General features: G+C 42.6%; 1 protein-coding gene across 1 annotated transcript; it reads left to right on the forward strand.

Moving 5' to 3' along the window:
- Window positions 1–32,354: 32,354 nt before the first annotated feature.
- Window positions 32,355–98,211, forward strand: LOC126481992 (uncharacterized). Its single transcript, XM_050105956.1, has 5 exons — window positions 32,355–32,438; window positions 72,275–72,400; window positions 73,516–73,558; window positions 88,601–88,628; window positions 98,013–98,211. The coding sequence occupies exons 1-5, from the start codon at window positions 32,355–32,357 to the stop codon at window positions 98,209–98,211; spliced, it is 480 nt and encodes a 159-aa protein (XP_049961913.1).
- The last annotated feature ends 45,968 nt before the right edge of the window (window positions 98,212–144,179 follow it).

The raw sequence follows: 144,179 nt of genomic DNA on the forward strand, positions 1-144,179 counted from the left end.
TTTGTGAATGCGTTATCTTTGTAAGGAGAGGTGCTGCTACGTTTGGGCTCAACCATTCTTTCCTTTTCCCTATGTTACCATAGAGACACCACTTCTCCTCACGAATAACGATACAGGTTTGGAATGGTCAGTGTTGCTCACGAGCCAATTGATGACGAGCCAGCAGAGATGCACACATGGCCACCAGCTGATGCCTAGAGCATGCGGTACCCATATACCCGATTTTTCAAACTTCCCCATTCCATGTTGCACGATGGTGGAATGATCACAGTTCATCACATTTGCCAGTTCTCGAGTACAGCGACGTGGATCATTGTGGATTAATGGGTTTAAATCACTTTCATCAAAGGTCTTCCTAAACGTGGAGAGTCACTAGTGTCAAAACAATCCGCCTTATTATCGAGAAAACCATTTTCTTGCCGTGCTCTGTCCAACTGTCTGCCTCCAAAAAATTATCCTAAGGACAAACACACACACCCATGCCCGAGGGAGGACTCGAACCTCCGCCGGGACCAGCCGCACAGTGCATGACTGTAGCGCCCTAGAGCGCTCGGCTAATCCCGCGCGGCTGTCTGCCTCCGCTGCTGTCACACTTCTACTGAACTCAAACAGAAGAATGTGTCGGAAATGTTCCGATTCCTCCAGTTGGAACTCCTTTTTAAAGCGTCCATAGCTCCATTCACTTTTTCCAAATGACAAAATGACAATATGTAATCTCAAATAGCAACAGTGAACTACAGATAAAAAATGAGAATCGATAAATAAACCCATAGCAACCGGGATGCTATAATGCAAAACAAAAATGCTACGAACTTATGCTCCAGACTAATAGTTCCGAGCATTTCGTGTTTCTCATTGGTAGATTGGCAGTATTGAAGTGCTACAAATCAGGAATGGTAATTGCTTTGATGATTAATACGCAGTGTCACTCTTATTTGATGTGAAGAAAAATTACGAGAACTGAGCAGAAACTCTATTCGTTGCAACTTACAGAAACTAGTGGGACTCTCAACTTTAGATTTTTACCAGGGCAGATTTTATTCAACATAAAGTGGGATGTAATTTTCGGCTATTGATAGACAGTTGTGCATACTCATCTATTTGAATATTAGGCCCCTGTTGATGGACGTTTCACCTGGGTCGGACCTCAATTACTCTTTTCGCATTCAGGAGCCGGAGTGTGGAGAATAGTTCAAGGTGGATACGAACCTTTACTGAACAATTTCGGAATAGCGACCTCAATATTTTCTCTGTAACTTCCTCATTACGCCCTCATCGAGCCGTAAGAAGGGATCGATCCAACACTCTGACGTACTGATTCCCACATTCCCAGCAGAACTTAAACGTGGCAGTCTTCCTCTAAAGCGTCGTCGGTACACAATACGTTCAAGCAAAAAAATATAAGGCATGAAAATAGAGCAAGAAATCCTGTTACGTGATCACATGAGAAGTTCTGTAGGCAAGCAGCTGAAGATGGCACTAAAGTTGATTAAGTATTTTTTTGAAGTTTGTTCTCCATTTCTCCACTTAGAAAATTTTCTTCTGTTAGTTTTCTTTTTTTATGTCTAACCGTATTTTCTCAGTCGGTCTCGTACCTTAATGTTAATTTCCAGCTAACGTTACGGGAATATGAATAAACAGTTTTTGTTATTATTTTCTAGCTTTATTTCGTTATTAAGTCATATGAGAATGTTGTATCAGATTGTTGAATCATAAAAGTGACATACATACTGATATTAATAACGTAAACAGATGTACTTTGTGTATAGCGTTGAAGTATAGGTATTGTTTGTGAGTCAAAGCAATTTGCCTTACAAGTTCCGAATAATCATCAATCATCTGAGTCAAAGTAAAACGTTATCCGCTTCAGCTATAGGGACGTCTCCCGCAGCCGGAGGCAGAACGTTGAGGATACGTTTTACGTTTCGGCTAGGGCCTGCCAGCTCCGAAGATGTAAGTGAATTGAGATGTAGTAAGTTTTGTGCACTTCTTCGTAAAACGTCTGCATACATCGCCCTAGAAATTACACAGTGCGTTTTTGCCCAAGTTTTTATAGCAAAACCAAATGGGGTATCGAACTGAGCAGCGTTTATTTTCTCGAAGATAATCAGCGTAATTCAGAAAAACATAATTTGTGATTTGAGGGGGAATTTTTGTCAAATTTTCATAGTCAGGCTAAGAATGGGAAATGGATCAGCATAGTAACTAATTTTTGGAAGACAGATTTAAATAATCACAGTAATAAAAACACTAAATTAGTGACTTGCAGCAAATCGAAATATATCACGAGAAGCTTCCGCTAGCTATGTAAATGAACTGTCAAAAAGTTCCTTTGGTTCAGGTCTAGCTGTTTTGAGCATAAAATGTGCTTTGATGTGACATTTAACTGTCAAAACGGCTTTCTTCGTATCAAATACTCAAGTCAGGACATTTCTGGAACAAGACACTATCAAAGCAAATTAAACGTCAAAAGGACCATGCTTCCTGAACAAAACTCGAAAATTTTTAAAGAATTGAAAAAAGGCGGTCAAATATTTTGTGGAACGGTTTGTCTAAAAGTAAGAAATAATGTAGACTAGAGAAACATGTGACGGACTCCTCGAATGATGCTCTAAATCATGTGCAGCAAACGAGGTGCTGACTGAAAATTTGAAGTTCAGTATTTAACCCAAAACTTAGAATTTTAGAGCGTACTAGAGCGTTGTCTTGTGAATAAAGTAGACCAATCAGTCTGGTCTTGTGTGGCTTTGACAGCTTTCTGTCATGGTAGGTGCAAAAAAGTTCCAAACATTTTTTCGACTCAAAAAGTTTTCAGTATAGAATTCTTCAAAAATGAAGAATGGACATGTGCATTTTCAACCAGCCTCTCATTTTCTGTGCATGATTCGAGCATCATTCAAAGGAGCGTCAAATGTTTTGCACTTTATTTCTTACTTTTAGACAAACCATTCCACCAAGCTATCTCAAACTTGACAATTTTAGATTCTAGCACCCTCTTTCTACAAACACCCATAATTATAAGTTTATTCCACATGAAAGAGACACTACAGTGCTAGACATTAGTTCGACACTACCTATCGTCCCACATTACGCCTCTTATTCCTAGCCGCTAGCCGGCCGTGGTGGACGAGCGGTTCTAGGCGCTACAGTATTCAGCCGCGCGACCGCTGCGATCGCAGGTTCGAATCCTGCCTCGGGCATGGATTTGTGTGATGTCCTTAGGTTAGTTAAGTTTAAGTAGTTCTAAGTTCTAGGGGACTGATGACCTCAGAAGTTAAGTCCCATAGTGCTCAGAGCCATTTGAATTTTCCTAGCCGCTAACGTTGCTGATTAGAAGCCGGTGCTTTACCCTCCGTACAGGTACACAGGGCCAGGATGAGCGAGGTGAGGTTCGTTCGTACTTGAATTAACCTCTTGAGTAAGTTGTACTTGCCCCGTATTTGTAGTTCTTCTCGTGAAGTGCGTCGAAGTAGGCAGCGCTCTCATACTACAAAATTATAATTTCTGCCTTCTAATAGGGTAGAGGGAATCAGTTATCAATAAATGGGAAATTGGGACCTCATGGGGAGTAAATAAATTGTAAATTATTGTAAATATCCAGAAACACACCGACATTAACAAAAATACGTATCTTGAAAATGAAAATAAGAAGTATTAAGACGATAGCCTACATGTACACTACTGAACATTAAAATTGCTACACCACGAAGATGACGTGCTACAGACGCGAAATTTAACCGACAGGAAGAAGGTGCTGTGATACGCAAATGATTAGCTTTTTGGAGCATTCACACAAGGTTGGCGCCGGTGGCCACACCAACAACTAGCTGACACGAGGAAAGTTACCAACCGACTTCTCATACACAAACAGCAGTTGACCGGCGTTGCCTGGTGAAACGTTGTTGTTATGCCTCGTGTAAGGAGGAGAAATGCGTACTATCACGTTTCCGACTTTGATAAAGGTCGGATTGTAGCCTATCGCGATTGCGGTTTATCGTATCGCGACATGGCTGCTCGCGTTGGTCTAGATCCAATGACTGTTAGCAGAATATGGGATCGGTGGGTTCAGGAGGGTAATACGGGACGCCATGCTGGATCCCAACGGCCTAGTATCACTAGCAGTCGGGATGACAGGCATCTTATCCGCATGGCTGTAACGGATCGTGCAGCCACGTCCCGATCCCTGAGTCAACAGATGGGGACGTTTGCAAGACAACAACCATCTGTACGAACACTTCGACGACGTTTGCAGCAGCATGGACTATCAGCTCGGAGACCATGGCTGCGGTTACCCTTGACGCTGCATCACAGACAGGAGCGCCTGAGATGGTGTGCTCAACGACGAACCTGGGTGCATGAATGGAAAAACATTTTCACGGATGAATCCAGCTTCTGTTTACAGCATCATGATGGTCGCATCCTTGTTTGGCGACATTGCTATGAACGCACACTGGAAGCGTGTATTCGTCGTCGCCATACTGGCGTATCACCCGGCGTGATGGTATGGGGTGCCATTGGTTACACTTCTCGGTTACCTCTTGTTCGCATTGACGGCACTTTGAACGGTGGACGTTACATTACAGTTGTGTTACGACCCGTGGCTCTGCCCTTCATTCGATCCCTGCGAAACCCTACATTTCAGCAGGATAATTCACGACCGCGTGTTGCAGTTCCTGTACGGGCCTTTCTTGAACCAGAAAATGTTCGACTGCTGCCCTGACCAGCACATTCTCCAGACCTCTCACCAATTGAAAACGTCTGGTTAATGGTGGCCGAGCAACTGGCTCGTCACAATACACCAGTCACTACTCTTGATGAACTGTGGTATCGCGTTGAAGCTGCATGGGCAGCTGTACCTGTACACGCCATCTAAGCTCTGTTTGACTCAATGCCCAGGTTTATCAAGGCCGTTATTACGGCCAGTGGTGGTTGTTGTGGGTACTGATTTCTCAGGATCTATGCACCCAAATTGCGTCAAAATGTAATCACATGTCAGTTCTAGTACAATACATTTGTCCAATGAATACCATTTTATCATCTGCATTTCTTCTTAATGTAGCAATTTTAATGGCCAGTAGTGTAGATGTTGGATGGATTGTGTGTAAGTACCAAGTGAGTGAGCTGAAGCATAACAAAATCTAGGTTACAAAATTGTAGTGTTTCTTACTTCTTCGTGTATTCTTGGGTTACTCTGTCCTTGTTATTCATTTGCCGAAACTCTACAACTGCAAAATTATGGTCACATGCGGACTTCCCCTGACATTTTGTGGTATCAAAAATTAATTACCAGTATTACTGTTTATCATTTAGTTATGAATTTTTATTCCATTTTAAGATGTATGTATCAGCGTACAAGATATCTTCAAACGCAGTGAGCCGTTCCTCATACCACGGACCTCTTACAGGCACCATGTGCCATGGCAAATACTCTACCCATACTCTCTCAGGCCGGGGTAACAGCCTCCTGCTAGAGTTCTGTACCTCCGCATGCTACTACTCGAGAAAATATTTTAATGCCTGTGCTATATCTCTGTTGTCTGACAGCGAGATCGATACGCTGTGACGTCCGCTATCGGCGACTCCTCCGGCGGTCAGTATGAGTCACTGGCCGGTGGTGTCAATCCGAGAGATATAACCCTGTTGCAGGGCGGATGTGAGACACTTCGAATCGTGCTGTCCTACAGCCTCTACCCTAGATACTTTTGTGATCCGGCTGCACTGGATTTCAACTGGACTACGTTTTGGATTGTTGATCTACGGATTAATGAGGAATTTGCTTGAACCTGGACTTCATGCATTACTCTATCGGTGTGGACCATCACGTTACTGAATGTAAAGTATTTAGTGTTGTTAGGCATCGTCATATTCCTTCTACACGATCGACCATTTCGACTCCTCAGTTGGGATCTTCTTCCGGGAAACGTTGAACATATAGAAGAAATATGAAGTAGCCTAACAACGCAGAAAGTTTTACTTTCTGTGACAATGGCCACGAAAGGCTGCAGACTTACGTATCAAGTGATGGTTGTGAAGCTGTATATTGTGTGTAATAAAGATGTGTTGCACAGTAATGGGTGTAATAATCTGAGTTATGCTTGTAGTTAAAATGTCTAATTAATGAAAATATGAAGAGTACGATTACGACAAGGTACATCACAGTGAAATCCTGTTAAACTGACGACCTAGCGTGAAATCACAGCTTTTGCTGCCTTACCCTACGATAATGATGCTGGTTAACACTACTACCACACCTGTCAGCTTTCTTGCGATTAATAATGTGATAGCTGATGCAGCTGTGGGAATTTAGCAGTATTGTAATCAATAAACGTTTAAATGGAGTTGAGACTCAATCACAAACCTTATATTGTTATACACTGGTGTCCAAAATTAACACAACTAACCACTCATTCCCCGTCTTGTGTCTAATTCACCGTGCAATCATACAAAGTGTCAACAGATGTCCGTACGATCGTCTTTTGCACGGAAAATGGGATTCCGGTCAACGGACAACCACGTCAATGATGACGTCAGGGCACCTATTAAACGGGGTAGTATTTGCTAGGTAGCCCCACATCCACAATCGCTGTGTACACAGTCACAGACGGTGCAGTGTAGCACGAAGGAGACGCCTACCAGAGTCTCTACGGTGGAGGGCCATAGGAAGAATGGAAGCAGGACAGTCACAAACTAATGTCATCCGAAGAATTAATGTGAATAGTTCTGCTGTTACTCTGATGTGGCGACAGTTTATAGAGACCGAAACAGTACCCAAAAGACCAGGCAGGGCCGACCACGTGTGATATCAGAAAGAGAGGACCGTTATTTAGATGTAAGGACACGATGGTATCGCCTTAGCGCTGCACGGTAATTGGCATCTGACCTCGCAGCATTCATTGGACGCGTTGTATCGAGACAAATGTTGTCCAGAAGGCTTCGCCAGAGTGGCGTTTATTGTTGGAGATCTGCTGTGTGTGTACCTCTGATGCTTCAGAGGAGGGAACGTCGAGAGTGGAGTTGTCAATATTCTACCTGGTCGGTCGAACAGTGGGCCAATGTTCTTGTCACAGATGAGTCTCGATGTGGTCTGGAGAGTGATTCTCGACGCATTTGCATCTCGAGGGAACGTGTAACACGATTTCTGGACCCAAAAATCATGGAAACAGTCCGATATCTAGGAGGATCACTTACTTTGTGGACGGGGATTATGTTGACCACAAGAACACTTCTCCATGAAATTTTACGGGTGAATCGACAAGGTTTAACTGCTGTCAGATATCGTGACGTGGTCTTGGGATCTTATGCGAGGTGGTGCGGGCCCAGACTTCGAACTGATGGACGACAATGATCGACCTCATGCAGCAAAAGCGGTTGATGTTATCTCGGAAACGAGGGTATTGCAAGCATGCACCAACCACTCTCCAAGACGTGCGAGCAGCTGTCCAGGAAGAATGGGCACTATTGCCTCAACATGATGTCAACGGTATCAATCACTGCATGCCCATTCGTTATCAGGCCTGTATTGCTGCCAGAGGTGGTCACACCCCATACTGAGTACGTTCGCCGGTTGTCTGAATGAGTGTGCAAATCCGTTAACTTGGAAAAAACGAAGAATATTTTTGCCTGTTGTTATGCATACTGCAGTTGCTTACGTTCTGTATTCTTCACATTGTTTCTACTGTTCTATCACATGTTTATCCTGTTTCGTGGCAAAATAAAGACAACTCCGCAAAATTTCCGTTTGTTGCTCTAATTTTGAACACCAGTGTGTATTATTGTAACAATGGCGGTTACAAACCAAAAACGTATATGTAGAAAAAAGGCCACAAAGTCTGAAAATTATTTAAATTCGAACAACTGACAGAAAATATCCCTCACAAAATCATTGATAATAATATCGGGGACACACAAGCGCATAGGAATCCCTGCAAATCTGGGGAACTGCCATGAAGCCTCTCTGGCGGCATGTTCATTCTTTCAGCAGGGAAAACAGCTTCACAGCTCTGACGTCTACCTCTCATCTTAACAGGAGTATTACTACTAAAATCGTGAAGGATGTTGAAGAACATAATTTATACGGAGTGGGACCAGTACCGAACAATCTAAAGGGTTTCCGAATGAATCGTTAACTATACTGCATATTGTGCGTTGTTTAAAAGCTAACTGGGCACGAACCCGTAACCTTGACTTCAGTAGGAAATATTCTTACCGTCTAAGCTATCCAGTTTTAGGCCCACCAGTACCTTTCTTACTGAGTTCCAGACTTCACAAAAGTTCTCTTGCACAACTTGCGAGACTAGCACTCCAGGAAGGAAAGAAATGGTGGAGAAATGGCTTAGCCACAAGCTAGAGGAATATTTCCAGACTGAATACTTCAACCTCAAGCGGAGTGTCCTTTATACAGTCATATGCGTCATGTCTGTTTCACCACAAATATAACTGTATAGATAAACGTCGACGAGCGTACGACTATTTCAATGTGGATGCATACCATCGTTCCTCCCCTTGTGGGAAAACAGTGAAGCTGCGAGCAACGGGGAAAATGAACTGGGCCAAAAAGATCAGTGATGAGCAGCACTTCAGACTTTCAGAAGCGTTCCCAGATGGCCGAAGTGGTAATCCATAGAGGACGGTGGGCCAGCAGCCAAAAATCAAGTATTTAAATAATGATAACTGAAACCAAAAGCTGTATGTAATTCAACGTCGTTTATTCAAAACGTGCTACCAGTTTCGCCGCAAAACTGTCATCTTCGGAACCCCCTGTATATGGAAACATAAATAGCATGACAGTAAAGCATAACGAGAGTAGCCGGCCGGGGTGGCCGAGCGGTTCTAGGCGCTACAGTCTGGAACCGCGCGACCGCTAGGGTCGCACGTTCGAATCCTGCTTCGGGCATGGATGTGTGTGATGTCCTTGGGTTAGTTAGGTTTAAGTAGTTCTAAGTTCTAGGGGACTGATGACCTCAGAAGTTAAATCCCATAGTGCTCAGAGCCATTTGAACCATAACGAGAGTAGTAATAACAAAAATCACAATTTGTGACTAAAACTGGGATAATTCACATCACAAAATTACATAAGAAAAATATACTATCGGTACACATGCAAAACAAAATTTAGCACCTAATTTATGCACCCAGTAATTAAATACTCCAATGGCGTAATGTTCCTATGAAGAGCCCACGCATACAACGATCTTTTACCTCTGTTATCCAAACTGAATTTCAGCACTATCTGAATCTCAGATGACTGAGAATATTACACTAACTTTCCTTCCTCCCGCCCCCTCTCATTATTTCACTCTCTCTGTGACACCCACCCACCCACCCACGCACACACAGACACAGACACACACACACACACACACACACACACACACACACACACACACACACTTGATTTTAAGAGCTTCTATATAAATAATAAAGTAATGCAGTTAGTAGTTGACCCTTTGAATATGCTAGACATAGTCCATACAATTTTAAGCAGGCGATGATTTGTAACAACAGCTGCATAACACTCTATTAAAACTACTGATTTTGGCCAAACGATAATCTTTTTTTTTTTTTTTTTGAGGGGGGGAACTGGTTGTTTTAGAAAGTGACGTGCAGTTCGAAAGGTGGCAATGTAATCATAGCTAACCAACGCTCTCTACAGTTTACGTTAAGTTATCGATGTGTAGCGATGAAATCAGTTAGGATTCGCAGAGTTCTTTCTAGTTACTTCACTGGAAAATGGACTACAAAGGTACAAATAACTAAAAGAGAGGGCTAAAAGTGAATAACATAATACGAGAAAACTTCAAAACGTAAATCACACGTGGCACTCCACGCTTAGACCACTGCGCAGCAAGAGCGGCGTGTTGTCAGAAGAGATTATACGATGTAAGTTTTGGATTTCTTGCAGACACAGTCCTGATGCGGTAGGAGTGAAATGGCGTGATACCTGGGAACATGCTCGAAAGTTGAAGTACTCGGGAGAGCACGGTTCTTGCGGGCAAAACTTCCATATTGCCCATAGGTTCACCGAGAATATCTGGCGATGTATGGACCAAATACAATGTCGCTTTCAGCCGTAGTGAAAACGTCCCAGCAATTTGATCAAGGCATCACAACCGTGGATGATGCTGACCGGGAGGAGGTCCATCGACGTAGACCGCAGACGTCAATGTCCGGACAATCGATGAACATTCCGGCAAGCTGAAATAACATCTGGGGAAACGAAATTTTCAAACAGCAAGGACGTACACACAGCGATTCTCAAATGGGTCCGTGACTATTGAGCGGGTTTCAGTCATCGAGGAACTGAGGGACTGATAGAACGTTCCAGCCATTATTTACAGAGACTTGTTGCAAAATAATGTCATGATCTGTGTTCAGTCCTACACTGTGATGTTATCTATACCGCATCAGGATTGTGTCTGCAAGAAAGCCAAATCACACTTTCATTTCAGAAAATCATAACTTGTAAACTATTATAGATTGGGAATCGTGGATTCTTGTAAAGTGTGTACACGGAGTTTTTGTTTTGCTACAGAATTTCAGTTATCTCAATCGTAGCTTGTAGAACATCAAGGGAGTTTTCGTGTTCTGTCCATGTAAGGGTGGCACTGCTGCATCAACAGTTCTGACAGCTTCATTGATGGGTGTATCAAAAAAATAGCAATCTCACTGACGTGTTTACACGTGATGGTTCAAATGGCTCTGAGCACTATGGGACTCAACTGCTGTGGTCATCAGTCCCCTAGAACTTAGAACTACTTAAACCTAACTAACCTAAGGACATCACACGCATCCATGCCCGAGGCAGGATTCGAACCTGCGGCCGTAGCGGTCGCTCGGCTCCGGACTGTAGCGCTTAGAACCGCACGGCCACTCCGGCCGGCGAATTATGTCATTCAGCGCATACTGCACGTTCTAACTCCAATGTGTGGGTGCACCATCATGCTGACCGCGCTTCTGCTACGGTCGCAGGTTCCAATCCTGCCTCGGGCATGGATGTGTGTGATGTCCTTAGGTTAGTTAGGTTTAAGTAGTTCTCAGTCTAGGGGACTGATGACCTTAGATGTTAAGTCTCGTAGTACTTAGAGCCATTTGAACCATCATGCTGGGAGCTGATAGACGGCTGAAGCTCTCCGATTTGTGGGCGCAGAGTCTGTTCGCGTATGCCATGGTAAACAGTTCCCATTACGGTTTTCCCTGCGAAGAAAACTGGGCTTGACACCCTATCGTGCATTAGACTACACCAGATATTAAGATTCCGGCTATCATGGATGTATTCACGTATGTTTGGTGGGTTTTACGGAGCCCGAAATCCTAAGGTGGGAGGTGATTCACATGTCCAGAAACGCGGATCGATGCTTCATCCAGGAACACGTCCTTTTTCAGGTTACTATTGTCGGCATCTGTGGATGCCAGAATCGAACATGCGATTGATTATCGCAGAGGACGATTGTTTGGCTGCAATGCTTGGACCACTTGCACCTTGTTCGCAAAAAGCCGTAACTGATTTCATAGTACTTTATATACAGGTAATACTTCTTGCTGTAATTTGCGTGATACACGACGACTTGTCTTATGGGAACTGCGTTGAAATGCAGACTGAACTCTGTCAACAGATGCTTGCGATGCTCATTGACGACCTCTTTGAGAAAAGCCGTTGAAACTTCCCTCCTCTTTGAAGGTTCTGAACCACCTCATTATGTTGCTGTTTCTTTTTTCGGTGGCTCCTTCGCATATATGATGAGACACTGCAATTTCTCGTGGTCTGACGCCTGTTTGTAGCACTCCAACTCAAATCTACAACAAACAGAAAACGAAAACAACTTTGAGAGCAGCTAAACGTTTTATAGCAAATTACGATGCTCTATCTTTAATAGTTTCCAAGTAATGATTTTTTAAAATGACACAGGGACTTTACAGCCCAACTCCACAGAGAGCGTCGTTAACGGTTACGAACAGACATGTTCATCCTCAGTTAGTTGTTAACGTTCATATTACATTTTTGTTGTTTAAAATAGCTGTTGGAACAAAAAGTCGCCAACGACTAAAGTAAACAACTACAAATGTAATATACCGGGTGTTACGAAAAGGTACGGCCAAACTTTCAGGAAACATTCCTCACACACAAATAAAGAAAATATGTTATGTGGACATGTGTCCGGAAACGCTTACTTTCCATGTTAGAGCTAATTTTATTACTTCTCTTCAAATCACATTAATCATGGAATGGAAACACACAGCAACAGAACGTACCAGCGTGACTTCAAACACTCTGTTACAGGAAATGTTCAAAATGTCCTCCGTTAGCGAGGATACATGCGTTCACCCTCCGTCGTATGGAATCCCTGATGCGCTGATGCAGCCCTGGAGAATGACGTATTGTATCACAGCCGTCCACAATACTAGCACGAAGAGTCTCTACATTTGGTACCGGGGTTGCGTAGACAAGAACTTTCAAATGCCCCCATAAACGAAAGTCAAGAGGGTTGAGGTCAGGAGAGTGTGGAGGCCATGGAATTGGTCCGCCTCTACCAATCCATCGGTCACCGAATCTGTTGTTGAGAAGCGTACGAACACTTCGACCGAAATGTGCAGGAGCTCCATCGTGCATGAACCACATGTTGTGTCGTACTTGTAAAGGCACATGTTCTAGCAGCACAGGTAGAGTATCCCGTATGAAATCACGATAACGTGCTCCACTGAGTGTAGGTGGACGAAACTAAAATGAGCTCTAACATGTAAATTAAGCGTTTCCGGACACATGTCCACATAACATCTTTTCTTTATTTGTGTGTGAGGAATGTTTCCTGAAAGTTTGGCCGTACCTTTTTGTAACACCCTGTATACGTGGGAATCTGTCTGAAAATGAACCTGTCGCTTCGAAATCGTGTTCTTTGACTGGAATAAATAGTATTATAACAAGCTGCTGTTTCCTTCTTTTCAAGAATCTGGTTGCAAAAACTTTCTTATTGTTACATAGAGCCAGTCAGTTTCCTCGTATGGTACTTATAATGTTAATAATGCATTTATTTTCTAATTTTTATCGTTATTCTGTAGTATTAGTTCTGTGGTATCCGAATAATTTCTCAGTGTTTTGAACACAAATCAGTTATGTACAAAGAGAGATATGTATTTTTTTTCATTCTCCTGAGAAATGTGATGATTAGCACTTGGCACTTTACAAGTTCCACTCTTCAGCTGTTCGATGGACGCTCGCAGAACGCCATCGATTAACGGTTCAGCTAACGTAAACAGAACACAAGGTTGTGTAAGTTCACCTTCCCTGACGTCGACGTTCGCTTTTCTCGTTGCAGCAAAGCGTACGTGCTCCAGAGAACAGAGCACGCTCTGCCGAGCGCGAAACACTTTTGCGGGCAACTTTGATGTAGCCGGTGATCGATCCCCGTACCGCGGGTGCGCGTCCTTAGCCAGGACGATACCGCCGTGCTGCACGCTCCGCACAAGTAACCCTCACGATCGGCTCGTCAGCGGCCCAGACACTTTTGTAATACATATAACCTAACTTTGGAACGATGATGATGCTGCCTACCGTTAAAAATTGAAAAATAAAAATCTATTCACGCTACTCGTTAACGACCGTCAGATGACTACATACGTGGGCAGCAGACGTCTTCTTCTTCCTTAACTTATAACTCTGTGCATCAAGTGACTACTTTTTCGTTTAACGTCAGTTATTGGTATTTTCAGATTTTCATTGCCTGTCGCAAGGGAATTCGACACCTTAAATGATAGGAACGACGATATGATTTGCGCCTTTTCTTATTAGATTCCTGCAATTTCGTAAAGCAGGAGCAATAGTGAAACACCCTGGAATGTGTAGTCTAAAGTTTTTGCTGTTCTTTTATTAGTTTGTAGTAACAAAAAGAAGACAGCAGTGAAGACATTAGTGGTGTAGGAAAGAGTTCCACAAAATGGATCATAAACATCACACACAGAAAATACAATATTCTTATAATGGCTCTGAGCACTATAGGACTCAACTTCTCAGGTCATTAGTCCCCTAGACCTTAGAACTAGTTAAACCCAACTATCCTAAGGACATCACACACATCCATGCCCGAGGCAGGATTCGAACCTGCGACCGTAGCGGTCTCGCGGTTCCAAGCTGCAGCGCCTAGAACCGCACGGCCACTTCGGCCGGCACAATATTCTTATAAAAATGATATGTTGTCAACTCTAATTTACCAACCAATGACACTGTAAATTTAAGACGTAAGAACACATGAAGGATGTCAAATTAAACACCTTTCAGCTGTCTAGTTTCCAGACTTATTTTATTTTGCTACCAGTTTCAGCATTTCACTACGCCATCTTCAGGCCCCTGACCGATGTGTAGGAACATTCTACCTCCGTTGTGACCAAAACAGGGGCCAGTAATTCTGGTATTAGTAGACTTTTGCTATAGCGGTCACTTCAGCCATCATCTGCCGACTGTTAGATAAACGTTCAAACCAACCAGTCAAAGATGAGGTTTTCATCTTTTGCTGGAGAGTCCAATGATGAAGTTGAAGATGAAATTTCTGATGAAGAAGTCATTTTTGACTATTTTCTGTTAGGAAATGTAGCACGGCTGCAGCCTGCATCTCATACTAAACTCAGATTGGCTTGTCATCAGATCTTGCAAGCGTCAACGAATTAAATCGCTCGTTAGAACACGCTAGTCCCCTTTCCTGGGCTATCCTCTCATTGGTTACATGCATTGTAAAATTTTACACAGAAAAAGTCATCTCACTCTTTCTTGGACCAATGAGGTGACCCTCATCAGCACAGCCAAACCTCCCTGTCTAACCTTCTGTTTATTCACGTGGGTCAATCCCTGTGGTTCTTATACAAAGTAAGCGCGTAGTTTCTGTTAAGTCAGCACTTCCAGCAGCGTCTGAAGCATCCCCAACTCTCTTGTGGTTCCCTTTTTAGGTACTCCACGTCGACGTCTGCTCGTAGATACGTATCGTCGGTAGGTTTTCCGGCTTTGCTTCCCGACGTGACAGCGACGACTCTCTGATGAGGTGCGGGCCTTGTGTTTTGCTATTACTGCGAGTTTTGTAAATATCGCTTTTATTTATTAGTTTGCCCGGCTAACGCTCTCCCCTTTTATGATTAAGAAAGCCTGCGCCACCTTTCGGAGGGAGTGGGGACGTCAAAGAGTCACAAAAGTTCATATTAAGCAGTCCGTAAAACACGTAAACATTCACTTCAGTTAGCGTGTTAGTTAATGCCTACGCTTTCCGCTAAATGGTGCTGACTTACTGCTGAATAGCTTTGGTTCCGTAAAACCTTCACTGATCAGTACTAGGTAAATGAAATAAGTACAACACTCTTGTATTTCACTTTCACTGTATATTCAAGGACGAAGATGGTGATGGATGACGGTCTATTTAAAAGGTTCCTAGCCTGAAGGAATCTAAATAGTCCGCAAATGCCGATATACACGCGCTCTACGTCCAGATTCACAACTAACGGCACTCGACACTTTCAAAAGTCCAGACGTTAATATCTGAATACCGGTACCTCTGAATTTACTCGTATCAGCAGATAATTTGAGTTTCTGTCGTTTAATGTCCGTAAAGTTCCAATCTAGCACTAAAGTCCTAAAAGCCCCTTGATACTCCGTTGCCACCAACTGTCAGAGAGCGTACACTACATCACTTTTAATCTCCGTAATATTCTAACAGTTTATCGTGAATCTTAACACGATAAAGTCCAATCCAATTATTGTCTCGATGACTGACACGGGTTCCCCGCCCTTTAACGAAACAATCAAGGAAAAAAGGCGGCAATAATGACGATCAGGCCTTTTTATAGGTTTTTCATCACAAGAGTTTAACGTCACTGCATTCTCCATGACGGAGCTTCCGTGGCTTTGCTGTACTTAGACGTTAAACTACTTGCTGATATACTATAATTTTGATCTGCAATTACCGAACTCTGATTCTACACTATTTTCCCCTCTAAAAATTCTATTCTTAATTTTAAATTATTCTTTCTATAGCTTTTATCACTGTAAACTGAACCGAGGTGTTACACGTCCCACACGTTCAGTGACCCAAAACTACGTATCCCCATTCCACTTTCGAGATGTCTACCTGCTGCGCCTAGCGCTTTACAGTGAAAAACTTAGCTTTCTATTTTTATGCACAATAGCATAAATAGCTTAAATGTTTCCCCTCCTCCCACTCTACAGGGCCGTAAGCTTTCTGTGACAAAGGGCTCCTGAGCCACCAGAGATCTTACTTGTGTTCCACATCGCTTGGAGACCCTAGTGCGGCAAATACAAAGAGTTGTCCAGTTCGTGGATTGTTGACCAGCGTGTCCCTCGGGTGTCCTTCCACAAAATGGGTCGCATCGAGGTGGCCTATTTTTACTTCTCTGGCAGCCTATGTGCTTCTGCCCTTCCAGAATGCTTCCAACGTCATTCCTATTGTACGCATAAGACATGCAAATTTGCATTAACAGTAGTTGAAGGGTAATGTTACATTAGGCAAATGTGGTTAATCACATTCCTCGATGTCGACGAAATGTTCTGATCAGTGAGTTGTTCATTATGAATTTACACACATTATGTGGCTGTTTTCAGAAAAATGGTCACATAACACCTGTATGAGTGGGATCAAGTTATGGCATGTAAAAACACATCGAAAACATCACAGAACCACCTCCAACCTGAACTACACCTTCCATACACTGCAGGTTAAACCAACACCACTCAAATACCTCATTAAACTCGACGTCTTGCATCATTTGAAAGAGTCAAAATAGCGATTCGACTTCAGTCAGCTACTATCCATTTCTGTATTGATTGGCCCGTTGTCAGATGTGCAACTGTGCAACTCTGCGTAATCACCTTTTGCGAGGAACTCCACTCGAAATTTCTACTGCGTGCCGTTCTCTTCACAATATTTGCAGGGAAACCGATTGAGATGGGCGTGCATTCACTGATTTCTGATTTGAAACCGACTGTTAGTGACGAAGCGTATTGCTCGTCTCCGGTTAGTATCTTTTTACGACCCCGTGTTACATGGTTGCAAGTAGTGTTCCAGTACTTGTAGAAACGTAGGGATGTCAGCGTTGATATGACATTAAACCTGGTAACTTTATTCATGGCGTGTTCTTGGTCACATCCAGATATAAAAGTTCCTTTCTGCTATTCTTTCACGTCTCTGTGTGTATCCGCCTTACTGCACAGATTCTACCCAACCGTCTAGCTCATACAGGTCACACTTCCTCACTTCCATGACTTAAGTCAGCGTTGGAGAGTCATTTGCCTCCCTGGTGTGCTGTTTTTAGGGAGTGAGAAACATTTTTTGTAGTGACTTTTTATTTAGGAGACGGGGGTTTAAAATCTCCACCCAGATATGTAGATTTAAGGTTCTGTAGGTTTACTACATATCTTGGAATGAACCTCTTTAGCGTGGGTAAGTTCTGCGTCCCTAACCCCGGATGGTTTTTCCTCTTCCCTTCACGTTCTGGAGCTCTTACTTGACTCTAGATACTGCAGGTACTGTATGTAAAATAGGTCCGTTTAACAAAGTTTGAAAATGTTCTTCGTAAGCTCACATGCAACCTGTGGCACTAAACTGTCAAACACTGACTCACTTCATTGACAACATCGCTACCGAAACGCGCGGGAGAAGTAGTAACCCATAGCAGGATGGCCCACACGACCACAGTAATGAGTTACGTTTCAAAGATAAGCGTAATTAATTGATTTTCGCTTCTGAGCATACCTGGGGAGGGATTTAAGTTCTGGAAACAACAATTTTATTTATGAGTTTTTAGAGTTGACAGGTTTCTTGTTAGAAATAGCACATCAAGTGTCGCTCAGCAAAGAGTGGAAGTTCGTTGGTAGGGTTCGCTTACCGCTTACATTGTGGGGAGAAACCAAGTATGCTGTGCGACTCCGCCAGTTTATTTTATTCTTTTCATCATTTCTTCCGCAATGACAACTTGTTCAGATGAATCTGTTACAAGTGTACTTCGTATTAAGCAGGGGAGAGTGTGTAGGCTATCAGAAAATTGTAGTGTGAATGAGATATCAGCCGCAAATCTTATCCTTTGAAATAGTACTTCCATTTTCTTGTTTTCTTCTTTTAGGAGCAAAGTTAAATTATGATTCCTGTCCCTCCCCCCTCTCTCTCTCCCCTCTCCCTCTCTCTCTCTCTCTCTGTCTCTCTCCCCTCTCCCTCTGTCTCTATCTATCTCGTACCTTCAGTATCTCAAGGGATCGCTGCAGATATTTCAAAAGGGGCGAAGATTTTATACGCCGATATGGTTGAAATGCCGCCAGTATAAAGTAACAGGGGACCGTCCATACATCTTACGTGGAATATGCGCAGATACCGGCATATTATTCTCGCAACATGGCTAGTACTCACAGCTATGATGTAAGGAAGGAAAGTGGAAAGCCATCTCAATAAAGGTCTACTAAAGGAAATGCTGTGTTAGTTCAAATAAGAGAGCAACTCTGGAGCAAGAGTTATATTCAAAGGTGCATTGTCTTGTTGCTGCAGGGTACACGGATCAAATTGTTCCTATGGACGAGTTCCTTTAGCGCTAAAATGCTGACCGAGAAGGATCAGACGCGTAAATGCGAATTTGGAAACATGCTTACCTTGTTTAATGTCTCATTTTGTAGGCCTCAGATAACGTGCAAGACAAAAGAATCGATACAGTATTTCTCATCATTTGATCAACCGGGTGATGAAAACGAAACTGGTCCGAGAAGGGAGTTTGGTTTTTCATAACAACGATCTAAACACCTAACAGACAATGTTGTGACTACAGCGGTGGCTACTTATGGAGTTTTCTATAAAGTTACAGATCCTTTATTTTAATAATTACACAAAGCAGCCGCCACTTGGTTGTATATTTTAAGCTAACAAGCCTTTCTGTCTTTCATCCATATTCAGTTAGCTTAATACATATTCGAGTGTTCAGTCTCTACATTACATAAATATACATAGACACATTAAAAATGTTTTGCATCACCTCGGTTCAGAGAGTTCCGGAACCTGTACAGAAAATTGGAATAGACATCAACATAAACATCATTTCCGCCCTTTTTATTGGTCACGAAAACTACACATTGCATGTTGTACCATCATACAGTGAGACCTTCAGAGGTGGTGGTTCAGATTGCTGTACACACCGGTACCTCGAATACCCAGTACACGTCCTCTTGCATTGATGCATGCCTGTATTCGTCGTGGTATACTATCCACAAGTTTATCAAGGCACTGTAGCTCCAGATTGTCCCACTCCTCAACGGCGATTCGGCGTAGATCCCTCAGAGTGGTTGGTGGGTCACATCATCTATAAACAGCTCTTTTCAATCTGTCCCAGGCATGTTCGGTAGGGTTTATGTCTGGAGAAGATGCTGGCCACTCTAGTCGAGCGATGTAGTTATCCTGAAGGAAGTCATTTACAATATGTGCACGATGGGGGCGCGAATTGTCGTCCACGAAGACGAATGTCTCGCCAGTATGCTGCCGATATGGTTGCACTATCGGTCTGATGGCATTCACGTATCGTACAGCCGTTACGGCGCCTTCCATGACCACTAGCGGCGTACGTCGGCCCCACCTAATGCCACCCCAAAACAGCAGGGAACGCCCACCTTGAAGCACTCGCTGGACAGTGTGCCTAAGGCGTTCAGTCTGAACGGGTAGCCTCAAAACACGTCTCTGACGATTGTCAGGTTGAAGGCATATGCGACACTCGTCGGTGAAGAGAACGTGATGCTAATCCTGAGCGGTCCATTCGGCATTTTGTTGGGCCCATCTCTTCCGCGCTGCATGGTGTCGTGGTTGCAAAGATGGACCTCGCCATGGACGTAGGGAGTAAAGTTGCGCATCATGCAAGCTATTGTGAACACTTTGAGTCGTAACACGACGTCCTGTGGCTGCACGAAAAGCATTGTTCAACGTGGTGGTGTTGCTGACAGGGTTCCTCTGAGCCATAATCCGTAGATAGAGGTCATCCACTGCAGTAGTAATAGCCCTTCGGCGACCTGAGCGAAGCATGTCATCGACAGTTCCTGACTCTCTGTGTCTCCTCCATGTCCGACCATCACCGCTTTGGTTCACCCCGAGACGCCTTCACACTTCCTTTGTTGAGAGCCCTTCCTGGCACAAAGTAACAACGCGGACGCGATAGAACCGCGGTATTGACCGTCGAGGCATGGTTGAACTACAGACAACACGAGCCGTGTACGTTCCTCCTTATGGAATGAGAGGAAATGATCGCCTGTCGGACCCCCTCCGTCTAATAGGCGCTGCTCATGCGTGGTTGTTTACTTCTTTGGGCGGGTTTAGTGACATCTCTGAACAGTCAAAGGGGCTGTGTCTGTGATATAATATCCACAGTCAACGTCTGTCTTCAGGAGCTCTGGGAACTGGGGTGATGCAAAACTTTTTTGATGTGTGTAAAAAAAATGGCTGGCTGCTGTATTTATTAAAATAACATAATCTATGGCTACGGAGCTCAACAGCCACTGAAATAGATGAATTAAAGTTGTAGCTCCATTTTTATATCTCCATGTATCGTACTTGAGACCAAGTGATGGATGCTATCAATACCGGATACTGAGTTGATTACAACTTTTTTAGGGTGTCTGGCGGTTTTTGACACTGCACCTTCTAATCAAATTGCGTTTTTATCTCAATTGTGAGATTGGATTTACGATTTCCTGTCAGAATAGGCGCAGTTAGTAGTAATCGAAGGGAAGTCATCTAGTGAAACCTAAATTATATATGAGTTTCCTCACGGATGCGTTATAGACTCTATGCTTTCCTTAATCTATATAAAAGATTTAAGTGACCATCTTGAGCGCGCCTCTTAGATTATTTGCAAATGGTAGCGTCGTTTACCGTCTAGTAGAATCAACAGGAATGCAACAGGTGTAGTAAGAGCACTGCATCTCCTTTGCAAGATCAAGGCGTGCCAGAAACGACTCAATGGACAGATGTCGTAGGATGATGAGTCACGATCTCGAATGCCACACTGCATCACAGATACCATCGTCCAGCACATGGATGCTCCCATTACTGATACCGGCCATATACGGTGGCAGCCATTGCACAACAGCTCGTACTGAGCATTGTAATTGCAATGGACAGGCATTCCTCTTCGTACACTTGTGCCGATGTTCCATAAACTTCGTTCCCTGCACTTATTCCGCTGTAGGCAAATGCACTACATCCCTTTGCTGTTCTTATTCACCCTCCATAAATCTGTTTATAGCACGACTACATGCGCTGGGAAGTCTACGTGTGCACTAGCTTGCCCTGTCGTGACGTGAGTAACCGCTCTTGGCCCCCTATCTGCGAGTATGGGGCCTCAGCGCACTTATAGAGACGGCACCTTTTTTCGTAGGTAATGGCATTACGATCCCTTCCAAAAATTAAAAATACTAAGTAACAAATAAATGCTGATGATTAAGTTTGAAGCGGCAACCCGCAGCAGGCCAGGTAGTGACGCTAACCAGTACGCGATATCATAGCTTGCAGCTTCGCTCTCTATTTGTCGTCTCGATGAATGGTCATCCTTGACTCCATATGTGATGTCTGACGAACGATGGATACGATGCGGCCGAAAGTACCACTTTATTGACTTTTCTGACTGTACCACTTTCTACACAGGGGCAAAAATCCATGTCAAGTGTCCTGGGGTGTACCTCATTAGTCGGTGCTTGCCGTTGTACTGCTCTCGGTCTTTCTCCAGATTGTCAAGGATTCGTATGTATACGTGCATTGCTTCTGCATTTCTGCTGAACATATATTTCACGTAGTCATCCTGAGTATCATGTGACTGAAATGGGAACAGTGTACCTATTGCTTTTTCGGCCTCATGCTCATGGAGCACAAACAATGTGCAAAGTACGTACAGTCTTGCTTTGCTCGGTTGCATGCGAATGTCACGATGGTCGTTAATGTATCTCAGTTCTCAGTTCGACATCGACGTACATCAAACGCATATCTGCCAATACCTTATTAAATTGTTCTGTGAAATCATGTTTCTGTGAATGGCAGGCAGTTGTCATCGTGTGGGTTATGTTGCAATGCGAAATTATATCTGACAATATTTCGTTATCAGGAGAAAGAAAATTTGCGTTCTACAGATCGGAGCCTGAAATGTCAGGTCCCTTAATCGCGCAGGCTAGTTGGGAGATTTAAAAAGGGAAATGGATAGGTTGAAGTAAGATATAGTGGTAATTAGTGTAGTTCGGTGGCAGGAGGAACAAGACCTCTGGTTAGGTGAATACAGGGTTATAAATACAAAATCAAATAGGGGTAATGCAGGAAGAAGTAGGTTTGATAATGGATATAAAATTAGGAGCGCGAATCAGCTACTACAAATAGCTTAGTGAACGCATTATTGTAGCCAGGGTAGACATGAAGCAGACGCATACGACAGTAGTACAAGTTTACATGCCGAATAGCTCCGCAGATGATGAAGAGATTGAAAAAATGTATGATGGGATGAAAGAAATGATTCAGATAGTGAAGGGAGACGAAAATTTTATAGTCATGGGGGACTGGAATTCAATAGTAGGAAAAGGAAAAGAAGGAAAAAAGGAATACAAACGTCTCAAAAATGAGATCGACAGGAAGTGCAAAGGGCTAAGCAGGGATGGCTGCAGGATGTAAGGACGTCGAGGGATATATCACTAGGGATAACCTAGATACTACCCACAGGAAAACTGAAGAGACTTTTGGAGCAAAGAGAAACACTTGTATGAATATCAAGAGCTCAGTGGAAAACCAATTATAAGCAAAGAAGGAAACGCAGAAAGGTGGAAGGAGTATACAGAGGCTCTACACAAGGGCGATGTACTTGAAGGCAATATTATGGAAATAGGAGAGGACATAGATGAATATAAACTGGGAGATATGATGCTGCGTGAAGAATTTGACAGGGCACTAGGTCGAAACAAGGCCCCAGGAGTAGACAACATTCCATTAGAACTACTGATAGTCTTGAGAGAGCCGGCCCTGACAAAACTCTACCATCTGGTGAGCAAGATGTATGAGGTAGGGGAAATACCCTCAGACTTCAAGAAGACAGTAATAATTCCAATCACAAAGAAAGCAGGTGTTGACAGGTGCGAAAATGAACTTAATAAGTCACGGCTGCAAAATACTGACACGAATTCTTTACAGACGAACGGAAAAACTGATATAAGCCGACCGTGGGGAACATCAGTTCGGATTCTGCAGAAATGTTAGAATACGTGAGGCAAGACTGACCCTACGACTTACCTTAGAAGACAGATTAAGGAAAGACAAACCTACGTTTGTAACATTTGTAGACTAAGACAAAGCTTTTGACAATGTTGACTGTAATACCCTCTTTCAAATTCTGAAGGTGGCAGGTGTCAAATACAATTTGTACAGAAACCAGATGGCAGTTATAAGTGACGAGGGGCATGAAAGGGAGGCAGTGGCTGGGAAGAGAGTGAGACAGGGTTGTAGCCCATCCCTGATGTTATTCAATTTGTATAATGAGCAAGCAAAACGAGGATAATGGAATGTAGTCGAATTAAATCAGTTGATGCTGAGGGAATTAGATTAGGAAATGAGACACTTAAAGTGGTAAAGGAATCTTGCTATTTGGGGAGCAAAGTAACTGATGATGGTCGAAGTAGAGACGATATAAAATGTAGACTGGCAACGGCAAGGAAAGCGTTTCTGAAGAAGAGAAATTTGTTAACATCGATTATAGATTGAAGTGTCAAGAAGTCTATTCTAAATCTATTTGTATGGAGTGTAGCAATGTATGGATGTGAAATATGCACAGTAAATAGTTTAGACAAGAAGCAAATAGAAGTTTTCGGCATGTGGTGCTACAGAAGAATGCTGAAGATTAGATGGGTAGATCACGTAACTAATGAGGAAGTACTGAATAGAATTGGGGAGAAGAAGAATTTGTGGCACAACTTGACTAGAAGAAGGGATCGGTTGGTAGGACATGTTCTGAGGGATTGAGGGATGACCCATTCATTATTGGAGGGTAGCGTGGAGGGTAAAAATTGTAGAGGGAGACCAAGAGACGAATACACTAAGCAGATTCAGAAGGATGTAGGGTGCAGTAGTTACTTGGAGATGAAGAAGCTCGCACAGGAGAGAGTATCATGGAGAGCTGCATCAAACCAGTCTCTGAACTGAAGACCACAACAACAACAACTACTATATTTCTGAATAGAAAATTTTTTTCGCGATCAGAGCTCGTCATATTTGGTGGTCAGTGCTTCAGAATGATGTCTCCTACAAGGGACTATACAATTTCTGGATCTTCTGCAATCGACGTAACTTTGGTCATAGTGTAACGGGTGAGGTAACGAGTGCAGACTATTATCCATCGATTCCCATTTGTGCATTGCGGGAAGCTTCCCAAAAACATAATTTTTCGTCCAGTGGAGCGGTGCCGCTGCATGGGCGATTAGTACCAGATACTCTGGAGGTAACAGTACCTGATACACTGGAGGTAACAGCAGCACATGCTTCCATTGTTGTCATTCCTTACAGTGTCTCATATGGTGCGTAATGGTTTGGCTGAAATATGGCCAATGATAGATGCATCTGATTCTGTTTAAAGTCTTCACAAATCCCAGGCGACAAGATAAGCTGTGATGATGAGCAACCATTTGCTCACCATCTTATACAGTGTTCTGTCCTTTAACTGGAATCCTCATTTCGTCAGTTCCTCTCCCTACAATGCTTTGTGGTTTTCAACCATGCTGTACCTGCCCACTATATAGCAGCAAATGTAATTAGCAGCGATACCATGAAAGGCAGTCAGTGTCCTTGTGTTCACTTTTGTATATCAGTGTGAAGCCTGGTGAAATACCTGGCTCGACCGGTTCTAGGCGCTACAGTCTGGAACCGCGCGACCGCTACGGTCGCAGGTTCGAATCTTGCCTCAGGCATGGATGTGTGTGATGTCCTTAGGTTAGTTTTAAGTTCTAGGGTACTGATGACCTCAGAAGCTAAGTCCCATACTGTTCAGAGCCATTTTTTTGAGCCTGGCTCGCCTGTTGACCTAACGGATCCTGCCGTCTATTTAGCTATTAAGCCAGCTTAGGGAATGATGGTCCATCACGACAGTGAATGGTTATGCAAATAAGTACAACTGGAACTTGGGCCCAAGCAACTGCACTCTTTCTCTGTTGTAATGTAGCTCATCTTGTAGAGTACCTGGAAGCATAATATGTAGCCATTCCAGCCCATTTCTCAGTGTGTACTAGTATTGCCCCTTTCCCAAAACTGCTAGCATCGGTCTGAAGTTCTGTTTCAGCTTTGATAGAATTGGCACTGACACCATCACCATTGTCCATGTGGCCCACGGTTTTTATGTCTCGGGTGATAAAGTGACACTTTTCGGATTCAGGCAAAGACGTGCGGTCTAAAAACACTTCTTTCTGTTATCAGGTGTTTAAATCTTTTTCAAATATCTTCAAAAATACGACAATTGCATCTAGGCAGCAAAGACATGTTGTCCATGTAAGGTTTCCAAGCAAGTACCCTATCATGCGTTCAAGGTGGATAGAACATCACACAGTCGAAATGGCATAACTTAGAGCTCATACAGGCTGTCGGGAGTTATGATGGCAGTCTTTTTCCAATTACCCTCGTCAGTCTCAATTCACCATGTCCTTATCTGAGAAATACTTGGCTCCTTTCAAGCAGTCTGTGGTGTTATCAATGCAGAGTAATGTATGGACATCGTCTGTTGTGACGTTGTTTAGCCATCGGTAGTCGGCATAGGAACGTCATGTGCCGTCCTTCTCTTCCACAAAGACAGCAGGAGAGGACCAAGCACTCTCCGAAGATTTAGTGATGTCTTGTAGCATCTCCTCCACTTCCTCCCTGATTCCTTGATAAGCTGGCAACACACTGTATGAGAGCTGGCAAAATGCTTGACGTTTCTCCGTGCTGATAAGGTGTTTTACCATGGGCCACTTGGTCTGTCTTTTCTCCAGTCCATATTTGATATGCAGATGCAGAATGGCTGCCACTCCCCAATGTTGTTCTCCGGTCAGGCTAGATCCTGTTGGCATTTCTATATCAGTTTCCTCCGCTTCAGTGGCTCTAGTTGTAGTGGAGAATGGCAAAGCAAGACACTACATGCACTGCATATTTTTTCTGCTTCGTAGGCATGAGGCCATCCCTGTTTCAATCAAACGATACACAAGATGACTACGTGAAATATGTGATCAGCCGAAATGAAGAAGCAAAGCACATGATTCGCATACGAATCCTCGATGCTCCAAAGAAAGACTGAGATCAGTATAATGCCAACCACCAACCAATGAGATACAGCCCAGGACATTTGATACGGATTTCCACTCCTGTGCTGAGTGTTACTGCCACAGATGTCAATAAAGTGGTACGTCGAGCCACATCGTATCTACCATTTGACGGACTTTACATATTACGTCGAGGATTATGACCATTCACCAGGAAGACAAAACCACTAAGAGGTCGTCCTTGTCCTCTGTATGAAGTCCTCCTAGTGTCCTGAGGCCCAGGGGTTCCTCGTTCAGGAAAACTGAAGAGTTGCTCGACAATCATTAAGTTTCAATGGGAGAGCTATCTTCGACGCTCTTCATTATGAGGATACAACAACATGAACAGAACTTGAGGATCCACCAGGATCAGGATACATAGGATCAATGACATCTGTATACATGGTGTTATAGTCAGCATCAACGAGAACTTCGATGACACTAGTCTGTCCTTTGTGGACTGGTTTAGCTGTTCTAAACCTTTTGGGTGTGAGTTGCAGCTACTCACGACGATTGTGATACAAAAAGTTCTTCTTCTACATCTACAGTGCTTATGGCCGTCGCAGGCATGTAGGTTTCTTTTGTGGGCCTGAGTAGCTTTTTGCGGTAGACAGAATCTTCACAGTTTATCTCATAATCTCGATTTACAAATGGCACTCATAGATGATGATGGGATAACCATGTCTTTTAACGGCAAACACCGTGTTTCTTGAAACAGTTTCGTCAATATTGAGCAATGATCTTCCACATTCTAGCACCGCCTGTGATACCTACAGGAACAATAATGTTATGATTACATTGCGTTAAAGCAACAAGTTTGAAGGCCTATGTTCCATCATTACTAGTTATTGATCAATATCTGTTCCTGTTGGCTGTACATATTCCCCATGCGACATTAAGCATAAGTGCTTTCGTATTGCAAAAAAATGGCTCTGAGCACTATGGGACTTAACATCTGAAGTCATCAGTCCCCTTGAACTTAGAACTACTTAAACCTACGGACATCACACACATCCATGGCCGAGGCAGGATTCGAACCTGCGACCGTAGCGGTCGCGTGGTTCCAGACCGATGCGCCTAGAACCGCTCGGCCACACCGGCCGGCTTTCGTATTGCAGAATATGATCTTCTTTAACTGGCGATGGTAAGTATTCGTTAGAGAAAGAGAACCCCTGTCTAACAGCGACGGAGTGAATGGACACCGATGAGATTTCCCGTCATGTTGGTAACTGTCGTCCATGTAGGATTTTCATCTGTGACGGTCTTACCTCCGTAGGTGATCGCCTCACTTGTTTTCCCTCAGTTTGGCTGCTAGGGGAGCAGATGGTACGTCTGTACTGCGACAGGGAGCTGGTATGGCTTGTTAGGGAGCATCGTCATCCAGGACAGGGTGATGTGTTCAGAAGGTTCAAATGGCTCTGAGCACTATGGGACTTAACATCTGTGGTCCCCTAGAACATAAAACTACTTAAACCTAACCTAAGGACATGACACACATCCATGCCCGAGGTAGGATTCGAACCTGCGACCGTAGCCGTTGCGCGGTTCCAGAATGAAGCGCCTAGAACCGCTCCGCCACCCCGGCCGGCCAGGGTAATGGGCTTCGACCAACAGGGCGACTAAAATCGTCTGCAGGTGACTGGTGGGAGTAGGACTGTTGGGATGGTTGACATCTTTCGGCGTAACAGTCATATAAACTGTTTTCTTTCCCCGCAATAACGCACTACACGTACAGGGCATCCAGTGAAAACTGACCATTGTGTTGTCCTCTGATCTTTGGTCAGACATTGGGTTGTCGTGTGAAGGCGGTAGTGTAATTCCCAATTGGTCGAGTCCAGTCATCATCGCGCATTAAAATGATGGTCGAGATTGGTGCAAAAAATTGATACACTTCTTCAACATTCTCCATTACCTCTACGGTCGACAGTACTGGCTGCCATAAAATACGGTATCTCTTCTCTTACAATCTAGCGTATGTGAGGATCAAGATCCTGGCGATATTTCACAACTGCCGTAGGAACCAAATTCGGATGATGATCATACCTCTTTCACCCGACTCTTTTTCTTTTTTTGGGGGGGGGGGGGGGGTTCTGTTGCTTTTCATCGATGTGTTGGCACCACGTCTTCTGTTATTGAGACATCCTTTACCAGAAGAGCTCCGACTCCTTTCATAATATGAGATTTTGTCGGCTTCTGTCATATTAGTAGGGTTGCAAAGGCCCAAAACATTCTGTACATATGATTCTATCGTTTCGACATTATGCAGGGTCTTGTTCTTGTTTCTGTGCTAAGTGGACTTATTGCTGATTATCACTAAGTGTTTTCTTCAGCTTAGTGTGAAAATTTGCCCTTGATATTGAGCTTCTGTTCGTTGTTCTCGAACCATTGCTGGGCTGTGCCGTTGATGAGTGTTTGCCAAGCATATCACGTTACCCCGTCTGTTGTATCTGGCGCCCCGGACGAATCCTTCCAGCCATTTCTTCGGATGCCGATCGGCGTCTCCAGAAAACACTGATGGTTGGCTGATGTGCTGCTGACTTAATAATGTTTTGGAGTCCATCCGTCTTCTGTATGTTGAGATCCTAAGCACGATGTACTGCTTGCATTCCGGTTCCTGCCCGTGAAGGTGATGGCTTTTACGTTGCCTAATTGGCGAAATGTGGATGTAGATGTGTTGAAGTACATGACATCTCCACCAAACAGTGTCACTTCGAAGCTACAATCAAATCCAGATCAGAAGGCAATGAAATACAACACTTAGCTACTGACATCAGTATACAACCAGAACAGAAGTGACTTCATAGATGGAGAGTACAGCTCTTTATACAAACGTTTCAGAATGCTATTAATTATACATACTTCTAAATGCCAGAATATACAGACGTTACAAAAATGAGATGTTTCAAGAACCTTCCAGGAATGATGAGTTCTACGTACCAAATGACAGATGAGGGTCACGTTTGAACTGGCGACCCGCAGTACTCCTGGCAGCGACACTAAACACCAAGTTTCACTGCCCGCACCACAGATCGTGGCAGTATTAATAACCAGTCAGTGAAGGCTTAATCCTGAATTCGTTTTTATTTGCACAGAAGAGTGTGCTAACCGAAACTACAGAACAGCAAAAGTACTGATTAGAGGGGCAAGTAACTTTCATATGCCCTCCTCCTTTGTGCGTGCTCCCTCCACTGTCGCGTCTCGCTCCTCTTCACTCGGTCGAAATCGTCAGAAATCGGAACCCTTCTCCCAAATATCGTGTTTTTTTCAACTCCCACTCGTCGACATTTGAGTTCGTGCAATATCGTAGGGAATTCCACTACTGAAAAAGAGCGGGCTGCGTAGGAGGGAACTGTTTGAAGCAAAAGCACTGTTGCCACAAGTTAACGATAGACGTCTGTTCTTTAGCAGTCGCTTGTTTATGATGTTAGCTGAGCGAAATGACACCATAGAAATGAAAATGTGACAATAGCGTGCGACTGAGTTGGGGTCGGGTCAAGGCGTATTTTCGTGCGCGTTAGAGTACTGATGATGGTCGAAGTAGAGAGGATATAAAATGTAGGCTGGCAATGGCAAGGAAAGAGTTTCTGAAGAAGAGAAATTTGTTAACGTCGAGTATAGATTTAAATGTCAGGAAGTCGTTTCTGAAAGTATTTGTATGGAGTTTAGCCATGTATGGAAGTGAAACGTGGATGATAAATGGTTTAGACAAGAATAGAATAGAAGCTTTCGAAATGTGGTGCTACAGAAGAATGCTGGAGATTAGATGGGTAGATCACATAACTAATGAGGAGGTATTGAATTGGGGAGAAGAGGAGTTTGTGGCGCGTCTTGACTAGAAGAAGGGATCGGTTGGTAGGACTTGTTCTGAGACATCAAAGGATCACAAATTTAGCATTGGAGGGCAGCGTGGAGGGTAAAAATCGTAGAGGGAGACCAAGAGATGAATACACTAAGCAGATTCAGAAGGATGTAGGCTGCAGTAGGTACTGGGAGATGAAGAAGCTTGCACAGGATAGGGTAGCATGGAGAGCTGCATCGAACCAGTCTCAGGACTGAAGACCACAACAACAACAACAAGAGTACTCATGTGCCTCTTCCGGTTAATTCTTAAACCGTTTTTCCTCCTTAGCTTTTTTTTCTTGGTAGTTTTTTCGCCCCTTGCGTGCCTGTGCTCTACAGGGACCTATCTCGCCAGCCCCTCGGTACAACCTTGGTTGCGAGCCACACATGTTCATGAAAAATTTAAAACCATATCGACTGTGTTAAGCAGCCGTAACCGTTTGAGAAATCTGAAAAGATCCTTTAGCGACCGCTATTGTTCAAAGAAACAAGTTTCAAGATACAAACTTAATATTCAGGCTGGAAAACAAACATCTTGGAGCAAATGGAAATATTTATCCATGATGAAAATCGAAATTCTAAATGAAATTACTGATTTCAGGCGCGCACATTTCTTTGTCAACTTAAATTCGGTAACGTTATAACAGAAAATACGAAACGATTAGCAATATGTGTGAATGTGTGTTCCGATAGCAAAATCATTATAAATCTTTAAAATAATTTTTATACTCCCGTTTCCAACAACAAATTGTCTCAGTCTCACTTACTGTAATATACTTCGTCGATCAACATCAATGGTGCAATAACAAGAAAACATTTTAGGTGCAGATAATAAAAGAATAGGCACATCGATCGTCAAGTTGAAATACGCCTATTAATTTGACCGCCTTCTAGTTTTTACTGGACAGTGCACTTTTGATGTGCACTTTTCATGTTTACGAACAGTGGTTAACAAGATCCAAGGACCCATAGTTTGTAACTGTGTATACCACAAGAAGACAACCATTTCACACGAAGAAAAATATTTAAAAGTTTTTATGTAAGGGGCACACGAAGAAACGAAGTGAACGTTTCCTCACATTATGCTTCTCTTTCTCCGCAGGATAACCACAGCTGATGCCAAGACTGAAAAGAACAACTTTAATATTTGTGTGTACTTTTGTTAAATGTTTTTTGTACTGCCATTGTAGTCTGAAGATGAAAGTCGTACCTTACTTAAGTAAGTCAACACCATTCACTGACTGGTTGTGGTTTCCAAAAATATTTTAATATGGATGGAATATAGATGAGAATTAAAAATTTAATTTCTTTGCAAAACAAGACAAATAATTACTATCTACTACCTCAAACAATGGAAATTCCATGTTGAGATGTCAACAATATTATGAAAAGGATAGATGGGTATTCACCGTAACGATGTCACGTTGAGTTGCAGACAGGTGCAATGAAAAGACTGTTACACGCTGAGCTTTCGGCCAAAGTATTCTTCAGAAAAGAAGGGAAAACATACACGCATTCACACAAGAACACAAACTTCACATGACAGCTACCTCCGGCCACTCAGACCCGATAGCTGTCATGAGTGCTTGAGGTCGTCTGCTGGTGTAAATGCGTGCACGTGTTTTCCTTTCTTTTCGGAAGAAGGCTTTGGGCAAAATCTCGGTATGTAACAATCTTTTAGTTGTGCCTGTCCGCAACTCAACGTATCATGTATACGGAGAGTAGCCGTCTACCCGTTTGGTGATATCTACAACATTAACAGCTTTGAACTGCGAACTGCAGAAGACCGACTGAAATTATTAATAATGTAAATGGTTACGTTGTTTGTGAAAAGCTACGTGCTAGCATAAAAAAGTTCTCCGTTTACTTCCCGCGTCAAATTTGGATAAAATCCCAAGCTTCCGATGACTACCTCCGTCATCTTCGTCAGGAGTAAAACCGACTGTCAGTTTTACCCCAGACGAAGATGAGAAGCTTGGGATTTTATCCAAATTTCACGCGGCAAGTAAACGGAGAACTTTTTTATGCAAGGACTCCGTCGTGAAACACTTTGTAGTCAGCTAGGTGCTAGTCAGCTGCTCAGCTTCTGTGTAAAACGCAACGTTCCAGTAACGTTGATCGCTGAAGCGCTTTCTCACGTGTGTGCTGCTGGGGGCACTTGTTGCAGCAGATGGCCCCGCGGGAGCGACGGATCAACTGCAGCGCGACGCGCTCCATGGCCGCCATGTCGCTCGGCTTCATCGTCCTCGTGACGCCCTGGACGCTGCAGGAGGTCGTCGCAGCGTGCACGGGTTCCAAGGTCAGTGGCCTCTCAACGAGACACAGTATCCATTCACTCCCTCCTTTCTTAATTTCTATGTAAAACAACAGTCAGCGCCGTATATTTTCAATTATGAGCCAAACATTATGACCAACTACTTAACAGCATATTGGTCTACCTTTGCAGCGTAATACAGCATCGATCTTGCGTGGAATGGGTTCGAAAAGTCCTTGACAGGTTTCCATAGGTCTATGCACAGGTCACGCGGTTCCCAGACATTACGGACTGGTGGTACGGGAGCGCAGTTGGCTCCCAGCAGCATCCCACGTATGTTCCATCACGTTCCAGGTCAAACGAATTTGGTGCCCACGACATCAACTCGAGTTGACTACCAAGCTGCTCAAACCAGTGTAACAAGATTATAGCCTTGTGATACGGTCAGTTATCCGGCTGTAAGATGCCATCCCTGTCGGGGAAGATATCAAATTTGAAGGGACACAGTGGGTCCGCAATAATACTCATTAAGTCCACAGCTCTCACGGTGCTTTCAGTTACTAACACATGCCGCAGATGAGTCTCCCAAACAGCATAATAGGCCGTTACCGGCTTGCGTCTGTGGTGCGGCGCATGTATTGAGCAGCCTTTCGCCATGGTGGTGGTGTACATGAGCCTCGACGTATGTTTCTGTTCATCCACTCTCCAGTCTTTATGATCCTGAAACTGTATCTGATGATGTCACTGGGAACACATTGCGGTCGTCTGCTACGGAGCCCAATGTTCAACGATGTATGCTGCACGATGTACGGTCGCAGGTTCGAATCCTGCCTATGGCATGGATGTGTGTGATGTCTTTAGGTCAGTTTGGTTTAAGTAGTTCTAAGTTCTAGGGGACTGATGACCTCAGATGTTAAGTCCCATAGTGCTCAGAGCCATTTTTTTGCTGTACGGTGTGCTCCGAAACACCAGCGCCTACACCATTACTACACTCTGTCGTCATATTTTCCGCGTATAGCCGCTTATCCCACTTTACAAGGAGGGCAAACTTTCAACCGGCATGTTCTATGGCAAATCGTGCACATACAACAGCTTGTCGCTTAATCGTGGCTGCATTGTCTTTCAACAACTTCCAGCTAAGCCCATTCCGAGATGCCCGTTCCCAGGCGCCGGGCTATAGCAGCTAGTCCTTTGTCATAGACATTTATGCCGGTGAATCTCCCCACTTGCGTCTCATACCGTCTCTAGAATGATTTCCCATTCGTCAGTCTCGCTGTTGCCGGTGGTCATAATGCTTTGGTCCATATACACTGCCTGACAAAACCGTGAAGAACACAGAAGGGGAGGAGGAAAAGAAATAAAACCTCACGGAATCACAGGATATGCGCAGTTATTTCAGAAGTGTCAAGTTAACAAACTACTTGGTAGTATGAGCCCACTTATCGGTACCACGTTGTACACCGTAAGGTGTACACAAGTAACGATTTGGCTGGGAAGAGTGTCGTAAAGCCGTTGTATCCCCTCTCCAAGCTGGCCCACTTCTGTTGTGAGTGGTCCCTGACATTCCCGATGGTGGTGCTGTGACAGGCCTGACATCCGAGCTGGTCACAGTCATGTTTTATGAGGGAAAGATCTGAGAACCTTGCTGGCCACGTGAGTCCCTTAACATCAAGCAGGCAGTTCATAAATACGTGTGCCATGCATGAACGAGTACTGACCTGTTGAAAAACAGTACCACAATACTGTAGTCTGAGAGACGAGGACAGAGGCTATCAGTGACGTATCAGTGTGGCATCAATTCCATCACAATCGCCTGTCACCTGAAGTCATATCCGATGGTTCCCCACATCATGATTGAGACGCCCGCTAAACGCTGCAGGACAGAACAGGTGATTAAGATTGTCGAAAGGGGCAAATAAGGTGTCAGTCAGGTTCACTCAAAATTGTAATTTATTATAATTTAATAACACCTTTAAACCAAAATGGCACATAGCCGAACCTTTAGAACTACGAGTTTCGAAAAGGCAATTATTTCACGGCTGAGGGTCTCCAAACAAGAAATCTTAAAAGTTATCAAAATAAAAATGCAGTTAAAATAGCAAATAAATTAATTAAAATATATATGGTATCACAGCTAGGCTGGAAATCCTCAAGGTGCAATACAAGCGGCTGAGGGCCACAATTAAATTTGAAAATTTGAAAATATATTACCATAATCTTTTAAGGCAGAAGGCCGCAATGTTTTTGCTTAAGGGGTAATTTCAAGAATAGGGCTTTAGGCGACTTAACGCCCACAATTGATTTTCCAAAATTCAAAAATACATGAAGTCCATTAAAAACAAGAATCTTTAAATCACTGGCTATAATAGATTATAGACAGACAATTAAACACCAGTGAGAAGGACAATAAAGAAAACGGCACTCAGAAGCCTCCAGGGAGGTCGGTCTGCCCTTGTTAACTTAGATGAGACCGGTGGTGAGCCCAACTACACTTGATCCGTCGGAACCCAACCAGGGGACAGCCACAGATCGACCGACAAAACGACTTGCTTTCCGTCAATCGGTGCATGAGAACTCAACCACCAAAAGTTACGAACGTGATTATCCACAATGCAATATGTGTTAGCTGTTAAAACTGCACACCACGTTGGACAGCAACAATGGGTGAGGAAAGGACGCTGCCTGAAATTACGTTAGTGGCCAGGGCAGGTAACCGGCACACTAACGGTCATAAGGTAGCAAATTCCGCTGGTGCACTCGAATTGTATTCAACCAATATATTTAATTGCACCGCATGGCGGCTAAATTTCAGCAATAGAAACACTCGATGTTGCTCACAGGAAAACCTCCTCAATAGAGAACCACCGAAACGAACCACACAACATGAATGGACGTGGCTTGAATAGTTAAAACCCCTACTCAACTTTGACGTCCTGGGCTGGTGGACCACGAAGCTCGTAGCGATCGGACAGCTTCACACACGCTCCAACACTGTGCAGGGACCGCCAGCGGACCCAGCCGACTACACTGCGTGGAGATAACTTCCCTGGTCCGCAGTAACCGACCGACTCCTCAGAATGCCGACAACATCTAAAACAGTCGTCAGTGGAAATCACGCCAACTAGACACACAACCCGACAAACACTTGAACGAAGACCTGAACGATACCCAACAGTAACTAAACACGCATGAAGACAAATCGGGAATCAATGCACACACACGCAGCAGACTCATGAGCGATCGGCGAGCCAAAACGCGTCGTCCGGTAGGACAACCGACCGACGATCCACCAAGACCGTGGCCCGGCTCAAGCGATGCGTGGCGGCAATGGTTGGGCGACCCATGTCGACACTGACCTCACAGCTCCAATCCAACTGCACTAGTGCTGCACTGCAACTCCTGACTGATAGGTCCGGACTGCGCTCCAGACATGTTCCGACTGACTGGCAGCCGGAACTCGTGACCCGAACTCACTTACGACAGACAACCACTGAGAACTAATAGCAGTCCAGCAAAGATACTACGAGAGGGGATATATCAATACGCGCTGTTAACACCAGTCACGGTCAGGCAAAGCAGCAACTCAGTGACCGTAGTAATTTAAATTAACGTAGTGAGGTGGAAGTACGTTAAAAACAGGGTGTAAAGTACATGATGGCGGGAACACGAGCCACGCACGGCTCAATGTCGCCAGGACTCTCCAAAACACTGGAAAAATCAATTTGTCCCCATCATGTCGTCCTACGCGCCGTCGATGGTCGTCAAGAGTACTGCAGAACTGTGGCTAGCTGAATACAATGGGACGACATTCATCAGCAGTCTGTGCTTTCCCATTACGGTACCACTTCAGACGCCGCCGTTTGTTTTATGGTGCTAACGGCAGCTCAAGCGTGAGATGGTAATTCCCTAACCCGGGTGCTGCTGGTCTCTGACCAATGGTGCAGCATGACAAAGAAGTGGATCCATGACTTGTTCTCGGATGCCAGGCGCAGATTTGAAGATATTACGTTGTGCATTGCGTACTATTAGGGATCCTCCATTTTGATGGAGAGACGAGGTCGACTGAAAAATCTACGTCTTTACCTACCCTCAGATACCCATGCAGTTGAACATTACAGACTGTCACGCCGGAATAGACCACAAATCGGTGTATTGTACGATTCAACCAGCCAGCCAAATAGAGACGCACAAAGAGGCCACTTTCAAACTATGCCACGTTCTGGTAACATTGTGTACAAGAATACGCCACTTACATACTCTACTAGTCCGGGTGACAACATTAATCACGAACAACAGTAATGCACTCTTCTGGCCGATCACCTGCCACAGAGAATTGTTATTCTAATCGCTTACTACCCGATGACGGAGTGTTCTTGTATGTTACACTGACGTCTGACCATGCCCTCTGGCCGCTTCACTTTTTCGTCAGGCAGTGTATATACACTCAACTTCCTCGATTATTTAACATACTTCAAAATTTCATAGGTTGAAGCTCAGCAGGCAGTTAAGTTGAAGAAGAATTTACATCTCTCAAAAGAGCAAAGAAAACCGTCGGTACAACGACGTAAATGCGAAGAAACCTTGGATAAGATAAGAAATACTTCAGTTGATTGACGAAAGAATGAAGTACAAAAGCGTTCAGCGAAATTCTATAACACAGAAATACGAGAGCTGGAACTTAAATAGTGGCAACTATTTATTCACAACCGATACAAAAGAGTTACATGTTTGCACGTGGTACTGTCCGTCAAAGTAGTCACCAGCGTTGTGCAGAACCCGTTACCAGCTATGTGGAAGGCGTAGTATAACGTTAGCAGAGCCTGTTCTGTTGATGGTGCGAATAGAGCGGTCTAAAGTTATGGTGATTCTTTTGTACGACTGTGATGGTGTGATCCTAACGCATTACGTTCCTCCACGGCAGACCCTCAATGCACAGTATTACTGTTCGTTTTTGAAGCATCACCTACAACCGACTTTGCGAAAGAAGTGGCGACACTTTCTGAGCAGCCCACCTATCATTTTGTACCACAAGGCGAGGGAGCATACAGCGCAAGCTGTGGCTGTTCTGTTCGGTCGATGGGACTGGGAAGTACTGTACCATCCACCATACTCCCCAAACTTAAGTCCTTGTGACTTTGATTCGATTCCGAAGATGAAGGAACCATTTCGTGGCATTCGCTTCAGAACTGTTCCAGAGATTCGACAGGCAGTAGACCGCTCCATTAGCACCATCAACAGAACAGGCTCTGCTAACGGTGTACTACGTCTTCCACATCGCTGGCAACTGTTTCTACACAGTCCTGGTAACTAAAGGACAGTGATAGATGCAAACATGTAATTCTTTTTGCATCGGTTGTGAGTCAATAGTTGCCAGTATTTACGTTCCAACCCCCGTACAAATCACTTACAAATGAAATAAACAGGAAGTGCAGGGAAGCTAAGGCAAAATTGCTGTAGCAAAAATGTGAAGAAATAGAAAAAGAAATGTTCGTCGGAAGAACGGACTCAGCGTATAGAAAATTTAAAATAACCTTCGGTGAAATTAAAAGCTAGGGTGGTAACGCTAAAAGTGCAAAGGGAATTCCACCGTTTGCTGCCTCTGGATCACGGGGTCCCGGTTCGATTCCCGGCCGGTTTGGGGATTTTCTCTGCCCGGGGACTGGGTGTTTGTGTTGTCTTCATCATCATCATCATCATTCATGACAGTGGCTCGCTTGGGCTATGTAAAAAATTGGACTGTGTAAAAATTGGGACTTTGTACGTGCGCTGATGACCGCGCAGTTAAGCGCCCCACAAACCCAACATAATCGTCATCATCACCGCTAAACTCAGAGGAGAGAGCTGGTAGGTGGAAAGAATACACTTAAGGCCTCTGGAAGAGGCAAGGCCTGTCGGATGACGGCATAGAAGAAGAAACAGGAATCGACGGGCAACACATGGGGGATCCAGTATCAGAATCAGAGCGCAGAAAAGCTTCAAATAGAATAAATGAGAAGGGATGGATAACATGCTGTCGGAATTTCTATAATCATTGGAGGAAGTCGCAACAAAACGACTGTTCACATTAGTGTATACAGTGTATAACGTTGGCAGTATACTGTCAGTCTTTCGTAAAATCATCATCCACATAATTTCTAAGACAGCAAGAGCCGGCAAATGCGAGAATCATCACGCAATCAGTTTAACAGCACATTCATCCAAGTTGCCGACGAGATTAATAGACAGAATAACTGAAAAGCAAAATGAGAATCTGTCTATGACGATCAGCTTGGCTTTAGTAAAGGTAAAAGCTCTAGAGAGGCAGTTAAGACGCTGCGGTTGATAATGGGAGCAAGAGTGACACGTTCATTGGATTCGTTGACCAGGAAAAAGCGTTCGCAATATGTTCTAAATTCGTAGAAAAGTAGGGGTAAGACATAGGGAAAGACGAGTAATATTCAATAGGTATAAGAACCAAGAGGGAACAATAAGAGTGCGAGACCAAGAACGATATATTCGGATTAAAAAGGTTGTAAGGCAGGGATGTAGTCTTTCGCCCCAACTGTTATGTCTACACATCGAAGAAGCAATAGGGGAAATAAAAGAAGGGTTCAAGAGTGCGATTAAAATTCGGGGTGAATGGATATCAATGATAAGATTTGCTGATGAGGTTGCTATCCAGAGTGAAAGTGGAGAATAAGTACAGGATCTGCTGAACGGAATGAACCGTCTAATGAGTACAGAATATTGATTGAGAGTGAATCGCACGAAGTAGACGAAGTTAAGGAACCCAGCTACCAAGGCAGCGAAATAACCCATGGCGGACACAGCAAGGAGGACATAAAAAGCAGACCAGCACAAGCAATAAAGGCTTTCCTGGCCAATAGAAGTCTGCTAATGTCAAATATAGGCCTTAATTTGAGGAAGAAATTTCTGTGAGTGTACGTTTGGAGCACATCATTGCGTGATAGCGAGACATGGACTGTGGAAAAACCGGAACAGAAGAGAATCAAAGCCTTTGAGACGTGGTGCTACAGAATAATGTTGAAAACAAGGTGGACTGATGAGATAAGAAATAAGGAGATTCTCCACAGAATCTGCGAGGAAAAGAATATTACTGACAAGAACAAGGAACAGGATGATTGGATATGTGTTATGAGATCAGGGAATAACTTCCATAATACTAGATGAAGCAGTAGAGGGTAAAAACTGTAGATTAAGACAGAGATTGGAATATATCCAGCAAATAACTGACGTAGGCTGCAGTTGCTATTCTGCTCCGGTCGCAGTGGCTGAGCGGTTCTAGGCGCTTCAGTCTGGAACCGCGCTGCTGCTACGGTCGCAGGTTCGAATCCTGCCTCGGGCATGGATGTGTGTGATGTCCTTAGGTTAGTTAGGTTTAAGTAGTTTTAAGTTCTATGGGACTGATGACCTCAGACGTTAAGTCCCATAGTGCTCAGAGCTATTTGAACTATTCTGCGATGAAAAGGGTGATACAGGAGAAGAATTCGTGGCGGGACACATCATACCAGTCTGAAGAGTGATAACTCGAAAAAAAAAATGGGTGAATGCTTCCACAGCTAGGATCTCTTTCTGTTAACATAAAATAATTTACCAATGTTTTGTCTCCACCTGCGGGAGATACCCTTATAAATACAACTGACAACATCAGAAGCACAAGGGGCCCCCAATATACAAGAGCATTTTGAGCTCCGTAGAGCGCATCAAGATTTGTCACGTGATGCAGATTGCGTGGTTACCTTTGACTAATTACCTCATTCTCCATTAAAAGTTATCGACTTTTAGAATCACCTTCTTGTTTCCCTGTCTCTTAAAATTTTCACAGTGTGTATATTATGATCCTGATGATTCTCCTGAGAGCTTGATACTGTGTTATTTTTGTGTAATATCTCTCTCAAAATGCAAACTAAATGTTAGTAAAGAATGTTATACATCAGCCGCAGCCTCTCAGCCCCAAACTTTTAACGTATCTAATTTAATACTTGTTTCCCCCATGCAGTTGTTGCCTGAACTGCAGATTCTAGCGCCAGGCTGACTGTTCCTGTCCATTATTCTAGCGTTTCCATAAACTTCTTTTCTTGCCCTTTCTTTCTGGTACTTCGCTTTGTGTGCGATACGGCCGGCCGCTGGTGGCCGAGCGGTTCTGGCGCTACAGTCTGGAAACGCGCGACCGCTACGGTCGCAGGTTCGAATCCTGCCTCGGGCGTGGATGTGTGTGTTGTCCTTAGGTTAGTTAGGTTTAAGTAGTTATAAGTTCTAGGGGACTTATGACCTCAGCAGTTGAGTCCCATAGTGCTCAGAGCCATTTGAACCATTTGTGCAATTCCTAACTTGCAGAATTGTCGGTTGTCCGCCTGGATCGCGTAGCATCCGGGCGGACTCTCGAGAACTGTAGAACTTCGTTTCGTAGTTTTCGTAGTTTACCAAGCAATTTCGTTCCTGACACCCTTTATACCATCACATTTCCAAAGTTTGCGATTGTATTCCTTTGTGTTATCCACGTGGTCAACCATTCAATCACATACAATGCCAATATCTGAATAAACCCATTTTGGGTATTAAGCCGCGTCATTATAAACTCCAAAACAAATAAAATGCCAACGAGCTGACCGCCTGCAGTAAGTCGCCCTGAAGAGGACTGCTGCAAAGTCGGTCGAAACGCTGCGTTTCAGTTGTTTTAGTGTTTCATAATGGCGCAGCCTAATACCCAAAATGATTTTATTCAGATTGTCACTGGCCGTTAAAACCTAAGAACATAAATTAATGCCAGTATTCCTCCATGGCGTACTCGTGTCTACGACACGGAGCGATAGTTATCTAGAACTTATTTTGCTACGCTGCAAGCATGCGACCGCACTGACTTATCCGGTAAGCTCGATGAATGATTCATAGGCGGTTTCCAAAATTTTGTCATTTGCTGCAATACTCTCGAGGTTTCTGCGGGTGTCATGGTCACTGTCGTCAGGAATACTTTAGTTTGTGTTCAAAGAACATTCTGGCAGTTCTCAAAATCTCAGAAATGGACGAAAGCTTTTAATCAGTCACTCGTGTACATTCTGGTGCGGAAACGGAAAACTGCAAAAAGTAAAGCCGATGCCTTAAAACAGGCATTTAAAAAATTATTCACACAGAAATACCGAACAGAATTACCATTATTTGACCACTGCACAAAGCTCCACATGAATGACGTAAGAATAAGGGTTCCTCCTGCTGAATAAATTGTAAATAATTTCAGAAAGAATAAGGGACTAATGGAATTACGATTCGATGTAAAACAGAGAGTACTCCGCAGCACTGGTTCTTCTCTTAGCCCGCATTTATCATGAATCTCTCGCAGCGAACAGTCGGAAGCGAGTGGAAAAAAAGCCCGACTACTCCCGTATATATGAATCGAAAAAAGAACAGGTGCGCTAAATTAGAGACCAATATCCTTAACTTTGATTTCCTGCAGGATCCTTGACCATATTCCAAGCTCGTTTCTGATTAATTTCCTAGGGGGAGAGAGAGAGAGAGAGAGAGAGAGAGAGAGAGAGAGAGAGAAAGAGAAATTTTCTGTCCATAAAAGAGAACGATTGAGCCGCTTGTGCAAAGTACAACTCACTTTCTTTCTCTCTCTCTCTCTCTCTCTCTCTCTCTCTCTCTCTCTCTCTCTCTCTGTCTGTTTGTCTGCCAACAGACTTGTGCCTGATTTGATGCGGCCCGTTATGAATTCTTCTTTTGTGCCAACCTCTTCATCTCAGAGTGGCGGCATTTACGCCCGAGGTCCCTAGATATTTGTTTGTTAGTTTTTGTATATTCCTGCTTATATCTAACACTTCTTGCTATCCAATGATGCAGGCTATATTCAATTACTTATGGAAGACTTTCAACACTGTATTACTCTTCAGACTGTTAACTGCCTCGAATACTTCTTGAGAGACAGAATCCCTGGGCGGAGAGCATTCATCAGAGAGAAGGGTAAAGTGCCCATATTTCGAGTGGTTGCCTAATTCCTGGTGGCTGAATATCTCCCATGCTTGGTGCTGTGCTGCGAAGCTCGCTGCAACAAACAGTAGCGATGGACATTCTGATACGCCTTTGTGAGTTTGGCACCGGAGCTGTTAACGTTTCGTTCTCCACAGCCATTTTCACAGTGCGGTCAAGATAAATATTTTCTGCAGAGTTCCGTCGGAAATCCTTCTTCAAGCCAGGTAAGACGTCCCTTCTAAGTGTTTCTTGTTTGATCCTGCCCACTCGTCTCTTTTAGGTTGCATAGGAATCCGTTTTCTCGGATAACTAGACAACATATAAGCATCGCATATTAATGGAGTTTATTACAGTAATTGAAACGACAATACTTAACTTTTGTTTCTACATGATGAGTCGCAAGCAATTGGCGACACGCAAATAATCAATGTCCTTTGATAGATACAAATTCCACGCAAACTAATCACACAAGTTCAAAAGTCACTGTTATCGTTTATATCACAGCGGCTTTTCTAGTGCACTTCTTCTATTGCCCGGGTCTACTAGTGTGCCCGCGGCTAGGCGGCGCGTCGCTTTGACTCCTTTGGTGTACAAGCCGCTCCAGTCGTGGTGACGGATAACTTCAAATGGTTCAAATGGCTCTGAGCACTATGGGGCTTAAAATCTGTGGTCATCAGTCCCCTAGAACTTAGAACTACTTAAACCTAACTAACCTAAGGACATCACACACATCCATGCCCGAGGCAAGATTCGAACCTGCGACCATAGCGGTCATGCGGTTCCAGACTGAAGCGCCTAGAACCGCACGGCCACACCGGCCGGAGACGAATAACTACTCTCCGACTGCGGGAGATATCTTCGGAGATGCAGACGTCTTTTTAACTTTAAAGATGTTTTTCGCAGTCGGAGACGAAACGTCAGGGAATAGTTTTGTATATCAGCCACGGCCGCTCAGCCCAGAAGCTGTAACTAAATTTGTTAGCTAGAGTTAACAGTAATAGAGGGTCGATTTCATGGGCGAACATCCGTTGGACGAAAACGAGAAAGAATCTAATTGACTGGTTTCTGTTTTTTTCCGTAACTCAAATATGGGCAAAATCGTTCACGATCAAAAACGAGTTAACAATAGCAACATTTCTCTGTTTCAAAACTAGAAGAATTTCATGGAAAATGTCACGAAGACGACCATCACCTTAATGCGTGTTAGGTCGAAAAAAACAGTTGTGCACTTCACGAAATTACTGTTATTATTTTTACTGTTTCAAAGCATTATATGCTTACCGGTAAATGTCCATGAGAATGGAAGGAAAAACTCGTTTTTCCTACCCTTGTTTTCTAGTTTGAACGAATTTTTCCTTTTCTAGATATTCGAATCGAAGAAATGCAGTGATTTCACTGGTGATGATGTGCTATATACCACTCTTTAAGTGTCAGTCAGTGGTCTCTCTCTCTCTCTCTCTCTCTCTCTCTCTCTCTCTCTCTCACACACACACACACACACACACACACACACACACACACACACACACAGTCAAATGGACTGACTTTGGACGATAACCTGAAATAAAAATCAGTGCCACTCTGTAACCAGAAGTCATAGTGAATGTCTGGTAATCCTGCTCAAACTTCTTTCTATTTAAACGACACATCCTACGAAAATCACTAACTTTATACAGAATTATTTTCGTTGCTCACGTAACTAAAAACGTAGCAACTGTAACTTTAAGATTTTAAATAACTTTATAGAATAGACTCTATACGTTAGAATAACACATATTCTGAAGATCATGAGACTCACAGGGCACCAAGACTTTCCTATAGTGCAGTAGCGGACAAAGATGTCTAACGTTGCATCGATTTTGACCGAGCAATCTATGCTGCTTCAAAAATTTAAAATTCATTCTCTCCGCTTTCTTACTGGTATAGAGATTTTTTTTTTTCAGTTTCACATTTTTTGAAAGATCACAGTTAAAAAAATGATTATTAATTTCAGAAGGTCTGTTCAGCGGTTGCAGCTTACTACGGCACTGGTGTGAAACAAGTTTTATCTCGAAAATGGAGATCACGGTGACTGATAACCAGCCTCGCAGACTCTTGGCTTGCTTTACTGGATAGTAATGCGGCGGTCCTGAGTTCGATTCGTGATGCTAATCTCGAATATTTGTGTGCTGGGAAGATCCTGAATGGAGTTCAGTCCATCTCGTGAGAAGCTGGTCGAGAAAATGCCAGAGGTTTTCACACGCAGAGAGCGGAACTAGTGTTAAATCAAAAGTCACAATCAAAAATCTAAAGGCGATTTCTCCTCAAACTTAGATCAGTGTGTCTGAAGTAATTGTTAGAACAAGTACTTCAAATCTGTTTATTAAGTTGGATAGATGGCTGGTAGCGGAGGTACGAATAATCCTTTAAGAACCCGCCAAAACGTAAAACACGCATGACGTCAGATCGGTTGAACTTAGAAACCATGAGATGTCAGATCGGTTGAACTTAAACCATGCGAAGCGACTTCTGTCATCCAGCCTCCTACGGCCAATCCAGCGATCGGGTACAATGTCGATTAACCAAATGCGTACTGATTTATTATGCCAGTGAGGTGGCGCACCTTCTTGACGCCAAATAAAGTTCTGTGGTTCAACTTCTTCCAGTTGTGGGAAGAGCCATAGTTCCAGAGCGATAAACTTCCCGCCTTGGTACGTCACAAAAAATATTCAATTTAGGGGAGTCTCGTTGAAACTGTACCATCTCGTGAGGATTTGCTGACCCCAAGATCCGCACATTCTGTGTTCACATTTGCACTTAGGTGAAATGGCGATATATCACTGAAGACGATCTTCATCGTCATGCATTTACATTTCGTTTGCAAAGTTGGCATGTAAACCCTTACTCTGTAGGATTTGAGATTGTAATAACTGAAAACGACAAGAACGTTAAAAGTATCCACACAGACGTCACCGTATTCCTATTTAACGAGTAGCCTTCAGAACTGATTTCTTGGGCTACACGTGAAACACTCTCTCATTCGTCCAACACGTTCTTCAGTCACTCTTGGTCGTCTCGTACTCTTGCCGTTGCAATGACAGCCTGTGTCTTCAAAGAGTTGATACCATCTACTGATGTTATTATCACTTGGAGAATCACAGTGGAACTTAATGCGGAACCCAATTTGCACTGTAACAACACAATCATTCTTTGCAGACTGTAAGATTAAAAAAACTTTCTGTTCACTAGTCGCCATATTTGCTACTAGCGCTTTGTAACACAGGAAACAGTGCATGTGCCCAAGTATACAGACTACCTTTGCCGCTGCTCTTTCATTTGATGTATTATTTACAATTTTTAGTTGAATTTAATAAATGATACAAAGCCTTAAACGCCGATATTGATTTTGAAACACACGGCATAAAGATACACAAGGTGAATCTCGGAAAACATGTACCGCAAACATTGCGGAAATGGAAAGTATGTGGTTTTCACAGAATGGATTGGTAGTCAGAGGCTCGTATTTTTAGCCAATAAGTAGATTGTAATAATATTTAGAAAGTTTATTTTTTGTGCAAACATTCTATTTTAAATGTAACATTGCCTTTTGACATACACAAACTAAAAGTAGGGTCAATTATAATGTCAGTGGCATTTGTTGTAGGATTCTACTTCGATTTCTCAAACACAAAAGAACAAGTGCATCACTAGTTACGTGGATTCTGAACGGTAATGAGACAACTGAGCATCACAGATTGTATTCAAAATTACCGCCGGCAGAGGCAATATATGCTTCCAGTTTGGTGTGAAGCGATTGCTACATACGTCTAGCATTTCAGCGAAGATGTCCGAGTAGGCTGCAGTAATACGTCCTTGCATATCATCGGGTGCTGTTGATAAGCCCCTGTAACCAGCGTCTTTCACCTTTCCCCACAGAAAAAAGTCTATAGGCGTGAAATCTGGGAACGGGCCGACCAAGGCACAGGTCATCTACGTTCAACCCAAAGTTTTGGAAACGATTCGTGAAGACATGCTGTAGTACTTAGTGCAATGTGGGCTGTGGATAGCAATCATTTTTGTGCCACAGGTTCCTCTTAGTCTGCAGGGGAACATCTTCTGGTCTGTTAGGAGGCTGTGGTAGTTGTGCGCGTTCATTGTCCCAACTATGAAAAATGGGCCTATGAGTGGATTGTTCACTACACCACACCGCACGTTTACACTCTATAGACGCTGACATTCCACCTGACGAAGGCAACGGGGATGGTAAACAGACTAGTAATGCATTTCCGGTGGTTTACCTGGCCATGACTGGAAAATGTGGCTTCATCACTGAACAAAATACGAGTACATGATACACCTGTAGTATGCTGTCTCAGTGCCCGTGTGCAGAAGTTAACACCATTCTCATAACTGTTCCTCTGTAGCTCTTGATGGAGAGAGATGTGATAGGGATGGAACCTATGTCGATGGAGAAAGCGTAGGACACTTCCCTGACTCGCGCCTCTTCCTCGTGCGATTGCGTGGGAGCTAACGGGCGGATCAACTACAACAACAGCAAGAACGTTGATTTCCTCTCTAGTGTCATGACTTGTTTCCTTCTGTTACGTTGTCTTGATGTTACACTAACATTTTCACATAACTGGTTGATGAGGTTGACAAATAATTGCAGCAATGGTTGACGTCTATTGGGATATCTTGCAGCATACACTGCACAAGAACGACTTGCATTTTTCCTACACTCTTCACACTCAATGGGCATTTCGGCTATTCATGCCCTGAATAATCCCATCGTCCACTGACGACCTACTCCTTGGACTGTCACACTCTGACTGACTAGCAAGCTTTGGTGCAATCAAGGAACCCACATGCACACTGTAAGCAAACATAACAACATCGTAGATAGCAACTGCGCAGATTGAATGGCACAAACAAGTGTCAGCATGTAAACTTTGCACAATACGATATCTCGTAAACGATTCGCACTAAACTCCTACAATGAAAACCACTGACAATCTAATTTACCCTGTTTTTAGTCTGTTAATGTCAATAGCCAATGTTCCATTTCAGAAAGTGCATGTTTGCACAAAAAGTATATTTAGTAAGTTTTGTTACAATCTGTTTATTGGCTAATACGAGCACCTGACTACCAATCCATTCTGTGAAAACAGTACATCCTTAGCACTTTCTATTTTCGACATATTTGCAATGCAAGTTTTGGGTGATTCGCCCTGTATAGTGACTGATTAGTATAACAACCGGACACTTTAAATAACGTGGTTTTACCATTATTCCCCCCCCCCCCCCCCCCCCTGCGCATGAACCATAGACCTTGCCTTGGTGGGGAGGCTTGCGTGTCTCAGCGATACAGATAACCGTACCGTAGATGCAACCACAACGGAGGGGTATCTGTTGAGAGGGCAGACAAACGTATGGTTCCTGAAGAGGGGCAGCAGCCTTTTCAATAGTTGCAGGGGAAACAGTCTGGATGACTGACTGATCTGGTCTTGTAACACTAACCAAAACGGCCTTGCTGTGCTGGTACTGCGAACGGCTGAAAGCAAGGGGAAACTACGGCCGTAATTTTTCCCGACGGCATGCAGCTTTACTGTATGGATAAATGATGATGGCGTCCTCTTGGGTAAAATATTCTGGAGGTAAAATAGTCCCCCATTCGGATCTCCGAGCGGGGACTACTCAAGAGGACGTCGCATCAGGAGAAAGAAAACTGGCGTTCTACGGATCGGAGGGTGGAATGTCAGATCCCTTAATCGGGCAGGAAGATTAGAAAATTTAAAAAGGGAAATGGATAGGTTTAAGTTAGATATAGTGGGAACTAGCGAAGTTCGGTGGCAGGAGGAACAAGACTTTTTTTCAGGTGAATACAGGGTTATAAATACAAAATCAAATTGGGGTAACGCAGGAGTAGGTTTAATAATGAATAAAAAAATAGGATTTCAGGTAAGCTAATACAAACAACATAGTGAAGGCATTATTGTGGCCAAGATAAACACGAAGCCCACGCCTACCACACTAGTACACGTCTATATGCCAACTAGATCTGCAGATGACAACGAAATTGAAGAAATGTATGATGAGATAAAAGAAATTAATCATGTATTGAAGGGAGACGAAAATTTAATAGTCATGGGTGACTGCAGTTCGATAGTAGCAAAGGGAAAGAAGGAAACGTAGTAGGTGAATCTGGATTGGGGGGAAGAAATGAGAGAGGAAACCGCCTGGTAGAATTTTGCACAGAGCATAACTTGATCATAGCTAACACTTGGTTCAAGAATCATGAAAGAAGGTTGTACTAATGGAAGAAGCCTGGAGGTACTGACAGGTTTCAGATAGATTATATAATGGTAAGACAGAGATTTAGGAACCAGGTTTTAAATTGTAGGACATTTTCAGGGGCAGATGTGGACTCTGACCACAATCTGTTGGTTATGAACTGTAGATTAAAACTGAAGAAACTGCAAAAAGGTGGGAATTTAAGGAGATGGGACCTGGATAAACTGAAAGAACCAGAGGTTGTACAGGGTTTCAGGGAGAGCATAAGGGAACAATTGACAGGAATGGGGGAAGGAAATACAGTAGAAGAAGAATGGGTAGCTTTGAGGGATGAAGTAGTGAAGGCAGCAGAGGATCAAATAGGTAAAGAGACGAGGGCTAGTAGAAACCCTTGGTTAACAGAAGAAATATTGAATTTAATTAATGAAAGGAGAAAATACGAAAATGCACTAAATGAAGCAGGCAAAAAGGAATACAAACGTCTCAAAAATGAGATCGACAGGAAGTGCAAAATGGCTAAGCAGGGATGGCTAGAGGACAAATGTAAGGATGTAGAGGCTTATCTCACTAGGGGTAAGATAGATACTGGTGGTGGTGGTGGTTAGTGTGTAACGTCCCGTCGACAACGAGGTCATTAGAGACGGAGCGCAAGCTCGGGTTAGGGAAGGATTGGGAAGGAAATCGGCCGTGCCCTTTCAAAGGAACCATCCCGGCATTTGCCTGAAACGATTTAGGGAAATCACGGAAAACCTAAATCAGGATGGCCGGAGACGGGATTGAACCGTCGTCCTCCCGAATGCGAGTCCAGTGTGCTAACCACTGCGCCACCTCGCTCGGTAGATACTGCCTACAGGAAAATTAAAGAGACCCTTGGAGAAAGGAGAACTACTTGCATGAACATCAAGAGCTTTGATGGGAACCCACTTCTAAGCAAAGAAGGGAAAGCAGAAAGGTGGAGGGAGTATATAGAGAGTCTATACAAGACAATATTATGGAAATGGAAGAGGATGTAGATGAAGATGAAATGGGGGGTATGATACTGCGTGAAGAGTTTGACAGAGCACTGAAAGACCTGAGTCGAAACAAGGCCCACGGAGTAGACAACATTCCATTAGAACTACTGACTGCCTTGGGAGAGCCAGTCCTGACATAACTCTACCATCTGGTGAGCAAGATGTATGAGACAGGCTAAAAAACCTCAGACTTCAAGAAGAATATAACAATTCCAATCCCAAAGAAAGCTGGTGTTCACAGATGTGAAAATTACCGAACTATCAGTTTAATAAGTCACAGCTGCTAAATACTAACGCGAATTCTTTACAGACGAATGGAAAAACTGGTAGAAGCCGACCTCGGGGTAGATCAGTTTGGATTCCGTAGAGATGTTGGAACACGTGAGGCAATACTGACCCTACGACTTATCTTAGAAAATAGATTAAGGAAAGGCAAACCTACGTTTCTAGCATTTGTAGACTTAGAGAAAGCTTTTGACAATGTTGATTGGAATACTCTCTTTCAACTTCTGAAGGTGGCAGAGGTAAAATACAGGGAGCGAAATGCTATTTACAATTTGTACAGAAACCAGATGGCAGTTATAAGGGTCGATGAGTATGAAAGGGAAGCAGTGGTTGGGAAGGGAGTGAGACAGGGTTGTAGCCTCTCCCCGGTGTTATTCAATCTGTATATTGAGCAAGCAGTAAAGGAAACAAAAGCAAAATTCGGAGTAGGTATTAAAATCCATGGAGAAGAAATAAAAACTTTGAGGTTCGCCGATGACATTGTAATTCTGTGAGAGACAGCAAAGGACTTGGAAGAGTAGTTGGACGGAATGGACAGTGTCTTGAAAGAAGGATATAAGATGAACATCAACATAAGCAAAACGAGGATAATGGAATGTAGTCGAATTAAATCGGGTGATGCTGAGGGAATTAGATTAGGAAATGAGACACTTAAAGTAGTAAAGGAGTTTTGCTATTTGGGGAGCAAAATCACTGATGATGGTCGAAGTAGAGAGGATATAAAATGTACACTGGCAATGGCAAGGAAAGCGTTTCTGAAGAAGAGAAATTTGTTAACATCGAGTATAGATTTAAGTGTCAGGAATTCGTTTCTGAAAGTATTCGTATGGAGTGTAGCCATGTATGGAAGTGAAATATGGACGATAAACAGTTTCGACAAGAAGAGAATAGAAGCTGTAGAAATGTGTTGCTACAGAACAATGCTGAAGATTAGATGGGTAGATCATATAACTAATGAGGAGGGAGAATAGTAGTTCGTGGCACAACTTGACTGGAAGAAGGGATCGGTTGGTAGGACATGTTCTGAGGCATGAAGGGATCACCAATTTAGTATTGGAGGGCAGCATGGAGGGTAAAAATCGTAGAGGGAGACCAAGAGATGAATACACTAAGCAAATTCAGAAGGATGTAGGCTGCAGTACGTACTGAGAGATGAAGAAGCTTGCACAGGATAGAGTAGCATGGAGAGCTGCATGAAACCAGTCTCAGGACTGAAGACCACAACAACAACAACAACAACAACCATTATTTTAGCCTTATTAAATAGATCTGAAATAATAACTGATCGATACATTCAAAAGGAAGAAATACAAATCAATAATGAAATCATTGGACCGGTTGATGAGTTTTTCTTTTTTGTGCGGTTGAAGACAAGAACTGATGAACAGCAAAACAAATGCACATTAAAACAAAAATTGCCTGTATTACATCTAGTAAAGTAAACAAAGCTTACTTAACAACTATTCCAACGAATGTGGAAAGAGATCCTAAAATCTGTTTTATGTTACAGCGGTGATAAATGGATTTCACTATACGAAAGACATTGAAGCGCTGAGAATTGCTGAATGAGAACCATGGGGAGATCCTCATTGGAATTTACTAGAAAAAGTAAACAAATGTCCCATGGAACATACAGGAGTGGAAGACATAACTCTCTTACCAGACGTCTGCGAATTATGTAGTGACTAGTTTCATCTTCAATTGCTTTGTCTAGCACGGTCTCGAGGAAACAGAAAAAAGAATAAAACCAAATAACTGTTTTAGACAAAGGTGGAGATAAGAGTACACCTTAACATTATAAACGAGCCAACCTGAAATTCATATGAAAATGTTTAAGGACTGAAAACGCAGCCGAGGACGTCTGGATGCGGACTTATAGACTTATAGTTCAACTTTCTTCAAAGTATGTTGAATGTTTTAATCACTGCCGCATCGTGTAGTTTGTGGACCGACAGGTATCGCCAATTACACCCGTATATCTACCGAAACAATTTACCACTGCAAATAGAAACGGTAGAATGAGTTAGGGATAGAACACTTGGATGATACTCACTTGGGGACGGTGTATATTATTCACTACTTTTTGTTATTTCTCCGCAAATGTTTTGGTTGTTTACCTTTTGTTAAAGGCAGGCTAAACAACTCGTGTTTCGTTATTTCACTAGAATAACGCATGTAATATACGGTGACATTTGCATTCAAAGTGGCCCATAACTACGTGAATGCATATTAAGTACACGTGCATATCAGCAGCTGAACACTGAACCGGACAAACTGGAAATATTCAGAGCAAAGGAAACAAGATATATCAAATGTTTCAGTCAATCAGTTAGCGAATATAATATTTTTCGACTTGTTTTTAGAGTACTGCAAGTGTTTTAAACAAGTAATAGAAAGGGACGTCTTTTTTAACACATTCATAGTCCTTTCGGTTTCTTTGAAAGTTAGCTCCATTTTCTCTTATCCAATAATAGTTTTTCGACGCTTAAGACCAACGAGAAACAACATTCTTGATAGTCTGTTTTACATACTCAAAAGTTTTGTCTAGGTATAGAATTTTCTGTATTATTTCTTTGTGATGATTTTCTCTCTATACCGTTACTATTTTGCCCGGTATTTCGGACCAAATAGCAGAATCTTGTGCAAAACTTAAGGACTGCCAAGTAACATTGCTCGATGAATCTGGGACCACACACAGAACAAACTGCTGCAGTATAGTACAGTACAGTACAGTACGGTACAAAAGGTAACTGAAAGAAAAACGGATTGAAATGAACAGAAATATCACTGTTATTTAAGGCCAACAATTAAATGAATTCGCAGCTATCCACGATGGTCCACTGAACGTTACGAACGGCGGGACATGGTCGTTAACAGGGTGTGTGGCCACACATGGACGGTAGTGCATGTTCTGCGCCAAGCTCGCGTGCTCCCCACAAGGTTGGCAAGGGGTTTTCGTGGCAGGGCGTTACATTCCTCTACCATCTCTGTTGACAACTGCTGACTGCTGAATGGCCTTTGGGGCATATAGACGTGCTGAAATAAACATCCCAAACACAGCCTACACGTGTTCAGTGGGATTTTTGCGAGGGGAGCCGGCAGGTCAGTCCATTCGCCGAATATCTTCTCGGTCCAACACCTCCTCCTCCTGCTGACTTCGATGCTGTCGCAGTTTGCCATCCACAAAATGAAGTAAGATCCGAATCCACCTTTGGAAAGAACTTGGATGTCAGTAGGCTCATGCATGTGTTCAGAGATGTGGAGGTCAGTGCGCTCATGCAACATTATGACACCCACAAAGTAGCACCTGTGCCACTAACACGATCGCGCTCAACAAAAGTGGACATAACCTCTTGTGGCAAGAGATGGGAACACGTAATGCACACAGGAACATTGACGAACGTGATCGTTTTTGTGTTCAAAGTGTTGTAGTGTGGGGAGGCGTGATGTTTTATGTGTGTACTAACCTCCGGATCTTTGAACATGATACACTCATTGGTCAACGTTGTTGTGACACTGTACTCCTGCAATACGTGCGTCTTTTCAGGGGTGTATTCAGCCTGACTTCATTTTTATAGATGGCAATACGTGATCGCATCGAAAAGCGCAGGTGGAGGATCTCTTGGAACGAGGTTATTCGGCGGGTTTACTGTGTGTCCGTTCCCCTATCTTCAATCCAATCGACAGTATATAGGATGTCTTGCGGAGATGCACTGCTGCATGTCGAGATGCTCCAATGACCATCCAGCAGTTTTCAACAACCCTGAAGGAGGAATGGAAAGACCTACCGCAGTAACGTCTTGCCAGCCTCGTGGCCAACATGAGAGCGCGATGAAGCAAGTTTATTTATGTCCGTAATGATCACATATCCTACTGAATATCGTGTCTTTCTGTTTGTATTTTCCCGGGGACGCATCAAGAAAAAAAATTCATTTCTGTTGATCTCATTGCGTATTTCTTTCAGTTACCTTCTGTGCTATATTGTAGCAGTTCTTTCTCGAAGATAGGATCAAGGTCACGTCACAACAGGTTCACACAGCTCTTCGACTCTGAATCGTATGTGTTTCATGCCAAGTTTCTAGACTCCTTTTGTGGCACAGACAAGAAGTCCGTTTCATTCATCGTGGTGGCTCTAATGGTATGGTTATTCTGGCGAACGCGCAGGTAGCATATACGAATGTTAGGGTGTTTCACCTTCCACCCAAAGTTGACGACAGTTTCTTCAAGACTGTCCTTCTCCCGGCTGGGGACATACGTAATATACTACGGGAATCCCCGTCCGCTCAACATCGTTTAAAAGTTTATAGTGTAGATCAATCATGTTGGTCAAACGGAATATTCCCTCATTTGAAGGAGTGTGGATACCAGGTACATATAACTTACCCAGGACGAGAAGGAAACTGTTTTAAATGTAATGAGCACAATGTGGTGGCGCGGTATGTTTCTTGCGCTAGAGGGCAGTTACAGCACCTTCTCGCGCACGCGTTGTGGGCCTTCTGTGGCCTATATAGGGACCGCCGCTTGCGCTGAGAAGTCAGTTCCGGCGAGATCGTGTACCAGCAGATGGCGTCCAGTTGTACCGCGGAAATATTGTGTCAAGATGACGTTATTATCCGGATGCACACCCGAGACGAATATTATCAATTATTACGCCAGAAAAGCCTTCGTAATCACACAGCCATTGTTCCTAACAAAATTTCTGAGGGGCAACGCGAGCCGTTGTCTGACGGTCCTAGCGCATTTCCACCGTTAGCCTCGGGTAAGGACTTCGCCACTGTGGCTCCCGCTCCATCACCATCTTCACTTCAGAACAAGCGTAGACGGACGCAAGATGGTGAGCAGTCATACGATTCCTCTTCCCATCTCTGCCCTTCTGAAAAAGTAATATTCCGTTGGAGGAGGCCTCTCCCCTCCCGGAGTTCAGACCGTATAATAACACATCAGCTGCTGTTTAAGATTCGAAAGCGTCCAGCATCCCCTCCGATGTGACTCCCGAAACCGAGACCACTTCGTCGGAATCACATGAGGAGTGACCTGTACCGGAGCTCCATACTATATCGACGAACTTGCCAGACATCCCAGAGTCCGTAACGTATTCCCACCCTCCATAGGACATGTGTCCTGTAATGGAATAAAAAAAAGTCTTGATGATCTCTCCATGGGCAAAATATTCCGCAATAGTTCTCCTTTCAGATCCCCGGGAGGGGACTGCGAAGGGGGAGGAGACCATGAATAAAGATGGATAAATCAGCGAGAGGGTAACGTTCTACGAGTCGGGGCGTGGACTGTCAGAAGTTTAAACGTGGTAGGGAAGCTAGAAAGTCTGAGAAGTGTAATACTAAGGCTGAGTCTAGATATAGTAAAGATCCGTGAAGTGAAATGGAAATCAGACAAGAATTCTGGTCATATGAGTACAGGGTAATATTAACAACAGCAGAAAATGGGATACCGACAGAAGGATTCGTTGTCAATAGAGAGAGAGAGAGAGAGAGAGAGAGAGAGAGTTACAGTGAACAGTTTAGTAATACGGCTGTTCTCAACAGAATCTACAGCAAACAAATGCCGACAACGATAGTTCAGGTATACATGCCGACGTGGCAAAACGAAGACGAAAAGGTAGAGAAAGTGTACGAGGATATTGAACGAGGATTTCAGTACTAAAGGGAGATGAAAATCTGGTGGTCGTGGTCGATTGGAATGCGGCTGCAGGGCAAGGAGAGGAAGAAGGGGTTACGGGAGAATATGGGCTTGATACTAGCAGTGAGAGTGGAGAAAAATCAAATGTGTTCTGCAACAAATTTCAGCTAGTAACAGCGAATACTCTCTTCAAAAATCGCAAGGGAAGGAGAAATACTTGGAAAATGTCGAGAGATACAGCAAGACTTCAGTTAGTTTACATCATAGTCAGGCAAAAATTCCGAAATCTGATACTGGTTTATAAGGCGTACCAAGAAGCATATGTACACTCAGATCACAATTTGGTAGTGATGAAGAGTAGGCTGAAGTTTAAGAGAGTAATGAGTAAAAATCAATGAGCAAAGAAGTGTTATACGAAAGTACTAAGGAATGAAGAGGTGCTCTTCAAGTTCTCACAGGCTATAGATAATGCGATAAGTAATAGCTCACTAGCCTTTACACTTGAAGAGGAATGAACATTTCTAATGAGAGCAATCACAGTAGTTGTAAGAAACACCGTTGGTAGAAAGAAGGTAACTACGAAGAAACTATGGGTAACAGAAGAAATACTCCACTTGATTGATGAAAGAAGGACATACCAAAATGTTGAGGGAAATTCACGAACACACAAATAGAAATCGTTAGAAATGAAATAAATAGGAAGTGCGTGAAAGGCGAATTGTCTACATGAAAAACAGAAAGAAATCGAAAAAGTAAGTGAACCTAAATGCAAGGCCGGTAACATTAAGAGAGCAATTATGGAATTCCACGGGTAAATGTAAAGGAAAGAGCGGATATGTAGAAAGAGGACAATGAAGGCCTCTGTTAGGGATAAGACTTGCCTGATGAAGTGATAGGAGAAGAAAAGGAGTATTAGAATCAGAATTTAAAAGAGCTCTGCAAGAATTGAAATCAAATAACGCAGAAGGGATAGATAACATTTATCAGAATTATAAAATAATTGGGACGGGGTAGTAACAACGACTATTCACGTTGGTGTGTGCAATGTATGGGTCTGGCAATATATCATCTCACTTTCCGAAACCCATCATCCACACAATTCCGAAGATTGCAGGAGCCGACGAGTGCGAGAACTATCGCACAATCGGCTTAACAGCTCATGTATCGAATTTGGTTACAAGAATAATATACAGAAGAATGAGAAAAAACTGAGGATGTGTTAAATGACGATCAGATTGGCTCTAGGAAAGGTTGAGGAACCAGAGCGGAACTTGTGACATTGCGGTTGATAACGGAGGCAAGACTAAAGAAATATCGAGACAAATCATCGGATCCGTCGATCTGAAAAAAGCGTTCGACAATGTGAAATGGTGCAAGATGTTCGAAATTATGAGAAAATTAGGACTAAACTACAGGAAAAGACGGGTAATACACAATATGCACAAGAACCAAAAGGTAACAGTAAGATTGAAAGACCAAGAACGAAGTGCTCGGATTAAAAAGTGTGTAAGACAGAAATGTTGTTTCTATCCCCTACTATACATAGAAGAAGTAACAACAGAAATAAAAGAATAATTCAAGACTGGAATTAAGATTCGAGATGAAAGTATGTCAATGATAAGATACGCTCATGATATTGCTACCCTTAGCGAAAGTGCGGAAGATTCACAGGATCTGCTGAATGGAATGAACAGTCTAATTAATACAAAATATGGAATGAGAGTAAATCTAAGAAAGACAAATGTAATGAGAACTAGTAGGAATGAGAACAACGTGAAATGTAACATTAGGATTGGTGATCACAAGGTAGATGAAGTTAAGGAATTTTTCTACCTAGGCAGCAAAATAACTCGAGACGGACGGAACAAAGAGGATATAAAAAGCAGACAAAAATTGACAAAAAGAGAATTCCTGAATAAGAGAAGTCTACTAGTACGAAACATAGGCCTTAAACTGCGGAAGAAATTTCTGAAAATGTACGTCTGGAACACAGAATTGCATCATAGTGAAACGTGGACTGTGGGAAAATCAGAAAAGAAGAGAATCGAAGCTCTTGAGAAGTGGGGCTGTAGACGAATGTTGAAAATTAGGTGGACTGATAAGGTAAGGAATGGGGAAGTTCTCTACAGAATCGGGGAGGAAAGGAACATATACAAAACACTAGTAAGACGAAAGGAGAGGGTAGTAGGACATCTGTTAAGAAATCAGGGATTAACTTACGTGGTACTAGAGGGAGCTGTAGAGGGTAAAAAAATACAGAGGAAGACAGCGATTGGAATACATCGAGCAAACAGTTGCGGACGTAGATTGGAAGTGCTACTCTGAGATGAAGGGTTTGCCACAGGAGAGGAATTTGTGGTAGGCCGCTCATCAGTCTTTTGAAGTATTACTCATGTTTCGAAGGTCACCTCTGCCTTTATCTACATCTGGAATGGGTATGATTACTCTGTCTCCAATGTCAGCTAGTGAATGGGATTTGTCAGAGGAAGCATCCGTTCTTTTAGCTTGCTTTTTTAAACTTTCTGTCGCAATTTTCAGTGTCGTTTGTGTCAATTTTCACAATGTTATCATCATCACTGTACTGTTCAGTATTGCTGTCATCTTTGATTGCCTACTTTAGGACACCTTCATTTATGATTTCTTGACGCAACGAGGAAGTGGAAAGTCCTACTCCAGGTTCGATTCCGAATAATGCTTATGCCGCAATGGTACGCTCGATTTTTCATGAATTGGACATACCTAAATCCTTCCGACCACTTCGTCGAATTGTTGTCCTTTAACCAAGAACTTATCATATTTTCATAATAATTATACTAGGATTATAATAAAATCTTTTAAACGCTACCAGCAACTTAACACGCGCACTCGTCGGTGCAAAATACCGTTCAAAACAAAGAACAGTGCGAGCGAAGGGCGGTTGAGAGGAGCGAGGGAGAGCCAGAGATGATTCGGGGATTCCCCATTCGTACAGGCAACGACATGCTGTAAGTAGGCTGTTTATGTTTTCTCTATGTAAGTAGGCTGTTTATGTTTTCTCTATGTAAGTAGGCTGTTTATGTTTTCTTATTGGCAACGTTACGTAGCGCTCAATATGAAAATCACTGGCTGTGCTGTGTGCAGTCTGTGGCTAGTTTGCATTGTTGTCTGCCATTGTAGTGTTGGGCAGCGGCAGCTGGCTGTGAACAGCGCGTAGCGTTGCGCAGTTGGAGGTGAGCCGCCAGCAGTGGTGGATGTGGGGAGAGAGATGGCGGAGATTTGTAATTTGTCATGAACTGATATATATATTATGACTTGTGATGATATCAAGGTAAATACATTGTTTGCTCTCTATTAATATCTTTCATTTGCTAACTATCCCTATCAGTAGTTAGTGCCTTCAGTAGTTTGAATCTTTTATTTAGCTGGCAGTAGTGGCGCTCGCTGTATTGCAGTAGCTTGAGTAGCGAAGATTTTTGTGAGGTAAGTGATTTGTGAAAGGTATAGTTTAATGTTAGTCAGGGCCATTCTTTTGTAGGGAATTTTGAAAGTCAGATTGCGTTGCGCTAACAAAATATTGTGTGTCAGTTTAAGCACAGTCATGTAAAATTGTTGAAAGGGGACGTTTCATATGGCGACCCTGCCAGGACCCTTAGCCTAGGATACCTCACTGGAATCTTCTGATTTTTTTCTTGTAGTTTGTGTAATTAGTGTAGCTTTTGTTTATTGCTAGCGCGTAATTGTAGAGAGAATTTCCTTTGTAGTTGTAGCCTTTCATTGTTGTATAGTAAAACAGTTGTGGCATGCATGTAGATTTGCACCAAGTATTTCGCAGCTGCAATTAACTAGATATTATTTTCAGTGCTATGTTAATGTGTTCTCTTATTTTTGATCTTCAAATTGTGTTTTTCTGTGTTGTCGTGTGAAATATTGTGACAATAATGGCGTGTGAAAAACGTAATACTAGGCTCCAAAGTAAACTGAGAAATGACAGTGAAGACGAAAGCAGTGTGTTAGCGCCACCGAGTAGTGAATTAACTGATGTTCAAAGTAGTAATTTGGTAATTGTGAATAGGGAAATGGAACGGGCGGCAAACAATGGCATGGACAGTGAAACAATTAGTGAAGAGGGAAGCATTATCGATCGATCGGTCGGCAACAGCTCGCCTCAGGAATCCGAAATGACAGGACACAATTTCGCAAATACTGTAGATTCAGGTTTTGGGTCATCACCGTTTTCTCAAATAAGTCAAGACACATTTTCTGCTTGTCAAAATGTGAATGTTGCCGGTGCAAATGCACTGCCGAAAAGCGTAGAGAAACAGATTCCAGACACTAATACATTATTATTGCAATTAATGCAACAAATGGAACAAAATCAGAGACAAACACAGCAAAAGCTTCAAAAGTTAGACACACTGGAACAAAATCAGAGACAAACACAGCAACAGCTTCAAAAGTTAGACTCATTGGAACAAACTCTTGAACAAACGCGTGAAGATTTAACTGCTGAGTTACATAACATTGAATCGAAATGTCAGAAAGTGTGTAATGACGTAAAAACACAAATTTGTGAGCATTTTCAACCTATTTTTTCGCGGCATGAAAATGCATTACAGAATCACGAAGCAGCCATAAAAGAACTGCAAACCATTGTTCATGAAAATCATGAGACCTTGTGGGCTAAAATTGACTCAGTTGCATCTACCGATTCGGTTACGCAACTTGCAAAAACTCAGGAAAACTTAAAGGACACAGTAGATTCGATTTCAACACAAATGGACACTCTGAAGCTTGGTTCAGAAAAACACACTGAGGAAATGTGTTCATTATCAGAGAAAGTAGTTGAACTTTCGGATCAGCTAAATAATTTATCTACGAAGGTAGATGATAATCTGAATGACGCAAAACCGGTAGTCTTTAATGACACAGAACAGAGCGAACAAATTAGGAAACTGAAACAAAATCTGAATCAAATTGATACGCAACACCAAAGAGAAATCCGGGAAGTACAAGATCAGCTGACACAGGTAATACAAGAATTACGTATTTCAGGAGACACTCGCGCTCCAACACGGGAAGAGGGACTTAGAAATACGCAAAAGCCACAAAATAATAACACAGGGCATTTCGGTAATTATGAAAGAAATTGGCAAGGTACACCGAATTTTGAGATGGAACCGCCGACACGACGTAACTATGACCGAGATGCTACTCGCCGACACGATGATTTTGACTATAAGTTGTTCATTACTACACGTAAATTCAAAACGTTTAAGAATTCTGCCAACGACATTCATCCACAAGCGTGGCTCCATCAATTCTCTCATTGTTTCCCTCCCAACTGGTCATTGGAGCACAGGTTAGAATTTATGTGTGGCTACTTAGAGAATGAACCAGGTGTAAGAATGCGATCGGTCATTCACGATTGTCACAGTGAAGGAGATTTTTATCATGCCTTCCTCTCTGCGTATTGGTCTCAAGCTACACAAGACCGTGTAAAACATAACATCATAATGATGAAACACTTCGAACAATCTGAATTTTCCAGTCTTGTGAAATATTTTGAAGACATGTTGCACAAGAATCAATACCTGTCTAACCCATACAGCCCCTCAGAACTCATCCGCATTTGCTTAATCAAACTGCCTGAACATTTACGACATATTATTTTGGCAGGACGTTGCAAAGACGACATTGAAGCATTTCAGGGACTCTTACAAGAATTAGAAATTGACACTGACAATCGCGGAACGCGAAACCAGGAACACAGCAATTACAGGTCACATCCGTCGCAATTCCGCGATGAAAGAAATAATAACTGGACGCGACAAGGCTATTCTCACAACACAAATCGTGACCGAAATAGACACCACCCGTATTACAACCGTTGGCAGAGTAGTAATAATTACAGGGAAAGATCACCTCTCCGCGGTAGTGACTATCACAGAGACAATCAGAGAAACAGACAATTTGGGAACCAAAATAATTATTATCAAGGGAGACAGAATAACTTTAGACGCAACGGTCCAACGCGCAGTTACGATTCAGGGAGAAATTCTCCACCACTTAACCGACAAGAAAGGAACTACAGGAACTACCGACATGACGACAGACGATGTGATCGTAACGACAGACCTGAATTGCATCAGAACTGGCGGGATTTAAACAGGGCAGGGCCCTCTCGTCACGGTGAATTTGTAGAAGTTAGGTCTCCAAATCCCAATAACGACGCGCGCCAACAAAGAGACAATAGGCAATGACTCATACCGCTGGCAGCCACAAAACGCGCGTATGAAACTAACGACGCAGCTGCCGTAGCTAGTAATTACGTAAAAATGGAAGACATTAGGGACATCTTACTCCAAGAACACGACGTAAAACATAACAACATTGCATATCCTGTGATTCACATTACAGTAAATGACGTAAAATTTACGGCAGTACTTGACTCTGGCAGTCCCATTTCAGTAATCAGTGAAACAGCCTTTAGCAAATGCAACAAATCGAACGATTGCCCCACACTTCCGTTACGTAAGATTAAATTACAAGGTGCAATCTTTGGAAAAAGTGTAGATGTACGCCAACAAACGAACTTAGAATTCTTTTGTCAAAGACACAGCTTCTCTATGAACTTTCTTATTGTTCCATTATTGTCGACGGAAATTATACTGGGAGTAGACTTTTTGAATGAATACAAAGCAATCTTAAACTTTCACGATGCTGAAATAACTTTAGAAAAAGAAGGTAAGTCAATAGCTTTGAAATTTGAAGATTGGCTCTCAAACCATGATGAGGAAATTAATCGGCTTTACGCTCTGTTAGACAACAGTTCAGAATTTTCGAGGGAACTTGACACTAACAATCACTCTGCAAGTACTGACAGGGATGACATCGACGGCATATTTGAAATTAATGAGTTAATTCAGAATAAAATTCAAGCAATTGAGAATTGTAATGACACTGATAGGCAGGACCTTTTTGAGATTTTACAAGCACATTCCACAGTTTTTACTCACAAAACAGGAACAATCAAGGGATTTCAATACCAATTTCGTGTTCGTGAGCATACTAAATTTTGTGTTACACCATACGTAATTCCGGCGCATTATAGGGACCGTGTTAGAACAGAAATACAATCTATGCTTGACGAGGGCATTATTGAGCCTGCAGTAAGCTCATACAACAATCCATTACATGTTGTTGAGAAGAAAAATGGATCGATCAGGCTTGTCTTAGATTCGAGACAAATCAATACTATCATTATTCCTGAAACAGACAGGCCGCAAACGTTGGAAGAACTTCTTCAAAATTTTAATGGTGTAAAAGTGTTGTCTTCCATTGATCTCAGATCCAGCTTTTATCAGATCGAACTTCATCCAGAATGTAGAAAATACACAGCTTTCCTTTGTTTCGGCGTTTGTTATCAGTTTCGGAAACTTCCCTTTGGTTTGAACATTTCTTCAGCAGCATTCATTCGCGGGCTAAATTCGATATTACCTGAGTTCTTAAAACGTCACATCACCTTATATGTGGACGATATTCTAATAGCAGAAGCTTCATGGGAACTACATAATCGCATCCTCAACAGTTTGTTACGTATTTTTGTAGAATCTGGAATTACAGTTAACTTGGAAAAGTCTGAATTCGGTAGGACAAAGGTGAAGTTTTTGGGACATATTATTTCTTCTGAAGGCATTCAGCCGGATCCTGAAAAGTTAGAAGCAATCAGAGCCATTCCAGTTCCATCCACAAAAAGACAAGTCCGCAGTTTTCTAGGTCTCGTAAATTTTTACCGTCGTTTTCTGAATATGCAAATTCTTGTTACACCAAAACTTTGTTCTCTCACTGGAAAAAATACTATTTGGAACTGGGACGAACAAGCACAGTTGGAATTCAATTCTTTGAAAGAATCGCTACTTAACGCGCCAATACTAGCACATCCAGATCTGTCACAAGATTTCTGCCTTAGCACGGATTCTTCTAAAGTCGGTCTTGGTGCCCATTTATTTCAAGAAGCCATAGAAAATGACACTACCGTTCAGAAAACCATTGCTTTTGCTAGCCGAGTGCTAACCAAATCTGAAAAAAATTATTCCGTTACTGAATTAGAAGCTTTAGCTATCGTTTGGGCATTTAACAAATTCCGTTTCTTTCTTTCTGGTAAGCACGTAAAAGTATACAGTGATCATCGTGCATTACAATTTCTTATGTCTTCAAAATTAAATCATGACAGGTTAAAACGTTGGGCATTGTTTCTGCAAGAATTCCGCTTCACAATAGTCTACATTCCCGGCAAGGAGAACATTGTTGCGGACGCACTGTCACGCGCACCGGCTGGGCTTGAGAAAAGTACCACAGAAGGCAACCTCGAGAAAAATTTCAGTATTCTTTACATTCAGAAAGTCGCCTTTGAAAACTTCATCACCACATCTTTAAAGGACATTGCTCATGAACAAGATAAAGATCCGATTTGGAAAGACATCAAGAGCAAATGGCATGAAAAGACACACACACAGATTCGGCATTATTACCTGGTTAGAAACAACATACTCTTCAAACGCTGCACTGTTGATGACAAGCTATGGGTACTTTGCATTCCTGACGATTTTGTTAATAAGCTCATTTGGTACATTCATTTCAGCTACGCACATTTTGGCCCACGAAAATGTTATCATATTCTTCGAACGACTTGTTATTTTAACAATATGGAAAAGCGAATTCGAAGAGTCTTGTCTATTTGTAAACTTTGTCAAAAGGCGAAACCATCCACTGTCTCACATCGTGCTCCGTTGTTTCCTATTATTCCTTCTAAATTAAAAGAATTTGCGGCTGTTGATCTCTTGGGACCGCTTGTCAGAACATCTAATGGATTTTCGTACGTTCTAGTCGCTGTTGAACTTACTTCAAAATTTGTTTCTTTCACACCGTTACGTAAAGCCACTGGACGGTCTGTATCCAACGCCTTTGTTAAAAATTTCTTACGTGAAGTTGGACACGTTAGTAAAGTCATTTCAGATAACGGACCGCAATTCAGATCTGCTGTTTGGTCACGCATGCTTCGCAACCATAAAATCAAACCTGTTTTTATTTCATTGTACTCACCACATTGTAACCCCTCCGAACGGATTATGAAAGAAATCAATAAGCTTTGTAGACTTTATTGTCACAGAAAGCATCAGCATTGGGACAGATATTTACACTTATTTCAAAACGTGCTGAATGAAATGCCTCACGACTCCACTGCTTTATCACCTACTCTTGTACTGAAGAATGAAGAACCACCGAACAGAATCAGAGAGCTTGTACCTTTCCCGAATACACGTAAACTTCGACACAAAGACATAATTGATTTGGCTCTTAAAAATATAAAATCTGCAGCAGACAAAAGGAGAAAACTACACGGTAAAGCAAATGCAAAGAAGTTGTATATTGGTCAGAAAGTTCTCATTAAAGCTCATTCATTGTCACATAAGAAGAAACACTTGAGTCACAAATTCTTTCTAGTTTACAATGGACCTTACAGAATCCGACGTATACCACATGATAATTGCGTTGAAGTTGAAACTCTGCGTACTAGGAAGAGTAAAGGTTTACACCACATTTCACATGTAAAACCGTTTATTGAAAGATAATCTGCTTTTTAACTTAGTTTTTGTCATAAAATTTTTCGCTTCACATTACTAATATGCTTTGTCAGACTTAGAATCTGTTAACATACAACAATGTTTGAAGTTAAATATCCAATCAAGAACCAAGAGAACTTATTTAAACAGAAATGACGAATGCATTGTTATAGTGAACAGACGTCACAGTGTTATTGTGTGTGTACATTCTTGCTTGTTAGTTGTGCGATTACGTAACGACTATAAGGCTCACATACTTAGAACATTTACCAGTACTGCTAATGAGATTTTAATGCAACATTTTGGTTACCTGAAAATACATTCTGTATTTAAAGTGCTTTCTGAGAGATACCAGATGACACAGAGGTTAGTTTATGTGACAGCTACACGATTTTTATCACGACGCTACTAATGAGTGACAATTTACAATGTTGCTTTTGCGGTGTATCTGTTTTATATCTGCACAGTTTTCTGAATTCTTCTGGAAAGTAAAACATATTTTAGTAGTAACTTTTGTGGTATAGCTACAAGGAGACAGCCTTTTCTGTAGCACAACAATACGTTACAGCACAGTACTTTCTTCATCACGGCAATAAGCGTAATAAGTATGATATCTATACGCAAAGCATTTCACTTTGTTTATCATGAGGTCAGTACATTGACTTCTGCAGAACTTAGCTTTGGGGGACGATAACTACGACACTTCCACAGAGATTATCTTACAGCAAGACGCATGTTTAGCGCTACAGGACACGTATTTGAGTGATCAATTTCGTACTAAAAACATTTATTTTCAAAGATATTTGAAACACAATGATACAAAGTTTTTCCGTGATATATTTCATTCCATTGGTGTAATCTGTAACACCTGAGGGTATAATTACATTAATCCTCAGGGGGGTACACGCTTACTTTGTGTACCATGTGTGTGGCAACCACAAGGAACCCTAGCTAATATGGTATTTGCTTATACAACTTTACACATCGGTACCATATTTCTCTAACACACAAATTACACAGCTATCTGATCATTTAACTGAGAGATAAACATTTTTTTACTACGTCAGTGACAGATGTTTACGTAATTACACAGCTGGATAACTTCACACTTATGAAACTGTATTTTGTCTGTGCATTGTAAACTGTTCATATTTTTTCAGAACCATTGTGATACTATGAGAGCTTTGAATGATGTATTTGGTAAAGGGATTATGATTTTTAAAGTACGTTTGAGGCAGATGACACTTTTGACATGAGCAGAGAATTTTTTTAATTATTGGAGGAAGCTACGACGATTTTGAGATTTGACTGAGGTGTTATGATGTTATTTTTACGACGACGATGTGTATTATGCTGCTGAGGTATGTTTATGATTAATAGGCTGAGGCTACATGAGTTATTTGATTATGCTTCATATTTATAATGACGAAATATTGACGAGTGTCGATGGATACGTATATGTGTAATAAGGTAAGGAGTAATGAATAGTGGGTAGGGACTCTTGACTTGTGAATGCAGTTGGAAACCAAGAATCGTACTTTAAGAGTTATGACATGTGTGAATCATGTGTGAATGTATCACAATGCCACTGAACATTTTTTGGACACTGTTATATTCATAGGATTTTGTTTCTACAGATTTGCAACGCTAATTCTTGACCTGTGAAGTATTTTTATGTGAGACTGTCACTTTAGCGAAAATTGCTGTCGTAAATATTTCCGTACGAAAGTTAAGTGACCACCTGCACGTAATGCGTCGCGGGCACCCAGCTGTGACAGATGCCTGGAGAAAAAGTCATTAGCGCGTGCCTTTCAGAGCACAGGAAGATAGAACAAAAAAAAAGGGGAGGCCATTATCCTTGGAAATATTTTTACATCTGCACACCTGATTATGACAAGCGTCTTTCTACGAGAGTTGAGAGAATTTCTACTAACTTATGAAATGTCACATGACTATTGAATGATATTTTTATGCTTTGGTTTGCGTAATTGCTTATTTCATTTGATACCTGTTTTTCAGCTGTGTTGCAGCATTGCTTTTATAAAATAAAATGCATTTGCTAATGTGAACACTTTCTGTCAACAGATCTATTAAATAATTATTTTATGATCCACATTCTTTAAAAAAGGAGCACTTGGAAAGGAAAGAACAATAAGAAGGAACTAGTAACTGCATTCATAATTTTCTTTTCAAGTAATTGGTAACTTTTTGGTAGAATAACTTCTTGTGGTGCACCACTTTAATTACATAGACATTAAGATGTGAATATACATTTCCCTTATCTGCATTGTTGTTTAGTGTAATATTTTTTCTGCTTGCGCTATGTCATGTTTAGGTATAAGTTGCTGCTGTTTGCCAGGCATAGTGTTATTGAATTTGACTTTTGCTCATTTATGCTGCTAGCTTTGCCAATTTGCATTTTTTGCATTGCTGTTTGTGTTGATTTGTTATGTGATGCTGCATTGCCTCGTCCCTTAGTTTAGCATCTGAGCTCAGTAGATTTAAGTTAGCTTAAGAGGGGGTAGCCTCTGAGAGAATGAGTTGCGATGAATTGGAAGAAATGCATTGAGAAAACAGGTTTAGGTAGGATTTTCTTGGAAATAAATGTTGAGGTAAGAAATGTGTGAACATATAAATACAGAAAGCATGCTTAGATAGAATTTTTTTTGGTGGAAACAAAGGATGAAATAAGAGGAAAGATATATGAAGTTTTGGGTTGGACTGCAGTACCAAATGTTACACTGAAAACGAACCCTGTCCTTTCCTATTGGTGTTATCCCACTATGTGTTTGTGTACCCTTGAGTATTTGTTTTCTTCCTGTCTCTGTGTACTGTTTCATAGAATTTTTTTCTCTTCTAATACTAAGCTATATTCACTATGAGGAGGAATACTGTTATCCTCAAATATAAGTTGCATTAATAATATGTTATTTTCTTTGTAAAGTTGTTTACAATTCTGTTCTGTTTCAATGTTCATGTGTGAAATTAATGTTTCGAAAACTATTCTCATTATTTTATGTATGTACTTATGTCACTATTTTTGTAACACTGATGTATATGTTTATTTCTATTCTTTTGTAAAGCCTGTACTACAAATGTTATCTGTATTATTATGTTTTTAATGATGTATTTTGTACCTTTGTAATTGTATTCTTATGTTATAAAATTGTAATTGTCACCAGTTCATGACATTATTAACTTGTAAGTTACATTTCACTGCACACGTTTCTGTTGGTCATAGTATATGGACAATATGTGAGAAGTAGGGACTGTTAGTGTTTGCAAGTGTGTTAATAATTCAGCAAGGGACTGGATAACAGCATTGCTGGTTCTAAGGACAATTCCAAAAACTTTGTGAGTGCACAAGTGGTGGTTTATGGACTTGCTATATTCTCCGCAAGACTCTTCAGTGGTGATTGTGCACCTGCACAGTCACAACAGATGGCTGCTGGCTATCTCTACAAGGACTACAGTGGGTCTGCATCTATGATGACCCACCAACGCCATTATTTCTACAAGGACTACAGTGGGTCTGCATCTTTGATGACCCACCAATACCATTATTTCTACAAGGACTGCAGTGGGTCTGCACCTCTGGTGGCCCACCAATACCGTAATCTCTACAAGGACTACAGTGGGTCTGCATCTATGATGACCCACCAACGCCATTATTTCTACAAGGACTACAGTGGGTCTGCATCTTTGATGACCCACCAATACCATTATTTCTACAAGGACTGCAGTGGGTCTGCACCTCTGGTGGTCCACCAATACCGTAATCTCTACCAGGACTACAGTGGGTCTGCTCTGTGATGACCTACCTACCAATACTCTTCAAAATTTCGACTGACTCTGCTGTGGGTTTACTCTGTTGTGGCCCATTACCTGTATGCATATCAAGAGTCAGCACTGTCTTTCCATTGGAAGGACAACACTACTTCTTCAAGACTGCATGGAAATCCACTACTTCCGTGTGCATTTTCTTTTACTGCCCAGACTTTGAGAAAAAACACTGCTATTCTACTGTTATGTACGATTAGGACTGTCTTTATGGACTGTGAGAAAATTTTAGCTTTTGACCAACATTGTATCAATAAGTGTGTGCATTTGACATGTTTGTTATTGTAATTATGAAAAATTTTATCAAATCATTATTGGCCACTGCCCAAAAAATATTTTGTAAAATTTTTGTGGGGAGCATGGGGGCTATGTAAGTAGGCTGTTTATGTTTTCTCTATGTAAGTAGGCTGTTTATGTTTTCTCTATGTAAGTAGGCTGTTTATGTTTTCTTATTGGCAACGTTACGTAGCGCTCAATATGAAAATCACTGGCTGTGCTGTGTGCAGTCTGTGGCTAGTTTGCATTGTTGTCTGCCATTGTAGTGTTGGGCAGCGGCAGCTGGCTGTGAACAGCGCGTAGCGTTGCGCAGTTGGAGGTGAGCCGCCAGCAGTGGTGGATGTGGGGAGAGAGATGGCGGAGATTTGTAATTTGTCATGAACTGATATATATATTATGACTTGTGATGATATCAAGGTAAATACATTGTTTGCTCTCTATTAATATCTTTCATTTGCTAACTATCCCTATCAGTAGTTAGTGCCTTCAGTAGTTTGAATCTTTTATTTAGCTGGCAGTAGTGGCGCTCGCTGTATTGCAGTAGCTTGAGTAGCGAAGATTTTTGTGAGGTAAGTGATTTGTGAAAGGTATAGTTTAATGTTAGTCAGGGCCATTCTTTTGTAGGGAATTTTGAAAGTCAGATTGCGTTGCGCTAACAAAATATTGTGTGTCAGTTTAAGCACAGTCATGTAAAATTGTTGAAAGGGGACGTTTCAATGCGTTCTGGCTAGGCAAAATTATTTCAGGCTAGGACGTACCAGTTTATCCTAAAACATGTTAATTGTAACTAGGATAAACCGATTCGAAATAGGGCATACTGTTTTATCATATCGGTAACAGGATGAACGAGTTTGACCTACAGTCAGATTTGGCCGGTAACATATGCATCTGGTATCGCAGTTCTGGAGCCGCAATGAGGAACATATTCTGCATCGTCCGGAGGCGACAGTTGTGCTACCAGAGAAATTTCTCCGTACAGCAGCCGTGTATTCCAACAGTGTTCGTATGAGACATTTGTAGATGTTCCCAATATGAAGAGACAGTGTACTCTGAAGGCTGAACAACGTGTATAGATCCCTCCGTACTGTGAATCCGAACTCCAAATGTACTCTAAAAGAAGGTGCAAGTACTTGGACTTACCGTGTTGCGTCTGTAATGAACTACTTGCTTCAGACATCTAAGAAGTGACTTGTCATTGCAGACTGCTGGCCATTAAGACTGTGAGACCATGAAGATCGCATGCAGCAAAGATAAAATTGGCATCTGTGTACTACACGCTTAGCATTTAGGCACAATCGCGCAAAACAGGAGTAACGCCATCTACATTTTATATGCGGAGTAGTCAGAAATCTGGAAAGCTTATGAGGCCGTTGCAGGGGAGATTGTGCTGAGAAATAATCGTTAAGAAAAAGATTCGACACATTGCGTCGTTTCCGAGTTGAAGTTACCCAAACAGGAAGCTGCGTGTGCAAAATCAAGCACTCGTAAGCGCTGAAACGCGGTAATGCACAGACATCTGTGGGCCCCTGTACTACCACTTGTTAAAATGCTCATAACACGTTAAAATGTGGCTCTTTCGGAAGTGAGAAAAGGAAGCTAGGTATGCAAAAGCGGCGTTTGTTCGGTTTGAGGAAACGAAACGAAGAACCTTTTTCGTGGCATCGCCTCTGGCATGCTACTTGACTTGGCGCGCACGTCTACCTGATTGGCTGACATATATCAGCACAATCATTCCTGCAATACCCTTAAATGTTTTTCAGACTGTTTCCGAGCATCCTGCGTAAGGAAAGATTACGTTGGGGGTTTCTCATTGAAAAAGCTTATTTGTCGTTTATTTGTGGGAAGATCGTATTACGAAGCGTGCTAGAAGGAAAACGCCTACATGCACGCGTCGGAATTCGTCGGTGGTCGGATCCTGTCCTGTTGAGACTGTACGTTACCGTTTCGCAACTATGCTGGTCGCTTTGGTGGAGTCCCCACGAGTGTCATGTGTATACGGATTCATGAGTTCAGCAGGGCCATAATGCAATGTAGCAAATTGACAACCTGTAGGACCTGGGCTAGAGAGGAGAGGATCGTACAGCCAGGTCACATATCTAGACCCAGAAAATGGGCTTATATGCAGAAAGGCAAGTGTACACACAGCCACAGTGACATCCGGAACGTTAAGGCCTGTCAGTATTACGTCGGTGGCTCCCGCTGCAGAGAGACGCGCCAAAAGTGATATTCCCAACAATATCACAGGGCGCAGGAGCGGCGCTACGTCGCCCTCCAGACAAGATCTGGTCCTGCGAACAGTATCACAGCGAATGCGTGTCTCGACGCTCTGAGAAGAGCGAACATTGCTACATTGCATTCGGCTCCATCACACGAGCCCAGTGATCGTGCTAGTAATTTGACAGCAAGCGACATATCTCTGATTTGTTGAGACCGGTGGCTGTGCCAATATCTTTGGGTTCTCCATGATGTTATCTTCCAACAAGATAACGACAAACCGCTTATTGTCCCTGTGCTGTCGCGGCTTTCCTCGATCCAGAGAAACTTTGACTGTACCCTTAGTGAGCACACGGCCTACATGTCTCACCAACTGGAAACATCTGACCATGGATTGCCGAGAAGTGTGGCACGCCCCTGCTCGGCATCAATCCTTTTTATGATCTTTGGCAAACAGCTCAAGCAGCCTGGAATGTCACACACATATCTGTCACCTGAGATCGGTTCGACTCCATGCCGAACCGGGCTAAGTATTGTACTCTGTATACGTCCAACCCACCTACAACTTTAACCACTTAGCTGTTCTTACTGTACTGTACACACACAAATAGTAACATTTCACTATCCACTGGCCTTCCTGGTGTTGCAGTTTCAATGGCTAGCAGTGTACATGAAATAAATAGGCAGACTTAGGCTGGTCGAGCTCTACCGTGTGAGAGGAGGCCAGCGCGATCGGCTGCTACGCAGAGTGTTTGGCACGTGGCTGCGCGTGTTGCAGGCGCCGCCGTTCCTGGACTTCCTGGCGACGTGGCTGGCGCTGAGCCACAGCTTCTGGAGCCCGTTCCTCTTCTGGCTGCTCGACGGCCACTTCCGGCGCGTCTGCCGCACCCTGCTGCTCACCAAGGTCAGTTCCAGCGGGCCCTCCGCCTGACGTATGGGGTCGCCCCAGTTTGCAGCCGCGCTGCTCCGGCGTCAACATGCCCCACTGGGCCAGCGCATTCCTTCCGAACCACATGCTCCGCCATCTTTTCTCTCCGGTTTCTTTCCAGTCGTCTACCTTTTGTCGAGGTACTCGTGAGAAGAAACGTAGCTCATCATGACACAGCGCGTCTCAGACTTCCTACATTGACCGTATTTGAAAATTCCATCTAAAAGGACACATACTGCAGGGAGATTTAAAAGTGATGTCTGCGCAATTTAGGTCTCTAATGCGCGGTAGAGTGGTAGCGCATCACTTGGTGGTAACTGGTTAAATTCCTCGTGGTGGACGAAAATTTTATTACCTACGTTTGAACGAGTAAGAACGCATGTTTCTTGACCCTATACTATGATAAATTTGCTGGATTAAATTTGCAACTTCCTTGAAGTACCATACAGAGTGACGGCTACAAGTCTGCGTAGGTAAGGGAAACGCTGTCCGCTTCTGCACCGAAATCGCAAGGGCCTGATAGTCTATGTATCCACATTCTCAAGCCTTCTATCCTCATTCACAGATATTCACATTTTAAGTCTCTTAAATCCGCTGGCAACGCCAGAAGCCTGGCGGTACGCTTGCACTGGTTCTAAATTATTTTCACTTAAACACTGACCTAGTGATTTGCACTTGACTGACTAAGAACGCAGAGGCAGTTTCTTTTGCCTTCTGTGAACGTTTCGCACAATATTTGGTCGTCAAATGACTTCATTACAGAATGAGATTTTCACTCTGCAGCGGAGTGTGCGCTGATATGAAACTTCCTGGCAGATTAAAACTGTGTGCCCGACCGAGACTCGAACTCGGGACCTTTGCCTTTCGCGGGCAAGTGCTCTACCAACTGAGCTACCGAATCACGACTCACGCCCGGTACTCACAGCTTTACTTCTGCCAGTACCTCGTCTCCTACCTTCCAAACTTTACAGAAGCTCTCCTGCGAAACCTCGCAGAACTAGCACTCCTGGAAGAAAGGATATTGTGGAGACACGGCTTAGCCACAGCCTGGGGGATGTTTTCAGAATGAGCTTCGGTAGCACAGTCGGTAGAGCACTTGCCCGCGAAAGGCAAAGGTCCCGAGTTCGAGTCTCGGTCGGGCACACAGTTTTAATCTGCCAGGAAGTTTCATATCAGCGCACACTCCCCTGCAGAGTGAAAATCTCATTCTGGAAACATCCCCCAGGCTGTGGCTAAGCCATGTCTCCACAATATCCTTTCTTTCAGGAGTGCTAGTTCTGCAAGGTTTCGCAGGAGAGCTTCTGTATCGTTTGGAAGGTAGGAGACGAGGTACTGGCAGAAGTAAAGCTGTGAGTACCGGGCGTGAGTCGTGCTTCGGTAGCTCAGTTGGTAGAGCACTTGCCCGCGAAAGGCAAAGGTCCCGAGTTCGAGTCTCGGTCGGGCACACAGTTTTAATCTGCCAGGAAGTTTCGTTTGACTTCATTACACATTGTTGTCACACATTTCACACTCTTTTATGCAACGTGTATCAGTAAATACACTGATCATTGAGAACTTTATGACCACCTACCTAACAGGCGGCACGTCCACCTTTTGTTCGGGTAACAGCGGCGATGCGTCGTGGCATGGAAGCAATGACGACTTGGAAGGTCGCCAGAGGGAACTGACACCACATCGGCATACACAAGTCACCCAAATCCCGTAAATTCCTGAGAGGAAGCGATGAGCTCTGGCACCACGTTCAATTACACCCCAGATGTGTTGGATCGCACTCAGATCTGGTGAGTTGGGGCGCCAGCACGTCGACTGGAACTCGCCACTGTGTTCAAACGGCTCTGAGAACTATGGGACTTAACTTCTGAGGTCATCAGTCCCCTAGAACTTAGAACTACTTAAACCTAACTAACCTAAGGACATCACACACATCCATGGCCGAGGAAGGATTCGAACCTGCGACCGTAGCGGTCGCGCAGTTCCAGACATAAGCGCCTAGAACCACTGTGTTCCTTCGTACCATTCCATCATATTCCTGACCTTGGGACATGGGACATTATCTTGCTGAAAAATGCTATTGCTGACCAGAAACATGATCGTCAGGAAGGGGTGTACGTGGTCTGCAACCAGTGTACAATATTCCTTGGCCTTGCACGAGCTCCATTGGACGCATAGATGCCCACGTTCCCTAGAGCGTAATAAAGCCGCCTCTAGCTTGTCTCAGACCCTCAGCACAGGAGTCAAGAAGCTGTTCTCCTGGAAGACGACGGCATGATGAAGAAGGTATGGGATCCATCAGATCATGCAACGCTCTGCCACTGCCCCAGCGTCCAGTGCCAATTTTCACGTGCTCATTTCAGTCGTAGTTGCCGATGTTGTGGTGTTAACGCAGATACATGGATGGATCGTCGGCTGCGGAGCCCCATCGTTAGGAATATTCCTTGCACTGTATGTTCAGATACACTTGTAGTGTGTCCAGCATTGACGTGTGACGTCAGTTCGGCCACACTTTGCTGCCTTTCCCGTTTTGCCAATCTTCGCGACGTCCGACATCTTTAATGAGGGTTGGCTGTCCAAATATACTGCGTCTGGAGGTTGTTTCACCTTGGTTTTGCTACGTGTCGAGAAACCTCATCACAGTTCTCTTCAAACATCCAACAAGTCGTGCAGCTTCGGAAACGATCGTGCCGAGCCTCCGGGCCATCACAATCTACTATCGCGCTTCTTAACCATTCTACACACGGACAGAAGACTCACTGATACAGCATGCACCGTGCGAGTCTCTGTCTATCAGTTATTCCTTGCCAGGTGACGCTGCTGTCGCCCGGACGAGTTTATATAGTCATAAAGTTCTGGCTGATCAGTGTATATTTATGGAAAATGTTAGGAGATATACTGATTTTATGCTGACGGTTATCTATGCCGTCTGTGAAATATAAACAAGAGCCAGAACATGGAGCGAAGACTCGAAATGATTTGGTGTTCCAGATAAGCCTTCATGTTACTTTGTGCAACTTCCGGTAATTACGTAAGTTACAGCGTTTAACACAAACGAACCAGAAATGACTGGGAAAGAAGACAGCTGCTGGTAGGACGCAAGTAGGATGTAAATGCAGCTGTGCATAAAACCAGTATGAAGGGCATGTCGATACATGTCGATACCTTTCCAAATCTCAACCCCTTCCAGGACACTGTGTAGTGCAACCGACATATTGTCACCAGTCATAAATGGACATAATAAGGAATTAAACAATAAGTGCTGTGATTATCGATCGTATGTAACCAAAATAGCTAAAAAATAGTTCAAATGGCTCTGAGCACTATGCGACTCAACTGCTGAGGTCATTAGTCCCTTAGAACTTAGAACTAGTTAAACCTAACCAACCTAAGGACATCACAAACATCCATGCCCGAGGCAGGATTCGAACCTGCGACCGTAGCGGTCTTGCGGTTCCGGACTGCAGCGCCTTTAACCGCACGGCCACTGCGGCCGGCCAAAATAGCTAAAAATACTATCATTAGCACTAATCTTTTTTAACTAAATAATTATTATTACTACGAATATTCACAGACATACTGACGGATATCCATATCAGCATCGGCTTCTATCCGCGAAGTAGTTATTAGTCCTGGGACCCGCATCAACGCAAATTTCTAGGTACGGCATATGTCACTGTTAATGATGACACATCCGTCGGATGGAAATGTCAGGAGCTGCTGGCTTGCCTGCTGCCATTAGAGAAAATTGCTCTGTGTGCCGGCACATCGTTTCATATACACACGTACAAGGGAGGCCAGAAATATGAAAACAAACAAAAACACGACACAGTACTATGTATACTACTGTGTGGAAAACCATTAGCATTGGGAATAGTCATCTCGGAATGGACAAATACAGCACCAATATATTTTTCAAGGGAATCTCAAACCGATCTTCCAGCAAAGTAGTGGCATATTGAGGTAGCAATGTTGTAGGTTTATAGCGATCACGCATTCTTCTCTCCGTAGTAGACCACAAAGGCTCGATAATATTCAGATCTGGTGACTGTGGTGGTCAAGAAAGATGAGGAAGTTGATCGTACGCTCCCAAAATCAGTCTTGGACGATGCGATAAGTGTGATAAGTGACCCAGTCGTCTGGGATCACAGCATCACCATTGGGGTAGAAACATGGGTACCATGGGATGGACATGATCAGCCAAAATGGTCACTTAATCCTTGGCAATAGTGCGACCTTGCACAGCAACCATGTGGACCTCCGCAACGCTACACTCTTAAAACGTAAACTAGGCTACAATTTGTACAATGGGCGAAACAAGACTTATACGATCAAATGCCTTTCTTCAATTGCTCCACAGTCCAGGTGTTTTGGCTTCGACGCGACGTTTTGCTGTTACGGGCATTTGCATCACTGATACGTGGTTCTGGAATTTCGGCTTGCGCTACAATGCCCTGCTTATGAAGCTCTCTTCGTGTTGTTTTTGGTACTAATACGTTTCAGGTGTGCAACCTTCAGTTCTGCATTGACTTTAGCAGCTGTCCACCTGTTATTTTTCTTCAGAATCCTCTTCTTTAAGCACCTGTCACAATCACTCAGCATACACTGACTCCCGTCCTGTGACTTAGGGGATGACGTGTTTCCGCTTTCCTTGCATGCCGTATACATCTTCGATATGGAGCCTCTTGATATCCCTAACACTTCGACTTCATTGGCTACGGGAGCACCAACCATTTGTCCACAGGGGAATGCAGTTAGCTCAGACGTGCTGCACTCACAGCTACACAAACTCTGTTCTGAGCACTACTCATATCGGATATCGGTGATACGCCATCCGCACTACAGCCCCGACCTATCTCTCTCACACTTTCTCTTTTTGGGCCATGAAAGGATGACATTCGTAGAAAACTTTGTAAGGACAGCGAGGAAGTGACTAGTGCAGTGAGAAAATAGCTTCGTCACCAGGGCGAGGTACCGGTAGAGCATTCTCGCCCTTATGTCTCGCTGGAGAAACGCCATGGAACTGGAAGAAGAGTACGTGGAAAAAATACGATTTGCACAAAAAAATGTTTCACATGTGTAATTTTCATCTTTTGGAATAAATAATTGATGAACAAAGATAATAGGGACAGTTATTTTCTGAATGAACCTCACATATTTCATTTAGCCCAGGCCCTGCTATGGCAATCCCCTACAAGTGACTTCACCCATGCATCTGACAGTGCATCTGTGTTGGCCTTCAGTCACCGAAAACTAGGTGACCATTTCCCTAATCCAATACAAACGGGAGATTATTTTTTTGGCAGCATTCATTCGTTATTCGTTAAGCTTTACAACAAACATGATGCCCGGGTGCAGCCGCGCTATCAGCAACAGCCCAAGTGCAGGCACGGGAGGGGGTTTTGCCTGAGCTGGCCATGTTTCATTTTCGGTATTAAATCCTCATCGTTACCGCTTTAAAGGCTTTCCCGCGTGTGGAGAGTTATCTCCAACATTCTCGATTCCATTTTACACGTTATTAATGGAGGGCATTAGGGAAGCATCGACTATGACCATTCGCCGATGCATTTCCATTCAACTGCTCATTGAACAACACCGTTCACCTCTGCTGGCGTTTGTCCCGTTAGCACTGCCCATAGTTTCCTCGACCAAAAACGGCCGCTCAAAATTTATATGTACGACGTTGCCCAAAGCAGAGTTTAATGATCGAATCAGTGGACATTACTTGAGAAATATCCGCTGCCAAATTTCGAAGCTTACAACACCTTTGGTGGCTCTTGTGACCTCGGATTCCACAGAATTTACCACGGTGAATATCGTTTTCACTGTTTAAATGTATGTTCTGCGGGGCAATAAAGCACGTGCGGTCAGTTTCTGTAAACAGATTTACTTTATAGGATTACCTTTCCCATCGGCGGATGGTAACTTCATACTGGGTGCTCTCTGCTACAAAATATTTTTTTTTTCTCTGAATTTCTACTAAAGGCAGTTACATAACATAAAATTATGGTTGGTGAAGCATTACAACTCTGTAGTCTGCAAAGCGACAACAAGAATTTTCAGATGTTCATTACAATATCAGGAGCTTCACCTGCACTTCCTTTGTCGTGTGCTGAATATCCAAGGGATATTTCCTTTCGCAATATTTTGTGGGTGAGTTAATTAACCCTCGTTATTATCAAGTTTTGCAAACCAAGGTCCGTCGCTGTATCATAATATAAATTGACCAACTTTGATGTTAGAATCTTTTTTCCATTCTCTCTCCTGTCATAATTTTTCCAAAACACTTACGATGTGACGTAGGCATCTCGCATGAAAATGTTGAAAAAGTCGTTTTCCAATATGAAGTTTTGTCACTTTTACGATCATACTGTTTAGTGGTGCTCTCATAACATTGCTGTTGGCTTTAATATAGATAATCCTATCAAATTATTTGGGTAACTTACAACGTTCCTTAGCCAAGTGTCCAGTCATAATGTGTGATGTCCCCCATGGGTTAAAATTTGTTTCTCTAGTTTTTGCATTCAGAAGCCTTTAGCCTGTGTTCTTCTGAAAGTCCACGTTTCTTATACGTTAGTTAATATTAACAGAATTAAAGCGAAATAAGTAATTAGAATAATGCTCACAAAGATTTAAACTCATTTCGCTTGGTACAAAAAGTATTCATTATTATGGAAAACATTTTCAGTGACTTGTCAACATCCTTTTTTTTTTGTCATCAGTCTTCTGACTGGTTTGATGAGGCCCACCACTAATTCCTGTCCTCAGTTACTTGCTGGATGTATTCCAATCTCTGTCTTCCTCTACAGTTTTTAACCTCTACTACCATGGCAGTTATTCCCTGATGTCTTAACTGGTTTCCTGCGATCCAGTACCTTCTTCTTGTCAGAGTTTTTCCACATTTTTCTTCCCTCACGGATTCTGCGGAGTACCTCCTCATTCCTTAGCTTACCAGTCCCCCTAATTGTCATCATTTTTCTGTAACACCACATCTCAAACGCTTCGATTCTTTTCCTTTCTGATTTTCCCTTAGTCCATGTTTTACTACCATACGATGTGTGCTCTTACTCAAATTAGGGCTTATGTTTGATACTAGTAGACTTCGCTTGTTCAGGAATGCACATTTTGCCAGCGGTAGTCTGATTTTTATGCCCTCCTTGCTATGATCTTCATGGGTTATTTTGCTGCCTAGGTAGCAGAATTTCTTAACATCGTCTACTTTGTAATCTCAGTCCGGGCGGTCTAAGGCGCTGCAGTCATGGACCGTGCAGCTGGTCCCGGCGAAGCTTCGAGTCCTCCCTCGGGCATGGGTCTGTGTTTTTGTCCTTTCGATAATTTAGGTTAAATAGTGTGTACGCTTAGGGACTGATGACCTTAGCAGTTAAGTCCCATAAGATTTCACACACATTTGACTTTTTTTTTGTAATCTCAGTGTTGATGTTAAGTTTCGCACTGGTCTCATTTATGTTACTTCTCATTACTTTCGTCTTTCGTCGATTTATTCTCAATCCATATTCTGTAATCATTAGACTGTTCCTTCCAATCAGCAGGTCCTGTAATTCTTCTTCACTTTCACTCAGGACAGCAATCTCATCAGCGAATCGCCTCATTGATATCATTTCACCTTGAATATTTATTCCGCACTTGAACCATTCTTCATTTTCGTAATTGCTTCCCCGATGTATAGCGGAAGGACGAAAGACTACATCCCTGTCTTAGACGCTTTTTAATCCGAGCACTTCGTTCTTCGTCTCCCACTCTTATTATTCCCACCTGCTTCTTGTACATATTGTGTATTACCCGCCTTTCCTTATAGTTTACCTCTATTTTTCTCAGAATTTCGAATACTTGCACCACTTTACATTGTCGAACGCTTTTTCCAGGTTGGCAAAACCCCACGAACGTGTCTTGAATTTTCTTCAGTCTTGCTTCCATTATCAACTACAACGTAAGAATTGCCTCTGTGGACCCTTTACCTTCCCTAAAGCCAAACTGATCGTCATCCAAAAGAGCTTCAGTTTTCTTTTGCAGTTTTCTGTTTATTGTTCTTGTCAGCAAATTGGATGCATGAACTGTTAAGCACATTGTGCAATAATTCTCGTACTTATCGACTTTTGCAATCTTCCGAATTGTGTGGATGGCGTTTTTCCGAAAGTTAGATGGTATATCGCCAGTCGCATACATTCGACATACATTCTGCACACGTGTGTGAGTAATTGTTCTGTTGCCAATTCCCCAATGATTTTTGAAAGTCTGATGGAATGTTATCAATCCCAAGTGCCTTAAATGATCTAAAGTCTTCCAAATCTCTTTTAAATTCTAACACCGGATCCAGTATTTCTTCCATATCGACTCCTTTTGCTCTTCCTATCTCATCAGAATATCTTTTCCCTCATAAAGGCGTTCAGTATACTCTTCCCATTTATCTGCTCTCTCCTCTGCATTTAATAGTGGAATTCCCATTGCACTCCTAATGCTACCACCCTTGTTTTTAGTTTCACCAAATGTTGTTTTGACTTTCCTATATGCTGAGTCAGTCCTGTCGACAATCATTTCTTTTCGATTTCCTCACTTTTCATGTAGCCATTTCACCTTAATTTCGCTGCATTTCTATTTATTTATTTCTAAGCGACTTGTATCTCTGTATTCCTAAATTTTCATGGACATATTTGTGTTTCCTTTTTTCGTCATCAGCTGAAGTATTTCTTTTGTTACCCGAGGTTCTTCGTAGTTATCGTCTTTCTACCTATGTTTTCTTTCCAGATTCTGTGCTTACCTTTCTAAGAGACGTGCATTCCTCTTCAGCTGAACTACCTACTGAGCTTCTCTTTATTGGCGTATCTATAGCCTAAGAGAACTTCAAGATGATCTCTTGATTTGTTAGTAGGCCTTCTTTCGTATACCACTTCTTTGCGCATTGACTCTTCCTGACTAGTCTCTTAAACTTCAGCCAACCCTAAAAAATGGCTCTGAGCACTATGGGGCTTAACGCCTAAGGTCATCAGTCCCCTAGAACTTAGAACTACTTAAACCTAACTAACCTAAGGACATCACACACGTCCATGCCCGAGGCAGGATTCGAACCTGCGACCGTAGCGGTCGCGCGTTTCCAGACTGCGGCGCCTTTAACCGCTTGGCCACCCCGGCCGGCTGCCCACCCTACATCACTACTAAATTGTGATCTGAGTCTATATCTGCTACTGGGTACGCTTTACAATCCAATATCTGATTTCGGAATCTCTGTCTGGCCATGATGTAATCCAGCTGATATCTTCCTGCACCACCGGGCCTCCTGTGATTCTTGAAAATAGAATTAGTCAATACTAGCTGAAATTTTATTGCAGAACTCAGTTTTTCTCCTCCCTCATTCCTAATACCAATCCCATATTCTCCCGTAATTCTTTCTTCTTCTCCTTCCTGTACATCCACATTCCAATCACCTATGACTATTAGACTTTGCATATTGAATTACCCGTTCCGTATCCTCATAAATTTTCTGTATCTCTTCATCCTCTGCTTGCGACGTCGGCCTGTGTACCTGAACTATCGTGTCGGTGTTAGTTTTCTGTCATTTCTAACGAGAACAACCCTGTCACTGAACTGTTCAAAAAAACTTACTCTCTGCACTGCCTCCCTACTCATAACGAATCCTACTCCCTTTATAACATTTTCTGCTCCTGTTGATATTAACTTATACTCATCTGACCAGAAATTCTTGTCTTCTTTCCATTTTACTTCACTGACTCCCAATATATCTAGATTGAGCCTTAGCAATTCCATTTTCAGTTTTTCTACTTTCCCTACCACGCTCAAACTTCTGACATTCCACCACTCGACTAGTAGAACGTTACTCTTTCACTGGTTATTCCATCTTTTCCTCATAGTCATCTCTCCCTTGGCAGTCCCCTCCCCGAGATCTGAATGGTGGTCTAGTCTGGAATCTTTGGCCAATGGCAATTTTTCAATTACAGGTCATAGGTCCTGTGGATGCGCATTATGTTTCCTTAATACAGTGGTTACCGTTGCGTTCTGTATTGTCATGTTGTTGATCATTGCTGATTCGTCCGCGTTTAAGGCCAGTTCCCCATCCCAAGGGTATGAGATTATTTTGACTGTTCATCTATGGTGTGAACTATTTAAAATTACGAGACATATGTACAACATTACACAAAAATATGACGCCACACTGTGTGAAACATCTAAAATCGAAGTGAAATCGATATTTTAGAATTTCACGTGAAATATAACGAGAACAGTCACAAGATACAGTTACACCAGATATACGCCAGGACAACGTAGACGTACTTCAAAATGGAAATCTTCCGAAACAGCTGTGATAATAGTCAATTAATGTTTTAAGTAGTGGTACTGGAACATTACTTGCAGTGTCTTTCAAGACACATATTTCACTGCAGGCCCAGTCATCAAGGAACACTTAAATTTATTGTTGTATACCTGCTAACAGTAAATTCGTCACAGTCTATTAGTTACACTCACTAATACACTTCCTCTATAGTTTTAACTGTTTATTGTGTCATACTTTTGTGTACAACATATGTAGAAACTGATAATTTTGTGGAGGCTGATTATAAAAAGGAATTTATTGAGCTTACAAATGCCCGTGTTTCTGCCATCACCTCTACTGTTTTTATATCTCTTTTCCCATACGATTACTTCAAAGTCTAATAAACTGGATCAGGGTAATGCAAGACGACAGGCCCTCTGGCTTCGTCATACATTTATTGAGGGTCATTAAACCAGCCTGTCTTGCATTGTTTTAAATCTTAATTTACATACTCGCAAATTAATGTCTTCTCGCTACCACATTACACTGTCATTCAAGGAAGTAATTGATACTATCTACCGGCCTGTACATGATCGGGAGTAGGATGCATGCACATCGTAATTCTGTTCATTTCACGTGGGAGACGAGCAGGAACGTTTGGGCTGTGAGGAGGCGAACCGCTCACAACAGTACGAGTAGGAGGGGAGGGGACATTCGTTCACTGGGAATTGCGGACTGAGCCCCGACCATTTGCTGGCTGGTTTCTCTTTTGAAGTTGGGTCTCAAAGACAACAGGCGCTCGTTATTTTTACAGTAGTTGGGGACAGTTTTTTCGCGGAAACCTCATATGGTGCGCAGGAACTAGTCGCGGCTCGGGGCCACAGCTGTGCTACTGTTTTGGACGTTTCGGAGAAATGGTCACTGACATCCACGGCATAGCCGACCGAACGGCGCCTCACGTAAGACCCCAGTTATATTCCGTTGGTACCCGTCTACCGCAAAACTTCCCGCGCAAAATCCTGGCTGGGGCTATGATGGGTGCTCCACTTTTATGCCAGCATACATCTGCAGTCACCGGCGGGATTTGGTGCGAAAGACTGCTATTGGCACCTAGGTTGATGGAGTATGGTAGTGGAAGTCCAGGCGAATTTGTTGTAAGGACATAATTGGCGAAAGATTTGTTTATTAGCGACTATTAGGCGAGTTCTGGCACATACGGAGCTGTCGCTCGCTGGGCGTAGGACGGAAGAGAATTGAGAGGGGGACTTGGTTCCTCACCGCCGCAGGAATCGGTAGCGTACTTTGCCGCCCTTGCTGCACTCAAATTCGCTTTTCCGGCCACCCGGACGAACACTTTTTTCGCGCTGTCACTTCGATCGCTCTCCAAGGGGGAGCCCCCACCTCCATGCAGCGCAGCCGACCACGCGTAGCAGCCATCAGCACGCCGCCTTGCGCTATACTGTCGGATACACGCAGCTCCGACCTATTACAGGCTTTCAGCTGAATTCTTAGCCGCTCAGAATTCAAATTGAGTTTTCTCAGCGGTGTCATCCATAGAATCGCTTTGCCTTCTTAGGTGACATCGTGGTATTGCATCCGAATTCCCACCTGTTTATTGATGTTATACGTTTCACCTGTTCTCGTTGCTCCCTCTTCTCGCAGTAGAGAAGCACACTTGATTCCTCGTGGTGTCGTTTTCACTAGGTTCTGTCCAACACCTCTGTTACATGAGTACTGCTTACCTGTTTCGTTTACAATAAAATATATGATTGTTCCTAGTACAAATTATTGGTCACTTTTGTGTTCCATTTAAAGCAAATAAATGTGATTGTAAACTTTTAGGCGGCATTTCTCTGTTAAACAGTCACATCCACCAGAATCTTTCCCATTGTAACCTCCCCACAAAATATATTCCTTAACCTACTAATAATACAATGTGACTAATCTCTTAATAAAAAATTGTCGCCCACTTATAACATTTCAATAATGACTGTGAATTTAAACCGGTAAATTTTGGACGTCAGCAGTGCTGCGTCATGGCCCCGAAAGATCATTCTGAATACATAGAAATTTCTTACCTCAATAAGGTCGCCGGATAACGCGTATATATCTGCTCCTATAAGAAATTTTTCTGGCACAGCCGAGTGCAATGCTGGCCGATAGATTTGTCATGTATAAAAAGAAACAACTGATTTTTCTTTTCAATAATCGGGATGACCATGGATTGGGGAAATTAGTAAATTCTTTAAACTGAGATGATTGATTGTCAAAAGTTACTTTTTTATAAAAAAGATTATTATTAAGAGATTCTTTAGACACATTTACATGGGACTTGATATAACAATACTACATATGCGCGAGGCTGCTTTTACCTTACACTACAACGCCCAGGTTCCGCGATCGCTCCCCACGACCGGCCCAGCCAACTCCATACACACGACTGCTCGCTAGCAACTACTTACTGCTACTAACACACAGTTCCTACTGCCGTCAACACTGCTCTTTGGTCTGAGATTCTCTTATAGCTTACATATCGCAGGCAGCGCGTGAGCAATCCATCGAAATTACATCTGCTCGAATGCGCTAACAACAAATTTCTTAATCATGGACCTCTTACACCATCATCACTTTTGGAGGGAAACTTTGATTTATATTGTAATGAATAAATTATATGAGAAGCTACCATCCCACGTAGGATTTATATCTGGGCCATTATAAGAATTATTTACATACCTTGTGCAGATTCAACACAAACCCACTTGAGTGTGATTTTCAAAACAGCGTGGTTCTGCCCCCTAACTTGCATATCAGCTAAGAGTCCCACGATAGCAAACACCCAGCTAGTTTCCACAATCAAATCACCAGCTATTCGTCATTTTATTCGTGTTAATTACCTACTGCCGAACCATTCAGTAACATGCTGAAATGTTCTTTCTCTTTCCTAGCAGGTTTACTTCTGCCTGTTAGCAAAGTGACATCCGTGTCGACTAGAGCATCTCTACGTTTTCTGTTCCTTGTTTCAAACGTATTGCTGTTCGAAAAATCTTCCATAATCTGTAGTGTCGTGATTTTCAGCGTAGTTTAATTTGTACCTGATGCTTTTTCTCTTTCGTTTTAAACAGTTTCCCCATAAGTTCCTTCCTTTCTCCAAAAGCAAGTTAATATTCTGCTGTCGGCTTTTTCACAAAAAAGGCAATTATCCATTCATATTACCATTTTCATAAGATTTTTAAATGAATCACAATATTAACGTATTCAGAAACTAAATGTATGCAGGAGATTTCTATCCGTGTAAGGACTGATGAACCGTAAAAAAACATTAAAACAGGTATTTTAAGAACAGGGTTATTTATAAATGAAAGATGTGATGAGGATTTTACGCTTGACATCATGAATGGAATTTTTCGGAATTTTTGTTTGTGTTAATGTTTCTTAAATTTTGAAATGTAAATACATGTCTCGAAATTAATCTCATTGTATTATTTTTGTTCATGCAAAAATTATTTAACTATCTTCAGATCTGAACACCCTCTTTGTAAGAACTTTGAATGTGTGACGTTCACCCTCGTTTCATCGATAGCCTTCCTTATCCATGGGTCCATTTCTGTTGCGAATATCTTGAGCGATGTCATTTTCCTGTACAAGCTGTTTTTAGTTTTGAAATAAACACCTCATTGCATGCTTTTCCTATTAGCTAATTTCGTCCCCTTGCGCATTTTTCAAGCCATCTAACAGAAATACAATGTCAAAAAGTTGAAGTAGTTCAAAGAACAGAAAAAATAATAAGAACAAAGATACATGTAAGTGAAAAGGCATAGTCACATGATATCCCATATTTCACAAATCTGTACGGAGGGAGCTCCATCTAATGATGTCCTTAGTAAAGTTTTGTTAGATAATGGTGGTAACGGACACACCCAGCATATACATCACTATTCAGCATAGTTCATATCAAAAACATACAGATACTAATTTCATTTGTTGTTATTGTTTAGTGACATTACAGTTTACGATCACACACGTGAATTTCCTAAGGAAGAATAGCAGACTGCGACCCTTATACTGGTTTTGTCACTGCGCCAGCGTACAACACACTAAAATATTTTAATTTCCACATTTCAAATAAAACTACACATGGCGGCGTGGTCAGCATCTTAAAATCAAATGGCATACGTGATCCATTTCCTTTCCTCCACTCCTTTCCGCGTTCTTCACTCCTTTTACCACACAGTGTATTTCGTGCGTTAATATAAGACTGTGGATAATGGTGACGTGTGGCTACTGTGGTAACGACAATACTGGATGGGCACCTAAGACAAGGCACCAGAAATATACCCAAAATTAATAATTATATCGGGGTGCGAATTTTACCAAGTTATAGTGCACAATATAGCGAATTTACTGACGTTCGCAACCAATATTTGTTGTTTATAGTTATCGAATTACGAGACCGACGGTGTTTACATTCCCTCTAATGGAACTATATGCTTTTTTCTGTAGAATTCGAAAGAAGCATCTAAGAGAATTTCAACGACATAATACGAACGGGACTTAATCAAATAGTATCAAAATATCAGCGGCGCAAACCACTGTCCCGCCTCAAGAGAAGAGGTTCACAAACGTCTGCCCTCTGACACCAAATGATAGCAAACATGTAACTCAGGTATGGTTCGTGTGTTTATTATGGGATGTCCTCCAAAAACTGTGGCAGCGGCATATCTTAGGAACTCGAGATCCTTGAGTGTATTTGGATTCCCATCAATAAAACTCAGCAAACGTTGACAGGCCAAGAACGATGTTTTTATCCACTTCTTTCAGTTTTCTTGATTTTCAGTTAACAATTACTGTATGTTGCGAAGATTGAGTTGCTTATGCTTTGTAAACGATGTTTATTCCTTAAATAAAATTTAGCATATATATGAAACATTCCTTTGAAACTTCGTGGGTAACATTCGGGAACTGTAAGCAATTTTGGAAGTCATTGCCAGATGTCGTAGATGCAGTGACATATGAAGGGGATGAAATACGATGAAATGTAATGTTCGTAAAACACTCGTCTGGCTGATTCGCTCTCCTAATTCCGAAATGCCTCTTAGTGACATTTGCATCATGTGCTACTGCTGCTAAAATGCTAGTTTCATTTCTTTTGTCAGTTGCTGTTCTTTCTCTTGGCGCATTTTATTTTAGAAGATTTTTATAACATTTGCAAAGACAGATCTTGAGTAATTAGCACCATGGAGATACTAACAGCATACGACCGTATCGCTGCTCTAATATTAGGGTGGTGCATCAGACCGTAGTGTTTTTATTTTAATTGTTCGTATCTCGGTTGATATGGGTTTATTAATCGCTTGCCATTTCTTATTTGCAGTTCACTGATCTTGTTTGAGTTTGCATTTTGTCATTTTGTCATTTGGAGATAAAAAGTGCAACTGTAGACACTTGAAAATAGAGTTGCAAGAGGAGAAAACGGGACCTGACCAACGCATTCTTCCGTCTAAGTTCAACAGAGAGCTGGCAGTAGCAGAGGCAGCCAGAAACATTTGCACCGTGTATGGGGATAGTAGGTTTGCCTTTCCTTAATCTAGCTTCTAAGATAAGTCGTAGGGTCAGCATTGCCTCACGTCTTCCGATATTATTACGGAATCCAAACTGATCTTCCCCGAGGTCGGCTTCTTCTAGTTTTTAAATTCGTCTGTAAAGAATTCACATTAGTATTTTGCAGCCGTAACTTATTAAACTGATAGTCGGGTATTTTCGCATCTTTCAACACCTGCTTTCTTTGGGATTGGAATTATTCTATTCTTCTGGACGTCTGAGGGTATTTCGCCTGTCTCATACATCTTGCACTCCAGATGGTAGAGTTTTGTCGGGACTGGCTCTCCCAAGGCTGTCAGTAGTTCTGATGGAATGTTGTCTACTCCCGGGGCCTTGTTTCGACTTAGGTCCTTCAGTGCTCTGTCAAACTCTTCACGCAGTATCATACCTCCCCTTTCATCTTCATATACATCTTCTTCCATTTCCATAATATTGTCCTCAAGTACATCTCCCTTGTATAGACCCTCTATATACTCCTTCCACCTTTCTGCTTTCCCTTCTTTGCTTAGAACTGGGTTTCCATCTCAGCTCTTGACATTCATACAAGTAGTTCTCTTTTCTCCAAAGGTCTCTTTAATTTTCCTGTAGGCAGTATCTATCACACCCCTAGTGAGATAAGCCTCTGTATCCCTACATTTGTCCTCTTGCCATCCCTGCTTAGCCATTTTGCACTTCCTGTCGATCTCATTTTTGAGACGTTTGTATTCCTTTTTCCCTGCTTCATTTACTGCAATTTTTATAATTTCTCCTTTCATCAATTAAATTCAGTATTTCTTCTGTTACCCAAGGATTTCTACTAGCCCTCGTCTCTTTACCTAATTGATCCTCTGCTGCCTTCACTACTTCATCTCTCAAAGTTACCCATTCTTCTTCTATTGTATTTCTTTCCCCCATTCCCGTCAATTGTTCCCTTATGTTCTCCTTGAAACTCTGTACAACCTCTGGTTTAGTCAGTTTATCCAGGTCCCATCGCCTTAATTTCCCACCTTTTCGCAGTTTCTTCAGTTTTAATCTACAGTTCATAACCAATAGATTGTGGTTAGAGTCCACATCTGCCCTTGGAAATGTCTCATAATTTAAAACCTGGTTCCTAAATCTCTGTCTTCCCATTATATAATCTATCTGAAACCTGTCAGTATCTCCAGGCTCCTTCCATGTATACAACATTCTTTCATGATTCTTAAAAAAAGTGTTAGCTATGATTAAGTTGTGCTCTGTGCAAAATTCTACCAGGCGGCTTCCTCTTTCATTTCTTATTCCCAATCCATATTCACCTACTATGTTTACGACTCTCCCTTTTCCTACTGCCGAATTCCAGTCACCCATGACTATTAAATTTCCGTCTCCCTTCACTATCTGAATAATTTGTTTTACCTCATCATACATTTCTTCAATTTCTTCGTCATCTGCAGAGCTAGTAGGCATATAAACTTGCTACTGTAGTAGGCGTAGGATTCGTGTCTATCTTGGCCACAATAATGCTTTCGCTATGCTGTTTGTAGTAGCTTGCCCGCACTCCTATTTTTTTATTCATTATTAAACCTACTCCTGCATTACCCCTATTTGATTTTGCATTTATAACCCTGTATTGGCCATGACCAAAAGTCTTGTTCCTCCTACCACCGAACGTCACTAATTCCCACTATATGTAACTTTAACCTATCCATTTCCCTTTTTAAATTTTCTAACCTACCTGCCCGATTAAGGGATCTGACATTCCACGCTCCGATCCGTGAATACCAGTTTTCTTTCTCCTTATAACGACATCCTCCTGAGTAGTCTCCGCCCGGAGATCCGAATGGGGGAGTATTTTACCTCCGGAATATTTTACCCAAGAGGACGCCATCATCATTTAACCATACAGTAAAGCTGCATGCCCTCGGGACTACGACTTATCTTAGAAACTAGATTAAGGAAAGGTAAAACTACGTTTCTAGCATTTGTAGGCTTAGAGAAAGCTTTTGACAATGTTGACTGGAATACTCTCTTTCAAATTCTGAAAGGTGGCAGGGGTAAAATACGGGGAGCGAAAGGCTATTTACAATTTGTACAGAAACCAGATGGCAATTATAAGAGTCGAGGGGCCTAAAAGGGAAGCAGTGATTGGGAACGGAGTGAGACAGGGTGTAGCCTCTCCCCAATGTTATTCAATCTGTATATTGAGCAAGCAGTGAAGGAAACAAAAGAAAAATTCGGAGTAGGTATTAAAATCCATGGAAAAGAAACAAAAACATTGTGGTTCCCCGATGACGTTGTAATTCTGTCACAGACAGCAAATGACTTGGAAGAGCAGTTGAATGGAATGGATAGTGTCTTGAAAGGAGGATATAAGATGAACATCAACAATAGCAAAACGAGGATAATGGAATGTAGTCGAATTGAATACGGTGATGCTGCGGGAATTAGATTAGGAAATGAGACGCTTAAAGTAGTAAAGGAGTTTTGCTATTTGGGGACCAAAATAACTGACCATGGTCGAAGTAGAGAGGATATAAAATGTAGACTAGCAATCGAAAGGAAAGCTTTTGTAAGGGAAGAGAAATTTGTTAACGTCGAATATAGATTTAAGTGTCAGGAAGTCGTTTCTGAAAGTATTTCTATGGAGTGTAGCCATGTATGGAAGTGAAATATTTACGATAAGTAGTTTGAAGAGAATAGAAGCTTTCGAAATGTGGTGCTACAGAAGAATGCTGAAGATTAGATGGGTAGATCACATAACTAATGAGGAGGTATTGAATAGAATTGGGGAAAAGAGGAGTTTGTGGCACAACTTGACTACAAGAAGGGATCGGTTGGTAGGACATGTTCTGAGGCATCAGGGGATCACCAATTTAGTATTCGAGGGAAGCATGGAGGGTAAAAATCGTAGAGGGAGACCAAGTGATGAATACACTAAGCAGATTCAGAAGGATGTAGGTTGCAGTAGGTACTGGGAGATGAAGAAGCTAGCACAGGATAGAGTAGCATGGAGAGCTGCATCAAACCAGTCTCAGGACTGAAGACCACAACAATATGGGGATAGTGCCACTGGACTGAGCACGGCGTGGAAATGGTTTTCTAGTTTTAAGGAAGGTCGTTTTGACATTAGTGGTAATCTACGTTCAGGGAAACCTTGAGGGTTTGAAGAAGAACGTTTAAACGCATTAATCTACTATAATTCACGTCAGTGTTCTCGAGAACAAGCGGATTTGATGAACTGCGACCATTCCACCATTGTGTGACATTTGGATGTAACGGAGAAGGTTACAAAATCTGTGTTGTGGGTACCTCGTGCACTAAGCCAAAATCAAAAAAATTGCGGGTGGACAGATGTGCATCTCTGCTTGCTCGTCTTCAATTGGCTCGTGAACAACACCAACCATTCCTAACCTATATCACTACCAGTGAAGAGAAATGGTGTATTTATACTAACGTAAGGAAACGAAAGAAACGGCTGAGCTCAATCAAAGCAACAACTCCCCTACCAAAACCTGTGTGCATCCACAAAAGATAATGTTATGCATCTGGTGGAACAGCGATGGTGTGCTATACTACGAATTGCTTTCTGCTCCTGACATTTATTGTCGACAACTGACACGTCATGCAGAAGTAATCCAAGAATAACGAGAAGGAAGACTGCGTGAAATGATGCTACTCCACGCCAACGCTCTCTCACATTCTGCTAGACTGACGAGAAACGCTACACGATCGTTGGCTTGCGAAGTCATTCCGCGTCCACCTTATTCCGCTCTCTGTCGAACAGCCTTCAAGGAAACTCCATTCCGGATGAAAATGCCCTCCGAACATGCCTCGAAGAGTCCTTCACCTCAAAGCCACGTGATTTCTACAGTCGCGGAATCGAAAAGTTATCCCAGCGTTGGCAGACTGTTGTAAACAGTGAAGGAGAATTTATTGTTGATGATTTGTCCCTGTTACCTGTATCTGTTGAAATTATTAAACTTACAGAAAATCGTTAGGAACGTATGCACCAAATCGGTAGTTTGGCAACATTTACCTTAAACGACACTAACTTTTTTGACTGTCATATACATTGTGAATTTCTAAATAGCCTCACAAGCAACAATTATCTGATTGCTACTACAGCATAAAACAGACCGATGGGCGTGAGACGCACAGGTAAACAATCGAACCGTACCTGAGGCAACGTGTTTGCTTACGCCTGGTGTAATAGAGCAGACTTTTGTAGAACCTCTTCTCTTGACGGTGGGACAGTGCTTTGCGGTGCTGTCACCTAGATACTATTTGATCAAGTCCCATACTTATTACGTCGTTGAAGTTCTCTTAGAAATTTCTTTCAAATGCCACAGAAACTATACAGTTTCTTTGTAAAAATACGTGTTGTAATTCGGTGACTATAAACGACAAAATTTACGTCCTAACGTTAGGAAATTCTCCTTATCGTCCGCTACAGCCTGGGGAAAAGCGATCTTTGATAAAACCGCTCTTTGATATACACTGACGGAAAAAAATCGCCACACCAAAAATTAAATAATATACAGTGATGAAATTTCGAGAATACATTTATCTATGTAACATATTTAAGTAATTAACACTGCAAAATCACAGAATCATGTGAGCGCGAGATAAGCCATTGCAGATGTAAAATACTGTTACATGAATGTTGAATGTAAGTATGCAAACGGACATGCATTGTTTCGTACAGGTCTCTGGTTGTCAGTTTGTGGGATGGAGTTCCATGTCTGTTGCACTTGGTCGGTCAATACAGGAACGGTTAACGCTGATTCTGGTTGGCGCTGCGGTTGTCGTCCGATGATGTCCCATATGTGCTCGACTGAGACAGATCTGATGATCGAGCAGGCTAACAGACAAATGGTTCAAATGGCTCTGAGCACTATGGGACTTAACATCTGCGGTCATCAGTCCCCTAGACTTAGAACTACTTAAACCTAACTAACCTGAGGACATCACACACATCCATGCCCGAGGCAGGATTCGAACCTGCGACCGTAGCAGCAGCGCGGTTCCGGACTGAAGCGCCTAGAACCGCTCTGCCACGGCGGCCGGTTTGCGATTCTTAACCATGCATTTATTATAATAAATGTGAGCTTACAAGGCTTAAGGACAGCCTTATCTGTGATAAGGTGTTCCCTGATTTTTTAGTATCCTGGTATTACATTATACCTTGAGTCATTGTGATACAGTGCAGTGTTTTCTAGTGGTGACTAGTTGGAACCATTTTCAATAGTGAAACGACTGTACCGAGGAGCGATTAGAGGACCTGCTAGACAACTGCGTTATGCGTGTTGAAAGCGAATCAGGCGAAATGCAATTCAGGTCGTTCGGATACTTATTAGCAAGACTGTACCACCACTCCCACAGAACTTGGAAGAGTTGAAGAACCGGATCGGTACTGCCATAACACCATAACATCCATGACGAAGGACATGCTTGCCCGAATGTGGGGGGAATTTGAGTATCAAAAATGGCTCAAATGGGTGTAAGCACTATGGGACTTAACATCTGAGGTCATCAGTCCCCTAGAACTTAGAACTACTTAAACCTAACTAACCTAACGACATCACACACATCCATGCCCGAGGCAGGATTCGAACCTGCGGTCGCAGCAGCAACGCGGTTCCGGACTGAAGCGCCGCTCGGTCACAGCGGCAGTCGCTAAGAGACTAGTCGACACTCTATAGAGCATGTTAGATTACAACAGTAGTATGTTGGGGAACGGTATCCTGTTGTAAGACACCCCCTGGAATGCTGTTCATAACTGGCAGTGCGACAGGCCCAAGCACCAGAGTGACGCAGAGATTTGCAGTCAGGGTGTGTGGGATAACCACCAGAGTGCTCCTGCTGCCACACCAAATCACACCCCAGGTCATAACTCCAGGTGTAGTCCAGTGTGTCTCTCACGCCGCCAGGCTGGCTGTAGGCCCTCAACTGGCCTCCTTCTAACCAACACTGGCACCGAGGCAGAACAACCTTTCATCAGAAAACACAACAAGCTTCCACCCTGCTCTCCAATGAGCTCTGGCTTGACACCAGTGAAGTTACAAATAGCGGTGGTTTGGGGTGAGTGAATATACACTGCAGGGCGTGAGACTCGGAGCTGTCATTGAAATAACCGATTTGTAACTGTTCGTTAATACACTGTGGTGCCAGCCCTACGCCAAACACTACGGTATTCCCTCGCGGTAGTGCCACGCGGCCGTCCGGAGCCCCGTCTTCTTGCTATCGTAAATGTTGCCAGCAATCATGTATAGTAGCCGCATCTCTGCTAGCTTCTCGTAGCCATATCATACTACCACGTTTAAACTAAGTGAGGTGTTGATTTTGGCGTCTTTTTCGCCCTTAAAAATTCGTGACTAACATCAACTCACCACGTCCAATCTCAAAGGCAACTAACGTTTACGACCGTTATAGCGTGTAGTGAAAACAAAACCCGTTTGAATCCTCATAGTGGCGCTACCAGCGAGTAGCGACTGATGCGAAATATGAATATAAATCATCTTTCAAATATAGAAAGACGCCTATCAACTTCCATTTACGTAACGGAACTCCTTCCTGGCAGTGAAAGTTTTCTTCTGTCATAGAACGGAGCGTAGTACGTCGTCGACGTACCGCCGTACATTGAGGGTGCCGCTGACGCCAACCCCAGGTGTCTTACTATGAAAAGAAGTGAAACCCCAGACCACCACATCTGGATGTCGAGCCGTATAGCGACAGTCAGACTGGTATCCCACTGCTGCCTGGGGCGTCCCAAACAGGTCTTCGATGGTAATTCGAAGCGGGACTCATAACTGAAGACAATATGATTCCAGGCGAGAAACGAGTCTGGGGATGCTCGAGACAGCGACGGTATACCTACTTACAATATGGTCCGACAAATAAAACTGATGGTCTGGGATCCCATTTCTTTTCATATCAGGATCTCTCTGGTTGTCAACCGCGGCATCCTTACAGTACGGCGCTACGTCGACATTATTCTACGCCCAGTTCTGTTGCCCTTCATGGCAAGCCATCCTGGGCTGTCATTACAGCAAGATAATGCCCGCTCACATAAGGCGAAAGGTTCTACTGCAAGTCTTCGTGCTTTCGAAACCCTACCTCGGCCAGTAGGGTCTCTGGATCTCTCCCCAATTGAAAACGAATGGTCCACTAAGGGCAGGACCCTCCCAGCAGCCGGCCGTGGTGGCCAAGCGGTTCTAGGCGCTACAGTCTGGAACCGCGCGACCGCTACGGTCGCAGGTTCGAATCCTGCCTCGGGCATGGATGTGTGAGATGCCATTAGGTTAGTTAGGTTTAAGTAGTTCTAAGTTCTAGGGGACTGATGACCACAGAAGTTAAGTCCTATAGTGCTCAGAGCCATTTGAACCAACCCTCCCAGTATCTCGGTATTCTGACGATGTAACGCACCAATTATAATTAGGCACGATATTGTCCAGGAGACCGTCCATCAGCTCTATTAATCAATGCCAAGACTATTAATTGCTTGCATAAGGAGCAGAGGTGGACCAATGCATTATTGATTTGCATAATTAGTGTTCTCGTGCATAAATCATCCGATATTTTTGAAATAGTAATATATGTTTGTCTGTACATGCACGTCACATGTTCTGACTTCCGTCCCATTGGGATAATTCCTTCTTGCTGATTCGGCTTTTTAATTTTTTATTCTTTTTTATCTTCGACTGTGTTTTTGGTGCCCTGTCTTACCTGCCTCACCTGTGTAGTATACTGCATACATTTTATTCTGTCTGCTATTGTAACCTTCTAAACTTTCCTAATTACTTTCCTATTGTTATGATTAGGCACGAAGATGACCGTATGGTTAAAATCAGTCACCTTATATAAAGAAAATGTAGCGATCAAGACATGAAAATAAAAAGTTAGCTCAATTGGTTTCTGCAGGCACGATCCTCTCCCAGTGTGAACATAGGAAGGACAGAAGAACTCTCTGTAAGATATCTACATGGTGCGCAAATTGGCAGTTGATCCCAAATAAAGAAAAGTGTGAGGTCATCCACATGAGTGCTAAAAGGACTCCGTTAAACTTCTGTTACACGATAAATCAGTCAAATATAAAGACCATAAATTCAATTAAATACCTAGGAATTCCAATTACAAACAACTTAAATTGGAAGAAACACAAAAAAAAATGTTGTGGGGAAGGCTAACCAAAGACTGCGTTTTATTGGCAGGACACTTACAAAATGTAACAGATCTACTAAGGAGACTGCCTACACTGTGCTTGTCCCTCCTCTTTTAGAATAATGCTGCGCGTTGTGCGATCCTCACCAGATAGAACTGATGGAGTACATCGAAAAAGTTCAAAGAAGGGCAGCACGTTTTGTATTATCGCGAAATGTGGGAGAGAGTATCACAGAAATGATACAGGATCGTTGAAAGAAGGGTGTTTTTCGTTGCGACGGAATCTTTTCACGAAATTCCAATCATCAACTTTCTCCTTTAAATGTGAAAATATTTTGCTGACACCGACTTACATAGGGAGAAACGATCACCACGATAAAATAAGGGAAATCAGAGTTCGTACGGAAAGATATAGGTGTTCGTTCTTTCCGCGCGCTATACGAGATTGCAATAACAGAGAATGGTGTTGGTGGTTCGATGAACCCTCTTCCAGGCACTTAAATGTGATTTGCAGAGTATCCAAGTGGATGTAGATGTAGGTGTAGGTGTCCTGATAAAATCGATTTCTTCAGAAAGCCTATGACAGACCGTTTTCTTTTCTTCCAAGAAGTGGCAGCTGTTCAAAAATCTCCCAACCAGATAAACAACAGCCATGTGTCGCCAAATGCCCGCGATGCTTTTCCTCGTCGTTTCCCTCTCGATTTTCATTACTGTTCTAAGAGTACCTCTTCAAAGAAGTGCAATACCGTCTTATTAGCACATATCTGGCTGTGCGGTAACGAATCAAAATATGTCTTATGTTACGTGCCATGTAAATTAAATTCAAGTCTTCTTACTGAAGGAAAGGTTCGTGAACTGACCGAACAATGTATGTTGCAGTACAGTGATATCCTCAATGTATCTTCAGCGCTTGTCTCAACGTACATGGCCGGCCGCTATGGCCAAGAGGTTCTAGGCGCTGCAGTCTGGAACCGAGCGACCGCTACGGTCGCAGGTTCGAATCCTGCCTCGGGCATGGATGTGTGTGATGTCCTTAGGTTAGTTAGGTTTAATTAGTTCTAAGTTCTAGGCGACTGATAACTTCAGAATTTAAGTCGCATAGTGCTCAGAGCCATTTGACCCAATCAACGCACATGTAATGACTTTCGTTGACTGCCACCGTCATTACTGAAGGCACAGTGATAACAGCTTACATCTTAAGTAACATTATTTTCCATTTAAGCTTTCAGAATGATCATGTTGCCTGTCCCGTCGGCATGACGTAAAAGCCTCGTCTAACTGGATCAAAAATGTGTGTGAAATCTTACGGGACTTAACTGCTAACGTCATCAGTCCCTACGCTTTCACACTACTTAACCTAAATTATCCTAAGGACAAACACACACACCCATGCCCGAGGGAATACTCGAACCTCCGCCGGGATCAGCCGTTCAGTCCATGACTGCAGCGCCTCACACCGCTCGGCTAATCCCGCGCGGCTAACAGGATCAAATACAGCCCTCACATGTGGACTCTCAGTCTTCGTGCCGGCACCGTACACTTTGATGCAGGACCGGGCTGTGCGTGTGTGCCGCAGATCTGGTGCCGGCGGCGCAGCAAGGCGCGCTGCCCCGGCTCGCCGCGGGACCTGGAGTGCCTGAGCGAGCAGCGCTGGGGCGAGATCCTGGAGCGCGCCGTCTCCTCCAGCAGCCTCCAGGCGCTGCAGAGGCTGTACGGGCCGCCAGAGCTGCCGCCCCCGGCGCCGCCCCCGCGAGCGCTGCCCGAGCCGCCGCCCCCCGCCGGCTCGCACATGTGAGGCCTGGAGAGCCGGCCCCGCGAGCTGCCGGACGTCCTCGAGGGCACGCTCGCCTGAGGCCGTCGCCTCTCACCAGGAGTAGCAGCTGCCAGATGTCGCTGATGGTGAAAGTTGGCCGAGGCCGTCGTCAATCGTCAGGAGTAGCAGCTGTTGGGCGCCACCGTTAGCCACGCCCGTTTGATGTGATCGTTATGTAAGGACGTCACCATCACCACGAGTAGCAACGACAGATGCTGAAGTCCAGGCTCGTCTGTGGCAGTTGCCATGACGGTAGTAGCATCTGTCGGACGCTGATGATAGCCGCATTTGTCTGTGCTGTCGCCATTCACCAGAAATAGCATCCCCCACGCGTCACAGACAGCCACACTTACCTACGGGCCTCAGGATAACAGCTGCCGTACACCAACAATGGACACTCTTCTGGAACGATCGTCCCTCACAAGGAACCAAAGGTCGTAGAAGATTGTACCCACGTAAGGTCGTCGCCATTCGCCAGTAGCAGCAGCTGCCAGACTTCGTCCATCTGAGGCCATCTTTAACCAATGGAGCAGCCACTTAAAACATCTATAGCACGAATGTTTTCTTCCTTCAAGTCAAGCAGGGAGAACAGTGTCGATTGATGCTTCATGCACACAGAATTTTAGCTTTCTAGGTATCTTCGAAAGCTTATCTGAGATATTTAGTCCGATAGTTATAGAAACGGCTACACATCATCGATGGCACTGCCTTTATGGCGCTGCCGTCATTCTGCAGGAGTAGCAGCTCCTTGCGATAATTGCCGGCACGAAAGCCGAGACTGACATTTTCCTGTCATACTACAGAATGCCATAAACCTTCTAGGCCACACGTTCTAGTACGCAGTCATCACCAAGCGTGGGTAGCAACTGTAAGAAGTTAACAGTGCCTTGAAAGTCTCAACCATCTTTGTCCAGCAAAAAAAGAAGTTGGTTGTAATGTGTTTCGTGGACTACGAATGCAATTCACTTGTGATGTTCAAGCGGTTTTTGGAGGCAGTACATGGCTTACCTTGGCAGTTGTATGCGGCAACCGCCGACTATGGTGGCGAAGCTTTTCCAGACGCTAACATCTTGGGTTCGAAGACGTGGAGTGTAGCAGAGAGCACAGGACTTCTTGCTAAGGTTCCTTATGGGACTTTGGTGCCAGAAAAGCCGTTTACTCTGTCTACAAGAAGAAGGAAGAAGCTCAATGCAGACGAGTATCTGTTCATATGGCCCAAAGTACGCAATAATAATTGTAAAATAAAGATCACTGGCGACTATATGTTCTATTATAGAACTGCCAGATAATGACGAGCAGGCTGCTTTCACCCATCAAATGAAGCAACTATCGCTCGTCAGGGGTTGAAAGTTGGTCCTGTAGGCGTCTCCAGCCTGACAGAGATAGTACGAGTGCACATCTCCCTACAGCCCTGTGGGCTTTATTCTGGAAAGAGTAGAAGGGTCTTAACTGAACAACATGGGTATTACTTTCCCGGAGCTTCCAGGAAACATTTATTGGGAGCGCTATCGTGCAGCACCAATAACAGCTCCCTACAACTATTACTTACAACTGTATTTCAGAGAAGTATTACCAGGAATACATTGGACATTAATCTTAATTCTTCTGCCTACTGTAAGTAGAAAGTTGATTTTATTCTCTACCTCGCTGCCCATAATTTACCGAAGGAAGGACACCCAAACATCTGCATAGTACAAAAACTCTTTCCCCGTCCTATGTCATTACGTGAGTACTTAGCCCAAAGGAATATCTAATTTCCAAAACAAAAACAACTCACCTACTGTACAGTCACCTCTTTGTTGTCAGATACTACATATTAATTACATGAGATCCGTTTTTCCATAATGTCTTCGAGTAAAGTTTTTATTTACTGTCGTAATGTGTTTTCAGGATATCGTAGATAAGTACTAACAGCCAATCCGCCACTAAAACTAAAAACTGAGCCACTGAACACGAATATTTCAGTTTGATACAATCTAGAGGGAGGTGTAGATCAATCAGAAACATTTCCCATTCCCATAATTCAAATTTTATGTACGAGGGCTATCCACAAAGTACATTACGTTTTGGAATTAAAAATAAATAAAGTATTGGAAATTTTTTTTATTATATACAGATGAAAGCCACACATAAATACCACTTTTCTACATAGTTGCCATATAAATTAAGGTACTTATCGTAGCGATGGACGAGCTTGAAAATTCCTTCGTAGTAAAATTCGGCCGCCTGCGCCTTCAACCACGTGGTTACCTCTTCTTGAAGCTGTGCGTCGTCATCAAAACGCTGCATAGCCAACCACTTCTTCATTGCTGGGAATAAGTGGAAGTCGCTCGGTGCCAGGTCGGGACTGTACGGCGGCTGAGGAAACAACTCCCACTTAAAAGATTCGAGAACTTCACAAGTGGCATTTGCCGTGTGGGCCCGGGCGTTGTCGTGAATCAGCAAGATCTTTGAGCCCAACTTTCCCCTGCGCTTGTTTTGTATTGCTCTTCTGAGGTTGTGCAGAGTTTGGCAATACCTTTGAGAGTTTATTGTAGTGCCTCTTTCCAGGAAATCCACAAAAATCACACCTTTTCTGTCCCAAAAGACAGTCTCCATCACCTTCGTTGCCGACATTGTCTGCACGCATTTCTTGGGTTTTTGGGGGGAATTTGTGTTCCCCGACTGCATTGGCTGCAATTTTGTCTCGCAGTTCACATGCTTAACCCATGTTTCGTCACCAGTAACGATGCGATCGAGTAATGAGTCGCCATCTTTCTCGTAAGCGTCCAAAAACGTTAACGCTGCAGCCATTCGCTGATTTTTGTGAATCTCTGTCAAGATTTTTGGTATCCATCTTGCACAAAACTTGTGGTAACCAAGCTTTTCGGTAATGATTTCGTGCAACAAACTTCGTGAAATTTGTGGAAAACTCATAGAGAGTTCCGTTATTGTGAAATTACGGTTTTCACGGACCGCGGCATCGACTTTTTCGACAAGTTCGGCAGTCACTATGCTAGGTCTTCCACTTCGCTCTTCGTCGTGACCCATTGACGCACTCCACCTTCAGTGATTCTGTTGTCCCCATGCACTTCACAAAGCTGCCGATAGATTTCTATCGGTGTACAGTTTTTTGCAGTCAGAAACCTTATTACAGCACGCACTTCACACTTCGCGGCATTTTCAATTAACGCTGACATTTCAACGGAGTACAGCACGAACCTCTCACTAGCACGGCAGGATTCCGACTGAGCGGCTGAATGCCATGACACCAAGACGGCCGCGCTAGCCCCGCCCCTAACGGACACAAACGAAAACGTAATGTACTTTGTGGATAGCCCTCGTAAATATAAACAGGCTCATCTGACACGAATAATGAAATCAAAACCCTTTCTCTTGACACATACGGTGGATAAGTACTACCTTTTTCTTATCATACCATTTTTACATAGTACATTATTGCCGTTTGAATTTTACATTTCCGCCAGCTACAAGGCTAATGGAAAGAACATCAGCATTTCTCTTGTTTTTAACACTTTGGTAAATCTAGAACTGGTATTAACCAGAACGGTCAATGACTAAATATAAAAAGAATTAAGTTATTGCTCATGTAATACTGCTGAAATCCATTTGACGTGATATGCAAAGACAAAGGAAAAGCTAATCTAGATAAGAAACGAGTGCATCCGTTGCATTATGGGATTCCACGTTGCCGTTTCGGTCATCAGTCCCATTTTCTCAATTCCTGTCGCCAGCTATCTGCATCATTACGACTGCTGCATCTTACGTTGTCAACAATGTGCTTCATACAGTCATATCTAGATATGAGCCTATGTTTCTTTCCTTCCAGTTTTCCTTCAATTCTTCTTCTTCTTCTTCTGCCAATCCTGCATCAGGCCTTATGGCCTGTTCGGGCCTCACCATCTCCCTCAGTTTTCCCGCACTCCTTTTCCAAATGCGTTGTATTCCACCGTTTGTCAAGGGATTCTCTGAGATGTCGTACGCAGTACCTGCTCTTTCCAACCCTGCTGTCGTTGGATTACTTTTTCTCGTAATAACTGTACCCACAATTCTTTCCTTATTCCTTCATTTCTAATTCTGTCTTCTCTTGGTCAGCCTTTCATTGAGCCAAGTAATATCATTTCTGATGTTTCAAGTTGTCTTAAATCTTTTGATCTTAATGTATAACTGACCCCTATAGTACTGCGGGCAGTGTCATGACTTTCTAAAATTTCATTTAGGTTTCTCTTCTCGTTTTACTCTTCAGTGTTCTTATCGGGCAACAAGATGTTGGTAGGTGTCTTACTTATGTACTGCTGTTCTTCAAAAGTTATATTACATACTAGGTACTGGAAAGGACATTTGGTCTATTAGTATATCGTTCGTGATTATCTTAGTCCTTATGGGATATTTTCCTAAAAGACCATTTTTTGTTTATATCTTTAGATTATAATTAGCCCTTATATTGTTTAATCTTTTCGTAATGTATCTTCACTGTCCTCTATGATTATCTGGTCGTCGGCAGAAAGAGTCGTAGTTAAAAATTTGCCTGGACTAGTTCTTATACCTTCAAGTATTCTGGCGTTCATCCATTCCCTGACCAAGTCGTCGATATAGATATTAAACTGTGTTGGTGACAAACTACAGCTTTGCCTTACTCCCTGGTTTATATCCATTTCTAGGTTCAGCTCTTTGCCAGTATCTATTCTTATTTTGGTGTTTTTGTATTAACCTGGGCGTACTTTTATCAAATGTCTGAAGAAACCTCTTTCCTCCATTACTCACCAGAGTTTTCTGTGGGTGAGATCCAATACATTCTCAAAATCGATAAATGCTATGTGTGTCTCCAAACTGAATTCTCGTCTTTTTTGTATAATTTATTTCAAAGTTAAAACACCGTCAACACAATGGCTTCCTTTACGAAATTCTGCTTGCTGTTCTAATAAAATTGAATCAGAGATGTTTTGAAGCCCTTCACTGAATATTTTGCTTAAATTTTTTAAGAAGCATTCGGAAGACTGATTCCCCTGTAAGTTACAACTGTCTCCTTTTTTAAACGCTGCTATAATTTTAGCGCATCTTCATTCTTCTGGTATTTCAGCTGCATGCTAGCACATGTTACATTTGCGGAACATTATGAATTCTAGAAATGTGCCCCCATGTATTTTCATTTATGCAGTAATTCTGTTAATGCAGGTGATTTTCTGTTCTTAGCTTCCTTGAATGCCTGTTTTAATTTTGTCAAATCTATAAAATCTGTCCGTTCCTCTGCGTTCTCTTCCGTTGGCTCTTCTGGATTCGGATTATTCCATATTTCGTATAGAGATTTACCTAGCCTTCTGAAATAATAATATTAATATTTGCAGTATCTTTGTCTGTTCTTTTTAGCTGTCTGATCAGTTTATATGCTGTTTCCTGTCGGCCGTGTATGTCATGTTCAACTCTACTTGTAAATGCAGCCCATGAAGATCTATGTGTTTGTCTTACTGTCCTTTTGGTTTAATGCCTGATGCCATTAAATTTTTCTCTAGCTTCCTCAATCTGTTACTGCAAGAACTCCCCATATGCTTTGTTTTCTTTTTGTATGGCTTCTTCTATCTCTTCGTTCCAAATCTTAAGCCCTCCTGTATTCGGCAACATTTATTAACACGTGCCCACTCATTCTGTTTCTCTTATTCATTACGTTATGTTCTTTATTAGCTAAGTTTTTTCGTTTACTTTCTGCATAACGTCTTCATTCTTTACTCTATCAGTCCATGTGATCTTCGACATTCTCCTGTAACATCACATTTAAAAGGCTTCTAATTGTTTCATTTCCAATGTAATCCACTGTCCACCTCCCGCGTCCTACAAAGAGATAGAGTCCAAACGCAGACTGTCATGATTTTTTTTTTTTCTGATGGTGAGAAATTCCATATCACATGTGTTCCTCTGTGTTAGTTACTGAGGGGTTCACTTCCCAGCCATAGGGCTACATTCATATCTGCAGTTTCCAGACAGTACAAGGATCTGTTGCTAAATATCCAAAAAACTTTTAATAGTAATATGTACTTCAGAAATTGTACACGTGTTGTCACATTAGAATCATGAGTAGGTACGGTTGTTTGACCTGACTACCAATGTTTCGGCACCTACATTTCTAAGATATTCACAGTCGTTGCAATATTACCGTAACATGATGTCGATTGTAAAGCTCACGAAACCCTATAGTCTGATGTAACGTAGACCTTCGCGATACTATATTCATGTGTTTCCAGTTAACAGCTCTTTCAATTGAGAGATCAGAGTGAAGTGCGATCTTCGTTTCCCCGTCCGTGCTGGCTTATGTTTCCACGGTTTCCCGAAAGATTTCAGGGGATTTGTGGGAAGAACGAAGTTGATTCTTTCCCATGTTAGATTATCGAATGCGACCACTCTGGTTATGTCGACGTTAACACTACACACTCCTTCATTCCTTTTGCTGAACGGTAAAGTAGCTTACGTTCTTTTCTAGCCTTTGCTTATGATCACCATAATTCATTTACTATAACTTGTTCTTTTCGCACTAAAGTCAGTGTTTTTTCCAATATTATCATTTTCAACAATTTCAGAACAAACTAACTGCATTCCAGGCCTACAAGCCCTAGGTCTCTGAGTTACACTCGTAATTGTTGGTTGCTTAACTTTAAATAGTAGCATCTCTTAGGTAAATTTCTCCCACGTAATGTGTAGGTCTTGCTGTCATTGTAGCCTTCAATGTGATGACTGATTTTACGCAGTTCTACATCTTTAGTCTACGTTTTTCAAATATTTTCACATAAGCTACATCCATTTCATTGTACAGTCAAATTTTGGCCAATCTTTTCAAAATTACCCTCGCATTTACCCCAAGACGTGTCCTATCAACCTGTAATCAAGCTATTAAGCTGCGCTTTGAAGTTCCCATCTCTCCCTACCTCCCCCCCCCCCCCCCATTTCGTTTCACGATCTCTTCACTAGTTAATCGATCTATCAATCTAATCTTCAACATTCTTCTATAGCATGGCATTTGAAAATCTTCTATTCTCTTGTTGTCTGTAGTGTTTATTTCCAACGTTTCACTTCCATTTATTTGCTTATTCTTTCAGTTATCCTCTTCCAGTCGTATATGATTTATCACTGTAGTATAATGAAAATAAATAGCTCAAAAATGCACACACACACACACACACACACACACACACACACACACACACACACACACACATAGAATATAACAGTATGCTTTTATGAGGATTGGACACGTGATCGACTGCAGCCCTGATGACGGAATTATCCCTGCTCTTGCCTGAAATGAAGTAGGAAAATCATGAGAAGTACAAATCAGTCAAGCCAGACGTATGAAATCTATTTTTCTGACTATGAAGCTACAGTCCAAGCAAATAATTTCAGAGAAAGACATCTTACGCGTGCTACACACATGATGGAATCTGATTACTATGTTGCGTCGATGCCTTCCTAACATCTGTAACATTATGAAAATGGACCACCAGTGCCTGCTATCTTTCATTCACAACGAAGACTTTTACTCCCTTTTATTTAATTTCACTTAAGTGAACCCACAAATAATCATTGGAGGAACGTTTGGATAATGTTCATTATTTAACCATTAACTGAGTTGTAGAAAGCATGTGTCATTATTTAAGCAGGACTGCATTACTTTTAATTATACCAGGTGATCAAAAAGTCAGTATAAATTTGAAAACTGAGTAAATCACGGACTAATGTAGATAGAGGGGTACAAATTGACACACATGCTTGGAATGACATGGGGTTTTATTAGAACCAAAAAAAGTACAAAAGTTCAGAAAATGTCCGACAGATGGCGCTTCATCTGATCGGGATAGCAATAATTAGCACAACAAAGTAAGACAAAGCAGAGATGATGTTCTTTACAGGAAATGCTCAATATGTCCACCATCATTCAACAATAGCTGTAGTCGAGGAATAATGTTGTGAACAGCACTGTAAAGCACGTTCGGAGTTATGGTGAGGCATTGGCGTCGGATGTTGTCTTTCAGCATCCCTAGGGATGTCGGTCGATCACGATACACTTGCGGCTTCAGGTAACCCCAAAGCTAATAGTCGCACACACTGAGGTCTGGGGGGGACCTGGGAGACCAAGCATGACGAAAGTGGCGGCTGAGCACACGATCATCACCAAACGACGCGCGCAAAAGATCTTTCACGCGTCTAGCAATATGGGTGATTCTAATAAAACCCCATGTCATTCCAAGCATGTGTGTCAATTTTTACCTCTCTATCTACATTATTCCGTGGTTTATTAAGTTTTCAAATTTATACTGACTTTTTGATCACCCGGTATATGAGCCATAGTTCACTGACATATACTTTCGCTGTCATTTTTCTACACGATAATTCATAGAAGTCGTCCATGCGCGGCGATTTGTCATGTAAACCGACATGTTCTCTAACATTGTGGACTATACAACGCAGACGCTAAAATTTCCTACAAAATAAAACAAAGAACGACGTTCCCATTGACTCTGACACTAAATTTTAGTGAAGGCCGTCAAAATGAATTTATCACTTCCCACGGATTTTTCACCATGTTCCTTCTAATTGATAGAGTCTCATTTCAATTATAATGCTTTATCCACGTAAACTGATGTGTTTGACATATCATTGGACCTGTTTTCTGTTGTCACACACAGCGATAAAATACACAGTCAACTGGCAACAGCGCTGTCTGCCCTTTATATGCTTTCCTTGCACAGTCCATAAATCTAATTATTCGGATGACACTCACAAATCACTTATTTATCTGTTTATTCAGTTGACATAGAATAATGTACAGTTAATCATTTATTGACAATGAGGCCAGAGATTTGCTATCCTCTCGTTCCATTATTTGTTACCATACACATTTTCTGATTCCAAGAATAATCCATTTAAGCAAAAGTGCAGTTACAATGTGACTAGAGTTATGGTTCTCAAAAGACAAGAAATACTGGAAATAGCGAACGCGGTCCAATAGATAACCAAAAACCTACCACTTGCCATACCAGATGCCATTCTTATAATCCGTTACGCACTTCTTCTGTGGAAGAACATTTACGTTCTTTGTAGGATACATCATGCGTGAATGAAAACAACTGTATTGCTAATACTGTCTTTCTTCTATTATCGAATTTCATTCGGTTTTCCAGGCAGTTATGCACCATATATTTTGAGCCAGCCATGTGCGTTATTGGATGAACTTGAAGAGACAACCAGCGAAGCCATTTTTTGTGGTGGAACCAACAATTATCCACTAGTTATGACCAAAAATTAAATACTCAAATCCATATATTCCGTCGCTACTCCGGTGTGATTAGAGACATGAGTGATTAAGGTTTTAGCAAAGAAAAGGACTTTGTATGGTGGCAATATCAGATAGTGTTTGCGAAATTAGTGACAGAAAGACACTGAAATAAATAGTCAGGACATATCTGCATCCTTATTTACAGTGTGACATAATACTCCTGATTCCATTCATACGACATTACGTGGCACAATTGAGTGCGTTCTTAATGTTCACTGAAACAGTGTAATAATTAATACCCGTGATATATCGTCTGTGTAGTGCTTGGATTTTTAAAGGCCGTGTGACTAACCATTTATCTAACTTTTATCACAGTGGTGAAAAATAATACTACCCATATTCTAGAAAATTTTACTGATAGACCTGGTGTCACTCGCGACATGAAAGAATAAATCGAGGTTGTAGTTAGCTCCTTAATGCTCAAGTTGTGTGGAATGTGACTGATATGCATCGGATGTCCTGCATAGTGACGAGATAACTATAAAATTAATTTGTCCAAGTATGACATTGAATATATACAGATTTGGTAATTCTTGTGATGCACTTCGCACAAAAGACTATCTGGTCAGAAAAAAAGTTACTAACGGATTTTAATACTGTTGATCGTCTATTATAGTTATAGAGTCGATTGTTAATATTTACATTGAACATTTTTGTAAGCTAAAATAATAACATTAAAAATCTGATGAATTCTTGTGAAAACTGTTTCCATATTGTCCCTTGAATTTCCTGCACATTACCAACATGTATCGAAAAACTGTTTTGTGTGTAACATTTGACAAGGATAATGTGTTCCGCAATTTTGTTTCGTCATATGCGTACATCCTCACTAGTCTGCGACGTCATGTATTGCACTATATTAGTGAAATCCTCGTTCTTCTTTCAGAAGGAATAGAATATTCTTGTAAGCTATCTTCATTAATTTGGCAAGAGACGTCTCGACAAACATTAACACACAGGTATTTTCAGTTAAAGGCTATGCTAAAAATGTTTCCAAACTCTAACATTGCACTGCCTTGCAGTAGAAAAATGGATTCCTATTGAGATTAAACGAAGATTCGTCGTACCAACAGAAAACGATGCGGGAATATTACACAGATCACGTTTCACGGGAACGTTTCCTGCTAGAGCGCCACCGACAATGGAAGATTAGTACTGTACTGCCACCTAGTGAGCTCTATAACAAACTTCATGGCACCAGTTGAGTGAACGTCTTAGCACGAGAACATATTCATGTTTTTGCACAAGGTGAGTAAATTCTGTTGCTCAGATATCAAAGCAACTTCTAGAAATGACAATAGATAGATGTATGTCTGTTCACAAGAAATTATTCGACTTTACAAGATACGTTTATATACGACGTGTGTGAGAGAAGAAACGCGACCAAAACTGCGGGCGATCTGACAAAGTTGTGCCGTTCTACTTGAGTAGACCGGCGTGTTCATGCACTCCAGATGCTCAGTTCAAGATTCAGTTCCGCACAGCCATCACCTGATTTTTTTAGGGTACCATCAGCGATTTGTGTGTGTCTGTGCGTGTGTGTGGGTGTGTGTGTGTGTGTGTGTGTGTGTGTGTCTGTGTCTGCGTGTGTGTGTGTGTGTGTGTGTGTGTGTGTGTGTGTGCGTGTGTGTGTGCGCGCGCGCGCATGTGTCTTACAAAAATGGAACAACGGAATAGAGGGCAACGTTATTGTCATTAAGTTTTGTGTTAAACTTGGGCAACCCGCGAGTGTGCCCCATGAAAAATTGAAACAGAACATTCCTTACCAAGAGCACAAGTTTTTCGCTGGCACAAATCATTTTTGGCAGGTCGAGAACGCGTTAAACATGAACCTCGCTCCAGGAGATCTTCGATTTCAAAAACCTACGAAAAAGACGAACATGTGCGTGCTCTTGTGAGACCAGACCGACGTTTAACAATACGTGTGATGAGTGACCTGATAAGCTGAAAAACTTTCTCCGTACATGAAATTTTCACCGCCGTTTTGCGTATGCGAAAGGTTTTGTGTCTTAGTAATGCCGAAAACCTTCACAGTTGAGTAGGACATTTTTGACAGCAGGGGTGTCGTGCTCAAAGAATTTGTTCCTCTAGTACAAAATGTGAACGAACTGTTTTAGAAAGATATCCTTGAAAGATTGAGGAAAAGGATGAATCGGACATTGCAGAAAAGTGAATGCTGCATCAACACAACGTCCTATGTCACACGGCCACTTTCATCATGAAATTTTGACCTCAAAAGACATTTATGTTATTCCACTGCCTCCCTATTCACATAATCGGATGCCTTGTGACATTTTTCTTTCCCCGAAATTAAAAAAAAAATGGCTCTGAGCACTATGGGACTTAACTTCTGAGGTCATCAGTCCCCTAGAACTCAGAACTACTTAAACCTAACTAACCTAAGGACGTCACACACATCCATGCCCGAGGCAGGATTCGAATCCCCGAAATTGAGTAATGTCTTAAAAGGACGTCATTCTGCGGCTCTGGAGGAAATTCAGGAGAATGTGACTGACATGTTTAAGGATTAACCAGTTGACGCCTGCTGGCAAGACTGGAAACAACGACTCCGCCAGAGAACAGCTGCCGAAGGGAACGACTTTGAGGGGGCAATAGTGTTCTTAAAGAAAATGAAAACATTTTTAGATAAAAGCTCTCGTTACTTTTCTCACACACCTCGTAATTTGAAATCCTGAATGTTACTACTGCATTTTGGAAACTAATGCAAACAAGGCGGTGGGGCATGTTTTCGCTGTTCTCTTGGAGCACTTTTATCTAGTACTTTGCGTTGACATCCGAACTGATACACCAGCATGGTAACTTTAAGACGACGTCGGTTAAAAATGCAGTCTAAGGAAAATGAAAGCACGGAAGATAAAGAATAGGAATTGCTAAAAACACTATTTGAATGTAGCGACTCTCAAGCAGAAAGAATTAATTCTATGATAGCAATAGCTGATAAGGGCAAGCTGTTGCTTAAAGCAAGAACTAGGTAAAATGTGGATAGGCCCAATTATGATGTTATCATTAGTGTTCTATGCAAAGGCAGGTTTTCACATGGTAACTCCACATGTTGTCTTGTCTTCTGCCATCTTCGCCAGATCCGGATAAGTTCCGCTTCCCTTTATGTCGTCTATCATTTATCTCCTCTTTCCTCTCAATCTCCTCTCCCAAACAGTTCTTCCATACCGTCTGCAAGCACGCCCTCCCACCTCAACGAATGTCCTATAAAGGCGCTCTTCCCTTCTTCAGTGGTCTCGTGAAGAGAATGAAAATTGCCTTTGTATGTACTATCTGAAACGACACGATCGATCAAACAAAAAAAAGAATGGGTCCATTGCCTTAGCAGCAAAAGGTGGGCTACCACTATTGTGGCACAGGAAAGACTACTTTTGTGTGCATAAATTGCAAACTCGGACAGTGGGGATGAAAAGGCCTTGAATTAACAATTGAACTTCTTTCGAAGCCGTATCATGGTAACAGGTGTAAGTTCGCCAAAAACATTTTTTATTTTATCAGGTTATTTGTTGTAAATAGAGCTGTAATTTTGTTTTCTTCCAGTAACACATATTTAGAAAATTTTGGTAGTGTGTTTTGTTTACTCGTTATTGTGTTCTATGACATGCATAAACATTTCCCATAGCCGCGTAGACTGGCCCCAGCTGCGTAAACTTGCCACGTTTACGCTAGCGTCTTGAGCCTATTTAAAATTATTTTGCCCTGTTAAATGTAATGATGAGTTAGCAGTGTATCTACCAAATTATACTTTAAGAACCATGTTATAAGACTAAACAATTTTAAATGCAATAAATCTAACCAAAACAATTCAAGAAATTCAGAAAAGAAATCCGTTTAAATGCTCCCATGTTTCCCCTATGATACTGAATCAGGCAGTAAAAAATTCGTCACCCTCAAGACACATCCCGCTAATATCGTGTAAAGACGCCTCTTGCTATCATAATGATCTCAGGTCAAAGAAAATCAGAGTCAACATCGTTTTACGTATGCTAAATTCTGTTGAAGCCACTCATTGATTATATCCAATAGAGCTATCAAATTGAAGGGGGGAGGGGGAGTGATGTTGGTTGCTACATTTCACTTGCTTTTGCAAAAAGTCGCACATATTTTCTCTGGGATTAGTACTGGGTACAGTTGCGCTCAACCAAAACTGCGGATCGGTGGTTTTGGTACAGTACCTAAGTGACGTAGTGAATGATAGGACTCCCGGTAGTTCTGGTAGGAAAAGAAACATAATTGCATTTGTGAGACGACTTGGGAGTCGACGACTTCTAACTGTTTTTTGTTTGTTAGTACCGCACATCGTTCAGTGTTAATTCTTTGTCTACTTTATATCATTACAAAATATTAGCTGCGTTTTATTAGTAGTTGACCTAACTTCTGGGCTTCATGTTTTATACAAGCAGTATTTTGCTATAAATACTGTATATTTTCAGGCAAAAGACAGGAGGATAATTATGTTGAACAAAAATGTTCCATTGATTACTCGGCACATTACATATCCTCACTCAGTTTCTAGACAGTTCAACGCATTCAGTTTCTAGAGGAATTTACTGAGACACGAACAGCAAACGCAAACCAGTGGCGGGTTTACTTATAGGCCCACTAGCCACGGACCTAGGGGTGGCACCTTAAGGGAGGCGGCATTTTTTGCTCTGTACTCATTTTAACCTTTTACGTTTTAAAATAAGTGCGCTTGCAAACGACAAAATTTTTTAATATTGTTGAACAACCTACTAGTTTAAATAAGCGTTAAGATCGAAATTCGACAACACGAGTTTGGAAATATAAATAGTTTACTTGCTGACTGAATGGAAATTTAACATTGGGTTTCTGTCTGGTATCATCTTCATGATTGTTCAAAATATTTTGAAGTAAGCTGTCAGGAAGGCAATCTGCATTACGATGTTTGAAACGTTATTATTCCGAGAATGTCGTCGGCTTCTACTTAACCCTACCATATTTTCCCCATGAAAATGCTGGGACCCCTGAAAAGCTGTGATAAACTAATCAGCAGTTTCTTAAATACTGTAACATATGTGGGCCTTAGTATGTAAAATCAGACTCTACTTCAACTACTTGTAGAAATTACTGGGAAGTATCAAGTCAGCCGTCCATTACTGCAGTTAATGTTAATTAATGTGGTCTTCTGTATCTGAGCTTTGATTTACTGATATCCGTTTAACAAAACATGTTGATACAGGGAATGTTTAAGATTTTTAAACACATGTTTATACAAAAAGAAATAACCACGGTAGTGATGATCATGCAGAATGGTTTGTCAATGAATAAACAATCGACATTCTCTTACAACGCGGCATTAATCAAAATTTTAACCGTGATTTTTCTAATTCAAGAAGATTAATAGGGGATAAAACCAGATATTTGAACAAAAATGTATATTACCATAACTTTTCAATGGTGAACCAACTTTGCGTGATTTTCTAGTATACTCCTGTAGCACCGGTTCTGTTTTTTGTGCACCATGTAAATTGCTCGGAGGTAAGGCCGCGATTGCTACTAATGGTATTGCAGATTGGAAAAATATTTATAATATTTTATCTCATGATGAAAATTCGCTTGAACACAAAAATTCTGAGTTATCACTCTTAACAAAAAAAAAGTTACTTGGAACAATAGATAACCATTTCGAGTCATATTTTGAGACAGAAAAAATGTACTGCCGCAGTGTGTTGAAAAGGGTGTTTGCAGTAGTTAAGAAGCTAACAAGTCGTGGACTTCCCCAACGTGGACATGTTGAAAGATTCCATTCATTACGTAATAGTCAGTTTAAGATGTCTCTTGAACTTATTCCCGAGTTTGGTCCTTTTCTCGTAGAGCACATTGAACGATATGGAAATCCAGGGCAGGGACATACAAGTTATCTTTCTTCAACAACCTCTAATGAAATAATAGTGCTTCTCTCTGAAGGAATAAAAAGAATTATCATACGTGAAATAAAAAGAGGCCAAATATTTCTCTATAATAGTAGATTCTAATGCAGACATTTTACGTATTGATGAGTTATCTTTCATATTAAGATATGTCAATGAGAATGGTGAACTTGTTGAACATTTCCTTCTGTTTTTACCAGACCCGGGACACAGGTCCGAAAACTTAGCCGAGGCAGTACTAAAAGTCCTGTCTACAAATTCCATTGATATTACTGACTGTAGAGGGCAGTCATAAGACAACGCAAGCAATATTCAGGAATCTACACTGGTTTGCAGGCACGCATTAAAGAACGAAATCCGAAAGCGCATTATGTGCCTTGTGCAGCACATTCTTTGAAATTAATCGGCACTAGTGCTGCAAGCTATTGTCGGGAAGCATGTTCATTTTTCAATGTAGAGCAAAACCTTAACTTTTTCTCTGCTTCTACACAGCGCTAGAATAAACTTCTTTCTTTCATAAAACCAGGAAGCAAAACGGCAAAAAGTTTATCAAAGACACGTTCGTCAACAAGAGAGGAAGCGTGTGTAAGTCTATATGAAAACTGTGAGGGCGTTATCGCTGCCCTCACTCATATTGTTTATAATACGTTTGAAAAACCACTTGCGCGAAATCAGGCTTCAGCTTTACTGAATCAACTCAGCAGACTAGAAACAGTATTCATGATGAGAGTTTGGACGGACGTACTCCAGAGATTTAATAGCGTAGATCTGAAATTGCAAAGTGTAAATATTGATACTAAAACAGTGCATGAATTATATGAGTCACTTGTGGGATTTATTGCATCTATTCGTGGTATGTTCGACTATAATGAAAATAAATCCATAGAGATGGTGACTGATATAGACTATGAATGAACCTATAGAAGATCATGAAAATGTAAACTTCATGATGATGAAGAAGCGGACTCTGAAGACGTTTTTCTGCCTGGAAGGGAAAAATTGAGATTCGAAACATTTCTCCCAGCGCTCGACAACTTGTACGCCGAATTAGTGAGGAGGAAGGATAGCTATAGAACACTGTTGGACTCCTTCACAGTTTTCGCTAACCTTAGGAGCAGTTCAACTGACGATATTACAGAACGTGCAGCAAAACTCCAAGCGCCATATGACACAGTTTTAGAGCCTTCCTTCCCTAGTGAATGGGTACATTTCGCGAAACCTTTGAGATTAGTGATATACCAGTCGAAATGAGTAAATTTTTACGAAAAGAGGGGATACAGACCGTGTTTCCGAATGTTGACATTGCTCTTAGAATGTTTCTATGCATGACACTTATAAATTGTTTAGCAGAACGTTCGTTTTCGGCTCGTAAAAGATTGAAATCGTACCTATGTTCTACGTTGGCTGAGGAGAGGTTGAACGCCTTGTCCATTCTTCACGTCGAAGCCGACCTCCTAACTGACAACCGCCTGAACTATGAAGATATGATCAAAGAGTTTTCTGCGTCAAAGCCAGACGCAAATTATGCTGACTGGTGAGTTTGTTTTTTATTGACACTAGTTTTAAAAATTTAAGACTATAATGTGATTTTTATTATAAGCTACTTATTACCTGTTTATTTTACAATTGCCGTTGGCAGAACGCGGAACTAAACCTCGTTTACGTGCAGACTTGACCATAGGCGCCCGACAATACTAAACAATACCCGATTGACTAGGCCGCTCGGCGCTGCGCAGTCAAGTCATACTGATAATGTAGTATATTACAACTGATGCGCATTCTTGGCGTCTGCTGAAATATATAGATATCGCGAAAATATACGTTATCGGAGAGCACGCTCAGATGAAAAAGTGCTAATAAATAACAGAGTTCAGTTCTGTCAATAAATACGTAAATGCTCTGCTAATACCGTTAGAAAGAGCTACTGTGAATGCAGTAGCTACAGTACAAAATTGTTCAGCCCTTACATGGATTAAAGGAATTCTGTACCCTTATTATGTAGCATCTAGCTACACAGACCCTAATGCTTTACACGTTAACTATTAGATTATAAAACAAATTTGATTTTTCCACACTAGTCTGTAAAATTATGTAATAGCAAATCCAGTTTTGTGTTTGTTCGTTTGTACTTAGTTACACTTTCCTATAGATTCACATATTAATACCGAACGTGTTCTTTTATCTGCTACACATTCAAGCTATTAGATCGTAAAACGACAGCTTAATTTTAATTTTGAACGCATCTCTGTTAAAGTACATATTAATTTCTAATGTGTGACACGTTCGCTTCAATTTTTAGATCGTAACACAACTTTTTTATTTTCATTTTCAACGGTTTCATGTAAAAGACCATATCAAGTGATTGTATAACAAAAATCCGTTGTCTCCTAGACGCTCTGCTGAATTTTTAGGCCACAAAAGAAAAGTTATTTTTCTTGTGTTCGCTTCTGTTGTCTTTCGACAGAAGAATGTTTAACACAATACAGTTTTAAGTTCGTTTTATCAGCTGCCGTACACCAGGTGCAGTTCAGCAACCATATTAAAATTTGATTGAGCGCGACTAGACCTCTGACGCTTCCTTCAGAACAACGAATAGCAGAGTACGGAAACAGCTGACAGCGCTCCCACCCAAAATGGCAATTGTGAAGTGATCGGGTAATAGTTATTATTTAAAACATGTTTTTTTGTGGGGGGCGCATATAACATGGTGTGCCTTGGGCTACAAAATTTTTAAATCCGCCACAGACGCAATCAAAGCGAACGAAATGAGTAACGCCCGATAGGTATGCAACACACCTAAGGTACAGGTTATGCTGTTACGATCTTAACTGATAAAGGTTGCTAGGAAAACTACTATAGTCGATACGTACTTATGATAGCCTACGGTAGTTTTGCAGCTGTAATATCGGGTGGTTTAGCGGGCCATTCCAGCTGCTACATAGTGCAGGAACGTATATATGCAGCCCTGCAAATACGTCTGTTGTCATCTTGGGAGACAGGAGTGTCCACAGAAAAGTCATAGCGAAACGATGGAAGAAAGGGCACCACTAGGTGCCCATGCATGTTGAAATGCATGTGCTGGTTCATGTTCACGTAAACCTGAACGAGTGGGTCGATACAAAAGCGCCTCAGGTCTAACCTACACCCTCCACACTCTGCTAGTTACGTGCCGCACTGGGTCGCCAGTGCACAGAACCCGTGGCATCAGTCGAAAAGAGGTTGTTAAATCACGTTTCGTCGGATAACACTATACGTTGTTCAGTTCCTGTGTTGTTTGGCCCTGTGAAGACCTGCAGCATTTTGTACCGCTGTATGCAATGGTCTTTTGCAAGGTATCCGCCTCCAAATGTCCATTGTATGCAGTCGCCTTCACAATGCTTGCTCGGAAGATGGTTAATATGGACACGCATCCACTGACACCAACAATACCTGTCGGGTTTGCGCCCGATTGGTATTGTTACGATATGAAACTCGTCGGTGGTCCCTTTCGGTTAGTATACTTTTGTAACCACGCTTCTCACGCCATGTTACACGGATGTGAGTGATCTGGCGTTCCTTTCAGACAGGTTGGCCAGTCCACGTTGATATACTAGATGGTTATAATTAAAGTGCAGGTACTCACGGAGATCCAGTGTGACGTGTAATTATCGTATGGGAGCGAAACTTGGTATACATGCTAATGCGTTAATGCGGAACCGATTTACTCTCGAAAAAAACTTGTTTCAGTTTTGGCCAATAGGTGCAAATATGGCCCTGTATGTCGTTTGTACGACAGTATGTCATCCACGCTACCATTTGAAAATCCATAACGTGAGTGAACTGTACGGCTATCGAGAGAAAAGAACGTGCGCTGGTAGTGAAGCTCATTCATGTGAACGGCAGCAATTAGAGCTCAGAATTGAAAGAGTATCGCCGACTGAATGGTCTCTGTAGACGCCCGATGCCATTAAATGGATTAAAGAAGATGATAAGTGAGCTTGGTGTGGCTCCTGGAAGAGGATGGCGTACTATCACGGTGGAAGTCACTGACGGGCTTGCTGTTACTGGAAAGACCATGCAGCACGTGCCCCGGATGGTGCTGTGTCACAAGATTCGTCCATCCCACGGTCAACAGTACTACATTGCACTGTCACCCATACAAGATCCAGACCGTGCGGCAACTGAAACCTCATGACCCGCAGCAACATTCTGAATTTGCTCTTTAGTTTCCGACACGAGCTTTTGTCAAAGTTTCGAGAACATACCTTCACCGAAGAGTCAAGCAGTATATTGCTCCCTCCTACGTATATCTCGCGAAGAGACCATGAGGATAAAATCAGAGAGATTAGAGCCCACACAGAGGCATACCGACAATCCTTCTTTCCACGAACAATACGAGACTGGAATAGAAGGGAGAACCGATAGAGGTACTCAAGGTACCCTCCGCCACACACCGTCACGTGGCTTGCGGAGTATGGATGTAGATGTAGATGTAGATGTAGATCGAAGTTGATCACATGTGGCTGGGCAAGTGACGAGGCACATTTTACACTACAGGTTGCAATGAATCCACAGAACTGCCGAATCGGTAGTACTGTTAAACCGCATGCTGTGCACAAAGAACCACAGCGCGCGCCGTATGTGACCGTGTCGTGTTGATTCATAAGAAGCTTTATTGTCGGTTCGTTCTTCTTTGAAGATCATGCGCCCACAGAGCCTGTCAGTTGTACTGTGACATCTGTGTGTTATCGACGCCTCCTTCTACAGCATGTGATTCCTGCTTTGGAAGAGAGAAACAGCGTGGCAACCACTGTTTTGATGCAAGGTGAGGCAACACCTCATGTCGCCCGTTCACTGAAAGATTTGCTTAATGCAGCCTTCCACGAACGTATTATCTCTAGAGTTTTCCCAGGTGCGTGGCATGCAAGATCACCTGATCTGACTCCATTTGCCTTCTGGCTCTGGGGATTTCAAAAAGAAAGCGTTTACCAGGGACACATTCGGTCTCTACCTGATCTCAAATTTCAAAGCCAATATACAGAAACAGAGGGAAACCACAGATGTCAATTACCGGCCAGTTTCCTTGCTTACAGCATTTCAAAAATCTTTGAGAAAAAAATGTACTCAAGAGTGGTTAGCCATTTCAAAAGTAATGGGATACTTAGTAAATCACAGTTCGGATCTCAGAAATGCTGTTCCACTGAGACAGCAATATACAATTTCACTGTCCACATAACAGAGTTTTTAAATAATAAAATGTCACCACTAGGTGTATTCTGTGACTTATCCAAAGCATTTGATTGTGTGAACCATGACATTAAGTTAGAGAAATTACAATTCTATAGTATAAATGGAAAAGCATATGAGTGGTTTAAGTCATATCTATAGAACAGGAAGCAAATAGTCTCTTTACATGCTTCAAGTGATTCAAATTAGTTTGCCACTTCATTTAACTGGGGTGATATTACATTAGGTGTTCCACAAGGTTCGATCATGGGTCCCCTCCTGCTCTTGATATATGTGAATGACCTCCCTTCTTATGTGAAACAAGATGATGAACTGACACTGTCTGCTGATGATAAAAGCATAATTATTAATCCAGTAAAAGAAATTCCGATAGAAAATGATACAAATAAGGTCTTTGGAAAAGTCATTAATTGGTTTTCTGCGAATGGGCTTCCTCTGAACTTTGAAAATACACAGTACATCCAATTTTATGCTGCAAAAAGTATAATTCCTTCAATAAACATAACACATCAAAAGAAGTCAGTAGGCAGGGTAGAGCATACTAAGTTTTTGGGTGTATATATAGATGAGAATCTTAATTGGAAATTTCATATTTTGGATCTCCTAAAGCGACTAGGTTCAGTAACTTTTGCAATCAGAATAATTGCCAATTTTGAGGATATAGAAATTAGTTAGCTAACATACCTTGCATACTTCCACTCTCTGATGTCATACGGAATAATGTTCTGAGGCAACTCAACACTTGGCCAAAAGGTATTCAGTGCTAAAAAAAAAGTAGTTAGGATAATGTGTGGGGTTCATAGTCGCTCATCTTGTAGGCATCTGTTTAAGAGGTTAGGAATTCTTACAACTGCTTCACAGTACATTTATTCAGTAATGAAATTTTTTCTCTACAACATGGACCAGTTTAAAATAAACAGCGACATTCATGATAACAATACCAGAAAAAAAGAAAGACCTACACTATCTTCTACTTAACCTATCTTTGGCACAGGAAGGGGTAAAATATGCTGCTATAAAACGTTTTGATAAATTACCAGGTGAAATAAAATGTCTGACAGACAGCAGTAATATTTTCAAAAAGAAATCGAAATCATTCCTCCTTGTCAACTCCTTCTATACCATAGATGAATTCTTGAATATGAGTAAATAAATCTGGAGATATAGTACATGAATTTTCTGCCATTTAAGGGAATGGGATAGATAACAGAAATATTTAGGTATAACACTATAATGTAAACAAAAAAAAGAAAACAAAAAAAACTTGCTTCCTGTGCGCATTTCTTGTGCATTTGACAAATTCCACATCATAACGGTTTTCCGTGTTTCTGATCAATGGAACGCGTAACTAACAAACTAACTAACTAACACTTTTCTCATATTCCACCGAAACTGCTGCAAACAACTGTTGATCAAGTCATTTTACGGATGCAGCATCTCGTTGATGACTCCGGTGTTTAGACCGAACAAACTGTGTAATCGACGCATTAATAATGAAGTCAACATCATGCCTTACTCACTTGTTTCAACTTTACTGCCCACGTTACATACGGAAATATTTCTGTACAACTTTCTTCCATACACAGCGCCAGATTCGCACCTGGTGGCGAAAATTGGAACAATTCTTTTCCGGCCCAAATCGGTTTCACATTAACGCATTAGCATATTTACCAAGTTTCGCTGCCATACTACAGTCAGCGCCCACACTAGACCTGTGTGAGAAGCTCCACTTCAATTTTAACCATCCGGTACCAACATCAGGCACCTCCATGGTAATGGCTACGTTCAAACACGACAGCGCCTGCCTCCTATTCTGTCGCATCTCCGTGTGGAGCCATGTTATTCCGCTAATTTCACACGTCTTCACGGCAATGTCTTACATCAGCAGTAGAGGGTCATACGACAGCCTAATACCGGTTCTACAGCGACCAGTGTGCTCATTTGAAGCGCTGATTAATATTTCTTCCGAAGATCTTGGTAAAGCGGTACTATTTTTTCACGTATGGATACATGTCAGTTCTACAACCCATCAGGGCCAGTTATTGTAAAACTCTGCATTTCTTTAGATTCAGTGCTTGAACATTAACGAGTCTAGACTAGAGAAAATACACTGAGGTGAAAAAAGTCATGGGATGCCTCCTAATATCTTGTCGGACCTCCTTTTGCGAGGCGTACTGCAGCAACTCGACGTGGCATGGACTAAACAAGTCGCTGGCTGTCCCCTGTAGAAATATTAAGCTATGCCCCCTCTATAGCCGTCCACCATTGCGAAAGTGTTGTCGTGGCAGAATTTTGTGTACTAACGGACCTTTCGATTATATCCCATAGATGTTCGATGGAAATCATGCCGGGGAATCTTGGTGGCCAACTAATTCACTAAAATCGTCCAGAATGTTCTTCAAACCAGTGCGGACGACTGTCGCCCAGTGACACGACACACTGTCATCCATCAAAGTTCCATCGTCGTTTAGGAATATGAAGTCCAGAAATGGCAGCAAGTAGCCGAATATAGCCATTTCCAGACAGTGATCGGTTCAGTTGGACCAAAGGCCCCAGTCCATTGCATGAAAACGCAGCCCACACCATTATGGAGTCACCACCAGCTTGCACAAAGCCTTGTTAATAACTTGGGTCCGCATCAACGAACTCTACCATCGGCTGTTACCAATTGAAATCGCGACTCATCTGACTAGGTCGCAGTTTTCAAGTCGTCTATGGTCCAAACGATATGATCACAGCCGGCCGCGGTGGTCTCGCGGTTAAGGCGCTCAGTCCGGAACCGCGAGACTGCTACGGTCGCAGGTTCGAATCCTGCCTCGGGCATGGATGTGTGTGATGTCCTTAGGTTAGTTAGGTTTAAGTAGTTCTAAGTTCTAAGGGACTGATGACCACAGAAGTTAAGTCCCATAGTGCTCAGAGCCATTTGAACCAGCCATATGATCACAAGCTCGGGAGAGGTACTGCAAGCTATTACAAAGCTTTTACCAAAGGCACTCGCGTCGCTCGTCTGCTGCCATAGGCCATTAAAGCCAAATTTCACCGCACAGTCCTAACGGATACGTTAGTCGAACGTCCCACATTAATTTCTGCGGTTATTTCACGCAGTGTTGTTTGTCTGTTAGCACTTACAATATTGCGAAACGGCCGCTGTTCTCGGTTGTCGGCCACTGCGTTGTCGGTGGTCGGGTGTAATGCCGGAAATCTGGTATTCTCAGCACACTCTTGCCACCGTGGATCCCGGACTATTGAATTCCCTACAGATTTCCGATATGGAATGTCCCATGCATCTAGCTCGAACTATCATTCGGCTTTCAAAGTCTGTTAATTCCCCTCGAGCGGCCATAATCACGTCGTAAACCTTTTCACATGAATCACCTGTCTACAAATGACGGTTCCGCCAATGCACTGCTGTTTTATACCTCGAGTGCGTGATAATACCGCTATCCCATGGCTATTCTCAGCTAAGTGTACAGTCTAATAGGCAAATACGAGTAGCAGGTTCAGAAAAGTTGTAAACGAGGTATTGTTTGAGAAAGCTAAAAATTTGATTAAAACGTTACGTGTTAATACACTCCTGGAAATTGAAATAAGAACACCGTGAATTCATTGTCCCAGGAAGGGGAAACTTTATTGACACATTCCTGGAGTCAGATACATCACATGATCACACTGACAGAACCACAGGCACATAGACACAGGCAACAGAGCATGCACAATGTCGGCACTAGTACAGTGTATATCCACCTTTCGCAGCAATGCAGGCTGCTATTCTCCCATGGAGACGATCGTAGAGATGCTGGATGTAGTCCTGTGGAACGGCTTGCCATGCCATTTCCACCTGGCGCCTCAGTTGGACCAGCGTTCGTGCTGGACGTGCAGACCGCGTGAGACGACGCTTCATCCAGTCCCAAACATGCTCAATGGGGGACAGATCCGGAGATCTTGCTGGCCAGGGTAGTTGACTTACACCTTCTAGAGCACGTTGGGTGGCACGGGATACATGCGGACGTGCATTGTCCTGTTGAAACAGCAAGTTCCCTTCCCGGTCTAGGAATGGTAGAACGATGGGTTCGATGACGGTTTGGACGTACCGTGCACTATTCAGTGTCCCCTCGACAATCACCAGTGGTGTACGGCCAGTGTAGTAGATTGCTCCCCACACCATGATGCCGGGTGTTGGCCCTGTGTGCCTCGGTCGTATGCAGTCCTGATTGTGGCGCTCACCTGCACGGCGCCAAACACGCATACGACCATCATTGGCACCAAGGCAGAAGCGACTCTCATCGCTGAAGACGACACGTCTCCATTCGTCCCTCCATTCACGCCTGTCGCGACACCACTGGAGGCGGGCTGCACGATGTTGGGGCGTGAGCGGAAGACGGCCTAACGGTGTGCGGGACCGTAGCCCAGCTTCATGGAGACGGTTGCGAATGGTCCTCGCCGATACCCCAGGAGCAACAGTGTCCCTGATTTGCTGGGAAGTGGCGGTGCGGTCCCCTACGGCACTGCGTAGGATCCTACGGTCTTGGCGTGCATCCGTGCGTCGCTGCGGTCCGGTCCCAGGTCGACGGGCACGTGCACCTTCCGCCGACCACTGGCGACAACATCGATGTACTGTGGAGACCTCACGCCCCACGTGTTGAGCAATTCGGCGGTACGTCCACCCGGCCTCCCGCATGCCCACTATACGCCCTCGCTCAAAGTCCGTCAACTGCACATACGGTTCACGTCCACGCTGTCGCGGCATGCTACCAGTGTTAAAGACTGCGATGGAGCTCCGTATGCCACGGCAAACTGGCTGACACTGACGGCGGCGGTGCACAAATGCTGCGCAGCTAGCGCCATTCGACGGCCAACACCGCGGTTCCTGGTGTGTCCGCTGTGCCGTGCGTGTGATCATTGCTTGTACAGCCCTCTCGCAGTGTCCGGAGCAAGTATGGTGGGTCTGACACACCGGTGTCAATGTGTTCTTTTTTCCATTTCCAGGAGTGTATATTCAGTACTTGAAGAGTCGTATTTCCCAAAATATTTTCGTTTTCGTGTTGCAAATGTGCAGTTTAGATTAAGTGATTACAGCGGAAAATAGCAGTATTTACACTTAGCATAGATAACGTATGGACATACAATATCATTTTCGGTTTAACCGTCTGCATTGGTGCAGTAACAAAAGTGGTCACATATTCCAGATCGTTGCCAAATGGTTCAATTGGCTCTGAGCACTATGGGACGTAACATCTGAGGTCATCAGTCCCCTACTACTTAAACCTAAGTAACCTAGGAACATCACACACATCCATGCCCGAGGCTGGATTTGAACCTGCGACTTTAGCGGTCGCGCGGTTCCAGACTGAAGCGCCTAGAACCGCTCGGCCACACAGATCATTGCCACAAGATGTTTTTGTTTGACTGTTATTTAACTCTTTTTTTGAGGAAGTAAGTAGGACGACTACCGCTTTAGCGGTCTGGATTGTCTGCCACAGCAACATTTCCGATTTTCATTACTGTTCTAAGAGTACATTTTCAAAGAAGTGCAATACCGTTTTATTAGCACATATCTGGCTGTGCGGTAACGAATCAAAGTATTTGTCTCATGTTACGTGCCATGTAAATTAAATTCAAGTCTTCCTACTGAAGGAAAGGTTCGTGAACTGTCCGAACAATGTATGTTGCAGTACAGTGGTATCCTCAATGTATCTTCAGTGCTTGTCTAAACGTACATGGCCGGCCGCTATGGCCAAGAGGTTCTAGGCGCTTAAGTCCGGAACCGCGCTACTGCTACGGGCGCAAGTTCGAATACTGCCTCGGGCAATGATGTATGTGATGTCCTTAGGTTAGTTAGGTTTAAGTGGTTCTAAGTCTAGGGGACTGATGACCTCAGATGTTAAGTCCCATAGCGCTCAGAGCTATTTGAACCATTTGAACAGATACAGACGAAAACGAATTACAGGTTGTGGACAAAAATATGGAGATATCAAGAACACAACACGGTACAGAAAACCCGCTAGAATTCAAAACAGCTTCCAGCCGTCTGGTAATGGATAAGTGTAACTTCTGTATGGGCATCAAGGAAATATTAACCAATTCTTCTTGCAAAAATGGTAGCAGTTTCAGCTAACAAAGATGGAGATGGATAGAAATCACGCACCCTTTTTTCTAAAGTGGACTGCAGAGGCTCAATAATTCTGAGGTGTGGTGAATATGGTGACCAAGGGGAAAGGCGACAGTTCATCCTCGTGCTAACGGAAGGAGTCCTGGACGATGTGGGCTGTATGAACAGGGGCATAGTCAAAATGGTCATATAATCTTTAGCAGTAATGCGACCTTGCTGAGTAACCATCAAGAGCATAGTATACCACGATATGGCTGCCCACATTATCCCTGAATCTCGTCCATGTTGTACGCTTGGGACGTAAAATCGGCCAGAAGTTGGAAACAATGTGAAACAAGACTCATCCACCCGAGTGAAATTGCTCCATTGCTCCAAAGTCCAGGTTTTGCGGTGCTAGCACCACGTTTCCTGTTACGGGTACTTACGTCTCTGCTGTATGGGGTCTTGAATCTCGCCCTGCAGTTTCCTGCTTCTGGAGCTCCCTCGGAGCTGACGAGGTTCTCGAATGCGACATTCACGTCTGCAGTGACTTTTGCAGATGTCGTTCCCCGTCATTTTCCGTCACAATCCTCTTCATTGATGGTCACTCAGAATCACACAGCACACATTTTTGTCCACGATGTTACTTGGCGGGTAACATGTGTGCGATATAAATTTTCGACCGGTGCCTCTTGAAACACCAAACAGTTCTGCTACCTTCGTTACGGAAGCTCCCATCATACGACAAGCATTAATTTGCTCATCTTCTATTTCAGTTAGCTCCGACATAATGCACTCACAACTACACAGAACACTGTTTTGACCGCAACTGGCACTTTCAACATATTGAGAACACCACACAGGTGCGCAACAGCGCCCTCTGCTGGCTTCTTCAGTATCAGCGTTTATGTTCGAGTAGGCCTATGCCTTCCTATCGGTGTTACCATATTTTTGTCCAGGACTCGTATCTCACGTTACTCCACTTTATCAGTGGACTCAGAATCTTGTGTTGGCTCCTCTAGCGGCCTGCTCCGCTATTGTGGTGCAAGAATTTCAGTGTGTACCAAAACGGTAGTTATGTACCAACAAATAAACAAAAAATTAGTTACGTAAAAATGTAATGATATATAAAAATCTGAGTATTGAAGTAATTATTGAACTAGAAGTTTTTTCAGTTACAATTTTATTAATTCCTTTATTTAGCGACAAATGCGCGGGGTATTCAATAAGTAATGCATTACATTTTTTCTCAGCCGGTTTCTGTTGAAAAAGTACAGAACACGTTGTGGGACGTAGCGGAATATTCCTACTTCTTCAGCCGTTATAGTTCCTATAGGTGGTGGAACTACACATAGCCTTCAAAATGGCGTCTGTAACGGAGATCCGTTCGAAGCACAGAACTGTCATTGAGTTTTTTTTTTGGAGGAAAGCCAGAGCAGACCCGTCCGATCTCCTGCATGCCGTCGGCCTCCTGCAGTGTCCCCCATTGTACAACGATCTACTCGGAAGTGCATTGTGATACCCTCAGCAAACTGAAGAAATCACTTCAGCATGTTCGTAGCCACAAAAATGCTAACAAGTCTGAGTATCCGAGAGGAACTCACAAAACTTCATTGGAGTGGACCTGCAGCCCAGACGTCGCACCCTCCGACCTCCATCCGTTTGGCCCAATGAATGGTGCGCTCCACAGGAAGCAGTACGTGGATGAATGGTAACTGAAGCAAACTTCATAACTCTTTATTGGATGATCAGCTTTGATAGAGCTTCGCTGTAATCATAGGCTTTTATGGTTTTGAATATGGGGAAGTTATTGATGCAGGAAGACGCTGGCTCCAAAGTAGACCAGTAGTGGTGCCTTGTGTCCATACAGAACCTCCCAGTAAGATGTCATAAGGCCGTCGCATTGGACGGAAATTATGTTGAAAATAGGTTTTGCAGCCAAAACAGTGGGGGAATAATACATGGTATATTGCAATAAAACCAATCTTGTTTCAGAAAAAAAGGCGTTGTATTACTTCTTGTACATCCCTCGTATATCAGTACACAGAGCTCTTGCAAGAGGACCATCAGATCCCTTAATCACGGATTTCGACGAGTCTTAGGTATGATGTAGAGGGACCTGTGTTGAGCACCTGACTAGTGGCTTTTCATACGTCGACTCCTAGTTTCCGAAGAAAAGGACATTGAAGCTGTATGCATACATACTATTCCCGTAACGTTAGTCACATTTCGACGAAGCGAGCATACTGGTGCGGCTAAGGTTCAAGCTGCAACGCTGGCGGTATGAATATTTTTCGTGATAATGTTAACCTGCCTTGTAAAAATAAACATCTCAGGTATGGCAAACCGGAGCACATTTGGATCGGATTCTTTTTACTGTAAAGGTTTTTGTTTTTCTTTCATCTACAAGGATTTGATTCCAAAGTGCCTGATCAGTCTGCCCGAGAATCAATAATATAAGCAAAAGTACACGAGCAGGATCTGAACCGCTACCGCCATCATGGTAGCCTTGGACCTTAACCGCTACGCTATGCTCACCTGGTTGAATTACGACTAACATTACGGGTAAAGAAGCTGCGTATGAAACTACAACATCGATCTCATCAGAAACAAAGAGCTGATGCAAGAAAAGCTGTTAGCCAGGTACTCGGGACAGGTCCCTACAAAACATCCTTAAGACTCGTCTAAATCTGTATTAACGGGTCTGATGATCCTCTTGTTACCAATGGACAAGAGTCAAGCTCAGATATTTTTTCTGAACAATGTCGAAATGAGTATTGTCCATTAGAGGTAGAGTGCTGTATGATGAAAAATATTTCAATGAATCTATCATTTTGTTTCATGGGACCCAATTAGATACTAGGTAAATCACTTTATACATGCATACCAGGCACACTGAAATACATTTTATTTTGGAAAAGCAAAAAATCGTCTTCCTGTCTACTATGATTTAAACATTTCGAAATTCGCTGGTATTATTCAATGTCTCTGGGAAACCGACACGCACCGACACTGTAATCCACTTGAAATCCCATCATCACATAAGATGCAAGGACCCCTGGCCCCTTCCAATCAGTGCTGTGCAGAATGTCACGTCTGCCGTTATCGCAGGGTGAGAAATTCCAATGTATTGCTAGAACAAATTGATACATTGAACAGCCAGAACATTATAACCATCGACTTGCTATCGATATAAACCGTCCAGGCCATAGCAGTTTTACCTGGGGAGGAATGACTGCTAATGAGACACACGTACGGTGCATGTAGTATCAGTGATCGTGTTGACCGTGGGCAGATTGTGAAGGCACGCAGTTTTTTCGAAAACTGCACGACCTGTCGGGTGTTCGAGGAGTGCTGTGGTGCGTGTCTCCAACACGTGGCGAACCAAGTTGAAACTACTGCTGCGGAATAATTCATTTTTATTAATTATCGTATTTTACTAATTTTGTATTTTAGCCGTTGTTGTGTTCATACTATTACTTTAAGGGGAGTCGCGACCCCCCTATCAAGACAGTGTTAAATTTTGTCATTTGGCTTCCCTGTAATCCAGAAACCACTGAAGCAACTGACATAAACCTATTGTAGCACATCATAAGTTATTTTCTGAGTCTATTGAACTATAATCGTTCCATTTCAGTCACTGCTTCGGGAAAAAACAATTTTTTAATCACACGGTGAAAATATTTTCTAATTTTTGTACTTTCTCCTAACGAATTTTAATGATAATTAACAATATGTTTTCCTTTTGCACTGGTGTCCAACAAACAGAAAGTTGCGTTGATTTTGTCACAAAAGTAAAGTAGAAACAATGTAAAGAATACAGAACTGCGACACGCATAAAGGTTGACAAAAATGTTCTTCGTTTTTTCCTACTTAACGGGTTTCCACACACTTTATGACAACTGGTTAATACACTCCTGGAAATTGAAATAAGAACACCGTGAATTCATTGTCCCAGGAAGGGGAAACTTTATTGACACATTCCTGGGGTCAGATACATCACACGATCACACTGACAGAGCCACAGGCACATAGACACAGGCAACAGAGCATGCACAATGTCGGCACTAGTACAGTGTATATCCACCTTTCGCAGCAATGCAGGCTGCTATTCTCCCATGGAGACGATCGTAGAGATGCTGGATGTAGTCCTGTGGAACGGCTTGCCATCCCATTTCCACCTGGCGCCTCAGTTGGACCAGCGTTCGTGCTGGACGTGCAGACCGCGTGAGACGACGCTTCATCCAGTCCCAAACATGCTCAATGGGGGACAGATCCGGAGATCTTGCTGGCCAGGGTAGTTGAGTTACACCTTCTAGAGCACGTTGGCTGGCACGGGATACATGCGGACGTGCATTGTCCTGTTGGAACAGCAAGTTCCCTTCCCGGTCTAGGAATGGTAGAACGATGGGTTCGATGACGGTTTGGATGTACCGTGCACTATTCAGTGTCCCCTCGACGATCACCAGTGGTCTACGGCCAGTGTAGGAGATCGCTCCCCACACCATGATGCCGGGTGTTGGCCCTGTGTGCCTCGGTCGTATGCAGTCCTGATTGTGGCGCTCACCTGCACGGCGCCAAACACGCATACGACCATCATTGGCACCAAGGCAGAAGCGACTCTCATCGCTGAAGACGACACGTCTCCATTCGTCCCTCCATTCACGCCTGTCGCGACACCACTGGAGGCGGGCTGCACGATGTTGGGGCGTGAGCGGAAGACGGCCTAACGGTGTGCGGGACCGTAGCCCAGCTTCATGGAGACGGTTGCGAATGGTCCTCGCCGATACCCCACGAGCAACAGTGTCCCTAATTTGCTGGGAAGTGGCGGTGCGGTCCCCTACGGCACTGCGTAGGATCCTACGGTCTTGGCGTGCATCCGTGCGTCGCTGCGGTCCGGTCCCAGGTCGACGGGCACGTGCACCTTCCGCCGACCACTGGCGACAACATCGATGTACTGTGGAGACCTCACGCCCCACGTGTTGAGCAATTCGGCGGTACGTCCACCAGGCCTCCCACATGCCCATTATACGCCCTCGCTCAAAGTCCGTCAACTGCACATACGGTTCACGTCCACGCTGTCGCGGCATGCTACCAGTGTTAAAGACTGCGATGGAGCTCCGTATGCCACGGCAAACTGGCTGACACTGACGGCGGCGGTGCACAAATGCTGCGCAGCTAGCGCCATTCGACGGCCAACACCGCGGTTCCTGGTGTGTCCGCTGTGCCGTGCGTGTGATCATTGCTTGTACAGCCCTCTCGCAGTGTCCGGAGCAAGTATGGTGGGTCTGACACACCGGTGTCAATGTGTTCTTTTTTCCATTTCCAGGAGTGTATGTTCAATATGGTAAGTGACTACTTCTGGCAGTAATGAAGGCCTGACAACGACGGGGCATGCTGTGAATGATGTCATCAATCTAGTATTGAGCAGTAACGCCATTCTCTCTGAGAACCGCTCGCAAGCCTTGGAGAGTGGTTGGTGGATGCTGAGGTGGAACAAGTCGTTTCCCTAATGTATCTCAGACATACACTATGGGATTCATATCGGGAGAACGAGCAGGCCACGACATGCATGCAACGTCTTCCGTTTACAAGAAAACATCAACCACCCGTAATCCAAGAGATCGAGCATTATCGTCCATCAGTACGTAGATTGGGCCCAAAGTACCTCCCAACAACCGCACTTGATCTCTCACGATAGCTGACAGCAGGTAAACCTTGTTAGTTAGTTAGTTGGTTGCGTGTTCCATTAATCAATCGCATGGTGAGATAGCCGTTATGATTTGTAACGTGTCAAGTGCACAAGAAAGGCACATATGAAACATGATTTTATATATATATATATATTGCAGTACAGTATTAAAGATTAATATTTCTATTATTTACCCCATTACCTTAAGTGGTACGACATGCATATACTATATGTATAGATTTATTTATTCCTATTCAAGAATTCATCTATGGTATAGAAGGAGTTGTCAAGGAGATATGATTTCAATTTATTTTTGAACCTAATACTGCTGTCTGTCAGAAATTTTATTTCGTCTGGTAATTTGTCAAAAAATTTTATAGCAGTATATTTTACCCCTTTCTGTGCCGAAGATAGGTTGACTAAAGGATAGTGTAAATCTTTCTTTTTTCTGGAATTATAATCATGAATGTCACTCTGTTTTTAAACTGGTCCATGTTGTTGAGAACAAATTTCATTAGTGAGTAAATATACTATGAGGCTGTTATAAGAATTTCCAGTCTTTTAAAAAGATACCTACGAAATGTGGGCTGTGGACCCCACACGTTATTCGACCACTTTCTTTTGAGCAGAGACTAATTTTTGTCTTAGTGTTGAGTTACCCCAAAATATTATTCCGTATGACATCACAGCGTGAAAGTATGCAAAGTGAGTTAGCTTACTAATTTATATATTCTCAAAATTGGTAATTATTCTGATTACAAAAGTTGCTGAACCTAGTCGCTTTAGAAGATCAAAAATATGAATTTTCCAATTAAGATTCTCGTCTATATATACACCCAAAAACTTAGTATGCTCTACACCGTCTACTGACTTATGTTGATTTTTTTTTTAAGGAACTGTACTTTTTGCAGCAGTTTAAAGCAAGCCCATTTTCAGATAACAATTAATGACTTTTCCAAAGACCTTATTTGTATCATTTTCAATTGGAGTTACTGACGCTTGTATCATCAGCAAACAGTGTCAGTTCAGCTTCTTGTTTCAGATAAGAAGAGAGGTCGTTCACATGTATCAAGAACAGAAGGGGCCCCATGATTGAACACTGTGAAACACCTAATGTAATTTCACCCCAGTTGAATGAAGTGGCAAACTTATTTAAATCACTTGACCCATATAAAAGAACTTTTTGTTTTCTGTTCTGTAGGTATGACTTAAACCATTCATATGCTATTCCGTTTATACCATAGAACTGTAATTTCTGTAACATAATGTCATGGTTCACACAATCAAATGCTTTGGACAAGTCACAGAAAATTCCTATTGGTGACATTTTACTGTTTAAAGACTGTATTATATGAACAGTGATATTGTATATTGCTGTCTTAGTGGAACAGCAGTTTTGAAATCCGAACCGTGATTTTCTAAGTATCTCATTACTTCTGAGATGGCTAACCACTGTTGAGTACATCACTTTCTCGAAGATTTTTTAAAATGCTGTTAGAAAGGATACTGGCCGATAATTATTGACATCTGTGGTGTCCCTGTTTTTGTAGAGAGGCATATTTTAATCGGTCTGAGTCAGTGATGCATTACATATGTGTTTAGAACATCAGCTGTAATTGCTCCACATTGTTTTAATACATACAACTTCGTGAAGAGGTGTTCGAGTGGTCAGTATAATCCCTGCCCACACTACTAGGGTTCCTCCTTGGTAACTGTCCGCAATGATTCTGCCCTGAAATCGTGTTCCACATTCCCTCCAGATGCGAACTCGTCGAGAATCACATCCCAGACCCAATTGGGATTCATCTGTGAAAAGAAAATTTGTTCACTGTGAAGACGCATCAGAGGTACACACACAGCAAGTCTCCTACAATAAAGGCCACTGGCCTTCTGTTCACCGTTTGCCTCGATACAACACGTCCAGTGGACGCTGCGAATTGCCGTGGGGTACTAAGGCGGTACTGTCATGCCATTACAGTCAAATAACGGTCCTCTCATTCGGATTTCACACGTGGTCGGCCATACCCTCGTCTTCTAGATACAGTTTCGGTTTCATAAATTGTGACCACATCCTAGAAACAACAGAACGATTCACATTACGTCATCGAGTCATATCACTTTGCGACTGTCCTGCTTCCATTCTTCCTATGGCCCTTACCGCAGAGTGTCTGCTAGGCGTATTCTCTGTGCCATACTCTGCTGTCTATGACAGTGTATGCAGCGACTGTGGATGTCGAGCTACCAGCCAAACACTACCCCGTTTGATAGGTGTCCTGACTTCATCGCTGGTGTTGTTGTCCGTTGACCACAATGTCATCTTCCGTGCAGCAAACGATCGTTGACAGTTTGTGTAATTATATCGCTAATTACAGAAAGGGAGGCGCAATAACGGATTGTTACTTTAATTTTGGACACCTGCGTAGTTCAGTAGACTCAGGATATGTATGTTGCTACTCCGCGAAAATCTGAATACTCCAAGTGGTTTCTGCGGTTTAGGGAAAAATGCAACAGAAAATGTAAAGCAACGGCTTTTAAAGTTTCGAAAGACTAAAACTTACATAATAAATATTTTTTGTTTTTACTCACTCAGAAACACCATGCAACATACTGTGTTTCCAGTTGATCCTCATATGCTATAACACTTCCACCCTACCAATGTTGCCATAATTAAAAGCAATAACAGCCTCAATGACCCTTCCAGTTTAGTGTCTTCATTCCAACAAAAACTTTTTTGGTAAGTGAGTCCCTGTGAGATTACTGAAAGACTCTATAGGATTTCAAGTCTGATCATGCAGACACTTCTTCAGTAATTCAGGATTTGGCAGACCTCTATAACATGTTTTATGACATCCGTGAAGGCTGCTGGGATGGAATGTGTATATTTGAAGGGGCTGTCTCGAGCCGCGCAGAGTGGCCGCACGGTTTGAGGCGCCATGTCACGGACTGCGCAGCCCCTCACGCCGGAGGTTCGAGTCCTCCCTCCGGCATGGGTGTATGTGTTGTTCTTAGCATTAGGTAGTTTAGGTTAAAGTAGTTTGTAAGACTAGGGACCGATGACCTCAACAGTTTGGACCCTTACGAATTCACAAATATTTTTTTTTAACTGTCTGAGTACTGGGAATTCTGATAATTGCACCATGAATCTGGTCTGGGACGGCAAAGGTTGTGTATTGGGTTTTCATCTGTTGACAATCTGTGAAAGAAGGGAGCCCACATTGCCTGCTCAAAATGGCTCAAATGGCTCTAAGCACTATGGGACTTAACATCTAAGGTCACCAGTCCCCCAGACTTAGAACTATTTAAACCTAAATAACCTAAGGACATCACACACATCCATGCCCGATGGAGGATTCGAACCTGCGACCATAGCAGCAGCGTGGTCCCGGGGTGAAGCGCCTAGAACCGCTCGGCCACTGCAGCCGGCTTATTGCCTGCTCCATTTTCAACAAATCACCAGTATTACTTCTAATGACCATCCCATAATGTTGCTGTAGTTCATTAAAAATTTTGTCTGTCAGCGTGACTCTTATGGTATTACCATTAAAAAGTTTCTTGTCTCTCGGACTTTGTTTCAACTTCCTCACGTGGTGTCCATCCTCTTCCAGACATGACCAACACATTCCGGTTTTGTGATAATCTTATCATCATATGAGACATAAGAGACAGCTCATTCAAAGGCTGGGCAGCTACTACACCTACGAACGTAGTGATAGTCACCCCTTTCATTCATAAATCATCTAAAAATGTCAATACCTGCAGAGGCCTCCATACCACAAATTGTTTCTTCATAATTTTTGTTACAGGTATATTCTTCTTCATTCCCTGAGTTACTTTTATAACAATGTTTTGTTACAATCTGGAAGTCTATTACCTTTCCAGTATCTATACTGGCCACCATAGCAACAGGATTATTAGAACTGTAGCTGCAGTTCTGCCAACTGCCATCAAAAGTTGCTGGTATGTTAATCATACCATCATTAAATTCAACAGCTTCGTTTGCAGCACCCTTCATGGACTCACATGCAACAGATTCCACAGCAGCTCCAATCTTGTATACTTGTTGATTTTACAAGGATGACATGGCATATTCATCACAGCACACATGCTGCAAAATGTCCTTTGCCAATATCTCTCAACCCATAAAACCACCAAAAATTATCTGTACGCTTATCTGGATTACAAAATGAATGAATATATTTACAATTAGCACAATCAATGGTAAGTTTCCTGGCTAGTCCATTTGATACCTCACTATCTTCACCTAAACTAACTGGCCCTCCACATAGTTCGCAACCCACACATTCACTTAATACCTTTGTTAGGATGTTTAAATCTATCTGAATGTAACCTAACCTACCTTTTACATCACATTTGGTTTCATGAAACTATGTTTCACAACGTTTTATTTTAATCTTCGAAGCACTAACGGGTGTTTCTCTAGATACTGACGATCTGGAATGTGTTTTGCTGTCTGTAACTTCACATGCTACATGTTGAACACATTGATTTCCTTTCTTCGAAAATTTATTACCATGAAACCCACGTTTCTTAAAACCATTACTTTTCGGCGTTACACTTTACTTTTTGAGAGATGTTCGTGTTTATTCGCCACTTTTCCTCGGAAAAAGGTTAGCACTTCCACTTACAAGTAGTGTTTATGATATGAAACGATACGATACTGTTTTCGACAGTGCTACCAATACAAATAACGTAATTTCACGTTTACAGCACTGTAATCCACTGCCTTCTATATAAAAAGTTACTGATAGTATTAGATCTTGTAGTAATGCATGTAAGAATTATAAAATTTTAAACCGGTGTAAACGACATTTTAAAAAATATATATGTAAAATACTTACCGCGTAAGTTTATAAGTGACATATATACAATTTTATTCAGAAAACCGCAGATTTTATAATGAGATAAAAATCCGAAAAAGTGAAACCATTTTTTTCCGTTCTAACGCCCCTTAAAATTTGAACTGATCATAAAGGTGACTTTTTAGTTATCTCAGGAGGCTGAAACACGCCCATATTTTCTCGTGGCACACAGCATAACTTTTTACGTTCATTCATATTTGTGAATCATAGCTACGCTGACAAGCTACGCTTTGCGGAACAGGTAGAGTTTAATTCGGATTTTATTTTCATAGTGCATCTTGTTTGTAGGAAGTTCAATAAGTAAAGCACCACATTGTGTTTCTGAAAGCAGGTTGGTTTTATTCAGGATTCAAATACACACATTCTTCTGACTACAAATCCGTATTTTCCAACAATCTCTGTTCAATACGATGTCCTTACGACACCTTTCTTGGAGGGCCCGTCGCCTGCATTGTCCCACACTACTGGTCGTCTTGGTGGATAAATAACCTCCCCATCATCCACGTGCTGCTTCTCGCAGAGTGCATCCTTCATTGGGTCAAAGATATGGAGGTCGAGAGGTTCGAGACCAGAGCTGTAGGGAAAATTTGGAAAGTTGTGGTAAGTTCCTATGGGACCAAACTGCTAAGGTCACCGGTCCCTAAACTTACACACTACTTACTCTAACTTAAACTGACTTACACTAACGACAACACACACACCCATGTCCCAAGGAGGACTCGAACCTCCGACGGTGGGAGCCGCTCGAACCGTGGCAAGACGCCCTTAGACCACACGGCTACCCCGCGCGGCAGAGCTGTAGGGTGGATGAGGAATAACAGTCCAATGAAGTTTTGTGAGCTCCTCTCGGGTGCACAGCCTTGTGTGAGGCTTTGCGTTTTTATGGAGAAGAAGAAGTTCGTTTGCATCTATGTAGCGACGAAGACGCTGAAGTCATTACTCCTATTTTCTGAGAGTAGCACATTACTGTACAGAGTTGATCGTTGCACCACGAGGGAGGAGATCCAACAGAATGGGTCAGGTCTGCGCGACCTTGTTGCGATAATGACAGACGCGTCGCACAACGACTCACCCAGCTTTTGTTTACAGCCATGTCTATGTAAACATTATGCAAGCGGCTATGAACATCTGCGTTGTTCTGGGTTTTCGCCAAAAGGGAGTCAATGACAGCTCTCTCCTGGGGACGCATCTTGGGTACAGACACTATTTTGAAAGCTATCTATAGCGCCGCCTTATGAAATTACAAGGGCTTGTGCAGGAATATTCCACCATGTTCCACGACAAATTCCGCATTTTCTTACCCAAAGGCGTCCGAAAAAAAAAATTTGATGCGTAAATTACTGAACTACCATCGTATCTTATCAGTGTCACGCTGCTATCAGTTTTGTAAGACCCTCCCTTTTTTCCTCTTTCATCAGTTAAGTGGATCAGAAAATGACCAGTATTACAAGTCCAAACCGGCAGTCCAAATAAAGTACTGAAAGGGAGTCTCGTACTGTATATTTACATGGATGATAATATTTATGTTCACTGCCCAATGGTACGATCGACACTAGAGCTGTATGCCTGGGGCAGTAACCCACAATTTAGCAAGAAAAGGTGGTGGAGAATGACGTCAGAAGCATGGAGACTGGGCACGGGCTACATTCAGAAGCAGTATATCGTTCCATTACTGCCCTGAGACGGAGTGATAGCGGTATCGACGAGATTCCACTCCCTGCCCGAAAGATATTATCCCTGTCTTTATAACAGCTGCCGGCTCCGGAAGTCGCAGAGCAGCGCCAGGTAGCAGGAACCCAGGCAGCGGCTTAGTGATACTACGAAAGTGCGCAGATACTGAACCACTGATTCCCTTCCCCGTATTTCCAAACTCGAGCTTCTGATCCTCTATAATAACCTCATCGTCGATGGGACGTTAGCTCACAATCTTGCTTCCTTTTTCCGGAAACTTACCGAATTAATCTGCTTAGAACTGATGTTGCGTTGCGTACAGAACACAACGATGTTAATTTCTCTCTTCATATTTGTAGTATAACTTTTTACTGACAAAATAATTTTGTGTAGCACGCCGAGATGTGGCCTACCTATCCAAAATCCATCTTTTGCCCTAAGTTGACAATGACGAGAGGTTCCATATAAGACCAGCAACCGCCGATTTTATTCACAAGTTCATTGATAATTTGTTGTCATACGTGATGACAGATAAATAATAATATAAACATTGGAGACTATTGTTTAATGACGAGAAACTTGCCATTGAGCACTTTTGTGAATAACTTAGTTATTTAAGCAACAAATGAAAACTGTGCCACATTTATGTACGGGGTAGTCAGAAATATCGTGAAATACTTGTGAGAGTGTTGCAGGTTAGGCTGGCTGAAAAATAAATTTTAAGAAAAAAATTCGAGACGTTCCACAGTTTTGGAGTTAATCTGCATTGAAGTTAGCCAATAAGGTTGTTGGGGGCGCAGATTCAAGCAGTTCGCCATATACATTTAGTGTCCGTTGGTCTCACAGCGTAGTATAGATGATATAGTACGAGACTGCTCAGCTTTTGGTTCGTGTATGATCCTTACTACCGCCCCACGTTCGCTATACTGTACTCATGTTCGGTTTTAGGAAACCAGTGAAGCACACCTTTGCTGACACCGTCTCTGGCGGAACGCTTGAATTCGCGCACACAACGACCTGGTTGGCTAACTTAAATCTAATTAACACAGAAATGGCGCAACATTCTTACCAACTATTTCTAAGCAAACCTCTACATGCAACGCTCTTACAAGATTTTCAGACTGTTTCTGATAATATTGTGTATTAACTTGTCTAACACTTAGGCCTGTTTTTTAACCACGTTTTTAACTTGTAGTTGCGAAATATGTTAAAGTGCGAGTTCTATCACAATTTTAAGCTGGTATCCCTATAAGGAAAACTATTTCAGTGAGCATAGTAGAGACTTTCACGCTATGTTTATTAACGTTTTTTCATTGCCCTGCATGGCAGGACAAGCTAAGAGAACAAAGTGCCAATATGGCCAACATTGAGCATTTTTGTGAATCTTCCAGGCGAAGATGTACAATTTGAAAGAAACATACATTGAATTTTCTATACTGTACCCCCCCTCCCCCCACTCCTTCACCCCCAATCCCCCCGCCCTTCCCAGAGAAAAATGAAGCCATCATGCGGCCCAAAATTTCTCCTGGTTACGCTACAACCGTTACATTACGATGGTTGTGGAAGACGAAATATTGCATGGGCTTTAAAACATCACCTTCACAAGCAGCAAAATTTGAACACCCTGGAAATGAGAGACAAGAATAACTAATCGATTTCTCCAATAGATATCAGTTAGTAACACCGAATAGTTTGTTCAAGATTCACAAGAGGAGGAGGAATACTTGGAAAAGGCCGGGAGGTAAGCGAGGGATTTCAGTTCGATTACATCCTAGTATGGCAGAGATTCCGAAATCAGATACTGAATTGTAAGGCATATAGATTCAGATCTCAAATTATTAATGATGAAGAGAACTCTGAAGTCAAGAATCAATGCACATAGAGGTGGCATATGGAAGCACGAAGCAATGAAGACATTCGCTTGAAGTTCTCTGAGGCTATAGATACTGCGATAATCAATAGCTCAGTAGGCATTTAAGTTGAAGACGAATGGACATCTCTAAAAAGAAAGGGTAATCGCAGATGTTGGAAAGAACACCGTAGATGTAAGGAAGGCAATTCCAAAGAGACCATAGAGACCATGGATAACAGAAGAAAGTTGGTCGACGAAAGAAGTAAGTGCAAAAATATTCAGGGCAATTCAGGAATACACTTAGGAATGAAATAAACAGAAAGTGCAGGGAAGCTAAAACGAAATGGCTACAGAAGAAATGTGAAGAAATAGGGAAAAAATATTGTCGGAAGTACTGACTCAGCATATAGAAGACTCAAAACAACATTCGATGAAAGTAAAAGCAATAGCATTAGTATAACGAGTGCAATGGGGTTTTCACTGTTAAACACAGACGTGAGAGCGGATAGGTGGGAAGAATACATTGAAGGCCTCTATGATCGGGAGGACATATCTGATGACGTGATAGAAGAACAAACACGATCAACAAGGAAGAGATTTGGATCAAGTATTAGATTCAGAATTTTGTAGAGCTTTGGACGACTTGCGATCAAATGAGGCAGAGTGGATAGATAACTTTCTGTAGGAATTACTAATATCATTTAGCGATGTTGCAACAAAAAGACTATTCACTTTGGTGTGTAGAAAGTATGAGTCTGGCAACATAACCGTCTGACTTTCGGAAAAATATCATCCACAGAATTCCGAAGACTACAAGAGTTAATAAGTGCGAGAACTGTCCCATAATCAGCTTAACAGCTCATGATCCAAGCTGCTGATAAGAATAATATACAGCAGAATTGGAAAATTGAGGATATGTTAGACAACGATCAGTTTGGCTTTAGGAAAGAGAGACAATTCTGACGTTGCGGTTTATAATTGAAGCAAGACACGTTCACAGGATTTGTTGACCTGGAAAAGCGTTCGACAATGTAAAATGGTACAAGGTGTTCCGAATTTTTTAGAACAATAGGGGTACGTTATAGGAAGAGACAGGTATTGTACAACAACCAAAAAGGAGCAATAAGACTGTATGACCAAGAACAAAGTGCTCGGATTAAAAAGGATGTATGACAGGGTAAATCCCTGTCATACACTATGTGATCAAAAGTATCCGGACACCCCGCGGAAAATGACTCACAAGTTCGTGGCGTCCTCCATCGGTAATGCTGGAATTCAGTATGATGTTGGTCCACCCTTACCCTTGATGACAGCTTCCACTCTTGCAAGCATACGTTCAATCAGGTGCTGGAAGGTTTCTTGGGGAGTGGCAGCCCATTCTTCACTGAGTGGCGCACTGAGGAGAGGTATCGATGTCGATCGGTGAGGCCTGGCACGAAGTCGGCGTTCCAAATCTTCTCAAAGGTCTTATATAGGATTCAGGTCAGGACTCTTGTGCAGGGCAGTCCACTACAGGGATGTTATTGTCGTGTAACCACTCCGCCACAGGCTGTGAATTATGAACAGGTGCCCGATCGTGTTGAAAGATGCATCGCCATCCCCGAATTGGTGTTCCACAGTGGAACCAAGTAGACGCTTAAAATATCAATGTTAGCCTGTGCTGTGATAGTGCCACGCAAAACAGCAAGGGTTGCAAGGCCACTCCATGAAAGACACGACCACACCACAACACCACCGCCTACGAATTTTACGGTTTGCGTTACACACGCTAGCAGATGAGGTTCACCGGGTATTCGCTATACCCACACCACGTCATCGGATCGCCAGATTGTGTACCGTGATTCACCACTCCACACAACGATTTTTCACTGTTCAATCGTCCAATATTTACGCTCCTTACACCGAGCGAGTGGTCGTTTGGCATTTACCGGCGTGATGTGTGGCTTATGCGCAGCCACTCGACCACGAAAACTAAGTTTTCTCACCTCCCGCCTAACTGTCATAGTACTTGCAATAGATCCTGATGCAGTTGGAATTCCTGTGTGACGGTCTGTATACATGTCTGTCTATTAAGCATTACAACCCTCTTCAACTGTCGGCGGTCCCTGTCAGTCAACAGAAGAGGTCGGCCTGTACGCTTTTGTGCTGTACATGTCCCTTCACGTTTCCACTTCACAATCACATCGGAAACAGTGGACCTACGGATGTTTAGGAGTGTGGAAATCTCGCGCATAGACATATGACACAAGTGATACCCAATCACCTGACCACGTCCGAAGTCCGTGAGTTCCGCGGAGCGCCCCATTCTGCTCTCTCACGATGTCTAATGACCATTGAGGTCGCTGATAAGGAGTACCTGGCAGTAGGTGGCAGCAAAATACACCTAATATGAAAAACGTATGTTTTTAGGAATGTCTGGATACTCTTCATCACGCAGTGTACATCCGTTTTAATCCGAGCAATTTGTTCTTTTGCGCTATCGTTGAATCTATACATCGAAGTATCAGATATGGAAATACGAGTAAAAATAAGCTTCAAGAGTGGGATTAAAATTCAAGGTGAAACGATAGCAGTGATAAGATTTGCTGATGACATTTCTACCATGAGTGAAAGTGAACAAGAACAGACCGAATATTTAATGACTATAGATTGAGAGTAAATCGAAGAACGGCGCCGCACCCGGGTTTCCGGGTTCGATTCCCGGCGGGGTCAGGGATTTTCTCTGCCTCGTGATGACTGGGTGTTGTGTGATGTCCTTAGGTTAGTTAGGTTTAAGTAGTTCTAAGTTCTAGGGGACTGATGACCATAGATGTTAAGTCCCATAGTGCTCAGAGCCATTTGAACCATTTGAAGAACGGCGAATTTAATGGGGATTAGCAGAAATGAGAACAGCAAGAAGCTTAACGTCAGAATTCGAGACACGAGGTAGACTAAGTTAAGAAATTCTGATTTCTGGGCACTAAATAACCGATGGCGGATGGAACAAGGAGGATATAAAAACCAGACAAGTACGGGCAAAATGGGCACTTCTGGCCAAGAGAAGTCTACTAGTATCAATCATAGGCCATAATTTGAGGAATAAATTTTTAAGAATGAGGGTTGGAGCACAGCATTTGTAACACCCCACCCGTCACATATCTGGTTTTGATGTGTGTTCACCCCAGGTAATTGACTAACAGATCAACAGAGAGTGCAAAACTGCCGCAATGTCGGATAATGCAAAGAAAGTAATAAGGCCCTGTGACTCCTGATTGAACTGCGGTGGCAGTGTTGACATTAATTGATTCAGAATTGATCCCTTTTAATTAAAACGGGGTGCACATTGATGTTATATTCAGCTATTGAACACCAGATGCATATGTTGAACATAAAATTAATTAAGATTGACTTGGGATTTCAACTGCTTGATTGAAAACAGATGTAGTCGATTAGTACACATTTATTTTAACTCACGACCTTCAATCATCACATTACATGACTCTCCTAACAGACAGTGGTAATAAATTGCGTTTACGTGGAGTAAAGCGCGATAAAACAAAAGTAATTCCTACTGACTGTCCCAGGTGTAATGCGAAGCACGAGAAGAATTCTACAATACAAGGCCCATGAACCCCTCGTAGACACTTTGCCGATGTGATCCAACAAATTAAGCAGTGGCCGGAGCAAGCACCATATCACTGAATTCAGCGTGGCGGAGCGTCGTCGTTGTGTGGATGTCGGCCGACTTCATGGTGCTGCAAGGCTGCGCTCGTCTATTCACTCCTAGCTATCTTGCTCAGTACATAGCTGAACCAAAACGTCCTATCTCCAAGCTCAATCGTTTCCTTTGCTAGGTCCTAAACTGCAGAGATGCTCACTCTTTCTCAGGCAGGCTGAGTAAAGAACGCCACGTCCGCACTCTAGGCAAGCTGGGAACGGAAGACCTCTACTGAGACTTCTCACAGTCTGCTCTTTGCCTCGGTTTCCCCTCCAACAAAATCACTTATGCCAATTGCAGTGCAAGTTGCGTTAATTATGCGTCGCTTCCCAGCACCGACCAATGCCTGCCTTGGGAAGTGAACAAATTCCCACAAAATTTCCCTTCCTCTCAACTTCTATTTTGCTCCTCCCAGGCCACCCATCAAGGTTAGCGTCTGCACAAACACCAAGTTTTCCAGAATTCTGACTCCCAGGAGAGTACTTCAAATTCCTTGGTCCTACTTTCCCATCGGAGGCCGGCGTATTTCATTCTGTCGCTCTTCACCTGATTTGCTTCAGACTCTGCAGACCGTGAATTCAGTGTGAAGTTGCTATAGTCACGAACACGCATATTTTGACCTCTGTTGACCGCTCCACCGTAGCTTTGTGCGGCTTTCTCTCATGTTTCACAGAAAACGGGACGACGGACATTTATCTACAGGCGTACAAGTTCTCCGTCTGGTTCCCGGTACACCAGCATGGAGTTGGGGTCAACCACCCACTCACTGTCACTCATCTTAAGGTGGCTGGAGGCCGTGCACCACTACCGCTTTCTCAGAGCTCGAGCCACCCTAAGCTGCCTATTGTCGCTTCCCTTAGCCGCTCCCCCGGCGGCCACGCTAAATTCTGAGTACTTCCCTGGGGTAAACTAGCCTCCAGTAAATTGACGTGTTTCCACAAAGTTTTCATGTAATGTGAATTACTTTAAAACCATCACCTGACATTAATTATTCCAATACATCCATACTACACTCTCTATAAGCTGCATTGTGCCTTGTCAGTCATTTTTGTTCAGCCCTACTGTTCGCTCAACGTGAGTCAGGTGATCTTTAATGACTTCATGTAAGGGGCAGAGTTCTTGCTATCTTACACATTGTACAGCAGAGGAACGCAGACTGTGAGAAAATCGGAACAGAAGAAAATTGAAGCATTTGACATGTGACGCTACAGAAGAATGTTGAAAGTCAAGTGGACTGATAAGGTAAGGAATGAAGTCTTCCGAAGAATTGGCGAGGAAAGGAATATATGGAGAACTCTGACAAGAAGATGGAACAGGATGATTGGGAATAACTTCCATGATACTAGAAGGAGCTGTGGGGTTAGAAAAAAATTGCAATAAATCGAGCAAATAATTGAGGTCATAAGTTGCAAACGCAGGGGAGAGGAATTCCTGGCGGACCACGTTAAACCAGTCATAAGACTGATGACTTGGAAAAAAAAGTTCAGAATTACAGAACACAAAGTAATCTGAACGTGAGAAAGTGCCAGGAAGGATCGAGGCTATCTTATATTCAACACAGGCAGAGGGAGGGCGGACCTGAGGTGGACGAATGGTGCTCTCAAGTCATG

Source organism: Schistocerca serialis, chromosome 5, assembly GCF_023864345.2.
Source record: "Schistocerca serialis cubense isolate TAMUIC-IGC-003099 chromosome 5, iqSchSeri2.2, whole genome shotgun sequence".
Taxonomy (NCBI): domain Eukaryota; kingdom Metazoa; phylum Arthropoda; class Insecta; order Orthoptera; family Acrididae; genus Schistocerca; species Schistocerca serialis.

Coding starts and splice junctions, on each gene's coding strand:
- LOC126481992 (XM_050105956.1), top strand. CDS start 32,355: ATGGCCGCCATGTCGCTCGGCTTCATCGTCCTCGTGACGCCCTGGACG. Junction 72,401..73,515: donor GCACCCTGCTGCTCACCAAG/GTCAGTTCCAGC, acceptor CACAGTCGGTAG/AGCACTTGCCCGCGAAAGGC. Junction 88,629..98,012: donor GAATGTTGTCTACTCCCGGG/GCCTTGTTTCGA, acceptor CCGGCGGCGCAG/CAAGGCGCGCTGCCCCGGCT.